General features: G+C 36.6%; 4 protein-coding genes and 1 pseudogene across 15 annotated transcripts; 3 read left to right on the top strand and 2 right to left on the bottom strand.

Moving 5' to 3' along the window:
• The first annotated feature begins 46,241 nt into the window (after positions 1-46,241).
• On the top strand, positions 46,242-51,243 carry LOC149827035 (pescadillo homolog; annotated as a pseudogene). The gene is made up of 6 exons (XR_016434837.1): positions 46,242-46,265; positions 46,378-46,460; positions 47,281-47,409; positions 48,445-48,564; positions 48,669-48,794; positions 50,998-51,243. The product of XR_016434837.1 is annotated as a pescadillo homolog (transcript).
• A 1,172-nt stretch (positions 51,244-52,415) lies between these two features.
• Positions 52,416-56,154, top strand: LOC149827034 (pescadillo homolog). The gene is made up of 6 exons (XM_090019133.1): positions 52,416-52,433; positions 53,045-53,152; positions 54,241-54,362; positions 54,952-55,190; positions 55,281-55,505; positions 55,760-56,154. The coding sequence occupies exons 3-6, from the start codon at positions 54,320-54,322 to the stop codon at positions 55,841-55,843; spliced, it is 591 nt and encodes a 196-aa protein (XP_089875259.1). The 5' UTR covers positions 52,416-52,433; positions 53,045-53,152; positions 54,241-54,319; the 3' UTR covers positions 55,844-56,154.
• A 5,205-nt stretch (positions 56,155-61,359) lies between these two features.
• Positions 61,360-77,511, top strand: LOC149827033 (pyrophosphate-energized vacuolar membrane proton pump 1-like). The gene is made up of 8 exons (XM_090020206.1): positions 61,360-61,778; positions 62,838-63,412; positions 63,817-64,196; positions 64,292-64,378; positions 65,169-65,499; positions 65,641-66,051; positions 66,522-66,581; positions 77,105-77,511. The coding sequence occupies exons 1-8, from the start codon at positions 61,541-61,543 to the stop codon at positions 77,309-77,311; spliced, it is 2,289 nt and encodes a 762-aa protein (XP_089876332.1). The 5' UTR covers positions 61,360-61,540; the 3' UTR covers positions 77,312-77,511.
• Positions 77,512-80,356: 2,845 nt separating this feature from the next.
• Positions 80,357-104,909, bottom strand: LOC149827032 (uncharacterized). Of its 11 annotated transcripts, XM_090019122.1 has the most exons (15): positions 104,618-104,909; positions 95,249-102,604; positions 93,473-94,496; positions 93,150-93,355; positions 92,783-92,848; positions 92,341-92,421; positions 91,624-91,725; positions 90,888-90,968; positions 88,871-90,088; positions 86,415-88,226; positions 85,991-86,104; positions 85,229-85,291; positions 84,516-84,602; positions 83,686-83,766; positions 80,357-82,947 (listed from the first exon to the last, which is right to left on the bottom strand). In XM_090019122.1, exons 1-15 carry the CDS (start codon positions 104,657-104,659, stop codon positions 80,569-80,571), a joined length of 14,712 nt encoding a protein of 4,903 aa, XP_089875248.1. In that variant the 5' UTR covers positions 104,660-104,909; the 3' UTR covers positions 80,357-80,568. The 11 variants fall into 11 exon arrangements, with proteins under 11 accessions (XP_089875248.1, XP_089875251.1, XP_089875249.1 ...); XM_090019125.1 differs by lacking the exon at positions 83,686-83,766; XM_090019123.1 differs by lacking the exon at positions 85,229-85,291.
• Positions 104,910-120,060: 15,151 nt separating this feature from the next.
• Positions 120,061-123,196, bottom strand: LOC149827031 (peroxidase 49-like). Its single transcript, XM_090018415.1, has 4 exons — positions 122,957-123,196; positions 121,920-122,111; positions 121,211-121,376; positions 120,061-120,692 (listed from the first exon to the last, which is right to left on the bottom strand). The coding sequence occupies exons 1-4, from the start codon at positions 123,194-123,196 to the stop codon at positions 120,277-120,279; spliced, it is 1,014 nt and encodes a 337-aa protein (XP_089874541.1). The 3' UTR covers positions 120,061-120,276.
• Positions 123,197-144,179: the final 20,983 nt, after the last annotated feature.

Genomic DNA, 144,179 nt, shown 5'->3' with positions numbered 1-144,179 from the left:
CGAGCCCGCTTATTGTCCAGCCCTAACCAAATGCACCATTTTATTGTTTTAAGGAATTATTTAAAAAAAAACATTTTTAACATTAAAATATCAAAAATTAATTTTTTATTTATTAAAAAAAATAAAAAATTGTGTTGTCGTGTCTTATTTTTTCAAAGAAATTTCAAACTTGCGACTCAACCCGCATCATGCATCCTCGTGTCCACATGTCTTTGTGGCATAGCTCATAGATGAGTGCTTTATATGATCAATCAAAATATGTTTATATAAATACAGTTTGTTTACTCTAGATCACTCTTCATCTTAAATCGTACGTACCATCAAGAAATGGTGTTGATTTATAGTAAAGCTTTTAAAAAGCAACATATGCAGAGTCAGGATCGGGTGCAATATGATTGCACAAAAATTGTGCATTAAACACCTCATCACCTTCCATCTTATGATCTTTTCACGTTTCGATAAGAGAGTAAGGTACAGTCTGAGTGTAGCCTGTACATTGGCATATGCATGTGTGTTTCGTGAGCTTGCATGTTCGATTTGAGTAAACCAGAAGATGTAACCATTTATGTCACAATAAGGTGAACTACTTAGAATTAAGCTTTCTTTATATATATATATATATATATATATATATATATATATATATATATATATATATATATATATATATATATATAAAGAAAGCTGCTCACAAAATAGGTGTTAAGCGAGCATGCTAAACGATTTTCATTTTATATATAAATTTTCACACTACATATGTGATCTATGTACTTGTTTTATAGGGATCAGCCGTTGAAGCGTTCATTCTGACACATGGGTAGGTTTTTATAAGGTTTTCAAAAACAACTGTCCAAAATCTTTATAAATTTTTGAGGCTCCAAATGTCATTTTTCATAGAAAACACATTATTCAGGTGTGGATTCTGCATAAATTGACCATGCCCAACATATTTATGGGGTCAAAACTGCAAAAAAAATTACTCTAAAAACAGAAACTCATTTAGCATGTACGCCTACCTATTACTCTATACATAGAGAGAGAGAAATAGGTAGCTGCTCACACGTTAGGTGTTAAATGTTACATGTTAAATGGGTTTTTCAAGGTTTTTTCATTTTATTTTTAAATTCTAACCTATGTACTTGATTTTATAGGGATCAGCTCTTGATTTCTAGTTGTTCAAGGTTTTTCATTTTATTTTTAAATTAGAACCATACATATTTGATCTATATATGTACTTGATTTTATAGGGATCAGCTCTTGATTTCTAGTTATTCAAGGTTTTTTTATTTTATTTTTAAATTTTGACCGTACAGATGTGATCTATGTACTTAAGCGAATACAACTCGCACATATGATTTCTAGCTCATTAGTTACTTACCTTCATTAGTAGCAATATATATATATATATATATATGAGTAACGCTACTGTGCTTAGGGAGTACATACTCCCACATATCAAGGTTGTAGGTTGTATATAATTTATTTGATAGGACTCATTCTTTGTATCATGTTTTTTAGGCATAAAAATAGGATTTTTTAAGTCATAAAATTTTGATACATTGTGAGCCATTGATTTTTAAAGGTATTAAAAAATATACATATATACTATAATCACATGATCCAAAACTTGTTTTCTACTAAACAATGCTTATGAATCATATCTATGGGGTCTGATCAACAAAAAAGTTCATAAAATTTAAAGCTTCTATTATATGCGAGTAGGTACCCTGGGTGCACCCTATTATTACCATGTATATATATATATATATATATATATATTCTCTGAGTGAGGGGTAGGTGCTTAATGATACATGCTTAATGGGGTTTTCAGCTTTTTTTTGTTTTATTTTTAAATTCTGACCATGAAGTAATGTACTTCATTTTATATGGATCAGCTCTTGAAGCGTTCAATTCCAACACATGGGTGGGTTTTTATAAGGCTTGAAACTAACAGTCTAAAATCTTTGTAAATATTTTAGGCTCCAAATATCATTTTTTTCATCGAAAAAACATTATTCAGTTGTGGGTTCCTCGTAAATTGATCATGCTCAATATGGGGTCGGAACTGCGAAAAAAACACCAGAAAAGCAAAAAAAACCATTAAGCACCTATAATTAAGCATATTTCATTAAGCACATGGGCGGCTCAAGAGAAGTTGAGGCCCTAAGCATACTTCATTGGAGGCTCATATTTTTCCATATTTTTTCTTCATTGGAGGCCCCAGCATGAGGGGCAGGTATGTGCCATGTTTCATTGGAGGCCATCGGCATGTGAAATATAAGCGTTATATATGTTTTTTTTTTCATTTGAGGCCTTAGGCGGTAGCCTCAAATATCAAAGAGGCCAGCTAGCCCGTGAAGCACCTACCCATCTCTCTCTCTCTCTCTCTCTCTCTCTCTCTCTATATATATATATATATATATATATATATATATATATATATATATATATATATATATATATATATATATAAAGACAGAGAGATTGACCTTGTGATTGGAATGGTAAGCATTAACTCATTTAACTCTGCCATACATCGAGCTTGCCTTTCCTTCCTACTTCCAAGTTGGTAGTTAAGGAGTTGGTGAGCTGAGTACTGTTGCATCGATCGGCAGCATTGAAATTTCGAAATATGCTTTTTATTCTTAATTGGTTACTTATCAGGTGGAATGCGCCACCTTTTCTTCTCTTGAACTCTCTCAGCTTTTGAGTTTGTTCAACCGAATTCATCCCCAAATTTTTTGCTCTATATTTGGAGATCACGTACCGTGCGAGAATAACTTTTCACAGACCTAACTTTATTCATCATGAAATTTTCTTCCTTGAATTATTTTCTCCTCATCCCTGACACAGTTGTTTGGAGTTGTACGTAGTTGGACAACACTTTGTTAATGTCTCATTCTTATAATACTTTTGTTCTTGTGTGGCTATATATGAAAAGGATATGGAGTTTCACACGCCAAAACGGAGTATTCTCACCAGAAAACTGCATATACGGATTGATCATACACTGTCTCAAGCCCTGGTGATGCATGTCAAAAACATGGTCAAAATTCTCATCCTAAAAAAAAATCCCCGTGAGAAAAATACCAAGAAATTTTGAACCTGTTTTGGTTTTTCTGAGAAAAAACTCGAGAAAATGCCGTGTACACTTACACAACATCATCATCATGCCCTATCCCAACTGTGTAGGGCCCGCTTCACGAGTGTTATTTTTCACATGTATTGAATATGTGTAAAAAATATGAATCCCAAATATATAAGGTCGGCCTTGAGAGTCTTATTTCTCACAGGTATATAATATGAATAAGGGCATAAATAATATAAAATGGATAGGATAAACTGCTTTTATCATTTAGCATGATAAAAATGTGATATTTTAAAAATTAGACGATATTTTGAAAATACCACCGTTTTGACTAATTGAGCTTTAGAACAAACACGGACCAGCTACACCAGCTACTTCAACTCAAACATAAGCCTAATCCTATCAGAACGATGACAAAACAACACCCAAGGAAATAGGGAAGGCAGTAGGGGTGGCAAAACCTGACACGACCTGCCAACTCGCCTCTTAGGCGGGTTCGGGTTGGGCTTAAACTAACCCGTTTAATAAACGGGTCGACCCGCCTAACCCATTTATTAAAGGGGTCGGGTTCGTGTTAGGGGTATGCCAACCCGGCTGACCCGTTTAATAAATGGGTTAGGCGGGCGGGTCAACCCGACCTGCCCACCAACCTGCCAACCCGCCCGCTAACCCATTTACCCAACCCAACCCGGTTATTAAACGGGTTGGCGGGTCATGTCGGGTTACTCGTTTAATAAACGGGTCGGGTTCGTGTTTGCCACAGTCGACCCGTTTAATAAATGGGTCGAGTTCGGGTTGAGGTATGCTGACCCACCAACCCACCGGGTCAACCCAACCCAATTGTCACCCCTAGATGGCAGTAGACCGGGGGAAAGCGGGGCCCCGCCCTGCCTCGCCCCGTTTGGACTAGGGATGAAGGGTATGAAACGGGGATGGAGGAGGGGACGAAGGTTAAAATCCATCCCCGTTCGGGGATGGACGTACACTTTTCCCCACCCCGCCCCACCCCGCCCCGTCCCCGCCACGATCCCCGCCTCATCCCTGCCTCATCCCCGACCCGTCCCTGCAATATCCCCGCCCCGCCCCGCCTCATCCCCGTTTGAATCGGGGATGGAGGACATGAAACGGGGATGAAGGCGGGGGTGGAGGTTAAAATCCATCCCCGCCGGGGATGGAGGTTCTAATCTTGAGGCGGGGCGGGGTGGAGACCTTGTCCCCCGCCCCACTGCTATCCCTACAAGGAAAATGGTCAAGCCCCATAAGCCCAACTCATCCAAAGTCCAAATCGTTTGGTAACTGCAATCTCCTATAGAAATGCAAAGACAGAGAAAAAGGCGCCACCAACCTTGCTGGTTCCGGTTTTATATTTATGGGTCCAAGCTCGGACCTAAAACCAAATGGTCTCGTAAGTTGGCACCATAGTTTCAATGATTAAAAGTAGATTGGATGAGATTTTGGGCATGACTATATATAGACCCATATCATGACTTCTAGAGCTTTTTCTAGTTAGTTTGGAGGTAATGGATACCAATTACAATAAAGTTGTTAGAGTCCTGTAGAAACAAATAGTTGTTTTTTTTTGGACAGAGAAAGCTGGGGTTAGGCAGACCCTATCAGTTATACAACCATAAATGGTATTTTTCTTGAATTGGTATTCACATATTCCCCTTCATTTAACATTAATCACACAAACCAAACTTCATAGTAACAAAAATCTGCGATATTTCAAAAAATATGACGATATTTTCAAAACCAAATAGAATTATGAAAAGTCATGATATTTTCAAAAATATCACCATTTTATTGTGATATTATTGCGTTATTAACTCGATATTAACATTTTTATTTACTTTTGTATATTCAGTTTTTTTGTTCTATTTTTTTTATGTTTTCTTATATGTTTTCAAAACTTAAATATACCGAGATCATCCATTGCTGAGATTTTCCTAAGAAAAACAAACTTCACTGAAATATTGCAAGATCATCCATTGCTGAGAAAATCCCGGAACTGAGATTTGCCACTATGATGATGTACATCATGTATTCTTAATAATTAACTTTTGATTAGGCTATTCACCTACTGTATCTCTATCATTGCATTTTTTACTACAAATCCTAGATTCTTAATTATAGAATTTTTCTTCCATGACTTTGATTTTCTGCTCACATTTTGGTTAGTTTTAAATGATTGTATGTATTTAATGAAAGCTTGGCCAGAATGGCATATTTTCATAAATGATCATGCTTGCAATTTAAGCACATTGATGATGCCTTGTCCTCACATTGGATCATTATTGCTGCTTAGTGTTTAGTGCGTTTTTGCACACAACTACTTAAATGCCAACGTCCGTTGAAATCTTTTCTCCATATTGTATCTGCTTTATGTACCAACCTCTACTTAAATGCATGGGCACTTATCAATATGTGATCTTTCTGTTCATTAAAATACCCACTAGCCAGCTTGAATCTACGGCATACTTGAACCTTTTTTTTTCTAGTAAAAAAAAACGTTCTGTAAATTGGCAAGTCTTTGGCTCTGGCTCACAAGGGCTCCACTCATCTGGTAGGGAAAACTTGTGAATGTCACCAAGTTTGCAGGACATAACAAGTTCAAAACTGACGGTGGCATTCCTTGCCACAAGGTGGAAGCTAGGTGTACTCTCCCCTGTGTTCAGATGAACTTCAAAGGTTTTACCAACCAGTGGTTAGCTGTGGTCCCTCATAAGGGGGTTTTTCCCTTGGGTTATCCAGAAAAAAAAAAACTTTTAAGATTCGCCTTGATCGTTAGGTAGCATGCCCAACTTTGGCCTGATAGCAAGGAACGTACCTTTTGGTTGTAACTGTGGTCGTCCCATGTCGGCCAATAAAACACGGTGGCCTCTAACCAAGAAGGCGGAGTTTTGTAGCCAGTTAAAACTATTTTTAGTACATTTTATTTGTACCATTGTATTAGGTTCTGACCAAGGGGGCTCCACTTGTTTGGTAGGAGCTGTTAGTGCACGTCACCATGTGTTGGGAGGTTGAAAGTTCAAAACCCAATGGTATGTTGTGTAACTGGTAGGGGTCTAGCTAGCCTTTCAAAAAAAAAATAATAAGTTCTGCTAAGTGAGGGTTTGCCAATTTACGGTTGGTGGTTTTTTTTTTAATTAGGGGGAGTGGGGAGCTTAAACTATTTTTTAGCATTTTTGTTTTGAGAGAATATTTTTTTAGCATTTTATTTGCATCATTTTACTAGGTTATCCTAACTGAGGGCCTGCCAATTTGCACTTTAAGTGAGTTGTTTATTTATTTATTTGGTGTGTGTGTGTGTGGTGGGGGGGGGGTGGGGGGGGGGGGGGGGGGGGAGGGAGGAGAGGAGTGGGGCAAGAGTTTCTTTGACCTAGTGTTATCATTGCAAAATTTTATTTTTGTAAGTTAAACCGACGTTTGAAAAAGTTTTAAAAATGACTCACTTTTGTTTTAAAATGTGAGAAAATTCTGAGGAATGGGACTCGCATGTCTGGTGCCATAACCAGGGATAATCGAACCAAAGATCAATCATATGCTTTGTTTTGCTCAACTGTCTAAATCGATATTTTATTTCTAAAATGCACAAAGAATCAGACATGTGCTATAATCTTTAAAAAAATTTGACTGAAAACATGATATATGCTTCAAATATTTAAAAATTCTTGAAAAAAGGGACACTTTAAAAATCGTGAACCACAATTGAGAAATATTTCTGAAGAAAATAAAATCGTGAATTGGACTCAGAAAAGTATTTGGAAAAGGAAAAAACCTTGAAAATCAATTTTGAGGAAAAAGACTTAGAGTAACTTTGAGAAAATCAATTTTTCTGAGATTGATTTGAAAAATATCAAAGAGGGATGGGCGTGTGGCCCTCTGAAATTCTTTTCATGATGCAATCTAACCTAGATGATGTATGAATGCAGTTTGTGAAAATATTTTCTAAAGAATTTGAGAGAAATTATTAGAAAAAAGAATTTTTGTGCCTTCCAGAATTTTAGATGAAATAAACTCACCACATATCCCTAACTATGGCCACGAATATGTATTGAATATATCTTATTTCGATTATAAAAGGGAAAATACTTAGAAAAGTTTTTAAAATGTGCAATATTTTATGAAGATAGCCTAAGAGTGTAGGTTGTTTGTAACTTAGAAGAAGATGATAAATTTGGTATCGTTCGTATTCTGACTATGGTCACAAATATGAACTCCACTGAGTTTATTTACTTCTTAGAAGCAGGTGTACGTGTCATTCGTGTTAACCATTATGGATTTGAAATATGCATGAATCATCATCCATCACACGAATAATATTAAAAGTAAACTATATATAAATTCAACCCTAATCTAAGTAGAAAAGTAAATTCTTATTTCAATGTTATAATTTACATCAATACTTAAATTCAAAAAAATGAAATAAAACAAAGAAAATACAATCATGGGTGTCCCTACAAAATTAGCAAACTTGTTAATGGACTAATGTTAGCTTTTCAGGATTTATCTAACAATATCTGAAATTGAGGGATTTATTCGGATATAAGCCTTTTTCATTCTTCCTTAAAATAAACACAATAAAGGGGGATGCAGAACTAAATAAATAATAAAAATAAACAACTTTGAAATTCAAAATTTAGAGAAAAATAGCGAAAATACCCTTGAAAATTGACCTTTATTGCAAAACAGGGTTAAGAACAGGGTTTTTTAAAAAAGATTTTTGTAAAACGCTTAATCAGGGGATCAAACGGATTCAAAACATTGTGAAATCGGGTGGAGAGCACCCTGGTATGATTATGAACATGATCAAATTTTAAAAATATGAAACTTTTCATAAAAAAAAAAAAGCAAATGTTGAAAAGAAATCAATTTTTGCCCGTATTTTAGTTGAATCAGAACTCCGCGAGCATCCTATTTTTAAGAAATATCTAAATAATGCATCAAATGAATTCCAAAATTCATAAAAATTAACATAGACACTTTTAATAACCCTAAAATTAAAATGCAATCGAAAAATATAATTTTGTGGATTATTTTGATATAAAAATTAAATAAAAAGATAGAAATATATGATTTTACCTACAATCATGTACTTGTCACAGTGTTAGGCTCAAATCGGATATCAAACAACCATAAAAATTTATAAACTTTGACAGAGTTAACTAGACATACTAATTCAGATTACACTTTTTATAGATCTGGAATATGATCTTCGGTTAGGGAGATACGCCTTCGGCAATACGTACCTAATTTTGGTCTATACGTAACGAAGTAAAACAACAAACTCGGTTTCAAGCTCAGACAAATATAATAGACTATCATCAAAATTTATAAAATTTTACAGAAACAAACTAGAAATCATAACGAGAAGAAACCATTTTACAGATCAGAAAACCAATCTTTGGTGAGGGAAAAATCTTTCTGGCAAGTTGAACCATTATTCGAATCAAGATTTTCACTCAAGAAATATAGGTTCTAAATGTGAGCTTCAAGAAAATAGAAATACATGGTGAAAATTTATAAAAAACATACCACAAAAAATAGACATCATGAAGAATCAGTGGCTATTTACGGATCATCGATACGATCTGCGGTTGGGAAGAAATTATCCTGGCAAGTTGACCATTGTCGTGAATCGAGTCTATCAGTTCAAGAAGTACATGTGCTAGTGTTGGGTCAAAGAAAAATATAAATCTACAGTAGAAATTTATAAAACTTTCACAGATTAAAGTAGACATCATGATAAGTACGCTGCTTTTTACGAATCATCGATATGATCTCTGACGAGGGAGATATGACCTCAGAAATATGCTTCTAAATTTTCACAGCGTTTTCCTGACTCAAAAAACAGGTTCCGACTTTGATTTTTGAACACAGGGTTACAGACATCAAAAAATCTTATTTTTTTATTGCAAACGGTAGGCACATGCATGATTTCACCATAAAAAATTTATATTTTATTAACAAATACCTACTATAAAATAATTGCATTAACAGACGGCAAGAATCGCAAATACGAAACTTAAAACCCTAGATTAAAATAAAATTGATTAATCATGCTAAAAATATAGAAAAACGTGTAAACAATGATATGAAACATGAATTAATGCATGAACAACTAAAATAAACATGAATATGATGAAATGAATAAAAAAAATCAGGGAAGCATGGTTGAAATTTTGATTTAACCATTAAAAGAGGGATTCAACCTATAAAAAGGTCGAATATTGATCTTTTTCGAGCATTCAACATAATAAATGATTTGCCAATGATTCCAACGGATCAAAAATGTGTAAAACATCATGGATGGTCAGTAGATTATCATCCTGAATCATTTTTACGGTTCTTTGAACGAAAATAGAAGAAAAACTTCAAAAAAAAAGGCGGCAACGGGGTTTTAATGATAAAATAAATTAAAAAATTAACAAAAGCAGAGAGGAAAACCTTACCTTATGGCTTCAATGGAGGAAGGAGCTGTTGGAGGAGCTTGAGGGAGATAGAGGAGAGGAGAGATCATGGGTTGGTCGACCCCCCTATGGCCTCTTTTTATAGTTTTTCAAAAAGGCTTAAATAAGGTTTAATTAGAGAGATTCGATTTTATCGAAACTCTCTTAATTGCTTAAGAGATAAATCAAATGGGAGGTGATTTTCCATAGACTTTTAACCTAAAACAAGCACTAATTAACTAACCCTAATTAACTTTGAAAAAACTCGAATGTGGCGCCACCTAGGTGGGCCCACATTTGGTTTTTTTAAAACCGTAATTAAAAGTTAAAATCAAAGTTTTAAAATACCAAAATAAAGGTGATGCTTTAAAATCAATTTTGACTCTTTCAAACTTCTAATTTAGGTAGAACACTAACTAAACCAAAACTTACCTAAACACCTTCAAATGTGGTGCCTCCTACTATGGGCCACAATTGATTTTTTAGAAAATGATTTTAAAAACTTGAAAATAAAGGGGTTAAAATTATTTTTTTTCAAAAAACTTTAAAAGGACACCTAGAGTCACTAATATTTTTGTATTTTTGAAATATGTAGGACATGAAAATGGAATGATATCAAATAAAGATGGAAAAATTAGGGTTTGCACCCCTGCAGGATGGACCCCACTTGAAGAAATTTGACAAAATTGGAAATTGGTTTAAAAAGCGAGTTCAAAACTAATCGAGATCATTTTTTAATGGAAAATACTTTCAAATAAATGAATATAAAGCCCTGGGGAGTTGGCCAAATGGCAAATATCAATTTAAAACCCAGGTTTTAGAAATTGATTTTAAAGTAAAAGTTTTAAAATCGAGTCTGGAATTAATATTTTAAAAATGAGAGTTCTAGATCTCGTGAATGAATATGCAATGACATGAAATGCAATGAAATGACATGAAATGATATAAAATATCATGAAATAATATACCAAATGCTGACCCTGGATGAGGGATTTGAAGTCCCAGACCCCCTGGCAGAGACAAGGAATTGAGAATTCTTGTTAGAGGATGAGAATTGATAATTGGATTTAGATCCGACACTGAATCCGATCCAAATATGAATTGAGTCTCAGATATAACTAAAATTTTGAACAAGGGAACTGATCCGAGCTTCAATTAGTGGTTGTACCAGCTATGAGAATGATAAAATGAAGTTTTTGACAGAATGATTTGAGGAATGATTTTGCCCCTATAGGGCATGGAGTGACACTGGAAACAGGGTTTAAACTAGTCTCAATTGGTTTACACTAAATTCTAGGATTTCTAAACTCAGGTGAACTAAAATGACACTGACTCAACTCAGCTCTTAGGCTAAATGACCGAGGAATGGCACAATTCTTAGAGAAATGACCACTGGAATGAAGTGGGTGATAGAAATGTATTGTGTTTGTGCTGGAACAAAGGTCAAAAATACTGAGGTGAACTAATTTCAGAGCTCAACACTAGCTCAACAGACTGATTTTTTCTCAATTTAAGCTAAAATTGGCTAAAATGGGCTTTGACACTATAAAAAATAGATTTGAACTGAAACCAGAGTACTTGAACTTCTGGTGAGCTCAAGTTAGACTTAGAAAAACATGATTAACTGGGATTGACTGACTCAGAGACAATTTGCTACAATTTGAACTACAAATGAGCTCATTTTTCAAAAATTGAACTCATTTTAGCTGAAATGGTCAGAAATGAAAAAGATTTGCTCATGTGAGCTAGAAATGACAGACATTCTAACTGTTTTGAACTTAAAAATGAGCTTGGTTGACTCTGACTGACTGAGATCTAAGGTGTTCTAGGGGTAAAATGATAAATCTTACTGACAAAAAGGGTGAAATGACATCTGCACTAGGACATACTTAGGGTTAGACTCCTATACTGACCTACAGGAATTGGCATCTGCAAGAGGAGGGGTATCTTAAAATGTTTGAGGAAAATTCGGGGTGTTTACACCTAGACCTTAAGAAAAAAAAATTACCCCATCAAATAAAATCACATATCCAATATGAATCTGGCATATTATTTCTAAGGGTTTTTCTGCAAATTGGTCCCTGCGTTATAAGCTATTTGCAAAATGGTGCATGCTTTATGCCATCTTATAAATCGGTCCCTGCCTTTTCATTAACTCTTGCAGATCAATTCTTGAGGTTAACAACTGTTAGCTTTCCGGATTTGTAAAAACCCTATTTTATATTAGATCTTTAAAGTTAGCCCTTAGGGCGCATTCAGATTACACTTGTGAGATTATTTTTTGATTAGGGCTGGACTTAAGTAGATTAGTATTTTAGGCAGAATCTAATTAGGATTCGGATCAAATCCAATCCAATTGCATTTGTTACATGTATAGAGCATGTTTTGGATATAGGTCCAGTATTGCTAGGCATGGTCTGGATGCAGATTCAATCTTACAACAACCGATCTTTTTGGATTTGGGTTCCGATTTGGATCAAATGCACAACATTCAGATTCATGTTTTGATCACGCAGGATCCAGCCCATATGCAATTCATTTCCCAGGCCCATTACAAATCCCGTTCTTGATAAAATCTCGGTGAGTGCAAATCTCTTGATATTTTTAATGACAGTTTTTTGTAGAAAAATCTTTAAAAAAAATTGGTAATATCAAAATATAAATTACAGTAAATGTATGATAACGCAAAAATAGTGCAAACAATGTTAAAACACGATATTCTCAATACAGACATTATTTTCAAAATATCTTGTTATTTTCAGTAAAATATTGACTACAAAAAAATATCATCTTAAAAAAGTGATATTTTCAATAATAATTGTGACATCTCTCTCTCAACCATTGTAGAAAAACAAAAGAAAATTTAACAAATTAAATAAGTATAACTAAGAATGACAAGCACAGGAAAGAGGTCTCCATATTCCATCACTTTAAGAATGATAAAGAGAGGGTGGAAGGAGAATGTCAAGTGGCATTACATGACACATTATTCTGGTCTGTTATCATCATCAACATTCTTTTGTAACAGTTTCGTCTAAGCACAATACTTGTTATAAATGGGGAACAGCTCAAGTCATTTGAATAGGGGACTCTATGGAACAGTTATAGTTGTACATAACTGTAGTGTCATGCTTTCGTTTATACATGGTATTTCTTATAAATGGCAAGCCTTAGGTCATTTGAATACTCAAGGGGAACTGACCTTGCCTTCTCAAAATTGACTTCTTTGTCTGTTGATCAATCAATTACCAATTAATGCAGATGATAGTCCATCAGCTCGTTCAACCATCTTTTTCTAATGTATCAATGAAAGATGATCAATCAAAGAAAATAAAGCACCATGCACCAAGAAATAATTGGAGAAAAACTGCTAGATCCCATTGAACAGCCGTTGGTTTTGGCCCCTTTTTATCTTTTTTTGGTTTTTTATCCTATAACTTTAAATGCTTTCTTTTTTCAAGTTCATAAGCATGATTAAATATGTGCAAATTTTGCTGATATAGGTTGCTTATACCTCAGCTTTAATTACATGCCTATATATAAAGAAATGACAAGGATTTTCACTTTTTTGTTGCTCTAAATAATGGCCTTGTTGATTGTCAAAGTCAAGATTGAAGAACTTTGAAATATTCTCTAATGTTTCCTTATAATTGTACAGCACATTAGAACTTTCCCCTTTATGTCATTTTTGTCAATGTGCAACATTATGTGTCTCAGCTTTCCAAAGACTATAAAAATATGAGTTTTCGATATTGATTGAAGAGATACATATATGAGAACAAAGATTGTTTTATAAAAAACAGTCATATATTTGGGAGGAAGTTCGCATGTGTGAAGGTAAAAAGGTTCTTTTACATCCAAATATTTGTAATTTTGGATATAAGAAAAATATAAAAAATTGTAGGGTTTTTTTAAGGTAGCACATTAAATTACCCGCATAGTACGATCATTTTTTGTCGATTATGCCTGGTCTAGGCTGTTTTGTGCATGATGAAGCCTCTTAAATGTCAGCCGCTACCCGGCCTGATTACCAAACACACTGGGTATAGATACTGCTAAAATGGTCTTTCAAAGAAACCCAGCCTAGTTGCTAGCTGGGTTTAAAGGATCTGACTTAGCACACATGAAACTCAGCCAGATAATTAAGACCCAAGTCCGGCCAAAACCTTCCAAGAGTCTGGTAGAATTTCTGGTGGGCTTGAGTCACTAGGGTCGGGCATTTTGGACCCAAACAGACACCAGATCGCTGTGAAACAGCTTGATTCCCACTATTACTTTAGGCTCAACTTATCTTGTTGACTAGTGACATACTCAAACATATACAGTCACGATTGTTGGTACAATCTAGTTAGAATCTCACGATGCAAGTTGTTTTGACCCTATTTAACCTTGTAGATATGTTCAACATGGTTGATTTAGCGGGGAAATAGCTTTTGGGTCATGTTTTTTTTTTTTATAAAAAAACCTGTTTTTTAGTAAGAAAAAATTGGTATGGTTATAATTGTCGAATATATACACAGGTCAGATTTTGGCTATTTAAAAGACATTTTCTACTAAAAAATATGTAGAACACTTGTGGGGTCATTTGGACAAAAAAATAAAGCTCATAGAGTTGTTTTTACTTACAAACAATTGTAGCAAACTTTTACCCTATATATAGAGAGAGAAATTGGTAGCTGCTACGATGTTAGGTGTTAAATAGTTGTTGTTTTTTTTGTTGTACTGATCTCATAAATGTGTTCACCTGGTTGATTTACGAGGAATCCACCCTGGATCATGTGTTTTCGATTAAAAAATGATATTTGGAGCCTCAAAAATTTAGCACCTAACATGTGCGCAGCTACCAACCACTCATAGAGAGAAATTGGTAGTTGCTGAGACGTCATATGCTAAATGATACGTTTTTGATCGATTTACGAAGAATTCACACCTGGATCATGTGTTTTTTATGAAAAAATTGATATCTAGAGCCTTGAAAATTTACAAAGATTTTGGACCATTGATTTTTTTAACCTTATAAAAAGCCACCCATGTGTCCAAATTGAAAGGTTCAAGAGCTGATCCCTATAAAATCAAGTACATAGATCACATCTGTATGGTCAGAATTTATAAATAAAATAAAAAAAATACTGAAAAATCCATTTAACACACTCATTTAGCACCTAACATATGAGCAGCTTTCTCTCTCTCTCTCTCTTTATATATATATATATATATATATATATATATATATATATATATATAGAGAGAGAGAGAGAGAGAGAGAGAGAATTTGTAAGTTAAATATGTCTTTTAGCGAATTTAACAGTGTGAATGTGATCTTATCCATAGTTGAAAACGTATGAGCAAACTCTTGGATCAAACTTTTTAATGTATAGATAGGATTTTTTGAGGATCAAAAAATCAATGGTTTTAAAAATTTTAAACATTTTTGTCATGAAATTTAATCTACACATCAAAAAACTTTGATCCAAGAGTCTAATAATATGTTTTCAACCATGAAAATCAGATCTATAAAGTCAAATTTGCCAAAAAAACATACTTAACACATCAATAGGGGATCCATAGGATCAGTGAGTGCACGTCACCTTGTTTTGGGATGTTGCAAGTTCAAATCCCAATGGTATGGCTGTATAACTAGTGGGAGGGCGGTCTATCCCAGCTTGCCTATAAAAAAAAAACATTTAACAAACAAATTTTGGGGCCTGTTTGGAATTTGGTAGCTGGGATGGGCGTTTATGCATCTGCTGTTCCCAAGGTAAAATCTTTGTCAAACTACCTTGGTGGTCCCGTTAGGAATCTAGCAGATGGGATGGGAATTTATGCATTTAGAATGGGAAGTGAGGCCCTTTCTCCTTTGTATTTACACTGAAGAATGGATTTGGCACAGCTGCTACTTATTTGAATGCATAATCTCTATAAACGCCCATCCCATCTACAGGTTCCAAACAAAACCTTGAAGGAGATAACAAGCAGTGGACCATTTAGTGGGTGAATCATCCCTCTTCTCATATATATATATATATATATATATATATATATATATATATATATATATATATATATATATATATATATATATATATATATTCATGTTCTCTGTGGTTTCTTCCCATTATAAATTCAATATATATATAGTAGAGCGTCGGTTCTTGAACATTAGGTGCTTGTGATATATGCATGATGGGTTTTTTTTGCTCTTTCGGTGTTTTTTTTGCAATTTTGACCTCATAAATGTATTGGGCATGGTCGATTTATGAGTAATTCATGTCTAGATCATGCATTTTTGATGAAAATTTTGATATTTGGAGTCTCAAAAATTTATAAATATTTTGGACCATTGATTTTTTGAACCTTTTAAAAACCCACCTGTGTCTGAATCAAATGCTTCAACCGTTGATCCCTATAAAATCAAGTACATAGATCACATCTATACAGTCCCACTATCACCTTACGTTATATGGCCCACCTCTAAAACCTATGGACACACTCATATGCACCAACAGGGTTTGATCTGGTGCCTTCATCTCAACACCCTCACACTATAAGGATGAGGGTCAATAGCGGCGACGAAAGTCACTGCTATTGCTCTCTTTGTCACTAATATCAACCTAAAAAGGTGACAAAAAGTTGTCATCTAGTTTTGGCCGTTGTTAAGTGATAACAACTACAATTATAGGTTGTCGTTAAAGGATACATCCCAGTGGTGGAGACTTAACCTATAACGGTGATTAGCCTTTAACAGTGACTTTATAGTTACTATTATAAGAGATAATTGAGAGAATTAAATTTTGTTATAGCCTATAACAGCAAGCATGAAGTCGTAGTTGTAGGCTTTAACAAGGTTAAGACCTATAACGATGACACAAGAATATCTTTGTTATAGGCCTTAAACTTGCACAAATAAATTTTTATGTTAATTTTAAAAATAAATTACAAAATATGCATATGAAACATGCATTCAACTTTAAATATTATATTTAACAAAATTCAAACAATAACAATGCAAATAAAATCACTCAAACAATAACAATAACAATTACACGGTCAAATGAAAGTATATGATAGCTTTTAATATTCATTAACAGAAACAAAAGTTCAAATTGTCGAATCATTGACATGATTAGCTAAAATCTCGTTCATCACTGGTCCAATGGAATCACTCAATAGTGAATTAATCAACCAATCAGCTTCATGTGCCAACGAACTAATTCTACTTCTCTTTGCTTCTTTGCTATAAAAAAATAAAACAGCATGTTAATACCTATGACAACTTTTAAGAACATAATGTTCAAAATCATAAACACTCAAGTAAATGTGAGGCTTCGATGTTTTATTGTCTCAAAGATAAAATTTTGTGGTGCCAAAAGAAAAGGAAAACACACCAAAATATTATCCACTTGCTATACATTAATAAAAATTTATGATATACCAACAAAGCACTTAATAAAGGCTTACCTTGTAGTCAAAGTTAAACATGCCCTGAGAGAAATGTGGCTCATTTACCGGCTACACAAGAATGCTACAAAAAATAAATAAGTAAATAAGAGTATTTAAAAAAACAGTTTTATTCTCAAATTAAGTAACAGTATTTTACACTTAATTATTTTTCAAGATGACAAGTAACTTATAAATATGAAAGCACATTTTGTTTACTACGGACCCATTACTATATATATATATATATATATAGTTGTAGATTTTTAAACATTCCTTTGCCACTCCACCTAAAACTGCTACGACTACTACTGCCATCTCTGTCACTGTCATGTTTTATACCAAAGTTAGATAATAGGTAAAAATGCATAGCAATATCCAGACATGCAATCAATTAAACAGAGAAAAGCATTGCAGGATATAATCCTAGTATTTTATATGAAAAATAAGTCTAGCAAGCATATACATATAAATTTCTATATACACATTTATGAGATCAAGCTTGAACAATGTTGAGCCTTCATGTTAGGTTGTTTTCAGATAGTCTTAAGTGAACTTGAGCTTGGGTTTCTCAAGTTTTCACCAAGTAGAACTCCATTAGATTTTCTTTTAACAGTAAAGACGTGATGGCTCTATAGTGGTTTTTTTGTTTAGTAGTAATAGTTCTTTGATGTGAAAAGACGTGATGGCGCTGTATCTAAAAAAAGAAAGCCTATTTGGTAAGAACTAAGAATTTATGTCTTTATCAATCTAAGATTTTCTCTTTATCAATTTTATCAATCTTTTATTGTTATTTGTTTAAGTACAGTGACTTATGTCGTTCATTCTCCTTAAGAAAAAGGGTGCTAAGTCGAATCCACCTGGTGGCAAAGTTTTTGCAACTCCATTAGAAATAAATGCTATGGATAATGAAGCAGCACTTGTAGTCATAGTAGACCAGGAACTATACTACCCTGCAACTAATTGCTATTATGGGTATTATGGTACATGTAACATTCTTTCTTGTGGTTTTTGTCAAAAAAATTCTTTTCAGGTGTTTTTCTTCAATTTTATAATTTTTATTTTCATTCTCCATTGGGTATTGAAAATGTTAGAGATTGGGAGGACCACACTAGAGTTTTAGGATTTGATGGCCCAGATCTCCAATACTCTATAATCTTTTTCAATGTTGTATTTTGTATGGTGTGCATGCCCTCTCTTTTTTCAAATATTTAGAATTGTTAGTCAATTTGTGAGTCATGATTCATTTATGTTGTTGCTTAAGATTCACAGAGGCATATGATCATACTTAACTCAAAGATTGTGCAGGCCTCCTTTCTTAATTCTTGTGATTTATTTTTTTTGGTTTTTCACTTCATTAAAGCTAATGTTTTGTGTTTCTTTTTGCAGGCTTTGCAAGCTAAAAGTTTGCCTTATATATATTATCCACCTAATTATGTATATGCACAGTCTACTTACAACCTGTTCAACCCCTACATACCGGGAGCTATCATTGACGTGAATGGTCAGTTTCTAAGATCTCAACCTTATTACAGTGGTTCACCTTACCAACACATAGTTTCTTCTCTCAGTTATTTCCCAGTAATCTTGTAGCCTAAGCCCGACACTCTCACTAATAGTTTACTAGATGATTCACTACCTAATGTTTCTATATATACATTTATCACTATCAAACTCGATGCCCACCCAGGTATAAGTTAGATTTGCATGTTATTCATAAAGCAAATTGCCATATAGATCCCAAAACCATGATCTTGAGTTCTCATTAAGGAAAGCAAAGCTTCTAAAGGAATCAAAGCCATATGGTGTAAGAACATGCCTTTTTCATTGAATTTACAGAATATGTATATAGTATTCAATCACTGCTAGCTGCTGAAAACTATTTGTATCATAAACAAACTTCAACAAATCTATTAAACAAAAAAAACAAACATAAATATGTATTGATCTATAAAGAAAAACAAGAATTTTTCCTACATCTTTGTGGAATGTAATAGAAAAAATCATAATAATAATAATAGTAGTAATAATAAAAAAAAAAACTCAAGATTCAGGAGCATACCAAGATTCACACCTATCTTTACAACAAGCCATATTACTTTTAAAGTTCCATGTAGATCGGAGAGTGCAGAGAGCGTTTCACAAAAATCTTAAAAAGAATAGATTGAACAAACAGAGAGAGATATGCATGCTCGCAAAGGACAGAGAGAGGCTCATCGGGGAGTGTCGCCTGAGCAAAGAGGAGAGAGATCGTAGAGACAGAGAGAAGAATAGAGGACCAGCAGTGTCACCCGAGCAGGAATCAGAGGTGGTGGTTGGCGGTGTCACCCAGAGAAATTGCAAAGAAAGAGAGAGGATATACTTCGGCGGCAATCAGGCGGTGTGACCCTGCGCAGAGATCAAAGGTGGTGGCTTGTTGTGTCACCCAAAGAAATCCTAGAGAGATAGAGGATCGATCCTTGGTCCAGCGACGATCAGGCGGTGTCACTCGAGCAGGAAGGGAGGAGGCGGTCCCGCAACAAAGAGATCTTAGAGGGAGAGAGAAAAAAATAGAATTAGCGCAGGATGTTGGGCCCTAATTATAAACCCTATAACAGCAGCATTTAGTGGCCATTAAATATAATCTTAAAAGTGATTTAACGGCTATATTTAACGGCTGCACATGTTGTCGTTAATAACAGCCGTTAATGACACATGGTGACATACAAGGTCATTGTTATAGAGTAAAATCCTATAACGGCAATGCCATAATGTTGTCGTTATTGATCAATAACGGCAAAATTTAATGGTGTCTTAACGGTAATATTTAACGACAATCTATAATGGCGACATTTATTAATCGTCATTAGATACATATCTTTAACGGCAATATATAAAGTCGTCGTTATAGATATATCTATAACAAGATGATACATAAAGTCTCCTTTATTGCGGCAATCAACTCCAACAATAGCGGTGACTTTTTTGTGTGGTCGCTATTGAGCCACAAGGTTTACAGCTCCAACCCTAGTCATCACATATGGCCGCATTTAAGGATATATGTAACCTTTTCCAAATTAGGGTTGAATCTAGCTGCAAATATTGTAGGACTTGTTGAATAAGGAATTAAATTTTAACAAACACAGTAATCTGATGTGGCTCTCAGTCAGATTAGGACCCATAGTGACTGTTTTTCTTATTCCCATATAAGAACAAGAGATATGCGAGTTCAACCTTGCGGCAACGGACGCTATATATCCGTGGGTTTTAAACTTATGACATCGTCCCATTAACTTGGTGACATTCACAAGTAGAAGTCCTTGTAGGCGAGGTCATTGAAGATTGAAAAAAATGTGATCTTTTTTGTTTTATTTTTTACCCAAAAAATAACTGATATATGATGATTTTGGAGGGAGAGCAGTTGCATCAGTCACTATCAAGTGGGTTTGATCCACTGGCTTTGAAACGTGGATCCAGTGGAATCCATGTTTAATTATCCTCAGCCTAATATGCCTTTATGATGCGATGAAGGCCCTGGATCAAACCCTATTGGCGCACAGATGTGTCCGTAGCTTTCAAAAGTGGGCCAAAGCAGGGTGTAGTAGGGCCCCACCAGGGAGAGTTCCTGGTCATAAAAAAAAAAAGATGCTCTATTGTCCTGAAATCAAGTAACAAAAAATTTGTGGGACCCATGCTTTTCAGATTTTTTTTCTTTTTTTTTTTTTTGTACAATTATAAATAAAACACCACAATCAAATGCTAAATGATATTGCGTTACACTGTAATTAGCTCATTCTTTCTTTCTTTTTTGTTGGTCCAATTAGGTAATTCAAATTAATTTGTCGGTATGCTAATTCCCAGGAGGTTAGGCCAGAGTGAGTAGCTAAAGTAACTTAAACATTTTACTCGTGGAGCAAATGCCGTGGGTTCAAGTCACCAAAGCGTGTGGACTCTGTGAATAAATTTGGTTTAAATTAAGTTAACACAAAATTGAATGGATTCTTATTCTAAGTGATGTTGATAATTGGTTTGGCTCATGTACCGACCATAGTGATAAATTGTGGCATGGCTGCTTGACCATCCCCATCCCGTTCCGACCCATGTATCGACCATAGGGACCGAAATTTTTCTATAAATCTCACATTTGTTGGTAAAATAATCATAAATAATAATAAATTAAATTTTCGAACAATAGCTGTGAAAAAACAAAAGCAAAAATGTGTGAAATTGATGCATTTTCATGAAAAATAGCCATTAAAAACATAACATGATATTTACATTTTTACCAAAAAAAAAAAAGAATAAGAAATTGCCTTTTAAAATGTTTTGTCATGTTCTCATGTTTTCTTTGAAAATTTTCTAAAACGATATTTGTCACACTAGTACTAACCCGATAGAACTCAAAATAGAATTTCTTTTCCCATGGCTTGGAAAGTACAACAACAACAACAACTACGCCTTCATCCTAAAACAATTGGGGTCAGCGATATGAACCAAAAAAGAAAATCATTCTGGGTCTTCCACATGAATCCTTCTCCTCCAATCATTTCTATCCAATGCCATGTCCTCAGTGAGGTTCAAAGCATTCATATCCTTTCCTATCACCTCCATCCATGTCTTCCTAGGCCTACCCCGACCTCTTTTAACTAATATATTTTCCCATTTCTCCATCCTTCTAACCGAAGCATCATTAGGCCTTCACCGAATATGTCCAAACCACCGTAAACGATTCTCTCTCATCTTATTTTCAATGGCTGCAACGCCTACCTTCTTACGTATCACCTCGTTCTGAATCTTATCTTTTATTGTATTTCCACACATCCATCTCAGCATACGCATCTCAGCTACACTCATTTTTTGAATATGATGTCTCTTGGCAACCCAACATTCCGTACCATATAGTAAAGTGGGCCTAATAGTCATCCTATAAAACTTTTCCTTCAACCACAATGCCATTCTACGATCGCACAACACTTCAGTTGCACTTTTCCATTTCATCCACCCAACCTTTATCCTATGATTTACATCTCCATCAATTTCTCTATACTTTTGAATGATAGATCCCAAATATTTGAAACAATCATCCACCGGTATTTCTTGCTCACCAAGCTTCACTACACTCCCATCACTACTTCGTTGCTTACTAAACTGACATTCCATGTATTCTGTCTTACTCTTACTCAACTTAAAACCTCTTGCGTCCAATGTTTGTCTTCATAATTCTAACTTAGCATTAACCCCAACTCTAGACTCATCAATCAAAACAATATCATCAGCAAACAACATACACCATGGTACATTTTCTTGAATCAATCTCGTAAGCTCATCTATCACTATAGCAAATAGGAAAGGGCTTAAAGCAGATCCTTGATGTAACCCAACCGTTATAGGAAAATTGGTTGGCACCCCTTCACAAGTGCGGACATTGGTTACTACTCCTTCATACATATCCTTAATTATACTAATGTACTTGAGAGAAACACCTTTCTTCATCATTATCCACCAGAGAACGTCCCTAGGTACTCTATCGTATGCCTTCTCCAAATCAATAAAAACCATATGCAAATCTTTGTTCCTCTCTCTATTTCTCTCAATAAGTTGTCTAAGAAGATGTATAGCTTCCATAGTTGATCTTCCAGGCATAAAACCAAATTGATTCTCCGATATCATAACAACCTTCATCAACCTAGACTCAATCACCCTCTCCCAAAGTTTCATAGTATGACTTATGAGTTTTATACCACGATAGTTTGTACAATCTTGTATATCACCCTTATTCTTATATAGAGGCACCAAAGTATTCCTCCTCCACTCATTAGGCATCTTATTTGTCCGCCAAATCTTGTTAACAAAAATTTGTCAACTATTCTAAACCTTTCTCTTTCAAGCATTTCCAAGCCTCGATAGGTATACCATCTGGGCCAACTGCCCTTCTTGATTTCATTTTCTTTAAAGCCTCTCCAATTTCTTTCTTTTGAATCTTGCGCATGAAGTCACAATTCATTTCATGAAAAGGAATGGAGAAGTCTCCAAGATCTTGAGCATGACTTTTATTAAATAGCTTATCAAAATAATCTTTCCATCTCTTCTTAATCTCCTCATCTTTGACTAAAACCCTTTGCATTTCATCTTTGATACATCTAACCATACCCAGATCTCTTGATTTCCTATCTCTCATCTTTGCAAGCCTATACATATCTTTCTCGCCTTCTTTGGTATTCAACTTGTCATAAACCTCCTTATATACCTTATCCCTTGCGTTCTGAACTACTTTTTTAGCTTCCTTCTTTGCTATCATATACTTCTCCAAATTCTCATTATCACGACTCTTACTTAGATTTCTATAACACTCTCTTTTAACCTTAATAGCTAATTTGACATCCTCGTTCCACCATGATGTATTCTTACCTAGAGGTGCACCGCCTTTAGACTCACCTAATACCTCCTTAGCCACCTTTCTCATGCCACCCGCTATCTTATTCCACATTGATTTTGAATCCTCCTCGAGACACCAATCAACTTTCTTAACTACTTGCTCTACAAACATTCCTTGTTTAGCTCCTTTCAGTGCCCACCACTTAATTCTAGGATCTATCATATGTCTATCTCTTTTGCGGCATTGTCTAATTCTAAGATCTAAAATTAAGACTCTATGTTGTGTAGCTACACTTTCTCCCGGTATAACCTTACAATCGATGCAACAACCCCTATCTCTCTTTCTAAGTAGAAAAAAATCTATCTGACTCGTATTAATCCCACTTTTAAATGTTACTAGGTGAGACTCTCTCTTCCTAAATCAAGTGTTTGCTAAGATCATATCATAGGACAAACCAAAATCTAAAATCCTTTCTCCACTTTCGTTTCTTTCTCTTATACCATAGCCTCCATGGATACTCTCAAATTCATCCCTACTAATGCCTACATGCCCATTAAGGTCACCGCCGATAAAAAGTCTTTCTCCATAAGATATCCCTTGTACTACTCCATCAAAATCTTCCCAAAATTGACGTTTAATTGAATCATCTAAACCTACTTGAGGTGCATAAACACTAATAATATTAATAATATCCAAACCTAATATTAATTTAATAAGTAAAATCCTATCACCCTTCCTACGGACCTCAACTACATTATTTATAAACTCATGACTCATAACAATCCCTACTTCATTCCTATTCCTATTTATTTCTGTATACCAAATCTTATATCTCAAAGGTTCTATCACTTTTGCTTTCTTACCTACCCATTTGGTCTCTTGTAGACATAAAATATCAATCTTTCTCCTACACATAACATCTACTAACTCAACCAACTTACCAGTTAAAGATCCTATGTTCCAAGTGGCTAACCTAATTTTATAGTCTTGGACTAACTTCTTTACCCCCACCCGTCCAACAAAGTGAGGGAACCCTTGCCTATTTGTCACCACACCCGGGCGCCGGTGTGACGCGTTGCTTCCGGGCGACGACCTAGGAACCCTTGCCTATTTGACACCACACCCGGGCGCCGGTGTGACGCGTTGCTTCCGGGCGACGACCTAGGAACCCTTGCCTATTTGACACCACACCCGGGCGCCGGTGTGACGCGTTGCTTCCGGGCGACGACCTAGCAACCCTTGCCCATTTATCACTGCCTCCGGACCTATAGAGTGCAATGTGTCGCTCAGTAGGGAATGCCCCAACGAAATTCTCATATTGGTTCATATTCATAGGGTATGACTAAGTTTTTATGCTGACTGTCACAGGCCTACCGCAACCCTCCTCCTTTAAATGGGCTTGGGACCGGCAATGTATAACTAAACAGTTATACACAGGTAGAGTTTTCTCGTGGCTTGGAAAGTACAAAAGAAAAAACATCTTATTATTTCTTCAATGATTTCTCATCACTAGTGAACATTTCAGTAGAATTCAAAGCCAAGTGAGAAAAAATGGAACAAATTGATCCTACAGAATTCCCAAGAAATTCTTGGATTTCTCTCTTGTTTTTTTAAACAGATGATCTTGACAATGGGACCCGTGGACAGCCAATGGGGATGGTTGCAATAAAGTTTGCAAGTCATTTTCATGTGTCTGAAGGCAAAGATGAAAGATTTCGTGACACTGCTTGCTAAACTTGTCGATTATTAGGGTCATCCTACATTATGGTGGATTGAGATCAGAGGAGAGGTTGTGTGACATGGCTAAGTGCCATAGTAAGTTACATGACAGCATTTCATGGGCCCACAGTTACAGAGTGTTGACCCCACATGAAATTGGCTATGGCACTTAGCCATGGCACAGAGCCGCTCTCTGGATCCATTATAGTAGGCCATCATTGCAATAGACATGTTTAGTAATGCCCCTAGGATCTGAAATCTGAAATCCGAAAATCGGTCCCGCTAGAGAGTTTAGCAAATACAACCCACAATTTTAGTGAAAATGCCATCTAGAAAAAGGATGATCATGTTTCTTAAAGAGCATTTCGACAAATAGATAACAAAGTTGGAGTATCTCAGGTTATCATGGTTCAAAAGTGATACTTCATATGAGGGAAATGATGTCTACCTTGGTGGGTTCCAAACCCCCAGGTTGAAACTGTTGAGGTGGCGCAATGGAAGGTCTTCAGGTAGTGGTGGCAGCAGAGAGGTTGAGGTGCGGCAGTAGTGAGTGAAGAGGGAAAAGAAAGAGCAGAGGTTAGTTTGAAGCTTGGAGGTTTGCTTCGAAGGCTTCATGGTGTGTTGTATTGCATTTTTTCATAGGGGTCGAGTCCCGTGTTTATATAGCCTTTGGATTCCCCCTCTCGGGTCAGCAGACGGTTGAGAGAATATCGATGAGTCTAATGTATTTGATAAACTAGAGTTTGTATTTTAAATAAAAAAGTTGTTTTGTAAAACAGACTTAACTTATCCATGAGCAGGCCTAATCATGGATAAGCACAACATGCAGCGCATGGCCACACGCACCAACATCTCCAACTTAGACATGAGACTGCTTAGTTTGCTCACACTATTGTAGGCTTCCTTGAATTGATTACAAATTTTTCGTTAAGAATTTCCTTCGTAATCATATATATCTTAATCCCATTCGGGCAACATGCTTGGTAAACAAGTCTTCTGCAATACCCTTAGTTAAGGGATCCGCTACCATATCCAATGTAGGAAGATAGTCTACAATTATTTTATTGTTTTCAATCATATCATGTATGTAGTGGTATTTCACTATTATATGCTTGCTATTGGAGCTATCAACTGCACTTTTTATTAGAGCAATAGCAACTTGATTATCACAGTATATCTGTATAGGCTTACATAATATTTCTATCTTTAAATCTTTAATGAAGATGTTGATCCATACTGCAAATGTCGCAGTTGCATTACACATGATATACTCAGCCTCTTGAGTATGTTGAGCCACACAATCATGTTTCTTACAGGACCACGCAACAGCTCTTCCTCCAAAGAGAAAGATGTAGCCAGAAGTAGATTTGTTGTCATCTTTGCACCCTGCAAAGTCAACATCAGAGTATCCAATCAAATCAAGGTTGTCAGCTTGAAAGCTAAGTTGCAAGCCTTTAGAACCATTTAGGTATTGAAAAATTCTTTTTACGGCTTGCTAGTGAGGCCATCCTAGATTACTTTGATATCTGCTAACAAGACCTACGACGAAGCTTATGTCAGATCTTGTGCATAGCATCACATATATTAGGCTTCCAACAATCTGAGCATAAGGAATTTCAAGATTTGGTTGGCCATCACCAAGACAATCACTTTTGCTTAAGTTTACTCTTTTTGCAACAGGAGTTCCAATAAGTTTGGAGTCATGCATTCTATATCTCTTAAGAATATAGTCAGTGTACCTTTCTTGGCTTAAACAGAGAGTCCTTGAATCTCTGTTTCAGGTGATTTTAATTCCTAAAATATAGGAAGCTTCACCTATATCTTTCATTTCAAAGTCAGTATATAATCATTTCTTTATATTGACTATCTTTTCATTATCATTCTCAATCAGCAGAATGTCATCAACATATAATGACAAGATACAGAAAAGACTCTCACTTTTCCATACATATACACAGTGGTCTAACTGATTTGGTTCATATTCAATCTTTGCTATGGCTTTGTGAAAGGCCAAATACCATTGTCTTGGCAATTGTTTTAATCTGTACAAGGATTTTTTTCAACTTGTACACTTTATCATCATTTATCGCATAACCTTTTGGCTGAGTCATATATATATATATATATATATATATATATATATATATATATATATATATATATATATATATATATATATATATATATATATATATATATATATATATTCTTTTAGGTCACCGTTTAGTAAGGCAGTCTTTACATCCATTTGTCATATGTCCAGGTCATGATGAGCAGCTATAGATAATATTATCCTGATGGACGTAAATTTAGCAACTAGCGAATAGGTTTCCATATAATCGATTCTCTTCTTTTGGGAAAAAACTTTCGCTACTAGCTTTGCTTTAAATTTATTTATAGATCCATCAGCTTTATATTTTTTCTTAAGAACTCATTTACAATCAACTGGTTTTCTTTCCTCAGTAAGATCAGTTAAGTCCCAGACTTGGTTCTTTTCAATGGATTCAATTTCTTCATCCATGGCTCTTTTCCATTCTAATGTCTCTTTTGAATTAATTGCATCAGCATATGAGAGATTATCGGTCAACTCATCAAGATCTACAAAATAGCAGATTTCCTCACATAAATACACATAATAGTCATCCAAGTAGGATGGAGGAACTCTAGATCTTTTACGACCACTTAGTCCTTGAGAGGTAGAGGGTTCAGAATCAGTTGGTTCATTGCCTAACTGTTCCACAGTTGGTTAATTACCTAATTGTTCTACAGTTGCTTCATTACCTAACTGTTTATTTTGATCATCTAGCAAATCAAAGGGATCCTCAGCTGGATCATCGGATTCATTGTTGATATTTTTCAGAAACTCAACATCTCTACCCTCTATCAGTCTCAGTCTCTAGTGATACAATCCGTATCTTTTTAATCCTTTTGGATAATCAATAATAATACATCTAGCTGATCTGTTATCCAATTTATTCATAGTTGGATCTAAGATTTTTACATGAGCTACAGATCTCCATCTTCTTAGATGATTTAAGACTGGTTTCATACCAGTCTATCTTTCATATGAAGTCTTTGGGACAACCTTACAAGGCACTCTATTTAATGTATACATAGTTGTATTTACAGCTTCACCCCAAAAAACTTTGGGTAGATGAGCACATGCTAATATGGATCTTACCATGTTTAGGAAAGTTATGTTACACCTTTCAGCAACACCATTTTTTGTGGTGTCCTTGGTATGGTTTTTTGCCTATTAATACCAAGATCTTTGCAATAACTGCTGAACTCATTTGAGGTGTATTCATCACCTCAATCAGATCTCATAATTTTAATGTTTCTACCAAGTTGTCTTTCAACTTCAGTGGCTCGAATAACATTATGTGGAAAGGGTTTTCTTGCCAACTTTCCAAAAATACAATATTCACATTTTTCAAAGTGAAATTCATTGAAGTTAGGGATTAGTCCTTGTTGTGCCAGATTTTTCATTTTCTTTAGGATTATATGCCCAAGTCTTTTATGTCATGCATTTACATCAATCACTAAGGCACAATCAATATACGAGAAAAAGTTTTTTTTATTTTCATATAATTTAAATATCCCATGTTCTTTGTCAAATTTACCCTCAAACAGGATTCTATCATGTTTCTCCATAGTGACCTTCCCAGAGACAAACCGAACCTCGAAACATTTCTCAGACAAAGCTGGTACAGACACCAGATTCCTCCTCATTAAAGGGACATAAAGTACATCTTTCAGTAACACACTTGTCCCTCCCACATTGAGTATGTAGGACTCAACTCCTATAGCATCACTATAGGAGTTGTTGCCCATGAAGACCTTGTGCTCGTCCGATCCTAGCTCTTTGAGATCCATAACTCCATTGGTAGATTTGGCTATATGTCGAGTAGCCACAGAGTCCACCCACCACCCTGAGAGTTCTTCATTCGCAAAGTGACATTCAGATACAACACATATGACTTCTTTTCCATTATGCTTTTTGATTGAATTGTTGTTGTATCTCCCACCATTTCAGTTGCTCCTGGTATTGGGAAATTTTGTCCTACAGTTCTTCTGGATGTGTCACATCTTGCCGCACTTGAAGCACTTGACTTGTGAGCCTTTTTGGCATTGAGGTTTGAAACCTGCATTTTTTCCTTTATAGAACTTGTCATTACCTTTCTTTTTAAAGTTATTTTGCTTAACGAGTACTTGGCTATGAGATGGTGTGTCTTAAACCACCATCAATTTAGACTTCTTCTCCTTAGCCATGTGTTCTTGTTCTATGGCTAATTGCAGGGGCAGCTCAGTCAAGTTTAAATTTTTTGAATTTAATCTTAACGCAGTGGTCACCATCTTCTACGAATGTAGAAGGCTATTCAGTATGATTGATACTTGCATTCTATCTGGAATTATATTTCCAGCAATGGCTAGGTCTTTAGCCATGACCAACATCCTATTAACGTGATCTACCACACTGTCACTCTCTTTCATCCTATATGTGTTATATTGTTCGAGTAACAATTGAATGCGGACTTGTGATGTGGTATCAAACTTGGTGGTGATAGCCTCCATCATTTCCTTAGCGGTTTTATAATCTTCAAAGACTCCGATCAGATCATCATCCATGTAGGTGAGCATGATGGTTCTTGCCATCAGATCGTCTTTTTGAAATTTTCTAAATTTGATTACTTCTTCTTAAGATGATTTGTCATTCAGTCTTTCTATAGACATACTAAGGACATATTCCAGTCTTTGCAGAGTTAGAGCTAAAGAGATCCGCCTTTTTAAGACAAGAAAGTTGGTCCCATTTAGCTTGTTTGTTTTTGCTAATTCAGAGGCACAGACACGATTAGCCATTTTATACTAACTAATTTTAATTTAATTTATTTATGGCAAGCTAGCACAAGGAAACAATAAAAAACAAAGGAAGATCTTGTCAGACTAAACAGGTTTCTTTATTTTAGATAGACCTAGTTTTGGTCTTAAATAGAATTTAAACGAGTATTTTTTTTAATTTAACAGGAGCAAGGTTTTTTTTTTTAAATTAAAAAAAAATATTCTGAGTATTAAATGGGAAATATAACTATTTCTGTTAATTTTTCAGAAATTTCAAAGTCGCAGACCCTTTTTAGCAAATACCTTTAGAAAGGTATGAAGATTATAAAATATTTTATTTTAACCCTCTTTTTAAAATACGTAAAACATCCAAGGAGAAAGGAGTCTTTTTATCCCTTGAGCTATTTAAGCCCTGAACAGGTTCAAACTGACTCAAAAGGGCGTTGAGTTTTCTCTCTTCTTCGCAGGAGCTCCAAACCGATCAGAAACAACAACAACGATTTTTGGTCAATTTTCGACGGCGATGACCTGTATTATGGTTGGGTTTTACCCTCTCAGTGGAGGCTCCCTCTAACAGGAAACTTACAGTCGCTCTTTTGCCGGAGCTACCAGAAAAATGAGAAACCGATTTTCTGGTCGATCTTCAGCGGCAATAGCCCAACTTTGTGGTTGGGTTTGATGTTTTTGTTGCAGGCTCCCTCTGACACGGGTCTGAGGCCTCTTTCTACGGTAGAGCTTCCTTGGAAGATGAAACAATCGAAAAAAAAATTGGCCATTCTCCTGCGTCGATGGGCCGACTTTCTATTTGGGTTTGTTTCTCTTGACGCAGGCTTCCCTTACACGCAAACCCAAGGCCAAACAGTGGCCTAAAACCGGTTTTCCCGGTAGCTTTGGGTTTTTCCCTTTTTTGTTTTCTGTTTTTTTTTTATTTTGTGTTTTTGTGTAATTTTCTTTTTCAGACAAGGAGCGATAAAAAAAGGCCGGAGGCCTTTAAACCTTGTTTGATCGGTGCTGCCGAAAAAAATTGACAGGTGACCGAAACCTTTTCCGACGATAGAACCTCTTCTATGTTTTTTTTTTCTTTGGTATGTCTCTCTGTTTTCCTTTTTTTTGTGTTTGCACAAACGAACATGTAAGAAAGGATCACCTCTTTCGGAAAGAAGGCTAAGACTCTGATTTTCGATTTGGATTTTTAGAGGCAGACATAGTAAAGAAAATCGGGTCTTTGTTTCCCGGTTTGGGTTTTCAGAGACAAGCAGGAAGCGCATAAAAAGAAATGAGAGCAATAGCTCTTACCTGATTAAAGCTTCTTCCTATTTTTTTTCTTTCTTTGCAGGTTGAAGGCCGCATGGATTGGTGAGCGTCTTCAAACCTTAGCTCTGATACCACTGTTAAGGTGGCACAACGGAAGGTCCTCAGGTGGTGACGGCACACTATAAGAAAAACATGGATTAGAGACAAACGCTATCCATCGCTAAACAACTTAGCAATGGATTAACGACGAATAGCGTTTGTCGCATATTTCTCGTCGCTAATTAGTGACAGAAATGATTTGTCGCTACTTTCATCGCTAATTTGTGACAGATTAGCGACAGACATGATCTATTGTGAGTCCATCGCTATTTTAAATTAGCGACGGATAATATCCATCGCGAGTCTGTCACTATTTTAACTTAGCGATAGATAATATCTGTCGTTAATCCATCGCTAAATTTAAAAAAAATTAATAAAAAAATTTTGCTCTCTGACGGAAGGTATTCCGGCAGCAATAGGCTAGACTTGTACCACACCACACAAGTGTTGCACCCGAGCGGCCCAGCCCACCACTGCGGGGTCTTTTGCACAAAACCAGCATGCTCTCCAATGCCCTCCTGACCTGGTTTCCTGCTTTTTCGATCGAGCCTACCATTGCAGGGTCTTTTGCACAACGCAAGAGAGTGCACCTCTGAACCGGTGCACTCTCATGCACACTATCCAGCGCCCTCTTGACCTGGTTTCTTGCTTGTCCGGCCTGGCCTGCCACTACGAGGTGTTCTGCATAACGCAGTGGTTGCACCTCCGAACTAGTGCGCTCTCTGGTGCCCTCCCAACCTGGTTCCCTTGCTTGTCTATCGACCTGAAACCAAAACCCCCAACAGAATCGTTAGGCCGAGAACGAAAAGCCATGCTCGGAAAAGAAAACCACTTACCGGAACAGAGAGGTCGGGTCGGCCTGGTCCTCTAGCACCGGCAGGCGACTTCGACTCCTCTTCTTCCTCGCGTTCCTCTACCACGAGGTCGTCCTCGTTCGAGAAGTCAAGGAGGCCCTCCACAAAATAGTCAGTTTAAATTTCGCACGGGGAGAGAGGGAAAATTTTGCGCCTTAGATGGGTTGGTTTAAATCGAAAAATAGCTACAGAATTTTATCGTCGTTAATTCGTTGCTAATTAGGGATGGATTAGAGATGAAAAAAATCACTCGCTAATTTTGTCGCTAATTAGCGATAGATTCATGGCAAAAATATTCCCTCGCTAATTAGCATTTTTCTTATAGTGCTTGGTGACAGAAAAAATTCATCGCTAATTTGTCGCTCATTAGCGACGAAATTAGTGAGAGAAAAGGTTTTGTTGTTAATTTCGTAAATATTTTGAATGTTAGCGACAGATAGTTTTCTCTCGCTAATCCATCACAAATGTCCGTCGTTAATTAGCATTTTTCTTGTAGTGGCAGCATAGAGGTTAAGGTGCGGCAACAGAGACTGAAGAGGGAAAAGAAAGAGCAGAGGTTAGTTTGAAGCTTAGAGGTTTGCTTCGAAGGCTTCACGGTGTGCTGTATTCCATTTTTTCATAGGAGTCGAGTCTCGTGTTTATATAGCCTTCAAATTCTCTCTCTCGGCTCATCAGACGGTTGAGAGAATATCGGTGAGTCCAATGTATTTGATAAACTAGAGTTTGTATTTTAAATAAAAAGGTTGATTTATAAAATGGACTTAGCTTATACATGATTGGCCTACTCATGGATAAGCACAACGTGCAGCGCATGGCCACATGCACCAACAGAAACTCAATGGGTGAGGTTGTTTTGGCCAAAATCTGGCTTCATGGATGTGTTAAAGTATGGTACCAAGTTGTAGACACTTGAATCAATCATATTTTTTTTCAAAGCAAAATTAGATTTTTAAAATTCGCCGCAATATAAGCCATTTATTTTTCAACCAAGCAAAATTTCCACTTACACATTGGTAAAACATGATCTAAGGGCCAAAGTTCTACTAAGTCAAACATGTGGATCACATCTTCATGTGAAAAAAAATAAATTTAAAAAAAAGCATGATACATTTTGCATGGGATTCTACTTTCCATCACAATTTATGCTCATCAATACCTAAAAGCTTAGCAATGTTCAATTTTATAAAAGAAACAGCAAGACTAGCAAATTAGGTGAAAGTGGGGACCCACTTGTGTCTTGGGCAATGAGATCCTCTCTCTCTATTTATTTATTTTGGCCATGAAAGCACTATAGATCATGATTACTTTGGCCGAAAGTGCTGGTATTTTTGGAGGTTGTCGGCTCTCCAATAGTATTAGCATCTGGTGAAGCTACTGAGGATAACATGTGACAATTATAGACCATTCTACGATGGCTTTGGAGAGATTTAAAGGCATCGTATGAATGGTGCAAAGAGTCTAAGTCCTTGTCCTAAATGATGCCTCAGTATTTTAACAATCAAGGGCTTCCAATATTTTTTATTGTGGTATTGGCTCTTTTCTGTTTATGTATTTGGGCCTCCCACTACATCTGAGGGTCTCTCACCAGTTACATTAACGAAGAGTGGAAAACAGAAGTCATGTCCAACTTGTACGACCTAGGTCTTATCAAAAGCAGGTTGTATTCAATTGGTGACACATAATATTTTTATTATGGTCAATCATTTTTCACAAATTTTTGGCTTACTAAAAAAAGTGAAAAAGATGTTTGTTACTATTTTTCAAAAAAAATTTAAAATGGAGGAGAGGAGTGAAGGACATGGCTCTTGGTACGTTGGGAGGTTATGGCTCAACATGTTGATTTGGGAGGTCTCGGCATACACCACTTGGATCATTTTAACAAGGCACTTTTAGCTAAATGGGTTTGACGAATATGCACCAATGATGGAGTCTTGGCTATTGTGTTCTCGAAAAAGTATGGGCTTCATGGTTGGCCTTAGAATTTTTCAAAATCCTATAAATGAAATTTGAGTTTCAGGTTATGGAAGGGATGGATGACAGTTATCAATGATTTATTTTGTTTTTTCAAGTGTGGTAGGTGATTGGGTTGTCTCCATATTTTGGCATGATGTGTGATTGCATGACCAGCCACTTAAACTTGTCTCTCCCAACCTTTACCGACTTGTTAGAAGGAAGTATTGTTGTGTTAAAAGAATGTTGGTTGGATGACTTAAATGAAAGAGACATTGTGTTAAGAAGAGATTCTAAGGAAAGTGTGCTCCAACAATGGTCTCTACTAATGAATGATTTGGAGAGCATTTCTTTCTCACCAGCCCAAAATAGTCTGAGTTGGACATTAAATAGTAATGGTGTCTACTCATCTGCCTCGATGTGGAGAGCTCTATTTCTTTCCTGCAATGGCTTCTAACTAAGGCATTTTGGGGAGGTTGTTTACCATTGGGAGGCTCCTTAACAATATGATTTATCATGCATGGGAAAATTAAAACGGTTTGCAAGCTTAAGAAATTGGGATTTCAGCTTTGCAGTAGATGTTCTTTATGTTGCCATCATGAGGAATCAAGGCAACATTTGTTTTAAGAGTGTGAGTTCATCAGATATTTGCTGTTGTGATTTTGGATTGGGTTGGGACAACATCCGCTTTCCTATTTCGATCCTCATAGCTAGTCGTCTCCATGGGAAACAAATGAACTTTTTGTGGCGTGTATGGGTTTTAAAGGCTTGGACATTGGTTTGGCCAGAGCACAACAACCGAATCCTCCAGGATCAATGCAAGGGACTGGATCATCTGCTGCATCTATTGCGTTGGGAGCCTACTTATAGAGCCCATAGAAAATGGTTGGATGAATCTATCGCATGGGTTGGCCACAATCAGATTTTATGTTAAGAATTGGTGGTTATGGCGCTGGGGTGGAGGGCTTCAATTACTGATTTCAGCTTGGTTCTGTAGACTGTGTGGGTGTGTGTGGGTGTGTGTGGGTGCATGGGGTGTGCATGTGAGTAGATATGCGTTGTTGTGTTTGTAATGGTAATCTTCATTGCTTTGCTCGGCACTATTCTATACTTACCCAGACTCGACTCAGCTTCTCCTTCTCTGGGTGTTGTACTTGCTTGTTTCCTGCTAACTACAGGAAGCAACATGCTATATCTTGCTCAAACAGTCGAGCAGTCGGTGCAGACTCTCAGACTTTTGTTGCTCCTATAGTTCGACTTCATGATGGAGGGCCATCTCGCATACCTGTGCTTGCAGTTCCAACGCGTTTCAAATTCATGGGAGGTTCTGCTCGTGCGGGGGCTGATTTATGAGAGGCTTCATTCTGCTTTGTTCTGAGGAAGCCATGTTCCTTCAACACCATGTTAACAAGGCTGTTTTGTAGGATTAACCACCATGATTGACGTGGTGGTTATCCATGATGTGGATACATACCCACATCAAGGATGATCCATCCGATAAATCAGCATACGATACGATGGAACAATTACACAAACTGTTCTCACCCTATGCTTTATAAATATAGGGTATCATGAGCGACCCTATGGACGAGGAATTATAAGTCTATGATGTCTTCTTTTAAATCATTGTAATTTTGAAAAGATTTTTATATGAAAAACATGTGAAAACCAGACATCAAATAATAAAAACCGGTTCTCACTAGTGGATGAGACCGGGTCGAACTCAGGGAACGGGAATATATCGTATTCAAGTACACAAGTCTAAACTAATCTTTATTGCCGAATTATAAAATGTTCAGAAAAGTAAAAACAACTAGCTATTACAACAAATGAATACCCTTCGCAGAGGGCGTAAAGTGCAATATTTACAACCCCAATTAAATTTCTAATTCTAAACTAAAACGTAAAAAGAAGCTTTATTCTTCGTACTCCGCGTGTCGTGTAATCACTTCCGCTCCACTCCTGTGCAATCCTGCACAAGTCAAAAGGACACGAGCAGCACAAGGGAAATATAGAAACTAAAAATATACTAAACTAGATAAATGCTAATTACAAAAGCAATTATGCAAGAAGAACTAACTATCTACTAATGGAACAGTAATTAAATCTTCTAATTATAATGCAAATCACCACTAACTAAGTACTAAGCTAATATCTAACAGCTTATTTAACTAATAGCATTACTCCAATTTCATTGTTACACAGGGTTGATTAACTGTTACACAAATTCGGTAGACAATGAATCAATTTGAGACAGCATATTCAACAATCATTGAAATCCTCTGAATCATTGACAGCAACCGTATAGCAATTCGTTCAGAAAAATTTTCTAAACAAAACCAGATATAGCCTTCAACCGGCTGTCAAAGAACATTCTTTTTTTTTCTTGAAATCAATGAAGATACAATGCTCCCATTGTTTTTATCAGAAAGCAATAGATCACTGCTTCAACAGTCAGTTGCTATCAATATTCATATCAGATTCAGACATCCGATTGAATATAAATTTTTTTTTTCAAAAATACCTGCTGGAATTTCAGATAACCAAAAAATTTACACTGGAAACTTCCAACAGCCACCAGAGTTACTGGAAATCAAAAATCTAAAGAAACAGTAAACCATGAACTGAATTTCACGGTGGTTAAAGAATGAAATTTCCTGTTTCTTCTTTGTGTGCAGTGAATCAGAAGCTTTCAATCAGCTGGACTGTATTTATCTCTCAGATTACTACAGAAAATTAATCCAGCCGATGGACTTTGGACAAAACAATCGCCGGATGTTCAATTGATTCAGATCATTGCTGGAAAACATTAATCAATCAGTTGATCAACACTCATATAGTTGATTATTGAAGTAATCACTCTAACGTTCACAAATCTTCATTTAAACCAGACATTACATAATTTTGACAGACTAAAATTAATCAAATTCCAGCAATCAAGCACCGGAAGGTCCATTCATGCTCAGCTTCACTCGCCGGAATTCCTTTTCCATTCGTGACTATCAACAAAATTCTGAATAGAAAATTTGTCTTCTTCTAATGTTGATTCAGATTGTCATCATACGGACATTACTCCAGCAGGTTCCGATCAAAATTTTAATCAAAAAACTTATGCAAGATCAAAAACACTATTCCGGTAGATCCTTGTCTATCGCCGGAATTTCTCTTCAGACATTTTTTTCTTTTTTTTTATGTTTTCTTGTTTTTTTTTTTATATTTTCCACATCAATATTCAAACCTTATGATTCAGAAAGAATTAAACCGAAGAAGAAGAAGAAGAAGTAGAAGAAGAAGAAGAAGAAGAAGTAGATGACTTACCAGGAATTGAAGGAAGAGGTGGCTTCCACCTCGTGCGCTGCCATCGATTGAAGAACTCCTTGCCACCGGATGATGAAGATCGGCTGCTGGAAGAAGAAGAAGTGAGATGAAGAAATCCGGCAACTAAGAGAAAGGGGGTAAAGAAAGAAAATCAGAAGGAGAAGAGGAAATTTTGGCGCACAAAATGAAAAGCACGGATCGATTCTGTTTTTGGGGTTTTTAAAAGGGTTCAAACCGGTTGGAACCGGTTTGTAACAGCAAGTATTCAGTTTCAAAACTTCCAAACCGGTTCCAGCCGGTTTGGTTTTCAATTTTCTTCTTTTTAGAAATACAAACTGGTTCCAACCGGTTTGTATTATTATTTATATATATAATTTTTTTTTTAGTTTTCCATTAATTTCAAAAATTACAAACCACAAAATGGTTTGTTTTTATTATTATTAATTTTTTTATTTTTTTCAAAAGTAAAGAAAACCGTATGAATCGGTTTATTATGAAAATTTTCAAAAACAAAACTATTTATAAAAGAAACTTCAAAAACTAATCTACTATATTTTTTTCTTTTAATAAAAACAAAAACCAACTACAAAAACTAAAATAGTTATAAGAATGTAAAGTAAAACTATTTTTCATGCATTTTCTAATTTTAAATCATTTTAGCACATTTACTCAAAAACTAACATAAAATTGGGTTTTTGAAACATTATTTTATAAAATCATGCATATTTAAATGTTAATAAACCCTGAATTATATGCATGATCAGTCTACTCACCGGCTGCCTGAGGAAGCTTGCGCTTGTGGTGGAAGCAGCCCGGCTGAGCAGGGAACCTCCAGCGACCTCCATTTCTGGTAACCACAGCATCCAAATGGCCGGATCAGGTATTCGTCCCCTGTATTTTTGCTTTGTGTTTTTTGTCTTTACGCAGGGCCACCACTTTTCAGGAGTTGGCGAAGCCGGACAGTAGATATCCCAATAATGGGTTATGGGCCCACACCCCGCATCCGTTGTGCGGGGTGTGCTCTGGTCGTATCGGCCATGGAGGTTGTCGTGGGGCGATTCTGCAGTCGGTCGCCATCGAAACTCTTTTTCCCTTTCTTTTCTTCAGTCGGTCGGATCCTCTTTTTTTCTGCAACTAGAGCCTTCTAGGACCACCGTCAACTAACGGCCTTTGTGGATACAATCGCTCGGTCTTCACTGGCAGTGAAGATCCACCGGTGGGTTGGGTCATCGGCTCGTTGTTGCCACCTGGTTTTGGCTCTCCTGGCATGGCTGGATCGCGGCGGATTTTTGCCGTTTTTCTGGCTATCGACAAAAACATCATGGTTGGTTTGGGTTTTAAGGAACTCAAATTGAACTCTGGATCGATACCCGATCCATTCGATTTCACTGGATCAGATCATTGCTTTAGATACAGATCTGCGGACCCGTACCAACCCATAAAGTTGTTGGGTTGGATCTGAATACAGGGCTTCGGATCACGGTACCCGAGTCCAAATGTCCCTGAATCAGATTTTGGTAACTGGATTCAGTTCTATTTTTGTTAGATCCACAATCCGGTTGAACCAGTTTATATGGTTTTGGATCTGGCAAACCTGAAAGAACTAGATCCACTGCACTGTAACAGTAACAGTGAATCAGTTCAACCGTTTCACTAGGTTTCTGAATCGGTTCAGGCCATTCAAGAACCAGTTCTTAATCAACTGGACCCGGTTTAGGGTTTCTGAGACCGGTTCGGTCTGTTACAGACCTGATTCAAGGATCTTATGACCGTTTTGAGGGTCTTTATGACCGGTTCATACAATTTTCAGACTGGTTCAAGGGTCTTATAACCGGTTCATACGTTTTAAGACCGGTTTAAGGGTTTTTATGACTGGTTTATACAGTTTTCAGACCGGTTCAAGGGTCTTATAACTGGTTCATACGGTATTAGGACTGGTTTGTGGGTCTTTATAACTGGTTCATATAGTTTTCAGACCGGTTAATGGGTTATATGACCGGTTCATCCAGTTTTCAGACTGGTTCATGGTTCATATGATAGGTTTATTCAGTTTTGAACCATTTTAAGGCATTGTTTAAATATTGACATCAAGGATAGTTAGATAACTTAGTGTATTCATGTTACCAAAGTGACTAAATACATGTATGTTGTCAAAATTTTGTACTATTATACGGTTTTAGCCAATATTATTGTTGTACTTAGATTAATGAAACGATAAACGACCTAAATGTTGTTTTATTGTGTTTGAAATTTAAGTAGGGTAAAATAAAGTAAATGTGTTGAGATACATCACACATGTGTATCCAAAAGTACCTTGTGTCGATGGTCTAACTTCACAAGAACCTTAGTTTTACCGAATATGGTCGGTAGGAGAAGTGGTTTCGTGTGTCAGAGCTCTTACCAAAGTAGGACTCTGATGACCTCCTTCACTCGCCAGGAAATAAGCATATTAAGGGCCTTTATTCTTTTGCTTTTTCCATTAAAGTTTTAGTCTCGTACGAATGCTTTTGATACGTGTCTTTTGTCATGCAATTTCTAGTTCTGTGATTTTAGATGGCACTAGCTCAATACCTTTTCTTGATAGATCTAACTTTAGTGATTGGAAAGAAACTATTCTTTTTACATTAGGGTATATGGATTTAGATCTGGCCTTAAGGATAGATGAACCCGCTGCTCTCACTGATCAAAGCACTGCTGATCAAAAGATTGCTTTTGAGAAGTGGGAGCGCTCGAATAGGCTTAGCTTGTTGCTTTTACAATCTAAAGTAGCTAAGAATATTCGTAGTGCTATCCCATAATGCAGAACAGTGAAAGAATTTCTGAATGCCATTGAGGCACAGTTTGTGAGTTCAAACAAGGTCAGAGCCAGTACCCTGATGTCTAAACTCATATTTATGAAATATACTGGAGGGGGAAACATTCGTCAACACATTTTGGAGATGAGGAACATTGCGTCTCAGCTAAATGACATGAAACTCACCATCTTTGATTCTTTCCTAGTGCATTTCGTTCTAACGTCCTTACCTTTGAAATACAGACCTTTCAAAATCTCTTACAACACACATAATGATGAATGGACATTCAATGAACTTATATCCAAGTGTGTTGAAGAAGAAGAGAGGTTGAAAGGAGAGAAGGTGTAGAGTGCACATTTGGCTTCTCATATATCCAAGGTAAGACAAAGGAAGAATGTATTTAAGAGAAATGTTAGGAAGAAGCCAACTGGGGATAAGTCCAAGACAAGCAATCTTACTCTAGTCCCATAAGGTGCTTCTTTTGCAAGAAAAAGCGACATAGGAAGGCAGATTGCATAAAGTATAAGAAGTGGTTGGAAAATGGAGGTAATTTGTCATTTGTTTCTCATGAATATAATTTATTACAAATTCCTGAAAATAGATGGTGGATTGATTCTGGTGCTACTGTTCATATTTTCAATTGTCTATAATTGTTCCTGAGCAGAAGGGAACCAACAATGCATGAGAAGAACATCTATTCGGGAAACAAGACGTGTTCACATATGAAGGGTGTTAGAACCTGCAGGATTACTCTAGATACAGGCGTAGTTTTAGATCTTCATGAAGTCTTTTATATTCCATCGTATAGTAGAAACTTAATTTCAATTTGAAAGTTGGATAAATTTGGATATTTTTTTTAAGTTTGAAAATTTCAAATTGTTCATATTCAGAAATTCAATTGAAATTGGTTCAGTATCAGTTTATGATGGTTTATATAGATTGAATGTGAAGATTCAAATTCAGAAGTCTCTGACTTCTGAATACGCATTGGTTGGAAATAAACGTAGCTTGATAAATGATAAATCTTACATCCTTTGACATCGAAGGTTGGGTCATATCTCTGAAAAGAGAATAAAGAGACTCGTAAATGAAGGGATCTTGAAATCTCTAGATTTTACCGACAATGACTCATGTGTTGATTGCATAAAGGCTAAGTATACAAACACATATAAAGAAGGTGTCAAACGCAGCAGTGAAATATTGGAGATAGTCCATACAGATATATGTGAACTGTTTTCCCCCTGTTACACATGCGAAAAATAATTTGTCACCTTTATTGATGACTATTCTTGGTATATGTATTTCTACCTAATCTTTAAAAAATCTGATGTTTTTCAGATGTTTAAGAACTTTAAGAAAGCAGTAGAGAAACAAACTGATAAGGTTATTAAGATAGTCAGGTTTGATAAAGGTGGTGAATATTATGGTTGATTTACTGAGATGGGGCAAAGGGAAGGACCATTAGCGTGATTTCTCAAAGAGGAAGGCATTATGCTTCAATATACCATGCCTGATAGTGCCTATCAGAATGGTGTAGCTGAAAGGAGAAATCGTACGCTTAAGGAAATGGTCAGAGCTATGTTGAATTATTCAACACTTCCCATAAAGTTGTGGGGTGAAGCCTTAAGGACTATTGTACATATTTTGAATAAGGTTCCTACGAAATCTGTACCTAAAACTCCTTACGAACTGTGGACAGGTAGAAAACCATCACTGTCTTATATGCACATATGGGGATGTTCTACAGAGGCTAAATTGTATAACCCCCACATCAAAGCCTTTGATCCAAGAACAACTAGTGGATATTTCATCGGTTATCCAGAAAGATCAAAAGGGTATATGTTTTATTGCCCATCTCACTCACTACAGATTGTTGAAATGGATAAGACAAAATTCCTAGAAGATGGTTCAGTAGGATTAGTGTACTTCAAAGCCTTGGTTTTGAGAAAGTACAAGATCCAGTTTTATCACCTGTTAAGGAAAACATCGAAAGATACCACATTATTATTCCTAATGATGATGTGGTTAATCATTCGGTTGTTAATGCATAAATCCAAAGTGAACTTATTGTAGACAATGCAGAAGAGCATAAACAGGATGATCAGGTTCAATTTGAACCTGAAGAACGACCTGTTTGGAGATCCACAAGGATTAAGAGATCTGTCATACATCCTGATTATGTGGTGTACCTTCAGGAGCCTGGTGATTTTATAGATATGGATGATGACCCATTGACTTTTATGGAAGTTGTTGAAAGCAAATAATTTTCGCACTGGATAAAAGGCATAAAAGAAGAGTTGGACTCTATGACTAAAAATCAAGTGTGGAATCTTGTCATATTACCTAAAGGAGTAAAACTCGTAGGGTGTAAATGGGTCTTTAAGACCAAGAATGACTCCAAAGGTAACATAAAGAGACATAAAACAAGATTGGTTGCTAAAGGATTCACCCAGATGGAGGGCATTGACTATAATGAGACATTTTCTCCTGTCTCAACTAAGGAGTTAATGAGGATAATTTTGACCCTCGTAGCTCATTATGACTTAGAGCTACATCAGATGGATGTGAAAACAACATTCCTCAACGGGGATCTGAATGAAGAGCTATATATAGAACAATCTCTTGGTTTCTCTGAAGATGATCGTTTGGTTTGCAAGTTTAACAAATCAATATATGAACTTAAACAGGCCTCCTGACAGTGGTATATTAAATTTTTCCAAGTCATTGTGACTTTCGAGTTTATAGAAAACATTATTAATCAATGTATATACCTTAAGGAAAGTGGGAGTAAGTTCATTATATTGATGTTGTATGTGGATGACATCTTACTTGCAACCAACTATATAAAGTTGCTTTCAGAGACAAAACAATTTATTGCATCACATTTTGATATGAAAGATATGGGTGAGGCTGCTTATGTTCTTGGCATTGAGATTCGTCGAGACAGAGCAAAAGGTTTTCTAGGCCTCTCGCATAGATCCTATATAGATAAGGTGTTAAAGCGATATGAGATGAATAATTGTTCTCCTAGTTCAACTCCCATATCAAAAGATGACAAGCTGAGCCTAAAGGATTGTCCACATAACGATATTGACAAAACACAGATGAATGCTTATCTATATGCATCAGTTGTTGGCAGCTTGCAGTATGCGCAGACATGTTCTCGACCAAATATTTATTTTGCAGTAGGGGTGCTTGGCAGATTTCAGTCTAACCCAGGTTTACCCCCATTGGAAGGTTGCGAAGAAAGTCATGCAGTACTTGTAAGGGACAAAAGACTATATGTTGACGTATCATAAAGTTGATCACCTCGAGGTCATTGGCTACTCAGATGTGAATTTAGGAGGATGCCTTGATAGTAGAAAGTCTACTACTAGGTACGTGTTTTTACTTGTTGGGGGTGCGATCTCTTGGATGAGTGGAAAGCAGATGACCACTGCTGCCCACACCATGGAGGCAAAATTCATAGCATTGTACGAGACTACTTCACAGGCTATATGGTTAAAGAACTACATATCACAGTTAAATGTGGTCGATTTCATTGGAAAGCCACTGAAGGTCTACTGTGATAATGAAGTTGCAGTGTCATTTTCTAACAACAACAAAAGTACTACGTCGTGCAAGCATATGGAATTGAAGTATTTTGTTGTTAAAGAAAGGACAGAGAATCATTTAGTGCATATTGTTAATATTGGTACCAAAGAGATGATCGTTAATCCTCTTACTAAAGGGCTAGCACCGAGATTATATTCTGAACATGTGATGAAGATGAGATTGTTAAACTCTTTTTTAACATATGCACATAAATAAAGTGATCACTTTCAGTTTTTTATTCTCATTATGGTTGTTGTTAATCTCATAAGGATTAGAGATTCAACTAAAAACCTATAGAATAGAATAAAAATGTCATTCTATTCATCAAGTTATTCCCATAAGGATTTCTGGTTAAAAGATTTATCGTCGGATCAAGTGGGAGAATGTTGGATTAACCATCATGATTGACGTGGTGGTTATCCACGATGTGGATACATCCCTACATCAGGGATGATCCATCCGATAAATCAGCATACGATAAGGGAGAACGGTTACGCAAACCGTTCCCACCCTATGCTTTATAAATACAGGGTATCATGAGCGACCCTGTGGATGAGAAATTATAGGTCTACTCACCGGCTGCCTTGGGAAGCCTGCGCTTGTGGTGGCAGCAGCCCGACTGAGCAGAGAACCTCCGGCGACCTCCATTTTCGGTAACCACAACATCCAAATTGCCGGATCAGGTATGTGTCCCCTGTATTTTTGCTCTGTGTTTTCTGTCTTTACGCAGGGCCACCACTTTTCAGGAGTCGGTGAAGCCAGACATTAGATATCCCAATATGTTTTCCTTTTTGTTTTTCTAGTGTTGCTTTAGTTTGTGGATAATTATAGGAAAGTCATGCTATAATTATCCAGATACTAATTACCACAAACGTACATTGATAATATGGTTCTTTGAATTAACTGGGATGGGGCTTTTGAGGTCTGATTGGTGTGATATCTGGATTATCTGGATAAATAATCCCTTAAGTCATTGACGTATGAATCTTTCCCCATATCCAAAACAATTTGATTTTCCAAATTATTAATGAGAGTTTGGTGTTTCTTTGCCATGAGAAACCTTATGGCTTCCATATATGTCCATTTTTTCATTGAAGAATATCAATAAAGGCATAAAACGATTTCATTAAAACAAGATGGTTCATTGAAACGGTCAGACAACAATGCTCATTAATGTGGAAAAGATAACACAACTCAAAGTCCAAATCCAAGGGCATGTTTGTAAACCTGCAAGCCACTTTCTTAATCGGAGTAAATTGTGAATCATTTCCCTAGGACAAAAGCAGTTTCATAAAAATGCTTCCTGAGTAACAGATTCTGTTTTTTTTTTTCATGAGAAAGCAACTCACATGTTATGAAACACTCAATTGAGTAGTAGCCTAGTTTCCCAGGTGAGAATGCAAGTCATGGGTCCATAAACTTGCCTTAAGATTTTACAATCAATCACTTTCATGGAAGCGGAGACAGGTTCCCAGTTATATGGACAAATAAGTGTTAGGTAACAATGATGAATGCCTTCTGTGAAAAAATATTGATTTATTTAAAAGATTTACTTGGTATACAACTCTTAGTTTCTTGAACACATCGATGAATCAAATTACACTTCTCATATTATGTGACAGAGAGAGTAAAAGAAAATAAAAAGAAGAAAAAATGAATCTGAGGTGAATGAAGTATATCACTCAGATACTACATTTTGATTCTCGTTCAATTTCCCTCAATATACTAATCATCTTGAAAACTTCACAAAAATGGCCATATTCCAGTATGGGCTGCAGTATCCATGTGAATAGAAAGGGAATTTTGATGTCAGTATGCATACTGTTTTCCCCAAACTCCACCACCAATGAACTCATCCGCCAGTCAAAACATCTGTTGCTTTTGGTGAAATTTCATCAAAAGATCTTCACCATACTGGCGTCCTCTAAAGAATTTGCTTGCAGCAGCAGAGATGACAGTTTGTCTCTAATAAATTGATGGAGCACCCAATTTTCAGGAAGTAGCAATAAAATAGTCTCTAATAGTTCTTTTCAAAGAGGAAGGTGGGTTTAAAACAGAGGATGGGCTTCTCGGTCTCACTTTTCGTGACAAGCAAACAGCCCTTAGTTAGAGACGGCGAGTGCCAAGTGACCGTGAAAACAAGGTGATTGATAATCAATAGTTCTATACTTCTGAGCTTTTAATAACACCAAATATTAACATATATATAAATATATGAAAATTCAAAACAAAAATTTTCAAATAAAATTTGTTCTAGTTTTCACAAATCCTTAAATACTTTTTCCATGTTTTTCAGGATTTTACAACTCTGTTCATCTGACTCTTGTTATACTATCTAAATACGAGAAATTGATATTTTTATAATACAATAAACTAAGGGCATTTCTGACGTTTCCTATTCCCTCCGGTTGCCCTATCCTTGCTCCCTCCCTGGTTGTGCTCCATCCTTTCTGCTTCGTTTCCCTCTTACGCACGGAGAGAGAGAGAGGGATGCCGAAGCACTACAGACCACCGGTAATTTCTCCGTTCTTTTATCGTTTTTCCGTGAATTTGTTCTGATTTTTTTCGTATAGAGTGAGTTCTGCAAATTCTTAATGGGTCGGATCGATGGCGGTTTCTATTTCAGGGGAAGAAGGAGGGGAATGCGGCGAAGTACATCACCAGGTCGAAGGCCGTCAAATTCCTGTAGACCAGCCTCTCCAATTTCAGGTCTGTCCCCTCTCACTTTTTTTTAATGTGGTTTAGGGTTTTGGTGGGTTTTATCGCCTCTTAGTGTAGGATTCTGAAGGTTGTGTCTCATGGTTCCATGGGTCTTGTTAGGGTTTACGGTTTTAAGTTTGTTGGTTGTTTTCTGAGTGACTTTTGGTTCTAGGGAGTTTAAGAGGTTCGTTGCTGTTTAAGTTGTTGGTTTCTGATGGTCGTATCTCATGGTTCCTGAGCGATGTGTGTGTCTTTCCCATTTAGTGTTTTAGGGCTTAATTTGAATTGGGTATGCTCGGTCTGCTTATATACGGAATTTAGTCGAAATTTGTTTTTTTTTTACTTATTTCAGTGCAAGAATTCGTTTCATTTTTCGTATTCTTTTAGTGAGATTGTTGAAGGTGATTATTTTATGGTTTTTATGTATTTTTCACGGTGTATGGTTCAGTTTGATCTTAAAACTGTATTGGTTATGCAAATTTCCTTCTTTATTTTTATTTTTCTATTCATTGGTTATCCTGGTTATCATTTCTGATGACTATCTCATCCCCTTTGTTATATTATGGTATTTGGTCTTTATTTTCTCCACTATTTATCCCTATTGGTATATTATGTTCTTTAAATTTATTCGGTTCTGCTGTAGTTGCGGTTATCTGATAGGCTATTATTTGGAGGGATTTCGAATTTTTCTTGTTCTAGTTGACGCATTTGCTTTGTCGTCAACTTTTTTTTTAGGTGTTACTTTTATTCATTCGACTAGTATTTTCACCATTTGTTTTTCTTATATTCATGTTCAACATATTTACTATTTACTCTTTACCTTTTGAAGGCGGCTATGCATACTCAAAGGAATTTTCCCAAGGGAGCCGAAGAAGAAAACGGAAGGGAACCACAAGACCTACTATCATATGAAGGATATACTGTTTCTTGTTCATGAACCGCTTCGGGAGAAATTCAGGTGAGTTTTTTGTTGTCTGAATGTAATGCTTAATTTACTGTAAACAGTTATAGCTCAACTATATTGGAACTGTTCTATTGATAGTTGAAGCTGTTTATCAACGGGTGGTGTTGAGGATTCTTTGCTAGATTTGTGATATTGAGCTGATTGCAGGATTGCCAGCTTGTAGTTGTTCAAAGTTGGTCATCTAGACATATGATAGTTGTGGCAGTATAATTTGGATGTGCTAGACGAAAGGGAATTTTGATTTTTAGGTTTTGCAGTAGATTTAATGACCCATGATGGGATTTTTAAAGGAGTTAGGGGCATTGTACTGCTTGTAAATTAGTCTATCCCTGTTTGGCATTGAAGAGCTTTGAGCTTTATTGAACTAGATATAGTGCTTGATCTGTGTAATTTTTGTTGCTTCATCTTCACTCACAAGGAATTTAAGGAGGGGTTCTTTTGAGCATAAGGAATAAAATATTAAAAGAACCAACAAAAGCAATCTTATATAATAATTGGACAGCATAGCATTTTACTATTTACCGATAAAGAGACCTGTTTCTTAATATTAGTAGTGATCATTTGCACTTATTCATTCTCTTTGCAACAATATTTTCACGTGTTATGTTTTGTACAGGCAGGATCCTAACGAAATGGCTGTATTCTTTTAAACATCATGCCTTTCTTTCTGTCTTTCTGGGAGCTTTGAAGAATGACACATTTAAAGTCTTGAAGTTTGATTGTTGTTCCACTTTTTCACTGATAGTTATGTGCTTGGAATAAGATGTAACAATTTGGTGGGGCCTTGTTCTTCAATCTGTAGTTGGGCTGGGTAGTTTTGTAAACCTTCATGTATTAGCTTGCTAAACTTTGGCTTTTGTTTAAGAAATTGTTTTTTGCTTTTTGGGTTAATTACATGTAAATTTTGCCTCCACACACAAGCCTTCAAAGTTGGATCCTATCTGCTTGTTTGGTTTGTCAGTTTACCCTCTTTGAGATGGTCTGACTTCCAATATATGCTAAATAGCTTTTCCCTTCCCAATGTTGCAGACAAATCAGGGCATATGGCAAGAAAGTCAGAAAAGCTATGGCAAAAAAGAACAAGAATCTAGCAGATCGGCTCATCATACACAAGCCGACATACAACCTTGATGGGCTATTAAAGGAAAGGTGCTGATTTCCTTTTGTTTATGTTACTATGCTTCTTGAATGTTCAATTCTCTTCAAAAAAGCGTGAATTATACCTCTATCTAATCTCATAAGTATTCATGCAGATATCCTACTTTTATTGATGCACTCCGTGACTTGGATGATTGTCTCACAATGGTCCATCTGTTTGATGTCTTGCCTGCATCAGAGTCTGAACACATTGAAGTAAAGCGCATTCACAACTGTCGAAGGTGGCTTCCATAAACTTCGTCAATGCCTAGTATTTAGATTTTGTATTCTTGTGGTGTTCAATATTAAAAGTATTCCATCATAAAAAAACATGTGAAGGGTATTGATCATCCAATTTTGCATGCTTTTCAGCAATCCTGTAGATGATAATCATGATACCCAGTAAATACCCACATACACATAGTTGAGCTAGCTCTATGTCACATAGATGCAGGTGTGGGTGTGCGTGCGGATGACACTATATATATAATTTTTAACAGTTTTAAGTTAATACTAATGAAATAAAAATAATTATCATATCATCAATTCATCATGCATAAATTCATGCAATAAATCAAATTAACATTCTTTAATTATTATTCCTCATCAATAAAAAATAATACCACAATTAAATCAACCTAAATATATTATGGCTACGGTAAGTGAATTAAGGAAAGAGAAGGAAGAAAAAGAAGAGAGGAGGAGATGGAATAATATGAAAGAGAGGAGGCAATGACGAAGGAAGGAGAAGGAAGAGGAAGAAAGACATGAGGAGAAAGAGAAGGAAGAAGAAGAAGAGAGGAAGAGGAGGAAGAAAGACAAAAGGAGGAGAAGGAAGAAAAAGAAGAAAGAGAGTAGGAGGAGAGAGAGAGAGACATACCTATTTCACCTCGTCGCCGCTGTCCGAAGATGAGGAATTGGGGAGGGGAGAGGGAGGAAGAGGATTTGGGGTGGGGTGGCACGATCGTGCCCTAACACTCCCCACCCACCCAAAAAGAAATTCATTTTTTTTAAATTGGACAAATATATCCCTGGGTGCAGGTTGACCGCACCCATGTTGCATCGATGCGGGTGCGATGACCTTTTTAATGCATTGGTGTGACAAAGTTAGCTTATGAGTTCTTGCAGAAATTGAGGAGATATTGTGATGTCTTATGTTTGCATTGCTGATAACAATGTAAAACTTACAAGCAAGATCCACTTGTCTTTCTCTTGGTTGCCTTAAAAAGTTATGTAGTCAAAGGCATCAGGCTGGTCCCCTAAAAGGCTTAGTTGGGGCCTAAGCGGGACTAGTTGGCTTAATTGAGACCAAAAAAGGGGAAAAATAAAAATAAAAAATTACAATAAACCCTTGAAAATAATATAAAATACATATTCAACACAATTTATGAAGCTAAACAACTAAAATAAAAAGCACACAAATCATGAATGAAGCTAAACAATCAAAATATAATTACATTTCTAACATTTTATCCATCTAAAAATATTTGTTGAGCTGCATCTCCTAAAAACCCACAAAAGAATATAATTATTTAAAGAAAGAAAAAAATCATAAGAATAAGAAATTGAAAAACTTAAGTGTTTCAGAATGCACAAATAAAACATGATTTTAATGCTTTGAACTATAAAAATTATAAAATATGCCTCCCCACATAGGCAGTAGGTTTGTGCCTGGGAATCCTAGGTGGGGCCCTAGGTGTGATTCTAGCTACTTAGTTCAGAAGTACCAAGCTAAGTCTTACATCCATATACCAATACTATTGCTTTTTTCTTAAATACTGATCTCTAGAGGATGAAAAGAACATGTACTGAATATGCTTAACCTGCTAATCCTTGTTAGATGGATCTCGAAGGAGGGGACCTGAATGTTTGGGTTATGCATTGTGTGCATTACTGCATGGTGCACCCCATGCAAATAACACTAATAAAATTAATAGATGGTGCAATATGTCCAATATAAGAGGAGTGTTATGTGCTGATAGCTTTACTCTGATGCTTGAATGTTATTCATTTTTGGTGTGCTAGTTGGGTTGTGGTTTGAAGCATTAATTGTAATCGTAATTTGCATTTTCGCGCTGCTATCCTGCATTTCTGTTAACCCAAGGGCATTTGCCTTGCTTTCAACAATATGTAGGCATCTCAGCTTCTACATCGATTCTTTTTAGTTTCAGTGCTTTTTCAGAAAGCTATTTTGTAATTCATTGCATAACTATTTCGGAAGTACGACCTTTCATTTTATTTAGGTTGAGTCATGAGTGACAGGCATATGTCTCTCGAACTCATAGTTTGAGGAAGACTTTCATCTCTGTGAAAGGCATATACTATCAGGTGATTCTTCATCATCTGCATGTTTTAATGTTTATGGCATTGGCATCCCTTAGCGAATCTATCTGAAAAGTTAATTTATTATATCCCTAACCATATGTGATATGTACCACTCAACAGGCTGAGGTTGAAGGTCAGAAGATAACATGGCTTACTCCTCATGCACTCCAGCAAGTTTTGACAGATGATGTGGACTTCAAAGTTATGCTCACCTTTTTGGAATTTTACGAGGTTGTGAATTAGATGTGAAAAGTGCATTAATTTTTGTTTCTCAATTCATGATTGGAATTCTAATTTTTTTGTTAAGTGGTGTGAACTTATTCAAGGGAAAAGGTTGATTATGAATTCTAATTTTTGCTAAGTGTTGTGAACTTATTTTAGCAATAAATGAGAGAAAAATATTATGAAGCCATGAAGGTTGGAGGGGAATAGAAAATCCTAAAGTGGTGACAACCATCACGAATAAGAATTTCCAAATTCTAATTGGCCGTCAAGGAGTAACAAGACAAATAGAATGCGGGTATACATTTTAGTCCATTTTGAAGGAAAAATTGGCCACCTTTTGTGCATCTAGGTTACTAATGTCTGTCTGTCTGTCAGATGATTCATTCCTGAGACAAGGAGCTCATTTTTTATCCTTTGAGATTGTAATGACTTTGGCCACTTATTGGTGAAAATTGTTTGTCATCGCACTTTCCTGAATCAGCCACTTGCCAATATGTTACTTGAAACTGTCATCTCTGTTTTTCAATGTCTTCATCTGATTTAATACTGTGGCCAACCATGTAGCTGTGTAAGACTTGGGGTGTCTCAAACAGCTTCAGCTTTATGAAATTAGAGGGTCTAGTTTGTTGACATAGAAGTATTCATGGTATACATAGTTGTAACCTTATACTTTATGTAAGGCAAACTAATTTCAGATACAAGTGGTACTATGAGGTGCACTGTTTTTTTTTTTTTCGAAGTGATCTCAAGTAATGAATGGCACATGATGGAGATCTAGGTTTGTTCACATGATGATATGTCGTCAGGGTTAAAGAACACTGCCAGCACATGGTAACTTGATGGGATTAGATGTATGCATTTTATGAAACTATTCAGAAGGCCAGAGCTTTTTCTTTATGGAACCCCATACAACAGAGAAAATGACAAAATTTACCATACAATGCTTTTTTCTATTATCATTGAATGATTTTCTAGACCAGATGCATTTCATGACATGTTTTCTGCTTCTGTTGCAACTGAACTTTAATTACTCCTAATTTCAACTCTCAGTAGACTCATCCAGATGTTGTTTCATGTGCACCTTTTGCATAACTTATTACTCTGAATTCATGGATTCAACCTGCTGTGATCTCTTTATGGCATATTTTTGTGGGCATCTTTGCATATTTCTGAACTGAATTGTTTGCATGTTTGTGTGCCGAACTATCATCTTATTGTTTGGTTCCTTTCTTTGCAGACGCTTCTTGCATTTGTTAATTTTAAGCTTTATCATTCCATAAATATGAAGTATCCACCACTTCTTGACCCCCAACTGGAGGCTTTAGCAGAAGGTATAGAATTTCTTCAGGCAAGGTTTTCTGATTCGTTAGTTACTTGTGACTATCACAAATGATTGCTGCCCTTTCTCATAGTTATCTCCTCTCCATTTTTTTTATCCTATGGTCAATTTACAGTTTATGTAACTCAAATTAATTGTTGTTCTGTTTGAAATATTCTGTAGACCTGTATGCATTATCTAGGTACTTTTCTGCTAGTTCAAGAATTGCATCCTCAGAGCAATCTGAGGCCAGTGAAAAGCAACCAGAAACTAGTGAATCCGAGCTAAGGTTGGCCATGCTTCAAAATCAGCTTCCTGCCAATGGACCTGGAGCATTGTCACATCTCATGGAGGAAACTGCTAATGAGGATGAGGGTGATGACATGGATAGAAAAGAGTGCAAAACACTCTTCAAGAATCTAAAATTTTTCCTAAGCCGGGGAGGTTAATAAATTTGTCTTAGTTTCATAGTTGTGCCCCACATTTTTTTCTTGATAAGAAAAAGGTCGTGCTACCTTATGATTTCCTATAAATCTGTAGCACTCGATTAATTCACTTTTGTCTTCATTCTTTCTTAGTTTTTGACTTTCTTATTGCTAATTTACTTATTATTCAAATATGTAGGTACCTAGGGAGTCCTTGCCTTTTGTAATTCCTGCTTTTGGAGGTGTTGTTTCATGGGATGGTGAAGCCTCTCCTTTTAATGAAACTGGTGAGAGCATTACCCATCAGGTATACCTTTTGTTTTCAATAAACTTGTAATTGAGTTGTGATTCAACTAATATTAGTTTATATCTTCTGATAGTCCACAAATTGTTGTGTTCTAATTTAGAATTATTTCTTGTTGCCACTGAAAATATTTATGGTGCATGTCTTTTGTCACCATGTGGTTCTTGGATGTAGAAAATATTTTTGTTTCCATTTATATGTAACTCTGTTGTATAAAATAAGGTTGAGAAGGGAGACTAATCATCCCCTCTCATGGTGGAAGAATAAATAATCATTTATATTGCAATGAATGAATACCGTGATCAATTAGAAATTGGGCAGGTAAGAAATTTCTTGTTTATTCACCGAGCAAGCAGAAGCTTTATTCAGGATTTCTCAAAATGGAATCTATACCAATATGTATGCCATAGTTCCCTATTCAGCATGGTGCAAATACTTGAAGTTTTATAATTGTCTCTGATCTCATAAGTTTTTCTTAATTTTAAAGGCTGTGAATGAATGCCATTTCATTCATCTAGCATCCATCAAACTATTGTGCACAAATAACCCTAAGGGGTCGTTTGTTTCAATAAGCCAGGGTTGTGGCTTGATTTTGCTGGCAAGATGGCCTGCCATGAATTTGTGGGCCCCATGGCTTCTTTTTCACTAGGGTATTTGTTTCACCCCAAGAGAGAAGGTGGCCCCACTTTCACCTGAAAGTGGGCTTCCTTCCCATCATTTAAGGTGAAACAAGCTGCCCCTAAAAATAGTTAAATTTCAATGAAGTCCAATGTTTAGCAACTGTGTCCAGAGATTAGGCGCCTGAATGGGAATACATGACAAGGTCTCTTAAACATCCAGCTATAACTGGTGTAGCTTAAACAATTTTTTTTTCAATATTGTTTTTCTGGTTAAGCAACCTTGTCACAAGAGCTATGAAGGTCAGCCTATTTCAGGCTCTTTCTTCAAAGATGGTCATAGTTAGCTGTAATACAATCAATGCAGCGAAAATTTTTTAGTTGCTCATTCTCTGTTGGAATATTCGAGATACATATGTGCATGTTCTGTTTTCTCATTGATGGATTATGTAACCTATTGGTGCTTAAATGCAGATAGTGGATAGACCAAGCCAAGGCCACATGTTCCTTTCTAGAGAATATGTTCAACCACAGTGGGTGTATGACTGTGTAAATGCTCGGCTTATTTTACCAACGGAAGGCTATTTGGTCGGAAGGTACTTGCTTGCAAGTTACAAATATGAAATGTGGATATCTTGCACATAGATTTTGGTAGCTAGGACTATGATCCTAGATATGGGTCTGCAGTATATGCTGTAAAATTTAGTAATTTGACAAAATGTTTGAAATTTTCACTTGCTCCAGCTTTGAGCTGCAATTTGCTTACTCTTTTTTTCCCTTCATTTTGTCAAGCAAAATTGGATGCCAAAACGCATAAGATATTGGGTATTAGGTTTTACCTTGAAATGAAACTGATATAGACACTCAACAGCTTTCTGTTTGTTTTCTTGGTTCTATTTTATTTTTACTGTTGCATTTGGAACCTGTTGTTCTTACAAGGTTTCATTTTCTTGTTTTCTTGGGCTTCATAGGGAACTCATGCAACGTAGGTGACATCAGTTACTACTATTGACCAGAGTTTTTAACCCATTATGCTTCTGTTTATTTCTACACTGCTTGTTTGGTTCTGTGCTGTGGCATAATTGCTGCAGTTATTCTTTAATTCTTCTGTCAAGTTGTCATGGTGTGGCATTTTCTGGTTCAAACTGTAGGTTCCATATTGACACAATTTTGTTGATAATGAAGCCGAAGGCTATGTGCCCGAGTATGCACAGATCATCAAGCAGTTGCAAGCTGCTGCCAAACAAGTCGTACCCCTGCCGGACACTGATGCACAGATCATCAAGCAGTTGCAAGCTGCTGCCAAACAAGTCCTACCCCTGCCGGACACTGATGACAGAGACTTGTATGATCCACAAAGTCTACTGATGGAGGGCGTTGCTGACAGGAGTGAAGCCAATGAAGCAGCTGAGAAGAAAAAAGAGGTAGAACCAGATATGTGTTTTTGGTTGTCTTTGTCAAAGAGAAAATGGTGAATGAATTAATAATAGCGTCTATGTTGATCACGTTGTTAGATGTTAAAGCTTGAGAAGCAGTACCATGATGAACTTAAAATGGAACTACAAGGCATTACCTATTCTGCATCTTTATCAGCAAAGAAAATGCAGGCCTCTGGGAACGATGACATTGAAGCCAACCAACAGAAATCCTCAGCTTCTGAGCAAACTGTTGAGGTTGCTAGCAATTTGGAAGAGGTTATGATGCCTCGGAAAAGGAGGAAGCTTCTTGAGGCCATGAAGGTAATTACTTTTACAAGTTACTAGGAAATTTTAGCAATTACTATACAAATGTTGTTCTTTGATGCACTTGACTGCAATCTTTCTGTATGCTTGCATGTTTTTATGTGTGATGAGAAATGATGGCTTGTTTCATCTTAAAAGTTTCTTTTTTTTCGTGGAAAGAAGAGAGTTATCGGAATTCATAATTTTATAAAAGTTAATGTGCATGAGAAGTGGTAGCTGCAGTTTCTTATTAATTCCTTCCTTTCTTGTAGATCGGCAAGGAGAGGAAACAGGCGAAGGTTAATCTTTATGAAGAGAGGAAAAGGAAAGCAAAGGAAGCCAACAAGAAGGGATGAGATAACTTGGTCTTCCTGATGTTTGTTTGTTAATCATTACACAGAGCGGGCAAAGGTTGAAGAGTAGAGGAAGCAATTCCAAGGAAGTCTCTCTTTCTCTCTCTTAAAATTTTGTTCTGAGTTTTTTTTTTCCTTTTTCAACTTCAAAATTTTGACGAGGTTGCCCATGAGTTACTCAGGTTGGCCTAGAGTTTTTAGCATAAAGGGCGTTACTGTTACTTGGAAGTTAGAGATACTGCTTGATTAATGAGAATGGTTCTAAGGTGTGGCATTAATGCAATAGGGGGAAAGCTCGCTATTCACAAGCCTGAGATTATGTGGGCAACTCTTTTCTGCTACAAGCTTTTCTTGTTTTGCCAAACAAGTGCTGTATTTATCAATTTATTTTTTATAATTATATATATATATATATAAATTTTTATTTATTCTGATATTTTCTTGAGCTTCTTTAAAAAAAATGCCGCAAGATTTGTTTGCTGAGGTTTTCTCATTCTACCAAGTGCGGTGGCATATTGGGTGATTGCGTCGTATTCAAAGCCATGACAAGTCTTGATAAAGTATTGTGCACAACATGATACAGGGTTACCTTGGCCAAGGCTGCAAAGCCTACCATAATTAATGATCATAATAACAGGACCACTTATGAAAACTAGGATTTTATCTAGTAACAAGATATGTTAACAATGTAAATGTCACGTCTATACTATGGGTTATGGTTGGTAACTACACCGAACCATTTAAAGTTGGCTCCTCTAACTCGTGATGTTGAACTGAGCTTGTCAAGTTTACGAGCCAAGCTCCAGTTCTACATACTATTCACGTGAAATATATGGGACAGAAAGGGAATTCACATGAAACCCCAACCCTCCGCTGCATGATTTGCAAGGAAACTTTTTACCAGCGGTTTAGAACCCAAAATCAATAAGAAACAGGGCTGATTTGGCTTATTTTTCAAAATTGTTTAAAATTTGTCAAGAGTAGTTTTTTAATAATGTTAATATTTTAAATCTTATTTTACTGTTTTACTGACTCATGCCATCCCCTGCTTGAAAACTAGCCGACTTAGGCCGGCACTTATTTAAAAGTTGGTTTGCACAAACCTGTTCCATACTCCATACCTACCTCTATGATGACGTGAACTTGAATATGCACCTTTGTTAATATCTGGCTGCGATGCTATTGGATGCCTTATTCGTTCAGACGCCGGTCCAACCAACAAAATGCATCAATGCCGAATAAAAATCAACCAGTTGATTGTCAGCTTTTTAATCTTGCTAAAGTTTTCCATGAATTTGATTTGATATACTCAACTTGAACTTCACGGTTTGGATGTGCTTATGAGTTGAGATTTTCTGTATGTATTTATTTTATATACTTTCAACATTGTTTGGTTACCTGATCTTAGTTATACACTACATTTTTTAGATGCTTATGGTCATGATGTATCATTTCCTCCACAATTGTGCCCCAAACTATATATTACTTTTCCAACTTTCTCAATGCTGCAAGAACTCGGGCCATTTGAGCCAAGTTCACTGCCTTCTGATCACGAGCGGATTTCTATACGAAAGCATGGGCCCCTTTATATGGAACACCTTAATCCAAGCGCACATCCATCAACAGAAATTTCAAATCCCATTCATCCTCTTCAACCAAATGCTCAAAAATCAAATCCATTCTAATATATTCACCTTCCTCTCATAGATCAAGGCCTCTTCAAAACCAATAAAAAATTCAACTCAATTATCATACCTACCAAACAAAGAAAGTAATAAGGTGAAATAGTCGGGCCTTGTAATATCTTTGGACTGGTAGGCATGTTGGTAGTTGCACTTCCTTTTCTTCATATTCCATGCGTCATGATTGAAAAAAAATACCCTAAGATAAGTTTTCTTCTTCAATATAAAATCAACCGTTGAATTGTTTAGGAGCTTCTTTTTCATCACATATATATACTTATAGTAATTAGAATATGAGAAATAAAAATATGGGCATTTCCAACATTTTTTTTTTGCAAATCCAACCATGTGATGTGCTTGGCATGGTGAATTTGCTAGAAATCAATCATTGGATCATGTTTTTTGGATGAAAAATATGATTTTTCAAGGGACAATGATAATGCCAACCTATACATGCTAACATTTTTATTTTAAATGGCCATGAATAAAAGCAAAGAAAAAAGAAGATTTGGTAAAGCATATATATATATATATATATATATATATATATATATATATATATACAAAAGGAAAGGGGTATTGTCAAACGCCCTTCTGGTCAGACAAGCGTGCACTCTTGATTGCGTAAGTGATCAAGGGCACATGCACTCTGCAAAAAAAGGCCTTTAGTGGCGTTTGTGACCACGCTAAAGGCCTCACAATTATAATTGTTTGACCTTGAGCGTTGGTCACAAACGTCACTAAAGATTATTTCAATGGAAAAAAAATCTGCTTGTTGATCACACATGTGATCAATGGTGGGGGTTCGTCCGACTGTTCTGTCCATTATCTGGGCATCCCAATATATATATAAAAAAAAATAGAAAACTACAAAATGGGCACCGTGCTAAATGAAACATGATATTGGATTTCTGATACTTTTTTCAAAATTTTGACAGCATAGACATGTTCAACACGATTGATTTACTAGAAATTGGCATTTGGATCATGTATTTTGGATGAAAAAAATGGTATCTGGAGCTTCAAAATTTATAAAAATTGTGAACCATTGAGTTTTGAAAGCTTATAAAACATATCTATGAATCAAATGCTCCAAGAAGTAATTCATATAAAAACAAACATATAGATGAAATTTGAAAAATACCCAAAATCTAATATCATTTCATTTGACAACCTGCCTATATATATATATATATATATATATATATATATATATATATATATATATATATGAAAGTGGACAGTCTAAACAAAGGAATTGGAGGAAGGTCCACTTTGGTTAGACGGTACCCTTCCCCATGTACATACATATATATTAGTTCACGCTTTGTCATGAGATCGGGAATATAATAAATGTTGGAAGGTGCTGAAAACGAACATGAAAGCACATTCTCTGGTGCTATTGAAGAATATTCTAGTTGTGATTCACTGCACACGATTGGATGGCTGTGGCCTCCTTCTCTCATCTCAACCTTACACGACAAAGATATCCTCAGGATCAAAACTTGAATTAGTAACTTTTGACAAATTTACAAATACACGCATACCTTTTGACTTAATTATAAATACCTGCCTAACATTTTTGTTTTTACAAATAGCAGCCTAATTAACAAAATAAATCTCAAACATCCGCCTACCTTAATCCGGACAGGTTCACCATGGTTAGCTAGCCCAGTTCAGTTCGGCTCACCATGAACTCGTTAGTGATCTGTTCATATAGCTGTTTAGCGGAGCCATGAGTGGCTTGTTTAGCTTGAACAAGTCCAGCTCAAACACATAGATAATATATATATATATACACAAAGAGAATGATGCATAGAAAATATATACATAAAAAGTAAACTATTAAGTATAATATATAAAATATAGTATATTTCATGCATAAATAACATGAACTTTTGTTTACATGAGCCAGCTCTTGTTCAGCTCATATCATTCAGGGATGAGTCGAACTAGAGCTTGGCTCGGGCAAACACGAAGAGAAGCTGAATCGCGAGCTCATTCCACTGATAAACGAGCCAAGCCTGAACATGCTCTGATCAGTTTGTTCAACTAGTTTACCAGCCCTAGTTACACACAATTTCATCACCTAGCAACACAATTTCATCACCTAGCAACATGGCAATCTTTTAACCAAAGTGTAAAACCAACCCTTGTTTTATGAAGGCCATTACTGTGAACTTCCGATAGCAATGCCGTGTACTTCAAGATTTTGGTAGAGGCCACCACGGTTCAAAACCCCATGTATATAAAATGAAACGAAAAACAGAACATACAAGAAAATTTCTATACGCAAGCAGGTTCAGTTTCAACTGCTTGATCTACGGTTTCATGCGTAAGGCTCGAGCCTACTTGCTCAAGTTTTAACTCATTGATCTAAAAATAACAAATGCCTGCAATAAACTTAAAATGTCACATTTTTCAACAGCCAATAGAAAAACCAAGTTTTTTTTTTCGATGTATTTGGAGATTTTCCTGAGAACTGAGATCCGTGGCATTGCTCCAATCGCTGGTCCAGAATCCCTTTGGTTGATTTTTTTTTTTTGTAACAAGGAACCCACACTAAAAACCGGGTCACTTAATGGGTCCGCCTCCTTTGGGTTGGACCTATTTCGCAATCCGAGACCAGTCCCAAACCCGAACGGACATGATTGATACTTGATAGGTCAAATTATGTTTTACATGGACCCGGACTGGATCCATCCCGTTTTCATCCTGGATAACAGCTTGAATCTTGGAAATTGGTAGGCATTGGATCAGTTCTCAACAAGAAGAATAAATAGGTAGCAAGCCTGACTCAATAGACATAGGGTTGTCAATGGTCAGGTTTGATCCTAACCCAACCCTTACCAAACCATATAGGGGCAGAGTTTGGTGATAGGCAAGAAGGTCTGATTACACTCCAGGTCGGACCTGAAGGGTCCGATTAATATATGCAGCCAGGTATGATTTGTGAAATTTCATACCAGGCCCGGGCCCCGACCCGTGTTTCTACTATGATTAGTAATTATTCAATGTAAAAAGGAAAAAGATATTATTTTACCGGGTATGCTCTGTATCTGGTTCATGTTACCCTTATCTCGTATGGTGGGTCTGACTGAACCCGGATCTGGATCCGATACCAGATCTCAAATCAGCTCTGGGTCTGGTTTCCCGTTGACACCCCGAAATAGACACGCCATTTCCTGTTCCATTAACACCTTGCTTATCTCATATTCTCATATACTAGTAGTTAAAGAATCACATAATATAATCAAGTGACTTAAATAATTATCTGATCAATACTTAATTAATAGAGATAGATATATTTATCTAATTAATGTTTTCTTGGCTCTTTTGTCACAAAGACGCGAGCGGCACCCTATATTGGTTCGACTCACAGAGTCGCAGGCTTGGAAGTTTTTTTGAAAAATAAGACACAAGGACACGGATGTTTTAATTTTAATGAATAAACTATTTTCTAGTATATTAATATTAATAATTAAATTTTATTAAAATACGATTACATTATTAGAAAACTAGTGGACGTATCAAGGTTCGTGTCCCTGTGACAAGCTTTGCTCATGAGATATTTGTTGCGAGGGGCATTTCCCGCCTTCTCGTTTTCTCTTCTTAATTCAATGGCTTCTCTTCTCCATTTTGGCCACTCCTCTTAAGCCCTATCCCAAATGGATCCTATATTGAAGCAAGATTTCGACTATCTGAGGTAACCCATCTTCCTATTTTCTTTTTCTCTTTTTTTCTTATACAAAATTTCTACTTAAAAACTCATGTTTTTTTACTAATGCAGGGCACCCACCTCAAAATTGATAAAGTAAGTCAAATTCAATCGCACACAGATTATATTCCTCCTGATTTTCTCTTTCTGCCTCTTCTGATTTCGTCGTTGGTCACTAAGTTAGTTCAGATTGAATCATCCTTTGCGTAGACAATTGACATTCTGTGCGAGCTCTATAAATTCTACGATGTGGGTATTGCGTTTCGTGATTGCTTTGATTGATTTTTGGTGTTTGGGAAAATGGGTTCTTCTCTAGTCGGCGAATTGTTTACGTATATCTTCATTCCGGTGACTGCGGTTATCGGAATTGTGTTTGCTCTGTACCAGTGGTTCCTGGTGTCTCAAATTAGGCTTTCTTCCCACCATCCGTCGGATGGCGGGCCTTCGGAGGGCCTGTTGGAACACGAAGCAGAAGAGGGTGTCGATGACAAAGTGGTTGTGTCTAAGTGTTGCGAGATTCAGAATGCCATCTCTATAGGTATGAAAATTTTAGCTTGTATCTATTGGAGATTAGGTTTTTCAAGGGCCCTTTGTTCACTTCTTCAATGGTTAGCATGTTCTTTGTTAGGTGTTAGGCCATGAATTCAAATTGGTATAATGAGCCAAGTTCTGCAGAATTCTTCAGTACACTCCCCCTTTTCTCTCCTCTTTCTTTTTTCAAGTATGTTTGCCATCATGTCGACGAGAAATTTGAGTGTTCGTCGCTTAGTTCTTACAGTAGTATAGCGATCTCCATCAATGTTTTTGGAGTTTCTAGCGATGAATTTCTTGTTTTACTTGTATTATATGTTGTTAACTTTTATAAATATCTTTCATTGGCATCAATGGATAGCCCTTTTTTCTTACTGGCAATCACAAGATATGGTTCTGTGATTGCTGCTAGATTATACGAGGCTTTTAATGGAATATACCATATAAGGAAGGGAAACAGAGAACAACAACCATAATTTCCTGTTAAATGCTGTTAACTTTGTTGAGCTTAAGCCGGCCTTCAACTAGTCTCCTGCTAATTACTGTTGCAGAGTTTAAAGTCTTTCTTCCTTGTGATCTTCATTCCCTGTTTTTCTTTTCTATGGGCAACACTCTTGGTGGGCTGGAACATAGAGATGATGACATGTATATCACATGATAGCTCTAGGATGAACACTGTGTGTCTATAGTTTCTAGTTTCTTGAAAGTGTTTGTTTGTAGGTGATCCTTGAGAAATTTCAAGACTTGTTTTTTCATCTCATGTCCATACATGAATTGATTGTGGAAACTCAACTTGGACAGCAAGCTTCCAACCTTTAGATCTCCAAGCAGAGTTAGAATGTATACAAATCCCATTCTGAACTTGGCATATATAGATTACTATAATCAACTCTGACAAAAATTTTCCATGCAATTCAGTTATTTTTTAATTGGTAACTAAATGTTTGCTAATGCACAAATTAGTTTTCTATCATTGTTCATCTGGTAGAAGGTATAGTGTGAAATGCTTGACTGCTTAGGAGTTCTTCAACAGTTTCTGAGATTAGCTTTTCTCTTCTATTTGTAGGAGCGACCTCCTTCTTGTTCACCCAGTACAAGTATCTGGGTGTTTTCACGGTTGTTTTTTGTGCAATTATATTCTTGTTCCTGGGTTCAGTCAAAGGGTTCAGTACACGGTCTGAACCATGCGCCTACGACAAACAGAAGTTGTGCAAGCCTGCTCTTGCAAATGCTGTATTCAGCACCGTTGCTTTCCTTCTGGGGGCTTTAACTTCTGTGTTCTCTGGTTTTCTTGGCATGAAAATTGCAACATATGCAAATGCAAGGACAACTTTAGAGGCAAGAAAGGGGGTTAATAGAGCTTTCGTTGTGGCCTTCAGGTCTGGTTCTGTTATGGGTTTCTTGCTTGCTGCTAATGGATTGTTGGTTCTCTTTGTTGCAATCTATTTGTTTAAATTGTACTTTGGGGATGACTGGGAGGGGCTTTATGAATCAATTACCGGCTATGGCCTTGGGGGTTCTTCTATGGCTCTTTTTGGGAGAGTAGGGGGAGGAATATATACTAAAGCTGCAGATGTTGGTGCTGATCTTGTTGGGAAGGTAGAGAAAAACATTCCTGAAGATGATCCACGAAATCCAGCTGTAAGTTTTCCTGGAGTCTTTTTTGTTTCTTTACCCATAAGGAAACAGAATTGATGGTTGATAAGAGTTCATGGATGGATTTCTTGCTAGAGTCCGTTTTACTCATACATACATTTTCAACTTATGGGCTTATCAGTTCAATTTTTATTTTTATACCTCTGTATATTCTATTTATAGTTATTTATGAAAAGAAAAGCTCTTCTGAGAGCAACACTAATAATTGTGATGCAGGGAACAATTCCTCCCATTGCTTTCTTCACTTTTGTCTTCAGCATATCTTAGATCTGTCCAGTATCTGCATTTCCATTTTTGGGCATGTCTGTACATATAAATTTAAATATATAAATAGAAATAGAAATATCTATATTTATATTTAAGTTACTGCTTTTACTGGCTGTATGTAGGTTATTGCAGACAATGTTGGTGACAATGTTGGAGACATTGCAGGGATGGGTTCAGATCTGTTTGGCTCTTACGCAGAGTCCTCTTGTGCTGCCCTTTTTGTTGCTTCAATCTCATCATTTGGTGTTGACCATGACTTCACTGCTATGTCCTTTCCCCTTCTCATCAGCTCTATGGGTATCCTGGTTTGCATGATCACTACATTGTTAACGACACAGATCTTTGAGATAAAGACCGAGAAAGAAATTGAACCTATGCTGAAGCGTCAGCTCATCATATCCACCATACTGATGACTGTTGCCATTGCCATTGTTTGTCTTGTTGCTCTACCATCAAGTTTTGAATTATTTGATCTTGGAGCAAAGAAGACTGTGAAGAACTGGTACCTTTTGGGTGAACGTTTTCTATTTTCAAATTTGACAAAGATAGTTTTAATAGAGGCATCATAACTATTGCCTTTTTTCCCATGGTTTACAGGCACCTTTTCTTCTCTGTTTCCATTGGACTATGGATGGGTCTGATCATTGGGTATATTACGGAGTACTTCACAAGCAATGCTTACAGGTAAAGACTACTATGTACTTTTCTTGCCTATTTAGGTAAGGATGCAAACGTGTTGGGAGTGGCTCAGATGCGGGCATCACTGAGTCCTAAATAATTTGACATTGCCAAATTAGGTTTGTTAGCTTGAATTTCATCACAGGAAGAAAGCCTTTAACAGATATGTAACCCAAGTAAATGTTAACTCCTATTGTTTATGACTTCAAATAGAAAGATTTGGATCTTCATTGAATCCTGATTTTCTCTGAATTCATGCACAAAACCCTCCAAAACAGATCTGACAGTGTAGCTAACTGGAACACTGGATCTGGAAGAGGCTCACATATCTGGTTAAATGTTTATTTGTTGGTTTGGTATCTAAACCAAACCAAATCCATTGAAATACTATATTTAGTCAGCCAGTTTTCTGCCTATAAATATAGAAAATATGTATGAAATTCTCAAGAGACTAGGTGACATCTCACTTTTTGGGGAATTAATCTCTACATAGGTTAAAAGAATGCAAGTTGTTGACTTTCCAAAATGGTATTCTACCCAGTTCACCTAATAATGCAAGGCTAAAGCTAATTACTAATGGTGTTTGAGAGGGAGGGAGGGACTGAATATGAATTCTCCTGGGATGTCAAGTTGTAGAATGCTGTCTCCCTTTGCCTTCACATGCCTGTCATGACCTTCCTTGATTCTAGATTGACCTCATTTTATCACATATATATATGTCAAATTAATTTATGTTTGGAATTCTGTGTTGCTGTGTTTGTCATTTAACAACCCAATTGTCAACAAAATCTTTCAGGCCTGTGCGTGATGTGGCTGATTCCTGCCGAACTGGAGCTGCAACAAATGTAATCTTTGGGCTGGCTCTGGGTTACAAATCAGTAATAATTCCAATTTTTTCAATTGCAGTTGCAATTTATGTTAGTTTCACTTTGGCTGCAATGTATGGAGTTGCTATGGCTGCTTTAGGCATGCTTAGCACGATTGCTATTGGGCTCACAATAGATGCATATGGTCCAATAAGTGACAATGCTGGTGGGATAGCAGAAATGGCTGGAATGAGCCGGGAAATCCGCAAACGTACTGATGCACTTGATGCAGCTGGGAACACCACTGCTGCCATTGGAAAGGTGAGCATTTGAATGCTTCAGTGAAACTTTTAAAACATCCATACACTTGTTTTCTTTTCTTTGTTAATCTTTCTACGATTAAACCAGCATAGAATCTGCAGTTTTCAACATAATAATAGAGGGTGTGCTTTATGAGTTCAGGGTTTTGCTATTGGATCAGCTGCACTTGTATCCCTTTCTCTATTTGGAGCCTTTGTCAGTCGAGCCAGTTTAAAGACTGTTGACCTACTATCTGCTAAGGTTTTCATTGGTTTAATTGTGGGTGCTATGCTTCCCTACTGGTTCTCATCGATGACAATGAAAAGTGTTGGAAGTGCTGCTCTGAAAATGGTTGAAGAAGTTCGCAGACAGTTTAACACTACTCCAGGGTTAATGGAAGGCCGTGTGAAGCCTGACTATGCAAATTGTGTGAAGATTTCTACTGATGCTTCACTTAGAGAAATGTTGCCACCAGGTGCACTGGTTTTGCTCTCACCACTGATTGCTGGTACTTTCTTTGGAGTGGAAACTCTATCTGGACTTTTGGCTGGTGCCCTTGTCTCTGGTGTGCAGGTACAAATGCATGTGTTGTTTTTGAGATTATAGAAGTCATGAAATGAATATATTTTCGGATATTGTGTAACATTCCAAGATTTTTTAACAATATCCTTTTCCGTTTAATTTTTCCTCTCCTTTTTTAGCATTACACACACACACACACACTCTCTCTCTCTCGTGTTTGTTTTCTTTTAATTAGTTCCAGGCGAAGTCTTTGTTTTTCTTATTAGTCCAGGAGAAATCTGGATCAATACCAGCAAAAATTTGATTTTATCATGAAAGCTTCTGCAAAGGAGTTGCTGGAATTTATTTTCTCGCTAGATTGATATGTAGGTCACAAGTTCTTCACAGGGACAGGTTATGAAATAGAAGTGATAGATACAATGCAGAAAACAGTGTTGTTGTTACCTTCTTTTAGCACATTGTATTTTGGGTCTTTTTTTATAAATTTTGAGGCAAAAATATTGTCTTATTTACCAATGCAGGTTGCCATATCAGCTTCCAACACAGGTGGTGCCTGGGATAACGCTAAGAAATATATAGAGGTAACTAAACCCTTTAATTGCTCCTTATATGGATTCTGGCATCATGAATCAGGTCTACCTGACTTCTTCCCTCTATAATAGAGATCTGGTTTGCCTGAGGAGACGTATTTTTTTTTCCAACAGACTTCCAGTTCTGCACTTTTTTGGCTTTTAGAAGAGTATTTATGTGTTTACGGCAATGCATCATAAATGTATTCTTTTTCATTCTTAGTACTCCAAATTGTTCATCCACCATCTCCATATTGACATTGCTTTCCTTTTAATGTTGCTTTATGCATCTCACATGCTTACATTGCACCATGGTAAACTTTCCCAAAACAAATGTTACTTGAAGATCTATTCTGCAACAAAGTCATTAACAGGTAGTACCTCCCCAGGTTTTAGTTTTTTGGAGTTTCTTAGTATAACCCATATGCTTCTTATGTCTCATGTTTTTAATTCCTAGGGCCTCTAAATGTTAGAAAGTGACTTGGAATATTTTAGGTTCGATAATGAACCCATACACATGCACATTAAGTGCGAATATACCCTCTTAAGGGAACAACACAAGCACATCAAGTGCTAATACACAAACCCATAAAAGGGATAAATATGACTTAAAGTCATAAGTTGAATATTATTGAAGAAATAGGAAGAAGAGGGTAAAAACCTTATACAATGGAGCATAAGCTCCTCCAAGGAGTGAAGAAATTACAAGGGGAAAACCCCTATTTATAATACAAGAGAGGAGCCACTTAGGGGGCTCCCAAAAGAGTCGTTGGGAGCCCCCAACGGTCACATTTATGACCGTTGGGGGCTCCCCAACGACTCTTTGGGGAGCCTCCCTAGGTGGCGCAAACCACTAAAAAAGAGAAAAATAAAAAAGAAAAATAAAAGTAAAAATTACAAACATATTCCAAATGGAATATGCGTAAAACTGTGAAATGACTAAACTACCCCTATGCCTATAAATAGAAAAATATATATTATATATATATAATTAGGATAATACATATGCATATATACCATATATGAATATGTATTATCTTTTATATATATAAAATATATATAAGATTACATAGGTTGAATGATACATTTTAACACCCCCCTCAAACTTTGTGTGGGGGAACAAAAAGATTGAAGAAAGCAGGAGGAAGACTCTCAAGGCTTCAAGAGCCTTCCGTACGAATGCCATTGCAAATGTCTTCCTCCAACGTCTTTAACGATGAGCACCTTCCATGATCTATCCAAGGTACTTCTTTTCCTCTTATCTTCAAGATCCTGTGGAACAACAACAAAGAAACAAGTAAAACATATCTTTGCACTTTACTCAATTGGAACATTTCTAACAAACTTAATTGAAACCATATCGGATGACACATCCGCAAAACAATGGTGCAAAAATATAACTTATGCATAGAAATTTGAAGCACATGATAGGATAATTATTTTAGCATGAAAAGTAAATTTAGAAAACCTAAGTTTCAAAATCATACATCATGTTAAAGAGTGAGCGGAAGCAAATTATGCGGAAATGAATTGCAAGAATGCATAATGCATTCATAAGGTCCAACATTGGACAAACATAACTCCATAATGGAGAATAACAAAATGGTCCACTAAGGGACACCACAATAAGCCTATGAAGAGGCATAAGCTATATATGCTTTATTGAACGAGGGCCTAAAAGGTCATAGTGAGCATATGCATGTACTATCATGAAATGAATTAACACTTAAAGAAAATCATTAATGAACATGCTCCAAACATACTTTAGTCAAAATGAACACGGATGCAAATGTTCAAAAGCATGATGAATATGAACTTCAAGGGGCTTTAACACGCATAGATCAACAATAGAGTTTTTCACATCTTTAGGGAGAAGATCTATGTCAAACAAATGTCATATATAAGAAGCATGATTTGACTAAATATATTAAAGCATCCACCCAAGATACAAAAATGAATATCATTTGAGACAAAAGACTCATTTTGCATATCAAATGCAAAAAGTGGCCGAAAAACTGTAAGCACTTAATATATAGATTAAATGCTAAAAAATCAATTTGATTTAAAACCATATCATAGATATGATTCCCTTGTATCTAAAAATACAAGTTATGAGAGAAATTTTGCAATTTTTCAAAAATAGTTTATCCACTACAAGCAACTACCTCATTAGTCCTCCAAAACCCACAAATCAAGTGTATAAACTACTAGATCAAGAATATAAATATAATGCCATTAAAGGCCAAATAACACACACAAAGGTGTGCAAAAGAACCTCTTGTCTACATATAATAATACTTGAAATGAGTGCATCTACGACAAGAGCAAGACAATACACGCCAACATGGACCAAGAGCATATCTTGTCTACGTAAAAATACACTCAAAACTAAGTATGTTCAGCTACTAGAACAAGAGTAACAAACCAACCATGGGCTAAAACACAATACATCTCTTGTCTACATAAGATGACACTTGAAATGAGTGAAATAAGCCAACCATGGGCAAACATCTCAGCGACTAGAACAAGGACACAAAAGCCAACATAGGCTAAAATCACACGCCATGGTGTGAATCAACGTGCCTTGTCTACATATAATAACACTCAAGACAAGTGTGCTCAGCTACTAGACCAAGAGAGCAAAAGCCAACAAAGGGCTACCAACACACGAAGGTGTAATAAAATTCTTGTCTACATATGATGACACTTAGATAAGAGTTATAAAAGGAGAAGACTTTTGAGGTAATAAAACTTGTAATGACAAACATATATATAAATCAAACCTTGAATCAATAGAACAATATTCTTCAAAAAGAATACCCATAAAAATAATATTTTGGAATAAATTATGTAAAAGTATCTTCAACAAGATACAACAACCGATAGAACAATATTTTTGAAAATAAATGTGTGAACATACGCACACCAAGAACATATGGAACACGTACACAAAAGCACGAAATCACAAATGTGCAAATGCACTCATAATTTTCATAAACAATAAAAGGTTGGACAATAATCCCTAAAACCTTGATTTTAATATACCTTAAAACATTTTAAGGTTTCAAACATCATATATCCATCACATTTATATATAAATAAGAGCATCCATAAGATCATTGACCAACATCAAACTAGTGACACACTCATATACCAAATCATTCTAGAGTCCCAAGGTGCCCATAACTCACCTCAACCACCATCTATAATATGGTAAGTGGACAATCTAAAATGACATAACAACGAGTGACACACTCATAATTAGAGATCATATACCAAATCATTCTAGAGTCCGAAGGTGCCCATAACTCACCTCAACCACTATCTATAATATGGCAATTTGGACAATCTAAAATGACATAACACAAGGTGCCCTTAACTTACCTCAACAAACATCTCTAATATAAAAATAAGGCCAAAACAATGATGCATTAAAAAAACATGTGATGGACAAATATAAATGCCACAAAAAGGCAATAAACACTTTAAGAATTATTTTTCAAAGAAAAGAGGACCGATTAAAAATTGAATCAAAGGTCCAATATAATCAATCACAATAATATGTTTTATAACAACAATTTGAATTATGCTTAATCTTCAAAAGAAGTCATTTATACAAAAAAGACTTATTATGCAACTAACACAATTATGAAATATTAAGCAACATCATGCGTAAGAACCGATTTGGAATAATCAAAAAGTCAAAAACAAGCCTCAACTATGATAGATATAAAGTGCAATCAAATGCATATCAGAAGATAATAGATGCACTTTTATGCAATGCAAGATTTTTAAATGACAATAATCTTGAATGAGCAAATAACAAATTTAGGTCAATATAGGCATTCATAAAGATGGTGAAGTTTGAAAATCTTATGAAATCCACTATTGTAACTTAAAAAATGATGCTCACAACCAATCTTCTCACAACAACCATGAAATCTTCATAAAAGAGCATATACTCACAAGAAGATTATAAGGACCAAAAGGCTCCTTAAAGAGAGCTCAAAACACACAAAATTCCCAAAGAAGGGGGAAACTCCACTAAAGTGAGAGAAATCCCAACAAAGAAGAATAATAGATTTGTTAAAAAACCTTATGATAAAGTAAGATTGTACTATGACATAAATCTATAAAATTAAACATTTATTGAGGAAAAATTCAAAAAGCTCTTAAGTTTTATCAAAAAACATGACTTAATTCAACCGAAATTATATATATAAAAAAAACTTTCTTAATTAAATGTTGCTCGTATAAAAAGGACACATTAGGTAAGTGAATCAAAACTTATTAAGGAATTTTTCATATATGCCAAGCATTTTTCGAAAAACTACATCTCACAAACATTTTAATCTTAACATACCTTTCTTTAAAGACTTACCATATATAAAAGGTATTCTTATAAACAAAGATAGGTTTAAAATATAAATTCAAGGCTCCAATGGTCATAAATCTTTACCGACCCATTAAGTTTTGAGCAATCATGTATCTAATTTTTTTTGCCAAACAAGTTATCATTTTAAAAATTTTCAAAGAAAAACATACGAAAAAGTATGTAGATGAAAAAGATTCAATAGAGTATCAAGTAACTCAAATTTTTATAAAAAGACATAATGACAAAGAGTACACATAAAAAAAAAGAACATATTAAATTCTTCATACAATACTTAAAGAAATAGAATGCATACCGAATAACTTTTAGAAAAGAGAGAGAAATGAATACTTCACCATTTTTCTTTAAAACTTTCTTGAATACCACGCTTCCCGATGCACCAAAGAGCAACTCGATCTCAACCTTGCTTTGATACCATGTTAGAAAGTGACTTGGAATATTTTAGGTTCGATAATGAACCCATACACATGCACATTAAGTGCGAATATACCCTCTTAAGGGAACAACACAAGCACATCAAGTGCTAATACACAAACCCATAAAAGGGATAAATATGACTTAAAGTCATAAGTTGAATATTATTGAAGAAATAGGAAGAAGAGGGTAAAAACCTTATACAATGGAGCATAAGCTCCTCCAAGGAGTGAAGAAATTACAAGGGGAAAACCCCTATTTATAATACAAGAGAGGAGCCACTTAGGGGGCTCCTAAAGGAGTCGTTGGGAGCCCCCAACGGTCACATTTGTGACCGTTGGGGGCTCCCCAACGACTCTTTGGGGAGCCTCCCTAGGTGGCGCAAACCACTAAAAAAGAGAAAAATAAAAAAGAAAAATAAAAGTAAAAATTACAAACATATTCCAAATGGAATATGCGTAAAATTGTGAAATGACTAAACTACCCCTATGCCTATAAATAGAAAAATATATATTTTATATATATAATTAGGATAATACATATGCATATATACCATATATGAATATGTATTATCTTTTATATATATAAAATATATATAAGATTACATAGGTTGAATGATACATTTTAACACTAAACTCTAATAGTTGCAAATTGAAATGCTTCTTTGCTTTGTCCTAGCTTTCTATGCTAATAATTTTCTTCTTTTTTCTGTTTCTTGCTGAAAAATTCTATGAGATAATTGTTAAAATGTATCATTCAACATTTGTAATATTATATATATTTTATATATATAAAGTATAATACATATTCATATATGGTATATATGATATGTATTATCCTAATTATATATATAAAATATATATTTCTCTATTTATAGGCATAGGGGTAGTTTAGACATTTTCAGTTTTACGCATATTCCATTTGGAATATGTTTGTAATTTTATCTTTTATTTTATTTTTTATTTTTTCCTTTTTCGTGGTTTGCGCAACCTAGGGTGGCTCCCCAAAGAGTCGTTGGGGAGCCCCCAACGGTCACAAATGTGACCGTTGGGGGCTCCCAACGACTCCTTTGGGAGCCCCCTAAGTGGCTCCTTTCTTGTGTTATAAATAGGGGTCTCCCCCTTTGTATTTTCTCATCCTTGAGGGAGCTTATGCTCCATTGTAATGGGGTTTTTACCCCTTGTCCATTATTTCTTCAATGATATGCAACTTATGACTTTATGTCATATTTTTCCCTTTTTATGGGTTAGCACATTATGTGCTTGTGTTGTTTCCCTTTAATGGGTATATTTGCACTTCACGTGCATAAGTATGGGTTCATTATTGAACCCAATGTATTCCAACTCATTTTCTAACATGGTATCAGAGCCCGGTTGAGATCGAGTTGCTCTTTGGTGCATCGGGAAGCGTGGTGTTCAAGAATTTTAAAGAAAAATGGTGAAGTATTCATTTCTCTCTATTGTTTTTCATATAGTTATTCGGTATGCATTCTATTTCTTTGATGTATTGTATGAAGAATTTAATATGTTCTTTGTTTTTTATGTGTGCTCTTTGTCATTAAGTCCTTTTATAAAAATTTGAGTTACTTGCTACTCCATTGAATCTTTTTCGTATGTTTTTCTTTGAAAAGTTTTAAATGATAACTTGTTTTGCGAAAAATTAGATATATGATTGCTCAAAACTTGATTTAATCGGTCGGTAAAAAATTATGCCCTTTGGAACTTTGAATCTACTTTTTAAACCTAACCTTGTTTATGAGAATACCTTTATATGAATGTTTAGTCTTTAAAGAAAGGTATGTTAAGTTTAAAATGTTTGTTAAATGTAGCTTTTTTGAAAATTGTGTCATATATGAAAAATTCCATATTATGTTCTCTTACCCAATGTGTCCGTTTTATATGAGCAACATTTAATTAAGAAAGTTTTTTTTGTATATATAATACCGGTTGAATTAAGTTTTAAAATGGTCTTATGGAATATGGTGATTTTCTTTTCATCTTTACACTCTTAAGGATGTTTTCAACATTTAGAGAGCTCTCTCTCTTTTCAATTAGAGATATTTATATTTTTATGTTGTATTGTCTCTTGTGGGTTTGGGTGTTTGCCCTTTTGTTTGTTCATTAGTGAATGTTGTAAGTGCTTAATGCACTCCTTGCTTTTCGGCATATTTTCATTATAAAAGTTATGGTCTTCCCTAATGTTTATTGCGTACTTATTTCATTAGGAGTAGGTAAGAATCTATTAAGTCATGTTTTTTGATAAAACTAAGAGTTTTTTAATTTTTCCCTCAATAAATGTTTAATTTTTATTTATGCCATAGTACAATCTTATTTTATCATAAGGTTTTGTTAATGAATCTATTTTGTTGGGATTTCTTCCACTTTAATGGAGTTTTCCCCTTCGTTGGGAGTTTTATTTGTGTTTAAGCTCTCCTTAAGGAGCCTTTCGGTCCTTATAATCTTCTTGTGAGTATATACTCTTTTATGTAGATCTCATGATTGTTTATGAGTATCATTTTTAAGTTGCAATAGTAGATTTCATAAGTTTTTTGAACTTCACCATCTTTATGAATGCCTATATTGGCCTAAGTTTGTTATTTTCGAACTTCACCAACTTCACCGCTTAATTGCACCTTATATCTTTCATAGTTAAGGCTTGTTTGTTCCAAATCGGTTCGTACACATGATGTTGCTTAATATTTCATGTTATGTTTGTTGCATAATAAGCCTTTTTGGTGTACAAGACTTCTTTTGAAGATTAAGCATAATTTGTGGTTATGCAAAATTGTTTTGATGGATTATATTGGACCTTTGATTCAATTTGTTAATCGGTCCTCTTTGTAAAATTTTTTTATTTGGAAAATGATTCCTTATGTGTTTATTGCCCTTCTTGTGGTATTTATGTTTGTCCATCACATGTTATTTAATGCATCATTGTTTTGGCCTTATTATTGTTTTATTAGAGATGTTTGTTGAGGTGAGTTATGGGCACCTCGTGTTATATCATTTTAGATTGTCCAAATTGCCATATTATAGATGGTGGTTGAGGTGAGTTATGGGCACCTTGGGACTCTAGAATGATTTGGTATATGATCTCTAATTATGAGTGTGACACTCGTTGTTATGTCTTTTTAGATTGTCCACTTACCATATTATAGATGGTGGTTGAGGTGAGTTATGGGCACCTTGGGACTCTAGAATGATTTGATATATGAGTGTGTCACTAGTTTGTTCTTGTGCCATTGATATTATGGATGCTTCTAAGTAAATGTGATGGACATATGGTATTTGAAACCTTAAATGTTTTAAGGTACTTTTAAAATCAAGATGTTTTGGGATTATAGCCCAACCTTTTATTTGTTTATGAATCTTATGAGTGCATTTGCACATTTGTGATTCCGTATGTGGTGCTCGTTGTGCACATGTGTTCTTGTGATTTTGCGCAAGTATTCTAAGTGTTCTTGGTGTGTGTATGTTCACACATTTGTTCTCAAGAATTTTATTTTATCGATTATAGTATCTTGTTGAAGATATTTTTTACATGCATGTTATTGTTATGAGAATTCATTTTAAAAGGAGTATTGTTTTATTCGAGGTATTATTTTCATTACAAGTTTATTGCCTCAAAAGTCTTTTCCTTTTATGCCCATTATCTAAGTGTCATCATATGTAGACAAGAATTTTATTACACCTTCGTGTGTTTTTAGCCCTTTGTTGGCTTTTGCTCTCTTGGTCTAGTAGCTGAACACACTTGTCTTGAGTGTTTTTATATGTAGATAAGGCACGTTGATTCACACCATGGTGTGTGATTTTTAGCCTATGTTGGCGTTTGTGTCCTTGTTCTAGTCGCTTAAGATGTATGCCCATGGTTGGCTTATTTCACTCATCTCAAGTGCTATCATATGTAGACAAGAGATGTATTATGTGTTAAGCCCATGGTTGGCTTATTACTCTTGTTCTAGTAGCTGAACATACTTGGTTTTAAGTGTATTTTTTACGTAGACAAGAGATACTTTTTAGTCCATGTTGGCATGTATTTTCTTGTTCTTGTCGTAGATGCACTTATTTTAAGTATTATTATATGTAGACAAGAGGTTCTTTTACACACCTTTGTGTGTGTCTTTAGCCTTTAATGGCTTTATATTCTTGATCTAGTAGATTATACACTTGATTTATGAGTTTTGGAGGACTAATGAGGAAGATGTTTGTAATGGATAAACTATTGTTGAAATTTGCAAAATTTCATTCATGACTTGTGTTTTTCAAGCAAATCATATTTTTGATATGCATGTCATGTTGGTTTCTTAGCATTTAATCTATATATTAAGTGCTTATGGTTTTTTCCACCCTTATATGCAAAATGTGTATTAAGTATGTCTTTCATAAATGATTTTAAAACCTTGTGAACTCTTGGGTTTATTTTGCCTAAAGTATGCTTGGAGACTTTGTTTCTCTTGTTTGTCACTTCATTACATATTTGAAGCATGTTCATTAATGAGTTCTTTGAGTATTAATTCATTTCATGATAAGTATATGCTCTTTATGGCCTTTTTGGGCCCTCATTCAATAAAACATATGTATTTTATGCCTCTTCGTAGGCTTCTTGTGGTATCCCTTCGTGGATCTTTTTGTTATTCCTCATTATGGGGTTATATTTGTCCAATGTTGGACCTTATGAATGCATTATGCATTCTTGCAATTTATTTTTGCATAATGTGCTTTCGCTCATTTTTTTGTTTTAACATAATGTATGATTTAGAAACTTTGGTTTTCTAAATTTTTCGTTTCATGCTAAAGTAATTATCATATTATACATAAATTTTGCACCTTGTTAGGAATGTTCCTTTTTAAGTAAAGTGCAAAGGTATTTTTTACTTGTTCTTTGTTGGTTTCTTTTCTCAGGATCTTGAAGATAAGAGAAAAGGAAGTCCCTTGGATAGAAGGTGCTCATCGATAAAGACATTGGAGGAAGATATTTACAATGGCATTCGTTCTGAAGGCTCTTGAAGCTTTGAGATTCTTCTTCTTGCCGTCTTCAACCTTTTCGTTCCCCCACGCAAAGCTTGAGGGGGGGTGTTAAAATGTATCATTCAACATTTGTAATATTATATATATTTTATATATATAAAGTATAATACATATTCATATATGGTATATATGCATATGTATTATCCTAATTATATATATAAAATATATATGTCTCTATTTATAGGCATAGGGGTAGTTTAGACATTTCCAGTTTTACGCATATTCCATTTGGAATATGTTTGTAATTTTATCTTTTATTTTATTTTTTATTTTTTCCTTTTTCGTGGTTTGCGCAACCTAGGGTGGCTCCCCAAAGAGTCGTTGGGGAGCCCCCAACGGTCACAAATGTGACCGTTAGGGGCTCCCAACGACTCCTTTGGGAGCCCCCTAAGTGGCTCCTTTCTTGTGTTATAAATAGGGGTCTCCCCCTTTGTATTTTCTCATCCTTGAGGGAGCTTATGCTTCATTGTAATGGGGTTTTTACCCCTTGTCCATTATTTCTTCAATGATATGCAACTTATGACTTTATGTCATATTTTTCCCTTTTTATGGGTTTTATGGGTTAGCACATTATGTGCTTGTGTTGTTTCCTTTTAATGGGTATATTTGCACTTCACGTGCATAAGTATGGGTTCATTATTGAACCCAATGTATTCCAACTCATTTTCTAACAATAATGATTCTTGGTTTTTTATGTCCAGGTTGGTTCAACTGAGCATGCTAGATCTTTGGGCCCAAAGGGATCTGATCCACACAAAGCTGCAGTTATTGGTGACACGGTTGGTGATCCGTTAAAGGATACTTCTGGTCCTTCTCTCAATATTTTGATCAAGCTCATGGCAGTTGAGTCATTGGTGTTTGCGCCATTCTTTGCTGCACATGGAGGGTTGCTCTTTAAATACCTCTAAGTTCATGCTTGGAATTTTTTGTTGTACCTCAAATATGAGTCCTACTTTTGTTCTTTTTCTCGGATAGAAGAGTCTTGTACTTTTCTCATATATGCTACTGATAAACAAGTGACATAGCTTGCTGCGGCATTGTCAAGTGTTGATAAGTTTGAATTCTGGAGATATGTGTGTTTTTCATGATAAATGTTACAATTTACGGTTTCTTTCATGTCTTGGATGCTGTAGAACTTGTGCAGTTTCAAGTATCCTTTTCTAGGGGTGCTTCTTAAGGCTGCGTTTATTGGCTTTGACCTACTACTATTGTAAACCTTCATGTTAAAAGATAATTGTATCTGAGGATTAACTGGAATTGCTTAAAATTAAAGGCATGTTGGGGCTGAGTGATGACTCAATCCAACTATGTAAGTCTTATAATCTACATGAATATTTAAATTCTAAATGTGTGTCATCCTTGTTTATATATGCATACGTACATAGTACACACAGTACACACATATGTATATGTATATGTGTGTGAGTGTGTGTATAAGTTTCAAAGCATCTAATGTCAATGGTACTTTGTGAGGACTGTAGAGATGAAAAACTTTGCTTTCTTACAGAAAATTTCTTTAGTGGAGAAAATGTAAATTGATGTGAACATGCAAATTACTTAAAGAACCAAGTGCATGAAGTCCTTTTAGTGGAGCAATTTATTGAATGTATTTTTCATGGGAAAATATTTTTGCCAAGACATGAGATCTATGGTACACATAAAACTACTAGTTATTCTAAAATAGGCTACCAAAGAAATCCCGTTTTACAAAGCATTCTAAAAGGGAATATTATAATTTCATCCTTGAACTTCTTTTGTTTGCAGTGCACTTGCAAAATCCTAACTGAGATAATGTATATTTTGACCTGCATTCTTCCAAGACAGGATGATATATGATGTAAAAAATGTTATATGTATATGTATATGCATATATATAAAAGAGAAACTAAATCAGTACAACTTCAGCTGATATTGCCCTAACTGCAATGAACCAATCCACGCCAGATCTGACCCTAGCCATGTGTTCAAAAGAGAAATTAAAATCAGTCATTGCGTGACAGCATGTGATCTTCAAACCCAGAAGTGGATGCTGGACTGAGCTTGTACTCAGTTTTGTGGGCCTTAGCTTGGTCGGACCAAACCTAGGCCTCATGAGATAGCCTGCAAGGGCACACCAGGCTTAGGCCTGGTCTTTTGGTCTATCCAGTGGGGCCTTATGGGTTCCATGTTTCACATGCAAATAATGATCTTGTAGTTAGCTTTCCGAGTTAATCTTTATCAACTTTTGTTTCACATTTAAATTGAAAATACTTATGACCTATGCCACAGGGATTTGGCCAGACAGGTGCCGCACCCGCGTCGACGCGACGCGACGCGGGTGAGGCCAACCCGACCATGGGTGCGGTCAACGCACCCAGGGTCATTTTGGTCCATTTTTTGGATTTTTTTTTTAAAATTTTTTTGCCCTATGAAATGGGCTGCGGAATTTAAAAAAAAAACGCAGACCCCCCTTCTATATATATATTATTTTTTATTTTGCCGCACCCCCGCACCCAAGGTTTTTGAAAGTGCTGCACACCTGCACCCGCACCAATGTGACATAGCTTATGACATCAGATGACTTTCCATTGATGATTTGAACTGAATATGAATTTCTAGTGATCAGTTAAAAGGTGACTGAATTTCTAGTAGCAGTTGTCAAGCTAACACTTCAGCAAGTTAAGAACCAAAAGAAAGTGTACCATGCCATGTACTTAAAAGGTGATTTTTTTCCATTGGCTAATCAAACCGGGACCTGGATTTCATCAGTTTGTATTGCGCAAGAGTATCTCCAACAAATATATATTGACTTTTGCGAATCATGCTCTTTTAGGTGGACCCCAAGAAATCACAACTGATAATATGACAAACGTGTGCTCTTGGTGCTATCAGCTTGCACTACAATTTAAGTATAGCGGCAACATGCAGCCATATTATTGACTATGTGCAGTATCAACTTCACAGATTGTGGTGGTAATTATGCATTGTAAATTAAAAAATGTGCACTATATTTGATACATAAACTATAACTGGCATTTCAAAGGATAATATTTATAAGTGAGAGGTCTATTAAAGTCCATTCCTTCTAGAGGAAGGCTAACAGCTTTGCTGGCTGGGAACTGTATGAGCCGAAACTTCCACCTAGATTTTCAAAATTGAGGGTGAAAAAGCATGGTATATATGAACCAAGATGTCTTACAGTGTTGGTGCTTCCTTTATCACAATCCTACTTTAGAAATGAGGAAAAAAAAGGTTCAGGAATTCGGGTTGGTTATTCTGGAAGTTTTGAGAATAAATCCTAATATGGAATGCTAAATACCTGCAGTAATGTGGAGAGTTCAAATGAAGTGACTCCATATTAACTTTGCCATGATATTGAAATTCATGCCCAGTTGTTTTGAGGTCAAATTTATGTTGCTGCTTTTGTTGAACTTTCAGAAAATAGTTGAATGCTTGTTTCCATTGCATGTTTTGTCTAAGAATGAATCTTCTTAGATCATTTCAGTTTATCTGTTTATATCAAAATTATCGGAAGTGCCATAGAGAATGGGGAAGCGCGCTTTCCCGAAATGCGTTTCGGAAGCTCAAAACGTCGTGCTTCCGAAATGTCCTGGGAAGCGCAAAAAAAAATTGGGAAGTGCGCTTCCCATTTAGGGGAAGCACGCTTCCCCCTCTCTTCTCTTTTTTTTTGTATTTTTTTTTCGTTTCTCCCTCGCTTACTAGGTCGCTTCCGGTTCACTTCCTAGGTTGCTTCTGATACGATTCCTGGTTCGCTTTTAAGTCATCCCACGCTTCCCACTTCCTAAAATTTTGAAAGTGCCTCGCTTCCCTCTCCCGCTTCCTCGATTGGCAACTTTGGTTTATATTTGAGATTCCTTCTATTCACTCCATAAAATCATTGCCTACTAATAGACGTGGACAAAGTTATCAATCAGTATAGTAATACCATGGTAGAAATCATGAATAATCACATATTGGAAAATCAATCCACCCATGTGAATATGCAGTACTGCAATCTCACAATCCATAATTATTTTGTACAAATAAACAGGAGGCATTCATATCCATAGTACTTATGAAATGTCAAACTGATGACCAAACAAACCAAGATGTACTGTCTAAACAGAATCTAGCATGCAAATCATCTCTGATCATGGTAGCTTTCCGATTTCCATCTGTTTGATCATCATTCTTTTGCTTGTTCTGGTAACTGTGACTTGTGGTGTGAAGACTTACCAGTGATGGCCTTTTTCACTTTCCCAATTGAGTGCTTCACCTTTGACCCAACAGTTGACAAAATGTTGTGTTTCTTATGTGCTGGCTTGTGCTCTGTATCCTTTGAGGCTTCTACTATAACTGGTGCATCAGAACCTGTTTCCTCGTGTTTATGTTCTTCCTCATCTCTTTCTTCTGCATCTTTCTGTCTATGCACAAAATCTCTTTGAACTGAAGCCATCTTGTCATCTGAAGAATCATTTTCAACATCTGATGAATGTTTTTCTTTGATGAAGTGTTCTTCCATCTGCATGTTTTCTTCCCCTGATGTCATCTGTAAATTTGATGTTTGTGTTTGTTCTGACACATTACCTACAATTTTCAGTTCTTCCGTTGCAGCCTTGGTTTCGGTCTCCTTCTCAGCATTATTAAATTGATTTTCTTGTTCATTTTCTACATCTGTTCCATCTGTAATAGTTTGCGCAGTTTCTCCAGGCTTCTTAACTTCTGGTGCATCTTCTTGTTCTGTGTCTTTAACAATGGCTTGTACAAGACCTGGTCCTTCAACTGCAGTTTCTTCTTTTTCCAAAATGTTGATCCTGAAGCTGCTGTCTGCACCTGGTGTTCCTCGAATGTTCTCATCATATGCCAAGTCAGGGGTTGAGTGAAGCTTTTCTTCTCTTATTTTATCAGACTTTTGGAATGATTTTTCTATTTTCGTAACAGATGAAGCATCTGTCTGTGTGCATTTTGTTTCTTCTGATATTCGAGACTTAATTTTTAGTTCCTCAATTGCATCACCTGTTTCAAGATTTTTTGTCAATGCTTCAGAGTGCATGTCAAGCTTCTGGTCGCCTGTTTCATCATTCTCCACAGTTGTCACAATTTCCCTCTGTATATTGACTTCACTTTGGAGACCAGTTTTGATGTGTTCACTTTGACTTTGCATTTCAGGCTCAGGCAGAACTCCAGGTGGCATCTCATCTTCTACATCTTTCAGGTTGCTTCTGTCATCTGATGTTTTTTCTTCCCTAGAAGTTGTCAAATCAAGAAACTCTTCATTAGTTGAATGGAGACTCTTGATTTCAGCTGGTAAATGAGAAGCTTCTAGAATATTTACATCCTTTGCTTTCCCTTCTTGACTGCCACTGTGAGTTGTTGCCTGCATTATTGGTGATGGAATCTGCGATTTATCATCCTGTGGAGTGTCATATTCCACTTTTTCATGATACTGTATTTCAGTCACCAAGTCTGAAACTTCCCGCTGCTTCTCAGTTTCTATTTGCAAGGTCTGTTGAACTGGGGACTGTGTGGCAGGCATATACAATGTTTCATCATTTTGCGAACCTTGAATTTCTACATTCTTGCTTACTCCAATCCTTTCACTACAATATTCTTCATTTACTGAAAGAGAACCTTCTTGAAGTGTCTCATTGTTTTTGTTGTCATTAATTTGTGACTTCATTTGGGACTCGGGGGAAAATAAGTAACTGGAGCTTTCCTCACCTATTGAGGACTTGGATTCAACATTGCTATTCACCTTGGTTCTTTCCTGTATCTGTTTGTTAGACTCCAAGCTGGGTTTTTCTGCAACTTTTTCTACAGTTGAACTCTTGGTGAGTATCTCCTTGCCGAGGTTCCTTTCTACAGCTTCTTCATCTTTCATAGGCTTTTCTGCAACTTTTTCTACACATGAACTCTTGGTGAGCATCTCCACATCAAGGTGCCTTTCTATAGTTTCTTCATATTTCAGTTTCATGATTTCTTTAACCATATCTCCGACCTGCTCTTCACTTGCAACCTCTTCTGTTATGTCCTTGCTCAGGCTTTGCACGTCCATTTCATACTTTTCTGGTGGCAAATCGCTGCTTTCCTCATCCTTTGGGATCTTAGACCTGATATTGGTGCCATCATTTGCACCATTAGGTTCATGAATTACTTCTTCAAGAGCTAGATTAGAGGGGCTTTCTAGCACCTCATGAAGTTCTTCATGAGATATTTCTTTAGTTGAAGCATGTGTAACTGGCATAACATTCAGATGGCTATCTGGATTCTCCTCCTTGTCTAGATGACTGATATCTATGCTCTTTATTGAACCTGAATCACTCTGACTCTTCTCTTTGGTTAAATCAGCAGCACTGTCAAGATCCTTGCTCTGTAACTCATTTCCTGAATCTTGTGTTGTCTCTGCTGCTTCCTGTGCCAAACATACCACAGCTGGTATTTCATCAACTTTCGAAATTTTATGTTCTTCTACATCTATGATGTGATGAATCTGCTCCGCAGACATTGAGTTTGGTGCTTGCTTGATGTTGCAATATTCTTTTGACATGACTTCCACAACTGGCTCCTGTTAAATAAAGCATCAAGGATTTGTTTGAGTGTCATTGTATTGTTAAATAAAGCATCAAGGATTTGTTTGAACTGTCATTAGATTTAGTCTATATATTCTTTCTTATGAATGTATACTAGATTTGTTGAAAACAGGAACAAATCTTCATTTTATGAAAATAATGATCTGACCTGAACCATGAAGCACAGGTTATTATAAGCCAATTCCTGTTAAATTCTTTGCAAACTCGACTAAGCTATGTTTTCATATGGGTGGGAGTGCAATAGGAAAATGAACATGAGGATACACTTTCCCAATCTTTTTTTGTTACACAGAGAGAGATGTTGACCATTTGTGGTTGGGCAACATTTGAAGTTAAGGTTGTTGCATGGAGGCTCTTTGAGAATGCAAATGTACGAGAAAGCAGTTTGGAGATTGCAAGGACTACACTGAAGATAAATACCCATATACATTTTTAGTGCCTGTTATTATATGTATCCTTGTGTTTTGTAGCTACCCCCCCACCCCACAAAAAAAAATGCTAAACAAGTAATTTGGCTGATGTTTATATTTTGGTTGATTTTGTTAAAAACTGTTATTTGCTTGCAGTAGTGTATATCACTTAAACAAAGAATCATGCAAAAATAAACTAAAAAGTAAAGGTAAATATATTTAAATTATTTTTAAATGTTTATGACTGCATGCTTACATTGAGTGTAGAAACAATTGCAGTACTTTTTCTTTTTTTTCTTTTACCTCTTCTCTAGTTTCCGCTTCCAATCTTCCTCCTAGCTCATTCTCCATTCCATCATCATGTACTCCTTGTCTAATTTGAGCCTGTATGATCAGGACTTCTATGTATTTTTAAAGTATCACAAGCACACATTTATGCACATGAACACACACATATTCTGCATGGTACAAATGAACACAAAGCATCTCTTCTAGGACTTTGTCTGAACACCTTTGGCCTGGGCAGGGGCTCTTCAATATCTTTTTGTTTAGTGGTGGTTATCACGTTTTTAGTAGTTGTTTTCCTTTCAATAACACTGAAGATAAAGAAATTTTGCGTGACTAAGGGTATTTATCTCTTATCTTTATTGTATTTTTCCTTTCTTGATAGGAAAGCTGAGGGATAGCCCCTGTTGGGACTCAAAACTGAGAACTCCCCACAGTTAAGTTAATCTGATTCTACCAATCCATACTATCATGCTGAATCCATATTTTGGTTTTTCCCCCATCCCACTGTTGAGGGCTGTTTTCACCACCCTAGGTAATAAGAGAAAGGAAAAGTCCTATTTTTATATATGGAAATCATCCCCAGCAGCTTTTTCAGCCCAGCTGTTGTACAACCTTCATTGAGAAAGAGGTAACACCCTTGGGATATGTCAGATGTTTCTCTTTCAGTATTTTTGTGGGGCTAGATCAATCATAGCCAACAATTTCTAAGGCCTATTTGTTGGCAGAGTCAACTGACTTAACTATTGTCAAGTTCAGAAGCTAGGCACTCATAGACATAATGTAGAGAAAGGAAAGAAAGAGGAGAGCAAATCATAAAACGATACTCTTATGATATTGTTTCTAACCTCGTCTGCGGTTTCTGCTTCTTGTTCCTCTTGTAATTCTTGCAGTTCAACATTATTTCTCTCAAAATGTGGTTGTTCAAGTTGAGCCTGTGTGACATGTATATCTATGCATTAGTAATTTTATTGATGTCAGCACTGCATTTTGTGGTAAAAAAAGGTACAATGCCTATCTTTAAGGGGGTGGTGAATTTTGATAATGTCATATTACATAACACACGGTAACTGAAGCACATAAATATATGCTATGCATTTTTAGGTTTACAATTTGTTGCCTTGTATTAGAAGTCATGTCTATGGCGCTTACATAAATTTATAAGGGTAATGCAACTAATGTCTAAAAGTCGAGCAAAAAAATCACTATGCTTCCACATGTCAAATTAATAAAAAAGATGGAGACATTGGAATAATCTGCTTCAATTTTTACACATGGAAACAGAAAACTTTAGGACCTTCCTTTCCAAATTAGCTGCAGATTCATAGATAATTTTTGAATTTAGAATAATATGACGCTTTTTTGAAAATAATTTTCTAGATAGAGAGAGGTCTATGAAGTTTATGGAGCTGCTAAAGTTAATTTCTTTCATTGCTAACCTATATAAATACTGTTAAGTTTATTGAGGGTGACCAGACTTGGTCAAATTTTGAGCCACTGCTAAAGACCATGATCCTTCTAACTTCATATGTGCACATTCATACACCTGCATATCTTTTACCTCTTTAGCTATTTCTGCTTGCAGTCTTGCTTCTACATCACCTTCAGTTCTGTCAACTTGTATCTGTTGTTCAAGTTGAGCCTATGTCAAGATTTTTATGCATTAATTGTGCCCATGCCAGTATTGTTGTATGTTGTATGAAAAATCAAGTGTCCCTTCAGGAAACAAGCACTGAATTGCTAACATCCGATTCCATGATGCATGGGAGCTAGGGGTGCACAACGAGCCGAGCTAGCCCGAGCTTGGCTCGGGCTCGATTAAACTCGGCTCGGACTCGTCTGGGTAAGTAAACGAGCTGAGCCTAAACAAAAGCTCAGGATCGTTAAACATAAATGAGCCGACTTTGATCAACCATTAAAACCCGATTAAGCTCGGTTTGTAGTTGTATAATGACAAATATTAGAATATGTATAATTTTTGTTTCGTAAAAGACACAAAAAGTGGTTTCACCCAAGTGGTTAGGCCTCTGTTCACTTGTGCGTGAGGCCTGGTGTTCGAATGCTGCTATTTAGGCTTGTTTGAAAAACACTTTTTGAAACAAATCATCTCTGCTCGAGCTGAGCCGAGTTAAGCTCTAATTTGAGCTGAGCCGATTTTGTACATTGGATGTTCAAGCTCGGCTCGAGTTCGAGTCGAGCTTGAACACATACTTTTTTTAACGAGCCGAGCTTTTTGAGCCTAAGCTAGGCTCGAGCCTGGCTCATGTTCACCCCTAATGGGAGCAACATAGCAGCCCTATTTATGAGAGAGTTCTCTGCTTACCTCCTCCATCACTTTTCTCACTTGTGCTTGTGAACTCTCTGCTTTGACCTCCTCCATCACTTCTCTCACTTGTGCTTGTAACTTGATTTCTGTTTGATCTTGTCCAAGCTCAACCTGCAGTGATGTAAGAAAATTAGTAAGTGCCAAATATTCAAGCCTATATGTGGAGAACTAAAAATAACATAAAGTGATTTGGTTTAGTTGATTCTAATTACTAAATTTGATCTGAGCCAGGTCTGCATACGCTGCAGGTTAGCAATCCCTGCCTGGTCTGAGTCGGTCAAATAGTTCCATTTAGAAATAGGTTCCAATATTGTTTTGGTTTTTGTAATAAGACCAGCCATCTCTGGATGGTTTGGTCAGTCTTCAAGGCAAAAGTGATAATGTTTTACATTATTGTTGTGAGGATGGAGTCATGCAATACCAATTCAGATGCTGATTCCTTGTGGTTGTCATCTCTGCTTTCATTTTTCTCTAAATATTCTTCAGCATTTTTGAGAATCTCTTCCTTTTCTGTGGTAATGGTCTTCTCAATGTTCACACTACGATTAACTGGTTCAAGGCTTTGTTTTGTGGGCTCCACAGCAAATGACTGCTGGAGACTTTCATGTCCTGTTTCGTCCATCTGCGAGCTTGCATCCACAGAAGTTTGAGAGATTAGTGAGTCATGGTTAATCAAGTTTCCATCTTTTGTAGTATCCACCTTTTTTTTCTTGCTCTCATCACTAATTTCAGAAGGCATCCTACCAGTCCCAAACTCTGGAGCTTTTTCTAGATTTTCACTATCAGTATCTTGTTTTTCTTCAGATACAGTTGTTTCCTTTTCATCATACATATTTTCATTTGCATCATCCTTTGCAGTAACATGCTCTAAAATTTTGTCATCATCTATATCTTGCTGGATCTTTGCTTTGACAACAAAGTCGGTGACTTCTTTTGGCCTTACAACTTCTGTTTGTTGGATGATTTGAATTGAAGTCTCTGAAAGAGAGTAGTCAAGGTTAGGTTTTGTAGTTTCCTTTTCTTGAGATTGCCTTTCAGAATCCAATCCTAAGGCTTCTGCTGGTTTCTCTGTGTATTTTTCTTGTAAGATCTCTTGAACTGAGTTTGGACTTGTAGAAAAAACACTTGCATGTTGCTCAATGTTTCCCTTCTCTGTTCCTTCTACTGTTTTAGTTTCTAGGTTCCCTGTTACATCTTGTATCTCATGAACCTTCCCTATGAGCATCAAGTTTGAAGTGTTCTCGAGCTCCTGACCATCCATGTCCTCTTCTTTTTCTATAGTTTCCTTTGTGGCAGATAATGTGTCTTTGGTTTCCCTATCCATATTTTCATGTTTAAGTGTCTCAATTTCTGCAACTTCTCCTAGAATCTCCCTTTTAGATGCCAAATCACGGGCTTCTGTTAGAATCTTTGTGCCTTGTATCTGGGAAACTTCTTCAATCAAATGTTGTTTGGAAGATAAAGCTTCAATGTTCCTTGAGTTTTCTTCATCATTTGGCACTTCTTCCGTTTTCTCCACTGGAACAGTTGGTTCCTGAATCTTCTCATCCTGCACCAAGTTGGGCACATGCTGAAGTTGCTGATCTTCCACTTTGAGCTCAGAGTCACTTACTAACTCTGCTGTTTCCTGTTTCAATGATAACACATCTTCATCATCCTTGAAAGTTTCATGATATTTTTTGCTTGCACTAAAAAATTCATGATTCTGCTCTTCAAGCAATGATAGCCATGCTAATTCAGTTTTCTTGTTTTCTGTGATGATTTCACCAACTGATTCTTGTGTCAAGAGGATTTCATCTGTTTTTCCCTTTCTATCAATAGGCTCAATATCTATGTTGTTGCTTGCATCAAGGATTTCATAGTCTGACTCTGGAAACGCTAGGATAGAGTTGTCAAGCTTTTTATTTTCTGTTTTATCACTAGATACACCTCTTTCAAGTTGTGCTTTGTCGGTAAAGACATCCAGTGAACCAACACTTTCAGATTCATGACTCTTCTCCTCAGATGCTGATAGAGGTGCTTCAATTTGCTTGTCTTCTGGCAAGATTTCTACTGCTGAATCCTGTCTTAGAAGGACATCACTTGACTTGTCATCGATACTTATAGTCTCGATTTCTCTGCTTTCACTTGCATCATGGATTTTATCTTTTGGTTCTTCAGACACCAGAGTTGTGTAATTATCAATTTTCTCATCTTCTATTTTGTCATGAGATGGACTTCTTTCAAATTGAACCTGTTTGACATGTACATCAAATGACTCAGTATTCCTCAAAAGATGAGAGAGATATTAAAGAATTTTACGAGTGACAAAAAACAGGTCATATTGGATGTAACCTCATAACAGTATTTGCTCAACACCCTAGTGCATCCAGATAAGCACTATAGATGGCCACATTATGTCTTGAGCACCACCCTTATAATTTTCTTACGTTGCTTGATCCTGGATCATTAATATGTTTATTGTTTGTCATATTTGATTATAAAATAAGTAGAGTTGCTTCAAGCTTGAGTTGCATAAGTGTAAATGTGTAATACATAGTTTATAAATCATCAAATCCGGAATGAGTTGGAATATTCAATTAGTTTAGACTCTTTCTGGATTCAAATCCTTCCCAGTTTTGTATTAAATTGGGAAGGAACTGTTGATCTCTTGGTTCAGGCCATGAAAGGAATAAAAGCATCTCTTTAAATCAATTAATTTTGGTGCAACCCCACTTTGTTTGGGCTAAGTCCAAGTTGGTTCGATATTGAACCAGGTCAGACTATGTCTGAACATCAGAAATTATTTTAAACATGGGACTCAGCCATGTGAAGTTGAATAGGTCTTTCTTTAAACAACTTACATGATCTTTGTATTGTTTATTAACGATTGCATACCAGGTCTACTGCAGGCTTTTTGGACTCTTCCATTTTGCTTTTGTCATTCTGTGTGCTTGCTTCTTCAACATTCTCAAGAATGAGTTCCTCTTGCAGGATTTTTTTATCATGGTTTTCACTATCATCAGTTGTTTTAAGGTTCTGTCCCATTGCATCTTCCTTAAGTTTCTTTTTTTGGACTCCTCTTTCAGCTTCATTTATTTTTAAGCCTGTATCCATAGAAGCTTGAGTTGCTAACAGATTATTTTCTTCTTCTTTTTGGGCTTCTATCTCTGTGTTTCTGGTAGTCTTGATTATTTCAGAAGTTTCTTCTTCAGCATCTAGTTCTGAAGATTTTACTTGCTCCTCACGATCTTCTACTATTTCATGATGTATGCTTCCCTCTTCTGCTGCTATTGTGAAGCATGACACCTCTTGGGGCACTTCATGTTTTGGATTGTCATGTTGTAGATCCTCTTGAACCTCCATTTTGGATGCTAAATAAGAGTTTTCTTGCTTCTGTTCTGCCACTTGCAAGGTGTCTTGAACTGAAACCTTCTCCTCTTGCATAAGCTCCAGTTTAGAGGACCCTTCTAGCAAACCTACCTGTTCTTGCAAGGTCTCATGTTTGGTGGTTGATGAAACATTCTCATTATCTTCTTGTTCTAATGTTTCTTTTATTAAATCTGTTTGCTTTTCAATTTCTGCTTGAGTGACTTCCTGAATTGAAGCTTTTTCTTCCAGAATCTCCTCTTGAAGCTCCAAACTAGAAGACTTGCTTGGCTTGTCCATGTGTTCTTGTAAGATATCTTCAACTGAAGCTGGGGCAGCAGATGAAACACTAACATCTGTGATATCCCTCTCGACAAGATTTTCAACACTCTTTATTTTTACTTCTTTGATAATTGAATCTTCTTGCTTCTCATCTTCCTCGTGTGGTATGTCTTCAACTGCAGTTGTCTCTTCTGAAATCTCCTTTTGTAGCTTTAAGTGTGAGCGCTCTAGCTTTTCCATGTGTCCTTGTAAGATCTCTCTGATTGAATCTTGTACGGCAGATGAAACACCCACATCTATTGTTTTCTTCTTGAGAAGCTCCTTACTACTTTCTTTATTTAATGTTTGTTCTCTTGTATCATCTTGTCTCTTGTCTTCCAACTGTTGGAGATCATGAACTGCCTCTGTTGGGATCTCCTCTTCAAGCTCTAGGCTAGAAGAAGCTGCTTGCTTCTTTACATGTTCCTGTGAGATAACATCAAGTAAATCATGGTTAGTGGATGAATATGAGATGGTTTGATGCCTTATGTTTAACTGGCTGCTGTTAAAATAAAACATCAAGGATTTGTTTGAGTTGTCATTATATCTAGTCTATGCATTCTTGTTTACAACTCTAAATGTTGGCTTCTATCGAGGACAGGAAAAATCTGCATTTTATGAAAATGACTACCTGATTATGCTTCCATATAGGATGGAATGCATTAGATAAAATGAACAGGAGCATACACTTTCTATATCTTGGTAGATACATAGAGAGAAGTATTAACCTTCTGTGGTTGGGCATCATTTGAAATTCAGGTTTCTGCATGCAGGCTCTTTAGATTGCAGATGTACGAGCAAAACATTTGGGGGATTGCTTGTAAGGGCTATGCACACATATGCATACACATATGCATATCCAGGTTCTTTTTTAGTGCCTGTTATGATATTCCTGCTTGTCTTTTGCAGCTAATCACTTTGGAAGAAAAAAAACTAACAATAAATTTTGCTGTTTTTAATATTTTGGTTGATTGTATTAAATCTGTTATTTCCTTGCAGTAATGTATATCAATTAAATAAAGAAGTATGCACAAATAATAATAAAATATTAACTTTTTAAAGTTCAATATATTTAAATTATTTTTAGATGTTAAGTGATGTAAAGTGGCTGAAATGTTAAAAAACCTAAAATTTCATATATTTCTATTATCTAGAGTGACATCAAATCTCTATGCTGCATTTTTACCTCAATGATTGTGCAAACATTTGCAAATTTTCATTTTACCTCTTCTCTAGTTTCTGCTTCCAATCTTCCTCCTAGCTCATACTCCATTCCATCACTATATACTCCTTGTCCAATTTGAGCCTGTAGGATCAGGACTTCTATGAATTTGTAAAATATCACAAGCACACGCAAATGAATAAATGTATCTATGTATGTATGTATGTGTATATGTATACACACACATATTCTTCATGGAATAGATGAACAAAGGCATCTTTCTGGGACTTTGTCTGAACGCCTCACCTCGGCAAGGGCATTTCAATATATTTTCATTTAATGGTCGTCATCAAGTTTTGTTTAGTAGTTGTTTGCCTGTGCAAAAAATAAAAGAGGGAGACAGAGATATTGCCTAACCAAGAGTCTTTGGCTGAGAACCCATTGCAGCAACCCCCCCCCCCCCCCCCCCCCCAAAAAAAAAAAAAAATGTAATTTCAACTAATCCAGGCTATCACATTGAACCAATATTTTGGTTTTTTTTTTTTTTTCCATCCTACTATGGGCTGTTTTCACCATGCATAGGTAGGTAATAAGAGAAAAGAAGAGCCCTCCTATCTTTTGCTAAAGGAATCATCCACAGCAGCTGAGTGAAAGAGAAAATTTTATGCCTAGCTGTTCTGCAATCTTCATTGAGAAAGAGGGAACATCCTTGGGCTATATAGATGTTTTTTCTGTAATTTTTTCTAGACTAGCTAAGAAAGAAAAGAGAAGAGAGAAAATAATAGAACAATGTTCTCACAATATTGTTTTTAACCTCCTTTGTTGCTTCTGCTTGTTGTTCCTCCTGTAGTTCTTGCGGTTTAACTTTATCTCTCTCAAAATGCTGTTCTGCAAGTTGAGCCTGTGTGACATGTATATCTATCCATTAGTAATTTTATTGATGTCAGGGTGAATTTTGTGGTGAAAAATGATAAAAGTTCCTCTTCACTCTTTTAAGAAAGGGGCACTTAATTTTTCTAATGGCATATGGCAAAAATCATGGTAACGACAAACACTCATATATTCTATACATTTATAGATTTCCAATTCATTGCCTTGTATTGGAAGTCACTGCTTATGGTGCTTACACAAATTTGCAAGGGAACTAAATATGCTACCATGTGTTAGTTCAATATAAAAGACGGAGACATTGGAATAATCTGCCTCAGTTTTTACACACGGAAGCAAACAACTTTGGTATCTTGCTTTCTAACATAACTGCAGATTCACATGTTACTTTTGAATTTACAATAATATGAAGCACTTTTTCGAGAAAGATTTTCTAATTAAAAGAGAGATATGAATTTTATAGATTTGTACTTACCCTTTCTATTTCTAACCTATATAAACCACTGTTACATATAGTAGAAGTTTGTTTGAGGTGATCAAACATGGTCAATTTTTTAGCCATTAATAAAGACCATGGGCATTACTAACTTCATATTCACTATAGGCCATACACATCCACATCTTTTACCTCTTTGAATATTTCTGCTTGCAGTTCTGCTTCTACCTCATCTTTAGTTCTCTCACCTTGTATCTGTTGTTCAAGTTGAGCCTGCAGACCATGAATTTTATGCATTAATAAGTGCTCATGCAAATAATGTTGTTTTTTATTTAATAGATATGAAAAACCAAGTAATTCCTTCAGGAAACAAGCACTAAACTTTTCCTGACATCACATTTGGTGATGTATGGTAGCAACATAACCCCATTTATAAGAGCGAGTCCACTCTTTTTTCTACCTGGACCTTCACTGGACTCACTTGTGGCCATGGCTGACTTTCCTTTTTTATCAAGATGTGTGCTTTGTTCAACCATAGGCTTTTGATGTCATAAAAAAGCAAGTATTCATCTATTTGTAGTGTATTTGCATGCTTTCCTTGTAATGTTCATGAGAGTGAGTCATCTGCTTTTACCTTCTCCATCACTTCTCTGGCTTGTGCATGTAACTCTTTTTCTATTTGACCTTGTTCAAGCTCAACCTGTGCAAAGTAAGCAAATTAGGAAGTGCCAACTATTCATGGTCATTGGCAAGGAAGTAAAAATAACATAATTGATTCAGTTGATTTTGACGAATGAATCTGGCCTGAGCAAGGGCTGCATACATTAGAGGTTTGCAATCCCTGCCTCATCCGAGTCGGTCAAATAGTTCTATTTAGGAATAAGTCCTCACTTTTTTCTGCTTTTAATAATAGGAACCAGCCAAGTTAGGATGGCTTGGTTCGTCTTCAAGCAAAGGTGCTATCATTTACACTTTACTATGTAGATAGGGTCATGCAATACCAATTCAGATGATGGTTCTTTGTGGTTTCCATCTCTACTTGCGTTTTTCTTTGAGCATTCTTCAATAAATTTGGTATTATCTTCCTTTTTGGTTGGAATGTTCTTCTCACTATTCACAATATTATTAACCATTTCTAGACTTTGCTCTGTGGATTCCACAGTGGATTGATCAAGATCCTCATGTCCTATTTCATCCATCTGCAAGCCTACATTCACAAAAGCTTGAGAGATTAGTGAGCTTTCATAGTTAATTAAGTTACTTTCTTTTGTAGTTTCCATGTCTTTATTCTTATTTTCATCACTCATTTTGGAAAACATCCTACCAGTCCCAAATTCTGGAGCTTTTTCTAGCTTTTCTCTATCAGTGTCTTTTCTTTCTTCAGATATGGTTCTTTTCTTGTTATCATCTGTATCTTGATCAGTCTCTGCTTTGGCAATAAAATCAGAGGCTTCCTTTGGCTTCACAATTTCTGTTTGTTGGGTGATTTGAACTGAAGCCTGTGAAAGAGGTACAAGGTCAAGCTTAGTCTGTGTGATTTCCTTTTCTTGAGTTTGCTCTTCAAAATTCAAGTCTAAGGTTTCTTCTCGTTTCTCTGTGCATTGTTCTTGTGAGATCTCTTGAACTGAATTTGGATTGTCAGAAGAAACACTTGGGTGTTGTTCAATGTTTTCTTTATCTGTTCCTTCTGCTGTTTTAGTTTCTTTATTCTCAATTTTATCTTGCGTCTCCTGAACCTTTTCTTTGAGCTTTAAGCTTGAAGTATTCTCAAGCTCCAGCCCATCTGTCGCATCTTCTTTTTCTGCAGTTTCTTTTGTGGTGGCTGATGTGTCTTTAGCTTCACTATCCATGTTCTCATGCTTAAGGGTCTCACTGTCTGCGGCTTCTCTTGGAATCTCCCTTTTAGATGCCAAATCATAGGCTTCTGCCAAAATCTTTGTGCTTTCTCTCAGGGAAAGTTCTTCAATCAAATCATGTTTGGGAGATAAACCGTCAATGTTCTTTCTTGGGTTTTCTTCGTCATTCAATACTTCAATTTCTATTTTCTCCACTGGACCAGCTAGTTTTTGAATCTTCTCATCGTGCACTATGATAGGCACATGTCGAAGCTGTTGATCTTCCAATTTGAACTCAGAGTCACTTAATGACATTGTTGCTTCTTGTTTCAATGATAACAAAGCTTCACCATCCTTGAAAGTCCCATGAATTTTTTCACTTTCATTCAAAAGTTCACCTAGCTTGTCATTGGTACCTGTGTCCTTGATTTGTTCTTTAGACACTAGGATTGAAGAATTATCAATTTTCTCATCTTGTATTTTTTCATGAAATGAACTTGTTTCAAGTTGAACCTGTTTGACAAGTATATCAAATGTATCAGCATTCCTCAAAAGATGAGAGAAATATCAAAGATTTTTATTAGTGACAAAGAAAAGGCCATATTGGACATAACCCAATGACTATTTTCTCTTAAGTCCCTCACACAAGTGGCTGTTGACTTGTTATGGTTGTGCCACCAGTTAAGCACTATACATGACTGCACTATGTCTTGTGCATCAGCCTTCTGATGGTCTTATGTTGCTAGATCCAAGGCCATAAATATGTTTATTATTTGATGATAAATAATCCAACGAAAAGAAATAAAAGAATAAAAATGGCCCAATTTGACTTTGATTGCTTGAGAGTAGATTCTAGTTCGAGTTGCACTAATGCAATAAATAGTCCATAGGCCATGGAACTGGGAATGAGTTGGAATGTCCAGACTCCAGACTCCAAATCAGTTGACAACGTGCTAGGATTTTAGATCCTTCCCAGTTTTGTACTGAACTGGGAAGGAATGGCTGATTCTCCTGGTTCAGACCATGAAGGAAATCAGGTCATAGCCCACCTAATCCAATATGGCTCTTTATAGCAATTAATGTTGGTGTAACCCCACTTTGTTTGGGTTGAGTGACTTGAGTCCAAGTTGGTTTGATAATGAACCAGGTTGGACTATGTCCCCAACATCTGAAATTATTTTGCACATGGGACTCAGCGAAGTGAGGTTGAACAGGGTTTTCTTTAAATAACTTGATCTTTTTATTGTTTATTAACCATTGCATACCAGGTCTGTTGCAGGCTCTTCGAGCTCTTCTCTTTTGCTTTTGTCATTCTGTGTGCCTTCTTCAACATTCTCTGGCGTGAGTCCCTCTTTTAGGAATTTTTTGTCATGGTCTTCACTATCATCAGTTGTTTGAAGACTCTGTCCCATTGCATCTGCCTCGAGTTCCTTTTCTCTGACTTTTCTTTCAATTTCATTTATTTTTAAACCTGCTTTCAAAGAAGCTTGAGTTGCTAACAGATTGCTTTCTCTTTCTTTTTGGGCTTCTATCTGCATGTTTCTGAAAGTCTTGACTATTTCAGAAGTTTCTTCTTCAGCATCTAGTTCTGAAGATTTTGCTTGCTCCTCATGATCCATGTCTGCTCTTTCACCATGTATGCTTTCCTCTTCTGTTGCTATCATGAAGCATGACACTTCTTGGGGCACTTCATGTTTTGGATGGTCATGTCCCAGATCCTCCTCTTGAACCTCCTTAGGTGCTAAGTAAGAGTCCTTTTTCTTCTGTTCTGCAACTTGTAGGATGTCTTGACTTGAAGCTGTCATTTCTAGAATAAGCTCCTGCTTAGAGGACTCTTCTAGCAAACCTATATACTCTTCTAAGGTCTCTCCAACCAAATCTTGGGTAGTAGATGAAACATTCTGTTTGTCTTCTTTTTGTAATGTTTCTTCAATTAAATCCCTTTGCTTTCCAATATCCACTTTGCTGATTTCTTCAATTGAGGCCTTCTCTTTTGGATTCTCCTCTTGAAGCTCCCAACTAGAAGACTTGCTTGTCTTCTCCCTGTGTTGTAGAATATCTTCAGCTGAAGCTAGGGTAGCCGATGAAACACTAATATCTGCCATATCCTCCTTAATGAGATTATCAGTACTCACTATTTTTAGTACTTTGATAGTTGAATCTTCTTGTTTCTCATCTTCCACATGTGGTATGTCTTCATCTGCAGTTGTCTCTTCTAGAATCTCCTTTTGTAGCTCCAAGTGTGAGTGCTCTAGCTCTTCCATGTGTTCTTGTGAGATTTCTCCAACTTGATCCTGGATGGTAGGTGAAACACCCACATCTGTTGTCTTCTTCTTGATAAGCTCCTGATGACTTTTTTTGTATAATGTTTTTTTACTTGGGTCATCTTGCCTCTTGTCTTCCAATTGCTGGAGATCGTGAAATATCTCTGTTGGAATCTCCTCTTCAAGCTCTAGGTTAGAAGAAGCTGCTGGCTTCTTCACATGTTCCTGTGAGATAACTCCAAGTGAATCATGGGTAGCAGATGAAATATCTGCAGTGTTCTTGACAAACTCTTCACCAATTTCTTTCTGTGCTTTCGCTTGTAGGATTTCTTGACCTGAATCAGTCTTTTGACTCTTTTCTAGAATTTGCTCTTGAAGCTCCAGTTTATAGGCTTCTGCTAGTTTCTCCACATGTTCTTGTGATGTCTCTTCAACTGAATCTTGGATAGCAGATGAGATGCCGACAGTGCTCTCCTTCTCAACCAGCTTCTCATTGCTTTCTTTATTTATTACTTCTGAAATTGAATCCTCTTTATTGTCAACTTCCACTTGTGGGATGTCTTGAACAGTAGTAGTCTCTTCTAGAATCTCCTTTTTAAGCTCCAGTTTAGAGCAATCTTCTAGCTTCTTCACTTGCTCTTGTAATATCTCCCCAGCTGAATCACAGGTAGCAGATGAATTGTCTTTCTTGACAAACTTCTCACTGTTTTCTTTGTCTAATACTTCAGTTGAATCCTCTTGATTGCAAACTTCTACTAGTGAAATATCTTGAGTTGAATCAATCTCATGTTGAATCTTCTTCTGGATCTCCAAGTTAGAGTCTGCTGCTAGTTTCTCCATAGGTTCTTGTGGTCCCTCTCCAACCAAATCTTGAATAGCAGACGGGATACCAATATCTATGCTTTCCTTCTTGACAAGCTTCTCACTGCTTTCTTTCTGCATTACTTCCACTATGAAACTCTCTTGCTTCTTGGATTCCACTAATGGGATGTCTTGAATTGAAGACACTTCTGGAATCTTCTCTTCGAGAACCAGGTTAAGGGACTCTTCTAGTTTCTCTTCAATTTCTTGTGAGAACCCCATACCTAAACCTGTAGTTTCCTTCAATGCATTTCTTGTGAGATCTCCACCTAATTCATCTTTGCCAGCCACTTCATTTGAATCTTGAGAAATTTGGGAAACAGCAGTGCTTATACAATTCAAGGGTATAGCTTCCTCTGTGTTGTCACCGTCTATGCTGCTAGCGTTTTCAAGGGATTCTTGTCTTTCTTGAGTGATGGATAATGCATCAAACTTCAGTTTTGTGCTTTCTTCATTTGGACTTTTTGCTTCATGATTCCATTCTTCGGTGTCCAATTTAAGAGCCTTCTCCTGTTTGAAACATTCTATTCCTTTATTTTCTGTGCTGCTTTCTATTGTCTCCAATGTAATGAGTGCACTGTCATAGACAATTTCAGTTTTTTCATTTTTATCATGACAAGTCACATCTGTTTCAAAGCTCTGATCTACAGGCATCAATTCAGGAACAGTCGTGGCTTCCTCACCTGTTATTTCATCTTTATGCTGGGATTCTTCAATAAAATATTGTGATGCACCATATGATGTCTCTTGTTCAATGGAAACTTCTTCTGTATTGTTCGTCTCCTCATTGCTATTCTCTTTATACACTGTCCTATTTCTCTCATCAAGGTCTTCATTGACCTTTTCTTCTTCATGTAAAGTGCTGTATATTTCTGCCTTGTTAACCAAAATTGCAATTTCTTGTTCATCAGAAGTGCTGGTAACAATTGATTCAATTTTCTCCTCCTTGACTGTGGGTGTATACATTTTCTCAGAATCTGTGCCTTGTGATACAGATATTTGTGTAGCAGGTAAAGCAGGAGAGTTGGTTTCAGATGGCACTTCATCTTCCAGAGTATGTATTTCTCTGTGCTCATCCATGTAAGAAATTAAACGACTTTGAACATTTGCTGATTTCTCTTCTTCAGGCACTGCCTCAGAGTCATCCTTAGGTTTTTCATTGTCTTTGACGAGATGCAGCTCTTTCTTAGTTTGTGCCTGAATAACAGATTCAGCATAAATAGTTATGTCCTTGAAATCTGCTTCATTTGGATTCACGCACTGTGTGGTATCATTTATAGAGCTAATTTCATAGTCCTCAATGCGACTTTGAAGATTCTTTTCTTCAGATGCTGGCTCAGAGGAGACTGGAGGTTGTCTGCTGTCTTCTTCAACAACTTGCAAGTTTTGTTCACTTTTCACATGTATAATAGATTCAACATGAACTACTTCATCTAGGATGCCTCCTTCATTTGGACTCATACACTTCATGCTATCATTTACAGAGCTGGTATTGTAGTTCTGGGTGCTACTTCCGGGATCCTGTTTTTCAGACACTAACTCAGAGGCATCCTTTGTTTTTTCACTAACTTCAACAAGATTCAAATCTTGCTCATCCTGCACTTGCAGCTCAGATTGAGCCTGAATTGTCTCGACCCTCATGTCTTCTTTGTTTGGATTCTGCATGTTATCAAGTGCAGAGCTTTCACAGTTCTTGATGACAATTTCAAGGTTTTTCTCTTCCAACTCTAGTTTTCCACTGTCTTCTTGAGGCAGATGAAAGTCTTGCTCAGTTTGTGCCTGTGTAACTGATTCAACAGGAATCCTTTCATCTTGAATATCTTTTTTATCTTGGCTCTCCTGTTTTATGCTATCATTTAGAGAACCAGCTCCATTGTTTTGCTCCTCAGGTACCATCAAGAGCATTTCTACTTTTAGCTTCTCATAATCATTTTCTGCTTTCTGGGTGCTTTCTTCTTCAGCTTCTTGTTTAATGTGTCCTCCATCATTGTTATAATCAGTCTGACCCTCTTCTCCTGTGAAGTCATCTGCAGGGATCTCACTGTCATCAATATTTTCAAGTTTGTTTTTGTCAGATACGAAGTTAGAATTTTCTTCATCCATTTGACAGCTTGTTCCATCTTCATGCAAATTGTTTCCCATAGAGGGTGGGGAAACAGGATTACCATCATCCTTTTCAGCTTTATGTAAGCTTTCTTCTTCAAGAGCCTGAGTAACAATGTTGTCTTCATTTTCATTTTTCAGGGATCTCTCCTTGCATATGTATCTGTCATCAGTCGTAATTTGTGTCTGCTCCTCAGCTGCTGCTTCAGCAACATTGTCAAACTTCTTGATTTCTGCTTCCTCTTGATGTGATGGTGCCTCTTCTGTTGGAAGAGTTGCATATGATGCATCTTGCTCATTCCCTTGCTTTTCGTTTTTCTCTAGGACCTCATCTTCCATGCTTGCACTGGTTCTGGGAATTGTTTCCAGAGCCTTCTCATTGGAAATTAGCACACAATGTTCATCTTCTTCCTGTTTTTCCTTGTCTACCACCTCTCTTGTTGAAGCCTGAATGGCTGACAAGTTGACCTCATCTGCCTCATTGTCAGCATCCCTACAGTTGCTAAACTTTTTAATAGATAGTTCTGTTTCTGAAGATTGAAGATTTTGTTGGAGATTTCCATCATGTGACATTGTCATTTCAAGAACCTGTTCTTCAGTATCCAAATTCTGCTCTCTCTCCTGTAATTCACCATCTTTTTCATCACTCTCTATTATAATCTCGACTGTTTTCTCTTGGACAGGTAAAATGATGATTTTTTCAGAGCTTTTGTCAGTGTTCTGAGGCACTGGTTGATATGGAATTTCTTTGCAATCTATTCCATTTTTCTTCAAACTTTCTTCATCAATAGCTTGTAGTCCAGTTTGCAAGGTACCCTGTTCAGTGAGAACTTCTTTCTCTCTCATGCCAGCTTCTCCTGAGTCATATTCTTTTGGTACTGAACTGATGGTTCCAGCAGATTCTTTGAAAAAACTTGTTTCTTTTTGCTTGACACTGTCTTCTGTTGTGTCTTCAACAGATGCAACATCCAGGTCACCATTGGTTCTTTCTTTTTCTATTTCCAGGCTTCCTACCATGTTCTTGTTTTCATCAATTGTTTCTGGCCTTAGAATGTCTGTAATTACTTTGGAGGTTTCCTCATTGTGAGCCACACTCTCTATGTTATATTGCTTTTGAAGTTCTTGAGGTGTCTGTTCTTCATATGCAAATCCTGATGCTTCTAAATTCCTTTTGCATGTTGCTTCATCTTTTTGTGTGTCAGTCCCTTCCGTTGGAAGATCGTCAGTATTTTGACTGGTTGGATTTTCTTTGATAGATTGTGCTTCTTCCTCGTTGAGGTTTTTGTGTATATCACTAGTTTTGACATTCTCCTCTACACACTCAGTTTCTAAGGCTTTCTTCAACTGTCCATCTTGTATGCTCATCTTTTGTAGGCTTGTCTCTGTTGATGGCTGTTGGAGGCAAAAATCATCAATTTCCTTGTCTAAATTCTTATCGACCTTTGTCAACTCTTTTTCTGCAACATCATATGTTTCTGCACCAGTCTCCTGAATTTGATCTTTCTGTAAAGGTGATTCCTTGTGTGATGTTGCATCTGGTAAGGCAGATATGGATTGTGCTTCTTCCTCATTGAGGTTTTTGTGTATATCACTAGTTTTGACATTCTCCTCTACACACTCAGTTTCTAAGGCTTTCTCCAACTGTCCATCTTGTATGATCATCTTTTGTAGGCTTGTCTCTGTTGATGGCTGTTGGAGGCAAAAATCATCAATTTCCTTGTCTAAATTCTCATGGACCTGTGGCAACCCTTTTTCTGCAACATCATATGTTTCTGCACCAGTCTCCTGAATTTGATCTTTCTGTAAAGGTGATTCCTTGTGTGTTGCATCTGGTAAGGCAGATGAGCAAACTTCTGCTGCTTCTTCACTTTCGCGAGTTTCTCTGTTCTCACCTCTATCAGAGGACATGCAGCTATCAATCACATTTTCAAGGTTCTGTATGTTTTTGCAACTTGAATATTCAAATGAAGAATTATGTGGTTCCTCAAAGTACTCACCTTCTGCTTCAGCATCTTGTAAGCTCTTCTCTTCTTTATCCTCTGTATAGAATGCAGTGTCGAGCTTCTCATTTTCCATCTTGTCTCTGATGACTGGAATTTCCTCTTCAGTAAGGATCTTACCCTGATTGATTGTTTCAACATTCTCCTCTTCAGACACAGATTCACTACTGTTGTTGAATTCTGTGTCTTTTGGTTTCACTGCATGTAAGCCAGGATCTGATGTTTCAAAAATGTGTTGTTGCAGTTTTTTTAAAGGTTTGCCCATCCCTTCATCTGCTACTCTTCTGCTGTCTTCAAGAGGCTGTTTATTAAACACCATGTCAGAAGCTTTGTTTGTCTCATCATCTTCTATTTCACACTTTTCTTGGCTCACCCACTTCAGGTTTTGCAAAGAAGATGAGTCGTCTGTGTCCATGTTCTCTCTTTCATCTTGTTTTTCTAGTGTGGGATTCTCAGACACCAAACTAATTTCTTTGTAATAATTTTGTTCTTCATGTAATCTGGACTCTGCTGTTGCATCTGGACTGGAAGGCCCAACATCCTTCAGTTTCTCGTCTTCCAAATTCATCTGTTCGATTTTCTGACTGGTGTCAACTCCAGAATATTTCTCCTCAGATCCTTCATCTCTTTTCATATTTTGCAGTAAGTTTATTGGATCCACTGAATCCTGTTGGAAGGATAATGAACTGATATTTTCCTCAAATATTTCTTTTGGGCCCTCTTCTTTTCTGATCTCACTGTCATTTTGCTTTCTATATGTCAGGTCAGAGGGCTCCACAAGGTTGTCATCTTCTGCTGTTGCCCACTGGCCCTTCTCCATTGAGGTCCCTTTGACAACTAAACTGCTGAGTTTCTCATCTTGCATCCCTGCAATCTGTGGAAATCCATCCGCTGAGATCTCAGATATATCTGCTCCAGGTTCCTTCTGATCTTTTTGTATTTGGGCCTCTGTTCCTGGTGCCTGCTTAGTGGCTAACACGGAGACATGAATTTCTTCTTCTTTAGTTTCTTCCAAGTTTATATCCAGAGTTTCTGATGGATCACATTCATCAGCACCTACAACAGAAACCAATTTTGCTTTTGAAGGTGTTTTATAAAAATCATCACCTTCAAAATTTTTTTTGTCTCCTTCATTTCTAAATACTCCTGTACTGATCAAAGTTTCTGCTGCCATTACTTTTTCATTCGTCTCAACTTGTACCTCTTTCAAATTGATGATTCCTTCAGCAGTTTCTGCAACAGAAGCTAAGTCAATGGAATCACTTTTATTAGGTGGAAAGTTCTTGATTTTCTTGTCTGGATTTTCTGTTGTTACTGCTGATCTTGGATCTGAAAGCATTTCATGGAACTTCTCACAAGCTGAGTCTTTATGAGTCGGTTTTTCTTCATTTTTCTGCCAAAAAAGATTGTGTAATTGAAAACGATATTTTTACCTTCAGAAACATGAAATATATTGTAGAAACTGTACATATATCAGTAGCAACTGAAGCTATGGAAAACAACTAATAAGTCCCATTTAATTTCATTTTCCATCTTGGAAAAACAGAAACTGGCCAAAAAATGAAGATTACAAGCGAAAATGGAACCTAATGTTTCTCTTCTTTGTACCATGGGATAATAACATTAATCTAGAAAAATATGCTGAAATCATCGTACATATGGGAAGAAAACAGAAATACTACTATTGAAGGACCAAGTGGCTTCCAGTGCACACCTTTAGAGGATTGTTCACTGACGATATGATCTTGCAATCTGTTTCTCATAATGATTGGAAGTGTTCATGATATTCATGAAGATTCAGTTAAGTGATAACATTTCGTGGTAAATTTCTGCGAACTAGATTCAGATAATTCAAAATATTTCCTGGTAAACTTCTGCAAACTAGATTAAAATAATTCAAAATATTTCCTGCTAAACTTCTACAACTAATTTTTGTTTTGTGTCTGTGGTCAAATGAAATAGCTGGTACCTGTACTGGATCTGGTAGGATCAGGGTTTGGTAACAAATTAAAGGGTCCACTTAACTATCTGGGTTGGATCCATGAAGTCCGGTTAGCATATGGAGCTGCCCGGTATGGTTTATAAAATTTCATACCAAACCCAAGTCCGACCCAAGTTCCAATTAAGATATGCAAACATAAAAAGTATTATTTTACTGGGTATGGATCAGGGCTGGCTTATGTAATCCTTATGAGACCTGGGTATTGTTTTTCCTATGGAAGATCTGGTTGGACCTGGGCCTGGACCCAGTACCAGCACCTCTTAGTTGGATCAGGGTCTAGACCCACCAGATTCTGGCAGAGGTCCGATCTCTTGGCACCCTTAATGGCTGGACTGTTAGGTTGCAGTATCAAAACCAAGTGGTCTAGGGTTCACACCTCACAGGGGTTATCTCCCCAGCTTGCTTACAAAAAGAAAAAAAGGTTTTAATTTGTTTCTCGCAAATAATTGAAAGCATCTGTGATATTCATGAGTGTATATACCACTAATTTGAAAGCTCAACATGCTAAAAGAACAGGAGATGCTTATTTTACTTCCTTTTGGGTATTTGTTGGTTTAATCAGAACTCTGTAGTCCATGCATTCTTCAGATATTTTGATGGAAGGGAAGAAATGAGGAAAGCAGTATCTGTTCTATTATATAATTGGAAGAGTTCACAATGTTTCTGAAGTGTAAATTACATGAAAATATCTCTTAAAGGATATGCAAAGCAAATCCACTAATGGTACATAGAAACCTATCAGGAGGCATGGAAGAGGCAGATTAAGTACTTCAATTTCCACTTCTCTTTCAGCAGTTCTTGAGAGCAAACATGAAAGTGACCAATTCTGAACTTCTGTTCCATTATACAGTCTGAAGAGTTCATGTCATTAACCATGATGTCTACACCTAGGGAACTAATAAATATTGATTGTTTTGCACTGTATACAGTAATCGATAACAACCATAGCAGCAGTGTTTTAATTTGCCTCATGAATAGAAGCAAATTGTGTGTACACCATTTTCTTCTTCCTGTTCATTCTGAATCCGGAGAAATATGTGATATATGCAAAGTGAAAGCAATTAAATTCTGAAATTTAACAATTTTCCGTTCAACTTTCATTTTATTCCAGTGACTGCTATACGAGATGACAAGTTCTTTAACAACAGTGTAATTTAATCTGGAAGCAATGTGTTCTGATTGCATGATAGAAAATATTATGGTTTCAGTTTCTTTCTTTTAAATTTTTTGTCCAAGGAATGCTGGAAAAAACTAACTTCTTAATTCTGTATGTTAAGTACTCTTACGCTAAAATTAACTAACCAGACATATCTATAAACATGGAATAGATTTTTCACATCCATGAAAGCAAAACAAATGATTTTTCACATCCATGAAAGCAAAACAAATGATGATTTTGCTTACCGTTTGAGGAATGATTTCTGGAACCACTGTTTCAGCTTCCATGACTTATGCCGCAGTTCTTCAGATCAGTACACTGAAATAAGTTGCTGAGTCTTCTTCAAAGTAGAAAGAGACTTGAACTTCAAGAGAAAAGCAGCCGTGGCTCAGGCTGACTATTTTTCATGTCATTTCAAGAGATGGAAGCTCATCTAACATAGAATACAACATTGATAGCTGCTAGAATAATACTGCGAAGACAAGACTGGACGCATATTATAGTTTTCATGTAAAAAGAGCTGTTATTCTTTTCATTTCTCACAAGGTGTTTGCATTATATTATTATTGCTGATATTTTACAACAATACCCATGTTCTTATGTTATTCAAATACCCATTTGTTTTTAATTAAGTACCTAGATGACCGCTATATCAGAATATTTCTTCCAAACCTTTGGAAATGACCAAACTGTCCCTCTGATGCATGGTCTACATGTTCGCTCCATGAAATCCTTTAAACATGTTACCTGGCTCAGGTGCATCCAATAAAGCTCAAGTGGGGCCTCTGCTGAGTCAGTAGCGACCACAATTGCCTGCCTGGCAGAACGTACGGCCTTAGATTTTTGGTGATTTTCTCAAGTTAGGATATCTTGATAAGGCTCAAGAGTATTGTGTAAGTGTGCATCCACTGATTTCTATACATCAAGTTTGAACCAGGATTAGGTTTGCTTATGGATATCTATACTCTGGTTTCATGCCTTTAATATCTATCTGATCATGTTACTGCGGGTCAGGAGCAGGGCAACTCAGTGGTTATAGTAGCATGGGACACCAAAATACATAATTGAGAACACATCAGTGTTATGGCGATTTCCTGTGAACAGGAAATTTTAAGGTGAACTGTCTATTGTAATGACGCAATCACTGAAGAAATTAAATTTTTTCAGAGTGGTATTGTTTGGCTTCACCTGGGACATGGCGTTTTGGCTAGAATTAGTCCCACTAAGCATGTCTGAGTCTGACTGGCAAGTGATATACATGTACACCGTTTTGGTGTGCTTACAGTGTCAATGGGTTGAAACTTTAGGTGCGAGTTGTTTTGACTCAATCTGACACTATAAGTGTGATCTACATGTTTTGTTTAGTGAGGATCAACCCTTGGATTACTGGATTCTGATGTGTTAAAATGTATTTCTGGCAATTCCAAAAATAAACGGTTGTAAATATTTTAATTAAAAAATGTTTTTTTTTTGTTGAAAAGCCACAATCCAAGGGCTATCCTTGATAATTAGACCAATCTTAACACATCCTCAGTGTCAGAATGAGTCGAAACAACTCACATCTATGAACTATATATATATATATATATATATATATATATATAGAGAGAGAGAGAGAGAGAGAGAGAGAGAGAGAGAGTGCACAAGCGTTATGTCTTTGTCTTGTTTCCCCCGCCCGTTCTTAGCAGAAGAATTTGGGATAAAAATACAAGGCCGCCCCTTGGCCCCCACACACGAACAAGTCAGGTGCAAGTTGCTTGGTATACAAACAAGATGAGAAAGCCAACCCACCTTTTTCATTATTGGATTAACAGCTGCCCTATCCGAACACCCGATTCAGCAAAAAAATTGGCCGAATCGGCCTCTATCATTTTTTTATGATGAAGAAATCCTCAACGAGAACCAGGTCACTTAATGGGTCTGCCTCCCTGCAAGGTAAAACTCCGAGTTGAGGACACGAGCACCCAACCTTATGTGCCCCAACAATATATAATAAAGCAACAGCAGCCCCCAACCTCTACTATTTTATTTTGTTAAGTGCCCGATTCGATCTGAATCGATTAAAATCTATTTTGATGACATTGTATTAGACTCCTTGCATGCTCCTCCTAGGTGAGATTCCTTCTTAAACCAAGTCATTCTCAAATTGAGCCCCCTCACACCTCTCTCATTCATTCATTCATTCATTTCAAAAACAATGTTGGGATCTTTGGACCACATTAGGCCAAACATCATAAAAACTGAAAAGACGAAAGTAGGATTTTTATAGAATATTATTAGAAAAAGCACAAGACAGGGATATTTGCAGTGTTTTAGAAAGTTGTAAGAGAAGCACTGGAGGCTCACATGGACAGCTATGAAGATCATGTGAATTCACTTTATAGTTATTATAAGATTTGATCCCAATTAGTGAATGAACTTAGACATTAGTCCTACATATGACTGAAAGGTGTATAGGTGGGGGTGGGGGGGGGGGAGGGGCGGTGGCATGGGCGGTTTGGAGGCACATGGTGGGGAAGAATAAGCTTCATATGTATGAGCTCTGGATGTTGGTGCGAGTTGGCCAATTTGAAAACAATGTGGTGGTTCCAGGGAATCATATGATCACATCATAGCCAGCATGGCATATCTAAACACTTGTCAATGTCTTGATGATTCCTTTCACTATTATGTCATCTCAGCCATCTATTTTAGAAGACCAGTGGTGATGTCTGATCAAACTTTGAATTCTTTTAACAGTTTCAAACTCTTGATTATGCTGTGAATTAGTCCATCCTAGTCTCATAATTACCTCATTGTTCTCAAGCGTAATCCTCAATCGTTGAACATAAGGATGAAGTTCTTTGTGTGTGTGTGTGTGTGTGTGTGTGTGAGAGAGAGAGAGAGAGAGAGAGGTCCCATCGAACTCAAAGGATGGAACCATGTTGTTGCAAGTTTAAAAGGTGAAAAGGAGAAGTTCTATAAATCATAAAAAGAAGCAAGATTTATATTTAGATGCCACAACAATTAGAAGATTCTGGATTTTGGCAAAGCAAAGTAGTGTTTTCTTGAAACCCTAAAAGATATCATGTTTCAAATTCACACAAAAGAAGGGTGTTCCTTATAGAGGGAGAGAATATGTTTGGAAACACGATTCAGATTACTAAAAATTGAATTCCAAGATGCCCCCTTTAACGCTTTCCAGCAGAGTGCATTCTTAACTAGTAGTAGGGAAGGTGACTATCAACAAAATTCTGTATTTTCTGACCGTCAAAAAGTCTAATTTCCTACCAGAAATCTTCGTAACAGTTCTTGACCTTCGGCGCAACAGTACAGTAATGGTGATCACGAACAGGTCCAATCAGTTATAAAATATGCTTTAAACTAATGGTGGTGCATTTTTTAATAAGGAAATGATGCATTATGAGTCTATGACTAAGCAGGAAACAATGCATTGAGACGAGTGATGACGAATTTGCTTTGCTTTTTCATAATAGGTTGGTTGATAAATAATCAACATTTGGGCATATTCGGCGAATGCCTAATGATGCTCCGGTTAGAAGGATGGAGAAATGGGAAAATATATTAGCTAAAAGAGGTCGGGGTAGGCCTAAGAAGACTTGGATGGAGATGATAAGAAAGGATATGAATGCTTTGAACCTCACCGAGGACATGACATTGGATAGAAATGATTGGAGGAGAAGGATTCACGTGGAGGACCCAAAATGATTTTCTTTTTGGTTCATATCGCCGACCCCAATTGTTTGGGATGAAGGCGTTGTTGTTGTTGTTGTTTGGTCTTATCAACAGCCTTATGCTGACAAATATTAACCCTAGCCTCCGCTTTGATAGATGAAGATAAGATACCCATTGCTATCAAAAATGACACAATAGCTATCAAGAACATGAAGAAACGTACACGCTGTCAAGCTCTTGAGAAATTTAAAGGTTTGCAAACAAAACAACTTTTTTTTTTTTGAGAAAAAGAAAAAGAGTTCATAGTCTTTTCACATAGCAGCTCTTTTGGATGCTTGTTGCGACTTAATGAGATCCCAAAACTGAATGTGGATGCAATCCCACGCCAAGCTTCAATGGGATGTGCATCACTTAGTCGTTTGCTTTAGAAAAGATTAACAACAATGATAAGGAACCTACTTTGGGGGGGGGTGTTTGGATACATTGGAATTGGAATTACTGTGGAACTTTCTTTTCTAAGTTTGATGTTACACTGATGCAATTCCCTCACAATTGGGAACTCAAAAAATCACGCACGGTGTTTGAAACATCCACTGAGAAGGTAATACTCATCCAGATCTTAGGGCGCGTTTATATCATTCCAATGAAAAGAGAAAGGTCTTTCATGAGAAAGGGTTTCATGAGAAAGGGCATGTATTTCTAAAAAAATCTTGTCAGCTCAGCCCTTCCGTGAGAATGCTTTCATATAGGAGGAGGCATGAAAGTATTGGAACAAGAAAAATGATAGGTTGTGAGAAAAATTAGGATCGACTTGTTTGGGTATGACGTTTTTCTACCATGATGATTTGATGTTTATTTATTTAATTTTTACAGAGAAAGCTGGGGTTAGACAGACCCCTATCAGTTACACAACTATTTTACTTATGGTAGGAAAGGAATGCCAGCCCAGCAATTTTTCATGAAAATTGCATGAAACAAAACATGCCCTTAAGAAATGAAAGCGTCTCTCAAGAATGAGAGTTGGCACCGAACAGAGGAAGAACCCAGGTCCAGTAGTAGTGAAATAAGTGTCGTTAATTATTCAAGTCGTACCTGGTCCAAGTAGTTTGTGGACTTGAGTATGGTTTATGAAAATTCCTGTCAGATCCAGGTCCAAGCCTACTTTCAATTAAAATGTGCATTTTTTAATGTAGCATAAAAAAATAATATTTTCCAAGTTCTGGTTTATGCTGTCGATATTTTGGACGTGGGTATAGTTTTGCATATGCTAGGTTTGGCCGGACAAACCAGCAATCCAGGCTTGGATTTTGGTCTGGACCTGCCGATGTCAAGTGTAGTTCCGACTTGTTGACAGCGCGGGAGGAATCCAATAGAGAAAAAATTGAAAGAAACCCTCTTGTCTGTCCGACCTACCCATAGGTTAAGAAAAAAGGCACGAAAAGATTTAGCAATTATCTTCTCACTTTGAAGAAATCCAAAATAACAAATTGAATAGAATTGGAGAACGTATCTTATTTCACATTGTCATCTACCCCTTTGCCCCCAAACAAGTCAATCCTTGATTCTCTGTTGCTACGTCTCATCCAATTCTTACTTTTCAAAAAGATGGAAAAGGAACTGGCCAGTTCCTTTTGGTAAGGGAATCCCATATTGCCTCTTTTTCCAACCCTTCATATTGTGGGAGTAACTTCTGGTACACACATATACACAGAGAGAGCCCAAAGAAATACAACATTATCACTCATGAAGATCAACAAAATGTTGAACCCATGAACTGAACAAGAGCAAAAGCCAAAACAAATAAAAAAAAGCAGAAGAAAAAAAGAACATCAGACATACAAAACGGGCTCACGCAGGAGCCGCTGGATCAGAGGGTGGCAAAAGAGGGAGAGCGTGAGCAAGAAGGAGCGGGAGATCACTAAGATGCATACACAGGAACACATAAACATCCATCAAGATTTTATGCATCAGATTATGAATGTTAACCGAAATTTGACAGAAATGAGTATCATTGTACGCCATCCAAACATACCACCAAGAGATAAGCAACCACGTCCGCCAGATCAACCTCCACCTCGTGCTACACTTAATACAAACTGGGCCAAAGATTAGATCTAACGCAAAAGACTCCTCCTTAACAAACACTTTTGGATGCCTCCAGGTCTTGTTAAAGAGTTTCACAAATATTGGGCAAGACCAGAACAAGTGAAACATAGATTCTTTCGCATCCTGACAAAGCACACACCAACTCAAAAGCTGAAGGCCCCCACTTCTTTAAATTACTATAGGTTTGAATCCTATCATACAAAATTAACCAAGCCAGGACCAGAGAATGGGGAGAAGAGCCCTTAGCCCAAAGCACACTCTCAGTCAACCAATCAGCCCCCTGGGAGAGCAACAATCTATAGACTTTGGAGGTGAGAAACTCTCTGCTTGGCGCAAGCGTTCAATGCAACCACTGACCAAAATTTTCAGAGTCCTCCAAATGGTCTCTAAAGAAGGCTAAAGCCCTCAACAACGATTTACGCAAATGTGAGAACCCCAAACCCCAGGTTCTCAGGCGAACCAGGATAAAAGAAAAAGCCCCATATTTAGAAAGAAGCAAACGATCACAAGGGTTATCTGGTTGGTAGGCCAGTCAACATTGCTTGACGACAAGTACAATGCTCTGTAGTCTGGGTGCAAGAACACCTAAGTCAGTTATACGCCGAAGTAAGACCACCGAACGCCAACCAATCAAGTGACGCTTACCCTTGAGTTGACACCTAGACCATAGGAAACCTGTTAGCTGCTTTTCCACTCTCACAAGCATCACAAACAGACACAAAACATTTTGAAATAGTGGAAAAAACATGTCTGACTAAAGTCAGATGACTAACTATGGAGAGATAAGATGATTGCCATGATAGTAATTTGTGCTTCACTTTTTTAAGCGTTGGAGCCCATGCAGCAAAAGAGAGGCACTTCACTTGTAAAAGTAAGCCCATGTACATTATATACAACTCAAAAATAATGCAATTAAAAATCCTCTTCTCAGCTGCAAGCATAGTGGACTGAACATTGAACATAGTAAAAGAGCATTTGTTCTCATCCGGATTGAGAAATGAAGAACTGAAGGATAAACTTGAACCTAAGCATATGCTGAACATTTGCATGACAAAAAATGATCATATCATCAACATAAGTAAAAATATGACTTGGAAAGTCCGTAACCTGCAAATGATTAATGAATTATGATGCCGTATCTCGCTTAAGCAAGACCACAAGACCCTCAACAACCACATTGAACAACAAAGGCGAGAGAGGGCACCCTTGCCGCAGACCCCGCCCCACCTTGAATTGTCTCCACTAATACCATTGATATTTAACAAGGCCTGGACATTTGAGACCAGCTCCCACACCCAACCAGAAAAATGATGATCAATCCTAAAATTTGATAACATGTGAAATAAGAAGATCCAATGCACGAAATCAAAAGTTTTCTGAAAATCTAATTTAAGGACAAAATAAGGCCGACCGCTATGCTGCAAGGAATGAACAACCTCGGATGCCATGATGAACGAGTGTTGAACCGTCTTATTACAGATGAAGGCAAACTGAGAGTCTAAAAAATCTGGTGAGCCACCGATTTCAGCCTATTAACCAAAACCTTGGCAAACATTTGATAGAGAGCATTTATAACCGAGATCAGGCGAAACCGAGAAATATCAGTGGCCTCACCATCTTTTAAAATACGAGAAATAATAGCTAAATGAAAATGATAAGACGGTTTGGAGTTACGATAGAACTCGTCAAACATGCTCACCATGTTTGACTTAACACAGTCTCAAAAGATTCTGAAAAGTCAACATGAAACCCATCAATACTGGGTGCTTTCCAACCCAACAAATCCTTAATGGCCATAAAAATCTCATCTTCAGATAACCTCATTTACATAGATATGGCTTGATTATGTTGAATCAACCCAACTAGGACATTACCAATGACACCCTCTGCAGCAAACAAAACAGAATATAAAGCCTTAAAATATAGTGTGACTGTCGAATTAACGTGCTGATTGAGATATGAAACACCCCCAATAGAGATAGAAGTTATGACATTCTTTCTATGACGATGGGAAGCATATGAGTTAAAAAATTTAGTGTTGCCATCACCAGCCGCAAGCCATTTCACCATAGACCTCTGCTTCTAACGAATTTCCTCCTTGACCCTCCAATTTTTGAAGAGCATAGTTAACTTTAAGGATCTGGTTTGAAAACTGAAAAATTGCAAATTAGAGAGAGTTGGGGGAAGACATAGACTGATAAAATGCAGAAATTGCACAATCCCATGCAACCATTTGCTGAAATGTCTCCACATTACGACTATGAAGCCATGCCTTGCTATCCTTAGCTAGACGAGAAAGTTTTTTTTGAACCCGGAGAGCCGCTCAGCGTGAAAAAATCTGGCTTCTGGAGCCACAATTCTTCAAACGCAAAGCTTCTGGTGGATTTAAAACCATCCTCTCAATGAGTGATGATTTGCCTAAGGTCCAAGATTGAGAAAGAAAGCAATGCACACTTAACATCGGGAATGCGGTTTAGTAAATTAGGAGTGACAAAGATCCCACAACACGGGTGAGACCGCCTATTCGACCAAAAAAGCGTTCACCGGTTAGAAAGATAGGGTATAAAAGATGCCGATGAATAAATGCTTAAAATTTTTGCATAAAGAAATTAGGAATGACGAGGTTATTAGAGTCATGAATAGATAATAAACAATTGAAATCCCTCATAAAAAAGTGACATATGCTAAGTGGGGGTTTTCATCTTTTTCAGTATTTTTTTTGCAATTTTGATCCCATGGATGTGTTTGACATGGTCAATTTACTAAGAATTGACATCAGGATTATGTGTTGATGAAAAAATGATATTTGGAGTCTTGAAAATTTACAAAGAATTATAGATCATTAATTTTTGGACCATACAAAATCCACCTATATATGGGAATCTGTGATCCATATAAAATCAAGTAAGTAGATCACGTTTGTATGATCAAAATTTTAAAATAAAACATTTTTTTTTTGAAAAACCCATCTCTCTCTCTAGATGTGTGTGTGTTTATTAAAGTTGATTGAAATGTGATGTTTTATACCACTTTTAAGCCACCCCTATTTTCATGAATCGTGGGTTTGTGATTTTCACTGTCTAAAAAATAAGTTATTATGATGCATTAGATATAATAAAACCTTGTAATATAATAAATAAGCCATGCATATATAGGGTTAGATCTACCATTTGGTGGCGGGATTTATACAAATAAGAGTGTGTACCACAGTATAATATCATGGTACACACACACACACACACATATATATATATATATATATATATATATATATATAACTATTGGCTATTAATGAAGTCAAGAAACTAATGAATAGAATTCAATTTTTTTCTTCAAAAATTTCTAATTTTTTTAAATCAAATGTTGCGGATGTGATCTTCATGGCTTGTTTAGTAAAAAACTTATTTTGAATCATGCAATTATGACAAGTAATTAGGTTTATAAAGGGGTCCTAAAATTAACGACCTACAATATGACAAAATTTCATAACTCAAAATGTCACATTTTTATATGAGAAAAGCACAATCCTTAGCAAACAAACTATGTTGAACACATCTATGTGGTTGAATTGAGTCAATACAACTTGCACTTATGATTTTTAGCTCATTAGTTCCTTACTGTCATTAGTAGCAAATATTTTTCACACACACACACACACATATATATATATATATATATATATATATATATATATAAGCGGGGCACTTTAGTTAGGGCCATGGGCCAGGCATCAGGCAGAATGTTGGCTTGAACAGGGCCGAGGCCTGACTTGTTATTTGACCATCCAAGCCGTTGACTAGGCAGGCCAGGTCAGTAGACCATGGACCAGCCCTACTTCCAGACTACCACTTCCTCTGGGTGTGTGGGTGAATCCAAGTCCAAGTTTCAAACAGCATCAGGTTGATAGAATATGCCTGAAAACTGATTAGTATTTTTGAAATCTATGTCACAACTTTTGGCGTGGATAAGTTGGTTGGCACAAAAAGTTTGATAAAAAGGACATAGCTTTCTGTCACCCTTCCTCGTGTGCCTGACACATACTGCATTTGGTGGGAGCCAGGAATTCAAATGGATGTTCAATGATTTTTCCAAAATTTCCATATCAAACACTGTTTAAGGTGCATTCATTGGATGCCACTACATTATTGCTTTTGATTTGACAGGAAAAATAAAAGAACGTTACTGCCTGCTTCTCTATCCCCCATCCATCTCAAGTTGCATACAAGTTGAAAATGCAACAGAATGAATAAAACTATAAGAAATGTATGCATTCATCACAAGATGGATAGTTCCTTGAATTTGAAGCAATGTTATCAGAATCAAATGGAATTGACCCCAAATCGATTCACTTCAGGGTTGAATCGGCCCATATTAAAAGAGTGGCCGATTCAATCCCAAATCAGCCAAATTGAGCATAATCGCCCAATTTGTGCTGAATCTGAGCTGAATCAGACTGTTGCTAAAGGCGTTACAGGCAAAATGCAAAGTGCCTGTAAGGAACCATATTCAATACATTAGTTTTTTTTAATCCTATTAGTGTGGTATCCATATATTTTGACAATGGATGTGGTTTCACATGTAACCAACCCATGTTAACTTGTAGTTGATATACCATTTTTATATAGTTGCTACCGTAGTATATCCATATATTTGAAAATGGACATGGATTTGACCATGACATTCATATTGATGTAAATGGATGAGGCTTGATTTATGAGAAAGTTTCTCTGCTACCAAATTGATATAAATGGAGAATGACTTGATTTATGAGAAAATCTATGTTATGCTATTCTTATGCACATAAATTGATAAAACACAAGAAAAAAATAAAAAAACAAAAAATTGCAAAAAGTTTAACTGCAAATTAAAATAATAGAATATTGACAATAACTCTGAATTTTGAACTCTCTAAAATATCAACTTTTCTAAGCCTCTCCTATATTTATATGAAAAAAATCTTAATCCCAAGAAACCTAAACTACTATATCTGAACCAAGTCATAAATCAACTAATCAATTACTAAAATCCAATGTTCTGATCCAATGAAAAATGTGAACCTAATTATATGTATCGCTCCACTCTTGCAGGTTTAGGCAAGTACTAACCAATCCATCAGCAACCCAATGGAGAACCAATTCCATTATCTAAAATATCATGAGGTCCATCCTACATTCAACCCTAACCATCCAACCAATGGTTAGGATTAGTCCACAGTTTTACCGGCATGTACACCGATGCTAGCCATCCCGATCAGTTAGATGGTTAAGATCGACATAGGATCCTCTGTCAGAGGATAGGATCCTTCCTGCAATGTAAGTGGCCACAATTTTTTCAATCTATGAATTGGAATAACTTCAGCAATCCTCATCACAAAATTCTTAAAATGACATGTACAAATGAAATTATAACTTAGCTAGAAAAAGAAGAGAAAAGAGCCTTCAACTCTTCAAATTCCTGGTAGGAATCTACAATGCGACTATTTCTCTCTTTATATATATATATATATATATATATAATTCACCGGTTTGTTTTAAGGTTATTGGAAATGTTATAGGACTTGAGACAGCACATTTCCCCAAAATGCATTTTAGAAGCACAAAACGTGTCACTTCCAAAATGCATGGAAAAACAACCCCTTTAAATGGAAAGCTCACTTCCCATTTATGGGAAATCACACTTCTCATTATTGAAAAACTCGCTTCTCGCTTGCTTTTTTGCTAGTTTCTCACTCGCTTTCTAATGGCAGAAATTGAGTTTTTTTTTGGGGTTTGAAGCTTTTAACAAATTTTTTTTGCTCAATATTGAGAAAACTTTATTCCTAATTGTTTCTCACTTGAATCCAAAGTTGCTTCTCTCGTCGTTTTCTCTTAGCTTCTGGTTTGCTTTCCTTCTCGCTTCTGAGATGCTTTTCAGTTTGCTTTTAAGTTGTTGCGTGCTTTCCGCTCCTTTGAAATTTTGGAAGTACCCTCTCTTACCTCTTCCGCTTTTCAAATAGCCTCTGGCTCCTGCATCCTCAACCGACAACTCTGGTTTGTTCTCTTCTTTTTTTTCATCATGTTCAACCCACCATTATGTCCCATCTTTAAATTCTCACATCTTTTATCTCTTTTCTCCCTTCCCACCAACAACCAAAATCTTTAGTTGCTAGAGATGGAGACACTAGAGCAGGAGAAGAAGGAAATGAAAGCCATACAAGATGAAGGAAGTATGTGGGGGGATAGATGGAATCCCATTTAAGACCCCTCCTAGACCAGTGAACACGTTGACGCTGACCAGAAAAGAATCAAAGCCAGAGGTTTTGGAGTGCCCACCTGCACCAAAGAATAGAAGGGTGTTTTCTATTTGTTGCTCTTCATGTTCTTCCTCTCCATGTTACTTTCAACCTTCTTCCTCTTCTTCTTAAGATGGTTTGAGGCTTTTTAGTCCTCAGGACTTGGATGCTTTGATTAAAAGTAAATCTGTTTGAGCCTCTTTTGGAGGGAAAACTGCTCTCTCTCTCTCTCTCTCTCTCTCTCTCTCTCTCTCTCTCTCTCTCTCTCTCTCTCTATATATATATATATATATATATATATATATATATATATATATATATATATATATATATGAATCCTTCTCTTGTAAACTTGAAAATTGACCGCTAGTTTCACATTAATTCTTTTTAAAATTTTATTTTGAGGTCATGAATTTTTTATACATTGTGAGCCGTTGATTTTTTTAGGTCTTAAAAAACATGTATATATGCTATAATCACATGATTTAAACTTGTTTTCTACTAAATAATGCTTATAGATCATATCTTTAGGGTCTGATCAGCAAAAAAAAATTCAAAAAACTTGAAAATCTAAAGCTTTTATTAAGTAGGTATTAGGCACCCTATATATATATATATATATATATATATATATATATATATATATATATATATATATAGAGAGAGAGAGAGAGAGAGAGAGAGAGAGAGAGAGAGACTTGTTAAATGGATTTTTCTGCCCTTTCAGTATTTTTTTGCAGCTTCGACCCCCTAAATGTGTTGGGCATGGTCTATTTAAGAAGAATCTAGACCTGGATCACGTGTTTTCGATGAAAAAATGATATTTTTGAGCCTCAAAATTTTACAAAGATTTTTTACCGTCAATTTTTCAAACCTTATAAAAACCCACTAATGTATCAGAATCCAACACTTCAAGAGCTGATCCCTATAAAATCAAGTACATAGATCACATCTTTACGGTTAAAATTTAAAAATAAAATGAAAAAACCTTGAAAAACTCATTTAGCACCTATCATTTCACACCTACAACACTTTTTTTTTTCATAAATCTAGCCCATCTGCATTTTACAAGAATGGTATTTTTTTGATGAAAAATATAAATATTTAACAACACTTGCTCATGAGTCATAATCAGATGATCCAAGAGTTGGCTCCTACAAAACCATGTAGATTAGATCTGTATAGTTAGATTTAAAAAAAAAGGAAAATCGTCAAAAAATGATCTGAAAGTCATAAGTTCAAGCTGTATCAACTCAATTTAACCACAGAGATGTGTTCAGCATAGATTGTTAATTTGCTATGAATCAAACTTTTGATTGTATTTTTCTGATTTGGTAATATGATTATAATCTCTAAGAGGTGCCTCCTACCTGATCCTATCTCAAAAGCTTTGAAGTAGAACATTCAAGTACATGCATGGCAGCTATTCGTGGGTCTTATTTAACGAAAAGTACCATTCATATGTATTAAGATGCTTTGTCTTGCTCTGCACGGCATTGTTGCTCACTAGCAAGAACAAAGAGAGTGCATAACCGAGTACTTGGAGGGCCAGAAGTAGGGGTCTCAATTGGTTGGGATTGGTTTGGACCCAGGTGGAGTCAAACCCAGATCTGATTTTAGATACTGATACCGGGTCTGGACCAGAGTTCAATCGGACCTACATAAGAAAAGCCAAACCTGGACTCTATAAGGATTACATGAACCAGACCCAGTAAAATAATAAAATTTTAATCTTTTTTATATTAGAAATTGTAGATCTTAGTTGAAACTTGGGCCGGGTCCAGGTCTGGTATGAAATTTCACAAACCATAACCGGCTCTATATATTAATTGGACCCTTTGAGTTTGGTAAGAGTCGGGTCTGGGTCGAACCTGACCCATTGACACCCCTAGCCACAAGGAGCACGGATGTGCAAGCCTGCTAAAATTGCATTGCACCCCATTTAAGAGACACTTTCCATGTTATCTAGACGTTAGGATAAATCATGGGGGTTTGCAAAAACACACCTAAAAAATGGGGACCGTATAACTCTGCATTTGGAGTACCAGTAATGCCCATGTTTGTGCCCTTGTGGTTGAGGTAATCCTGGGTAAGTGGGTAGGGTTCAGAGTCCAAAGGTCTTGGATGTTCCGAGGTCAAACCACAAGGAGTGCAAATGTGGGGCCAATTTCAATGCGGGGGTTTACCACCCAGGGTTAAGTTTGTAAACGGTTCGGATTTGGGTAGGATGTAGCCAATACCAAATTCAACTAATCTGATATTGGCTAATTGGACATGGATTCAAATTCAGATTCAGATCGAACTTGAAAAAAAATACATGCAATCGGATTTGGATATCTGTTGGAATTGGTCATGAAATCCTTAAGCCGAATTTGAATCCAATTAATTACTAGTCTAATTCAGTTTTCTTAACCACTAATCGGATTCAGAATTTGGTTGGATATCAGATATATCCCATCCATTGACATCTCAACCAGGGTGGTGCCCAATGTGGTTTGATCCTAGGTGGGTTCCTCATCACACAAACCCGTCCCAACAACCACCCTCCACCCCCACCAAGAAGTAAGAAAGAAAGAAAAAACACATGTTTGCTAAGGGCTCTTACTTATGGGTCTTGAATCATATTCATTGGATCTTGATTTTGTATGAAAGTAGAAAGTGAAAGGAATCGAACTATTGACTTCTGGGACCTGTAATGTTGTGAGTATCGGTGTGTATCGGCTTGTATAGGCCGATATTATTGTATCGGCAGAAAATGGATACGCATCACCCCTGAATCGGCTATTTTTTAATAAATGTAAAAAAATACTTAAAGAATAGTATTTTTTAATATTTTTTAATGGTTTTAACACATGTCACGTTCTGATTGACACACCATGTTTTTTTATTATTTTTTGGCCGATACAGAATGATTCACTTGACTATAGGTGTCGGCCCGATACAGCTGAATCGTTGGCCAAACGATTCAGGGCAGATACCTATACTGACGACATTGGTGCAGACAACCTGATGCTCCTCCTTACCAACTGGGTGATCTTGTGAGGCCAAGGGCCAAAAACTTTCTGTAATTTTTTTAGTATTCTACAAGATGGTTGGTTCTTTGTAATTTGCCCAAAAAAAAATCTTTTAGTAAATTTGTCATACAAAAAAAAAAACTGAACTTAACCATGGGTAGGTAGTGTCTAGGCTTGCACTTGATAAAGTCAAAGCCAATCAAACCCAAGCCTAACAAGTTTAGGCTCGACGGGTCGTCCTTGTCGGTAGGGTGATAGGGTCAAGTTAGGCAGAGCCATTCCGCCAACACTGTAAGACCTGTTTGAGACTTGGTGTGGCAGTGAAGCATTTAATGGACCTAATTTGAGTAATGGCGAGTCCTTAAATATGCTGACATGAACTGTCTTAATCAATCAATTTGTTACATTAATGATTATCTGCATATTTTGACCACATTGATACAACATACAGTGTGGCATTGTTTCCTTCTGATAAAATTTTGTATGTAACTACGAATTTGCTCATGTCAACAGAAGTGTTTTGTAAGCTATCAGTAAGAAATCAACCATTATCAAAGATCAAACACAATAAAATCTTTGTTACCGGTCATAATCACCATTACCATCTGCAAATCTCTCCTCATTTTGATCACTAATTAATTGCAACCAAATTATGCATTACACAAATTAAGAGGCAAGGAAAAATCCTCACTTCCATCAAACATCAAACACTAGACAACACCATCAACAACAAAAGAAGTAAAGACCCAACTAGCAATCCTCCCTCCCTGCAACTAATGATGCATTATTCCTATATCAACGGCACACACCAAGCTAAACCACGATCCACTATAACAATCTATGTAGAGTTGAGTCTCCTGCAGTTCTTCCTTATCTCTCCCTTTGACCCAGTTAAGGGGGTGATGTTTCCCATATTGATCATGGACTTGGCAAACTGCTCAAAGAACTTCTGATTGTCCTTGGCATAAAGCTCAACAAGCTCCATGGTCTTCTCGTTCTTCGTAAAGAGGATCTGATCAGTGCTAAGCAACCCTTTCGACGCAAGGATGTTCTTGAAGTAGTAATTATCGAACTTGGCCACAGTGACATAGTCCAGTGGTAAGAGGTTGTTGTCACCACCTGATCTAGGGCAGCCTGATCTGAGATGTGATGCATAGGATTGATCAAGTGTATAATCAGGCAGCCCATTGCCTGTTTGGTTGTAGAGCCTTTGCCTGAAGCTTGTGCACCTAGAGAACCCAATTGTGTGGCTTCCTGCATGGACAAAGGCATAAATGAGCATTGGTGAAACATGCATTACTCGTATGGATGAAGGTGCAATTGGTCTACAACTATGTCATAGGGACACACCATTTTGGCTGCCAGTCATTGGTGACATGAATGGGACACAGTATGTCACAAGTTCGTATTTTTTTTGCAAAATTAGGGCACGAGGACACGATTTTTGTTAGTCAATAAAAACTGTTTTTTTAATGTTTTAATATGACAAAATACATATATTTTTTAGATTTATAACCCGAAGAAACCGTAACCGGCACAAAGACCTGTTCACGCTGGCTCAGCCTGCTATACCTACGGTTGTCATGCCGACAGCATAAAACTCCGAGGCTAGGACCCTTGCCCCAAGCCCGGGGCCTATGTTAGGCGTTGGCTTGTGCAGAGGGGCGACACCCATGGGAATCAAACCTTGACTGCTCGTCCAGCAGCCAAGGCCCCACCCCACTACGCCAACCCCTTACTGAAAAAAGAAGAAGCAACAAGATAGAAATTACCGGAAAGAGCGACCAAATCGACGAGATTAAGGCCCTTGAGCTTGAATTTTGTAATGAGAGTTTGAATGGTGCTGTTTGGAGCTGGGATGTTGTAATTTGATCCACTCAAGCTTGCCCCAAGCGAGTCTCTCCTTCCCAATGGCACTTCCCAACTGGGCCCACCAGACTGAGACAAAGACAAAAGCAGGAAAATGATTGTGGACTGTTACTTTGGCCTATCTAAGACTCTGTTTGAGCTTTATATTTCATGTTACACAAGTTCACAAACTCCAACACAGAAACAGTCGGAGTTCATGAATTTGATTATACCAGCGACAGAGACATCAGAGTCCATCAACTTAAAGCCTTCAGGCGGATGCAGATAGTGGAAAATTTGAAGTTCACGAATTCACTGCATTTTCCATGATGACAAACATACTCAATGATGCTATTTTAGCCATTTATGCCAAGGGTGCGTTTGGATGCAGTCACTTATCTGAAAAAGCAAGTATGAATTGAAGATTTGCATTGTGCTCCAGAATGGAATTTCTGAACTTGTCTTGCTTTTCCGGATAAGTAGGTGCCATCCAAACTGCACCCCCTCAAATGAATGTTGCATCACACTTGTTCATTTTGTGATATATGTACCCTTGTTCATAAATATATATATATATATATATATATATAGAGAGAGAGAGAGAGAGAGAGATGATGCGGAAATGAGGCATACAATAACCGTGGAGTCCCTTGCAGCAAGGGTGAGAATGTCTGCACAAGACACAACACCGGGGCATGCCTTCTCAACTTCAGCTTTGATCTCATCAATTACTTCGAACCCTCTGGCAGAGTTCCTGTTTGGGTTTGAGTTTTTCTCAGTAATTATGCTGCCACTGCTATCCAACAAAATTGATGCATCACAGCCCTGCATATTTTATAAATCATGCAGGTGAGAGAAAGAGAGAGAGAGAGAGAGAGAGAGAGAGAGAGAGAGAGAGAGAGAGATTGGTAACTGGCAATGGCTGCTACTATACCAACCACAAATTCGTCACAGTAATTAGAAAGTGAAAAATATACTTTGGTTCTATATTTAAAGATACAAAAAAAAAAGACTTCGGTTCTATGAACAATAAATAAATAAATAAGATATTAAGATAAAGTTTAAAATCTTCACGTTCTCAGATGAAACACTGGTTAGCAGGTGCTACCCTTTTCAAGTCAAAATTGGACCAGTTTGGAGTAACTAGGCTTGACTTGATGACATCACCATAAGCCATGCAAAATTAATTAGTCCAAGATACCCAATCAACAATTGGACTCTTGCAGAACAAGTGAATGAGATCCGGATTATCCAGCTAAAGCTATCCCATCCGGGCCCCAGTGTGATCACATATTTCTAGAAGTTTTGACTAAGCCTACCTGTCATCAAATGCATTTTTCTCATCATCTTCCTTAACTTACTTTGCATTAAAAGGAAAATCAAAGATCATTATAAGAGAAATATAGTGCATGAATTATGAGAATGTAAAGGTAAATTAAGCTGTCAGTTCATCACTCAACTACAATGTTGCCAAGTAAACAAATTAATAACAACCTTTCTCCAAAAGCAAAACTCTTTCTTTGTAAAACCATCAAAGTAAAGATTCTAATGCAATAGTTTTCTAACAGAATTCACGATTACCGAGTCCCGAAAAGGACTAAACCCTCTAAGTTCATCTCTAAACTCAAGTTAGGAAACTCAAAATATAGATTGAAAAGCAATGACCTCACCTTGACAAAGCAGTCATGGAAATGGAGCCTGAGCAAGGACGCAGCCATCCTGGTCTCCTTAGCCACGGCCCGGGCGACGAGAGACTTGACTATCTCTTGAACCTTGGGGCATGATTCGTCATAGAATTGAGGGTAGAGATAGCCATAGCCATTGGTTGGCCAAGAGCACACAGTCAGCAAGCATGGCATAAAGCACAAGAAGAAGAAGAAGAAGCGTGGAGGCACCAATGATCTCTCCATGTTTTCTTGTGTGTGAAAGCTTAGCTCCTTGGTAGTGAGAGCCAAGTTAGACCGAAGACGTATATATAATGAAAAGGAGGACAATTTGGGGAATTAATTACTCTGAAATGTAATGAATAGCGGTTGTAGCTGCCACACTATTGTATAAAGAAAAAGTATATAACTTGGGATACCATTGTGCTTTTATCAAATGGTTGATCACATTCACTTTTTCTTTTCTTTTTCCTTTTTTTTTTGTTGAACATGATCCAAAATGACTTTGTGTCTAAAGAGTTAAAAAGGGTTAGTTAAGGATAGAAATTTTAGGTCTCAGATAAAATGCATGGTTGACTAGGCTGATTTGAACTTGGAGTTTAGTGCTAGGCTCACTTGTCTTGGCATCTTAGGAAGAGATGGTTGGCAACCAAACTCAAACAAGCTTGTTTATAAGTTAAATTATGTGTTTAGCCAGGTCAAAAGAAGGATACAAATTAAGACTGGGCCTAGTTGATGGGTTCTTTTAGGAGTCGTTTAATCGCATAATGTGCAATTCGACCCACGACTAGCCGAGCTAAGCTGTATCAGCTGAACCTGGTTCAGATAGAATGTGTGTAAGTTGGTGGTCCAAGAACCATGACCTTCTGGCAGATCTAGACCATACTCGGTGCTGTGAGACCAAGTCCTTCGAATCCAGTTTAAGTTGCACCATACGTGGACATGGTTAGTTGGGACTTTTTAAAGCCCATGGAGGATATGTCCAAAATATGTAAAGTCAGATAAAGAAACGACACTTTCTGATATATATTGCCTAACTAATAGATCCTATCATGAGGGCCCGGTCTTTTTTGGGAGCTAGTTTGATGTAAAATAAATCTCAACAGTAACTACTTATTTTTTTAGTGAGATAGAGACTAGACAGTGAGGGAGAAGTGGGTGAACGACAAGGGTGTGTTGGGCATTACTTTGGCAAAATGATAGCAATATCAAATTTGTCAACTCTGTGCTAAACAATAGATGAATGAGCCAGTGGGGGGGGAGTTAGAGCAGGGCTCACCTGCTCTCTTTCAAATTGTTGCATGCTTCTTTTTCTTTATTTTACCTATACTTGCTCCTGTTATTGTATCATTTTCTTGTTAAAAATCTGATCTTTGTGGGACCCACTTCTTCATAATCACACAAAAAGTTTTTCCTAGGGAATTGGTTTACTACAACCACTACCATTTCCATTGAAGACTAAATTGGGGGCCTGGGTTCTATGTTTGGTATGATCTAACATATATGGGCTTCTCTCCTGGAATTTGTATATGTGAAATCAGCCACAAGTGTCATCTTGATCAGACCCAAACTGCTTCAGGCACAACAAAACCGGATCAGCTAGAGCCATCAACATGTTGGGTTCCGATCAGATATACTCTACTGGCCGGGTCCTGTTCAACACAGGATCGAAAGGGCTCTAGCCACCATACCAACATTCATGCAATTGGTTCGATGTGGGAGGTCTGTTACTCATGTTTAGGTTATAAGTGCATTGAAACAGGATCCGGGTCAAGTCCTGATTTCTATATATTTTCCAAACGAATCCATATTAAGCTGGGAACCACCCAAAGAATGATATCCAAGTCAATAAAGTTCAGCATGGTCGGTATTTATCCAAATATAGAATCTACTGCAGCTCAACACGTTCAGAGCCCTTTTCTCCATCCGACTCACCCCAGAACTCCTCACAGGTCCAAATAGGCTTTTGGTCTCACCAACTAGACTTGGATCAGGGTCCAACCCATGGTAGCATGAATTTCGCCTCTGACAATTTATGAAGGCAAGGAAAAGTATTGTGATTTGTCAGAGAAATTCTTTGGCACGCAGAAAGTGCAATGTTTGCAATGCCCCGTGATTCTTGGATTTGGATATAAATCACAATAACAACACTTTCTCAAGGTTAAATGAAACAAGAAAAGCGCGAGCAAGTTAATTGGGATTGTTTTTGCCTTAATCTTGTGAATTTAAGTTGGTTACAGGATTGATCTCACCTGTAACCAACCCAAACATGCAAGTGTTTTTAAAAAAATGATTGTTTTGGATCAACACGCTTGATTTGTTTAACCACTCAACGGGAAGCAGTTGGCATTGGCTTTTGAGATTGAGAGTGTGATTGTCAAAATTTCACATAATTGAGGGTTTGTTTTGGACATGACATTTCTTTGTGTTTACTTCATCACTTCACCGACAATGGGGTCAATTCTAACTACTTTTATGTAGTTGGTAATTGGTACCTTGAGGGACAGCGTGGAACACTGTCATTACTAAGAGGGCCCCACTTTTGATAGACTTTGATTTCTTTGAACATTTCCACATCCCCATCCACACATATATATATATATATATATATATATATAGTATTAGTGTACCCATCATATATAATTGCTACTTAGTGAAATGATTATTAACCTTTTCCCGTGATTAAGAGTTGATTAAGTTTCCCACGAGGTCTCCACACTCTAATTGGTTAGGGGATTGGCTTGAATGTCTCAAGCAATGTTATCAGTATCAGTGCGTATCTGCAAAAATTCAATACGCTGCAGGCCTGAATCAGCTACTTTTTAATAAATATAAAAATATCAAAAAAATATTTTTTCAATATTATTCTAATGATTTTAACACCTGTCACCTTATTATTGACACTTAATAAATTTTTATTATTTTTGGGCCGATACAGAACGATTCAGTTAGGTATCAATATCGGGCCCATGCAGCTGAATAGGTGGCCCAACGATTCAGGGCCGATACCGATACTGTCAACATTGGTCTCAAGCAAGGTTGTTAAATGCGATGAGGCCAAGCGAGGCGTTGAGCCTGCGCTTCGCCTCTGAGGCGTACGCCTCAGGTACTGAGGCGTACGCCTCTCACAAGTGGAATGGAAGTGAAGCTATGGGAGGGGAGGCAGTAAGAGAAGGACCACCCGCCCAGCTGGTACGGAAGCGAGGGATATGCCGGTCGTCCGGTGGTCGGAGAAGACTGAGCAGCAGCTGCAGCACAGCAACTCCGGTGGTCGGTGGTCACAACTGGTCGGAGGTTGATGAGGGGCGCATCACAGCAACGCCTCAGTACCTTGAGTGTGCGCCTCGCCTCTGAGGCGTACGCTTCAGGTACTGAGGCGTACGCCTCTCACAACACTGGTCTCAAGTCGAAAAGATGTCACGAGTTCGATACCTAGGGGATACGTTCCTAATTACATGGTGGGAAGGGTGTCTAGTTTCTGTCTATGACAAAAAAAACCCGGCAGTTTTCTCCCTGATCATCCATAAATAAAAAAAAAGTTGTAGTTGTTGGCACTGAGTTGCGCCAAGCCCGTGAACAGTGCAGAAGAAAGGAGGGGATCAGGTGCGATCACTTCACTCAAAAAAGTGTGTCGCTTCACTGGACCACCCTCCATCTTATTGTTGGGCTAGACAGGTGGTATCTCAGATATAAGGGTGGTCAAGTGCAGCGGCTCGATCGCTCTTTGTGTTCAATGTGATTGCACCTAATCTGCTCTCAAAGGAAGGTCAGGGTCGTCAACCATTAATAGAACCTCCTAGATGTTTTTAATTAACACAACTTGATAGTGAAGATGGAGGAAGGTGAGGGAGAAGCATAATGCAATGAAAAAAGAGGAGCAGATCCTGGAGGATGGCCGCCCTTAGGCAATCCACTGAGGCAAGGGTAATGTCCTCCTTATTATCGGATCTAGCAGATCCAGATCTGTTATCTGCATTTGTTGTGAACAACATGTTTCATCTATTTAGGATAGAGATCGGCAACACCATAGTTGATCTATTCAAGATAATGCTAACCACATTTGTTGTGAACACAGTCCGTTCAATCTCTCTATGATATGAATAATCACATTTGCTAAGGACATAGACTAGAAGAGAGAGAAATTAAATATCCTGATAATAAAAAAAAGTTAGAGATGATAAGAAGCATATCTTATCTTATAGAAAGGCTTATCTGGATCAAAATGTAATACATATAAACACGTGTAAAAACGTTAAGGAATAATAAAGAAGTTCATATTATCAGCCTGTGGATGTAGACACCATTGTCGAACCACATATATCTTTTGTATCCATTTCTCTCACTCCCTCTCACTCTATCATATCATATTTTTCATTTTATAGTTAGCTTCCCAATTTGTTTATGGTATTAGAGCTAGAATCGTGAGTTCATACGATTCATTTTCACAGCTGCAATTTCTTCCTCAACAAAGTTCTCATATCCACCAACATTGAATGTTGCTAATTTCGTATCACTAAAATTGATACACACTATCTACTCTGAAGGACACAATTATTGGGGTTGATAGAAAGTCAATCTCTAGGGATTTATAAGCCATGAATCCCATATCCCATGCAATTTTTAGTTGATGACAATGGAGCTCGTGCCAAAAATCCAGATTTTATTGCATGGAGGAAATCAGATCGGCTACTACGTGGATGGATAATCGGCACCTTATCTGAGGAAGTTCTTGGATTCATTGTTGGGCTTGACACAGCTGCACAAGTGTGGTCGACCCTTGAAGAGGCATTTTCTCTTAACTCTTAAAAGTGTGAATGCGATTTGCTGCAAAAGCTTCAGTCATTTAAAAAATATAGCATTTTTTCTCACCGAATACATAGCTTCCTTCAAAAATACATGTGATGAGCTTGCCACTATTGGCAAACATGCTGATGACAAGAACAAAGTGTTCTCGCTTTTGAATGGTCTTAAATATGAATATGAAGTATTTACCATATCCATGATGAAACTGCCAGTTCGTACACATTAAAAGCCAATTTCTTTGCTTCAGTCTCATGAGACTTTTAAAACTCTCCAGATGCCGGATCAGGATCATCACCCTAATCAAAATGTGGCATTTATAAGTCAGCGTCAAGATAAAAATCAAAACAACAAGAGATAAGGTTTTTAAACCTTTTTTTGTCTCAAGGTCGAGGTTTCTCTCAAATAAAAAATCAATCATCGTGCCAAATGAATCAACAATTCTAAAACAATCAAAACTGCAAAAATATGCAAGGCAATCAACAGAATGATAAGCATGTAATATGTCAAATTTGTTCAAAGTTGAATCACACTAAATAAAAGTGTTACCACAGGTTCAATCAAATGTACCAAGTTGATGACATTTCTCAAGCATTGGTAGCTATGACAGTTTCAGATAATAAAGATCATGCTTAGTTCCCTGACATGGGTGCAAGCTCTCATATCACAGTCAACCCAGTTATTCTTCATAAGCTTAAAATCCCTACTTCGGTTGAGAAAAGATAATGGTTGAAAATAAAGAAAAAGTCCCTATAACCCATGTTGGCTCAATCGACCTTCACATAGGTTAAGAAAAAGTTAAACTTGATAATGTTCTAGTTGTTCCTGATATGAAGAAAAAAATGATTTCTGTTAGGTAATTAACATATGATCAACATTTATTTTTTGAGTTCTATAATGATCAGTTTCTTATAAAGAACAACGTGACCAAGAGACAGATAACTTCAGAGCATAGAAGTGATAACCTCTACATCCTAAAACCTATGAATAAAGAGACTTTATTTTTTAATAAATAATGCAATATGAGCAAGAATGAATGACATCGCTGGTTGGGATACCTGAGTATGGAGATAGTTGATTTTTTGCAAAATAAAAGATTGATTTCTTTTTCAGCAAATAAAAATAAAACCATTTATGAAAGTTGCATAATGGCCAAGTCAAGTCGACTCCCATTTAATAGTTCTAAAGTATCTTCTAGTAAACCAATTGAAAAGATACATTGCGATATTTAGAAGTCAGCACTCGAAGTTTCTCACTAAGTATTTCAAATATTATGTCATTATGGTCGAAAACTTCTCCAGATATGTTTGGATATACCCATTAAAGTTGAAATATGATCTTCTTAATCGATTTTATAAGTTGATTTTAAACAGATTCAATGCCTCTGTTAAAATCTTTCAATCTAATGGTGGTGACAGAGAATTCATAGGGCATGAATTTCAACAATACTTAAGAGACAATGAAATTCATCATAATATTTCTTGTCCCCATATGCTCGAACAAAATGGACGTGCGCAAAGAAAATATCATAGTATTGTCGAACTAAGTCTTGCCATGATGTTTTATGCTACTTTACCTACAAAAGTTTGAGTGAAAGCATTTCTCATAGCAGTTTGGTTAATCAACCGCTTAACTAGCTCGTCATTAAAGATGATGTCTTCATATGAGAAGCCATTTTGCAAGAGGCCTGAATATGAATACCTTCATGCTTTTGGGTCTATGTATTTTTTGTATTTGCATAATTATGCTAAGAATAAATTTTCTCCACGGTCTCTACATTGATAATTATATTGCTGCCTTTATGTTGATACTGGTCAAGTTTACATCAGTCGCCATGTGGTTTTTTATGAAAGTTGCTTATCTTTCAAAGGCATTTTGTATAATGGTCATGATCTTTTTCGTTGGGAGCAAGTAAAAAAGAGTACAACAATACACTTTAACAACCGAAATTAAAACGCCATCCTTGTCGATCCGGATCATCTAGAGAACACTGCTATTAGTCTCAACCCGGATGAGTCTCAACATACGTTGCCCATGGCGTCTTCCCACACCGATTCCTCTATTACCCCAAACTCACTTGTCACTCCTCCTCCTTCATCAATTCCTTCTTTTGTTTTCTGGTCCTCCTTAGTATTGCTCATCCTATATTCTCGCGCTAAGGCCGACATCATCAAACCCAACCTGAAATATTTTTTAACCAAGCTAGACATCCCTCTTGAACCCAAAACCATTAAAGTGGCTCTCACTTACCCTGGTTGTCTTCGTGCCATGCAGGAAGAAATGAACGCTCTTTCCCACGCGAAAACTTGGAAACTTATTTCTAAGACCCCTGACATGAACATAGTCGCTTGCAAATGGGTCTTCAAGACCAAGCTTCATGTTGATATCTCCTTAGATTGACTAAAAGCTTGCTTGGTCACCAAGGATTTCACATAACTTTTCAGAGTCGATTTTCTTGAGACTTTCTTCCTTGTTATCAAACTCACTACTATTCACATTGTCCTCTCCATTGCCTTAGATTCTTCTTGGCTCATTTACCAACTTGACATTAAAAATATCTTCCTTTACACACTCTTGATGAACCTGTCTTCATGGACCAACTGCTTGAATTTCATGATACTTCCAAGCCTACCCATGTGTGTAAACTTCACCATGCCTTATATGGGTTACGACAATCCTCTCACATATGGTTTGATCGCTTCAGCATCTTTTTGTTGGGCATGGGTTTCTTTTGCAGTATTGCTAATTCGTCTCTTTTCATATGTCAACATGCTCACGGTGCATCTTTTTATTATTATATATCGATGACATCATTATCACTGGGAGTAATACTGCTTTCTTGTTCGATGTTATTTAGTAGTTGAGAAAAGAGTTTGCCACAAGAGATCTTAGGGATCTTCACCATTTTTTAGGAGTTCAAGTCCAACGATTTGATGTAGGTCTTTTCCTTAATCAAACCCGCTACGCTTATGAGATTTTTGACAAGGCTCAAATGAAGGACTACTGCCCTATTTTCATCCCTATGGTCGGCCACCCGCCATAGCCTCTTGCTTCTCATCCTTATGTTGATGTTTGCTATTACCATAGTTTAGTTGGGAGCCTCCAATATCTTACTTTCGCACGTCTGGACATCTCTTACAGTGTTAATTATATTTGTCAATATGTGCATGCTCCTACAAAGTTTTATTTTTGGTTCGTCAAGCACATTTTCTGGTACATCAAAGACATCATCCATTTTGGCATCCACCTCCTTGCGCATAATCCTTTTGTTTTCTATGGGTTTTTAGATGCTGACTGGGCCAGTTGTCCAAACATCCATCAGTCTACCTCTAGCTATTGTGCTTATCTTAGAGGCAACTATATTTCATGGTCTGCAAAGAAGCAACCCATGGTCACCCGCTTGAGCATTGAGGTTGAATATTTCTATTTAGCCTCTGCCATTGCTGAACTCACTTGGATCACGTTTATCCTTCATGATCTTGGCCTTTATATTTTCCAAGCTCTTACAATATTTTGTGATAACCTCTTTGCAATGCATATGATTGTGAATCCCTATTTCACAATTGCTCTAAGCATATCGAGATCGACTACCACTTCGTGCATGAGAAGATTTCTCAACGTCATCTTATTACAACCTTTATCCCTTCATATCTCCAAGTTGCTGATATATTTACCAAGCCACTGACTAAGGTCGACTTTCGTTCTCTTAGACCCAAACTCGGCCTTTGGACTGCACCACTGCCCAATTTGAAGGAGGTATTATCGGATTTGGCAGATCCAGATTTGTTATCCGCATTTGTCATGAACAACATGGTTGATCTATTCAAGATAGAGATTGTCAACAACATGATTTATCTATTCAAGATAATGCTAACCATATTTGTCGTGAATAGCAAGAGTTTGTTCAGTCCCTCAATGATATGAATAATCATATTTGTCAAAGAGATAGGCTAGAAGAGAGAGAGAGAGAGATTAAATATCCAGATAATAAGGAAAAAGTTAGAGATATCTTATCATATAGAAAGGCTTATCAGGATCAAAATGTAATACATATAAAAACATGTAAAAACATGTAAAAACATTGAGAAAAAATGTAATACAACTCACAAAAATCGCGATGGTGAGAATCCAAAAATCCTACAAAGATCTGTCAAAAATAGTAATTTGTAATATCCAAATCTAAAAGTAAAGAAAAGAGGTGTCTTTGATTTCCAATGAGACACCTTGCTTGATGAACGGATGCAACTTTATGTCTCTTTGAAATTTACCAAAGGTATTAGGTTTCTTTTGAAAAGGTGTAACCTTTTGAAGGGACATGGCATGTTTCTTTTTGGGCTCTATATAAAGCCCTCATCCTTCTTGTGTTGGACATGCAATCTCATCTCATTTGCTCAATAAAATATTATTTCTTTTTTGGTGCATTTGTAAGTGTGAGAAAAACTTTTAAGTTCCTCTTCTTCTCAACCTTATTTTTTGTGGCCATAGCCATACTCTGTTGTATCAATTAGGGTATTCAAAATCCAACAAGTGGTATCAAGATCCAGATTGAAGGAGATCACACTTACATCAAAATCATGGCAGAAAATTTGAATAACCCTGTCACCAATCTTTCCCAACTCTAAGTGTCTGTGTTTGATGGTGAAGGCTATGATTTTTGGAGTCTTAAAATGAAGACTCTATTTGCCTCACAAGAGCTTTGGGAGATTGTCGATGGCGGTTATGAAGAATCAACTAATGATGCAATTCTTGCATCATGAACCACTTCAAAACAAAAAGAATTTAAGAATAACAAGAAGAAGGATGCAAAAGCACTTCTATATATCCAACTTGGGATAAACAATGCTATTTTTTCCCAAATCATGAATACAACTTTGTCCAAAGAAGCCTGAAATATTTTAAAGATGAATTCCAAGGCTCGAAGAATATTATCCACATCAAACTTTAAGCATTGTGGAGAGATTTTGATACATTGTCTATGAAAGACAATGAATCCATTCAAAAGTTTTTTAATAGAGTTGTTGGGATTATCAATCAAATAAGGAGCTATGATGACAAAATTAAAGAGAAAAAAATAGTTGATTTTTTTTAAGAAGTTTGCCACTGAAGTACAATTATGTCGTAGCAGCCATAGAAAAGTCAAAAAATCTATCAACTCTATCATTACAAGACTTGATGGGATCCCAAGGCATATGAGAAGCGGATTGCAAGGACTGAATCGTAAGTGATTGAGCATGCACTCCAAACAAAAGCTCAATATAGATGAAGAAAAAGAAGGCTTCAAAAGAAGATCTCAATTTTCAAAATGAAGAAATTAAAAGTTCCTCAAAGGTTGCAGCAAAGGAAAAAATTATTCTAGTCAACCAAGGTAGTTTAAGCAATCAGAAAAATGTTGTCATGTCTATAAAAAATCTGAGCATGAGTATAGAGAATGCTGATTCAAATGTACAAGATGCTGAATACCAAATCACTCTAAAAAAGACTTAATTTCAAGAAAAGCATGAAGCCAATTTCTCAAAAAATGAAGATGAGAATGATCAAATTGTCTTCTCTTGCATGAACGTTGAGCAAGAACCAAGTGATATATGGTATGTAGATAGTGGTTGTAGCAACCACATGACTGAAAATAAAAATTATTTCGTCAAACTTGATGAAACTATCACCTTCAAAGTAAGAATGAGAGATGAAAAATCTTAAAATTTTCAAGGCAACAGAGTCATAACAATTAAAACTAAATCAAGTCAGATCAAACACATTCATGATGTTTCTTATATACCCGATTTAGCACAGAACTTGTTAAGTGTTGGTCAACTGATAAAAATGAGTACTTAGTAAACTTCAATAATGATCAATGTGATATTATTGATAAAAATAGTCAACAAACAATAGCCAAAGTGAAGATAGCTACAAGTAAGGCCTTTCTCTTGACTATGAGTTCATGTGAAGGACAAGTACTAAATGTTAAAATTTTAGATGTATCAAATCTTTGTCATTTAAGATTTGAATATTTAAATTATCAAAGTTTGAAATTGTTGAAGCAAAAAAACATGGTAATTGGGCTTCCTTATATTGATAGAGAAAATAAATTATGTGAAGGTTGTATATATGGCAAATTTCATAGACTTTCTTTACCAAATTCATGTTAGAAGGTGAAGCGTCCTCTTGAATTGGTTCATGCAGACATTTGTGGACCGATGCAGACAAAATCTCACAATGAAAGAAAGTATTTTTTACTCTTCGTTGACGACTTTAGTAGAATGATGTAGATATACTTTTTCTAACAAAAGTCAGAAGCATTCTCCATTTTTAAAGAATTTAAAACCTATGCAGAAAAGGAGAGTGAGTTTAAATTGAAAAGATTAAGGATTGACCACAGAGGAGAATTTACATCCAATGAATTTCAAAACTATTGCAAAATCCAAGGCATCAAAAGGCAACTAAGTGCAACAAAAATGTCATAACAAAATGGTATCATAGAGCGACGAAACCACACTATTGTTGAATTGGCAATGACCATGTTAAAAGGAAAGAATCTTCCAAACTATTTTTGGGCCGAAGCCGTGAACACAACAGTATATATTTTGAATAAGGCTCCCACCAAGTCTATTTATAGCAAAACTATGTATGAGACATGGTACAAGCACAAACCAAAATTAAGTCATTTTAAAGTTTTTAATTATGTTGCTTATAGCAAAATTCATTCTCAAAATAGAGAAAATTTTGATAAGAAGGGGAAAAAGTTCATATTTGCTGGTTATAGTGATACTTTAAAAGCCTTTCGCCTTGTTAACCCAAATACAAAGGAGTTGGTTATCTCAAGAGATGTAATTTTTTCTGAAAAAAGTGAATGAGACTGAGGAACACGCTCCGTAGAAGCACCTCAAAGAGATACAAATTTGACTATGCCAGACATTTCTATAAGCAAAGAACATATGAACTCAAGTGATTCAAAATTAGATACTCCTCATAGAAATGTTAGATCTCTTGCAGATATATATGCTTCTTGTCATATGTCATTGTTTTTATTTGAGCCTCAAAATTATGAAGAAGCCATCAAAAATGATATTTGGAAAACTGTCATGAATGAAGAGATTTCTGCAATTGAGAAAATTCATATATGTGAATTGGTAAACAGGCCAAAAGAAAAAGATATAGTTGGTCTAAAATGAATTTTTAAAACCAAATTCAATGAAGATGGCTCAATTCAAAAGCACAAAGCCCGACTTGTAGCAAAAGGCTATTCCCAAAAATTTAGAGTAGACTTTAATGAAACTTTTGCTCTAGTTGTGAGAATGGAAACAATTTGAGTTGTGCTAAACATGTCCATCAAGTTGAAAGTTTTGGTATATCAGTTGGATGTAAAATCTACCTTTTTTAATGGAGAACTCAAAAAAGAGATCTATGTTGAGCAACCTCTTGGCTTTAAGAAGGAAGGACATAAAGAAAAAGTTTAAAGGTTAAAGAAAGTCTTATATGGCTTAAAGTAAGCACCGCGAGCTTGAAATATGAAAGTAGACCAATATTTTTAAAAGAAAAAATTTCAAAGAAGCCCAAGTGAACCATCTCTATATGTAAAGAGAGATGGAGAAAATTTTCTAGTTGTTTGCTTATATATGGATGATTTGATCTATGTTGGATCAAATACAAAAATGGTTATCAAGTTTAAAGAGGACATAATTAAGGAGTATGCGATGACAAATTTAGGAATTGTGAAATATTTTCTTGGAATACAGGTCAAGTTGAAGAAAGGAAAAAAAATTATTTCTCAAGAAAAATATCTTGAAGAGTTGCTGAAAAAATTTAACATGTTAAATTGTAAGCCAGTGAGCACTCCAATAAGTGTCAACGAGAATCTGACAAAAAATGATGGTGCTAAAAGGGTAGATGCTTCTATGTATAGAAGCTTGGTCGGATCATTGATTTATCTTACTAACACAAAACCTGACATTGCAAATATTGTTAGTCTTGTATCTAGGTTTACGAGTGATCTAGACAAACTCTATCTTGCAGCAACCAAAAGAATTTTGAAATATTTACAAGGTACAAAAAAATTTGGAATCAAATATGTTGTTGAAAACAACATTCAACTTGTGGGCTATACGGATAGTGATTGGGCATGGTCAGTTGATGATCGAAAAAGTACTTCAGGATATGTCTTTTGCCTGAGATCCAAAATTATTTCTTAGTCATCAAAGAAGCAAAATACAATTGCATTGTCGACTGCAGAATATATCTCAACTACCACAACAACAAGTGAAGCAATTTGGCTAATTAGAAGAATTCTTTTAGATTTACAACAAAAGCTTGAAGGACCGACCATTATCAATTGTGGCAACAAGTCTGCCATTGCGATGACGAAAAATTCAGTCTTTCATAGCCGCTTAAAGCACATTGAGATTCATCATCATTTCATCAGACAATTAGTTGAAAAAAAATCATGCTGAAATTCATGCCAAGCAATAAGCAAGTTGTAGAGATGTTCACCAAGCCTTTGCCTATAGATAAGTTCAAAAATTTTAGATCCTCTTTAAGAATTACAAATTAAAGGGGGATGTCAAAATTAGTAATTTGTAATATCCAAATCCAAAAGTGAAGGGAAGATGTGTCTTAGATTTCCAAAGAGACACCTTGCTTGATGAAAGGATGCAACTTTATGTCTCTTTGAAATTTACCAGAAGGGAATAAGTTTTTTTTTAAAAAGGTGCAACCCTTTGATGGGACATGGTATGTTTCTTTTTGGGCTCTATATAAAGCCATCATCCTTCTTGTGTTTGACATGCATTCTCATCTTATTTGCTTAATATTTTTTTTAGTGCATTTGTGTGTAAGTGTGAGAAAAACATTTAAGTTTTTCTTCTTCTCAGCCTTATTTCTTGTGGCCATAGCCATATTCTGTTGCATCAATTAGGGTATTCAAAACCCAACAAGATCACCCCCGGATTGGCTCCCCACAAGGCAAGATGTATAATCAGTCACTGTAATACTCTTGATTCCCTTTTAATTGATATCTGGTAGGGGTTGGACTAATCCCAGCTTGCATTTCAAAAAACAAAAAACTTGATAGTGAAGATAATTAGCAACATTAGATAACAGATTGCATCTTCTCCAAATTTAACATTTGCAAGTGGACAATTCCTAGGCATTTGATGAAGACTTACATGTGGAAAATTTCCACCTCCCATGCAACAATATAAAATGTTTTCAAGGGAAATGGCATTAAAATGTTTCACTTTGATACAATATTGAAGGGCACACCTTGGTTTCAACCTGGTCATGTTTTCAACAATACCAAACATAACGGAAACACCAGTGAATTTTTATGACCTATTTCTTGGGAAAATATAGATATTGAGATTATATGGTCATAACATAGTCCAACTGTAAACATGCTTGGAGCAAAACATTTCCATGGAACAAATTTACCAACATTCCTAAAACTTCCTACAAGGCTGAAATGCAGCACTAGTCTTTCCTCCTTGTACAAGAGGAATCTCATTTTGTTTCCTGTTTTCAAGAAAACACAAAGTAGATTTGAATATAGCCCTATGCCTTGTAATTGACAATTTAAACTTTCTATTGTGAGGAGAGCTTGATCAAGTAAAGCACCCAAGAGCATCTATGTCATTTTCTAATGAAAAATAATTTCAACAGTGCAAACGTGTTAGTTTAGAATGAAAGCAACACTATTTAATATCATCAAACTATTCTACTCCTTAGTGCCAGCACCCTTAATTTTAGCTGATATATTTGTTTGTTTCCCAAAGCATATTCATTACCAAAGTAAATAAAGATGGCCACTGCCACTTGCCCTAAACTATTGCCACTTGCCCTAAACTATTCATGGGTGGGCGAAAAAAATGGAGAGGCAAAGGATACCAGAGAACATTTTCAGGGAGGAAGGCATTAAAATGTTTCACTTTGAATAAAATTATTCAAATGCCTATCTTGGTTGCTTTTTATTTTCATGATGGCAGTGTTATTTAGAGTTCTTGAACTTGGTCATGTTTTACAATGCCCAAAATAATGAAGATTAGTTTTTATCTATTCTTTAGAAAATTTAGATGAATATTCTAAAAATATATATCTTATTCTAACTCTAAACAGGCCTAAATAGCCTAATAATAGATGCAAATAAAACTGTTAATTTACCAGAATCATTAATGCTTTCAACATGACTCAAAGATTTTCAAAATGAGCAACATATCTTGTATTCAACAGTTTAAACTTCTAGATAGGTCTGGTTAAATGAACTCGGCTGCGTGTGGCTTTACTTGATTTGGCTTGCCCAAAATTCATTCGTAAGATGGGTTCGACAGCCGATCGAGCTACAAGCCGATCATGCATTGCAGGAGAGATGAGTGAGAGCTGGGTGTTCGTCTCGGCTCTGCTCATATAGACTCGTTTAAGTTCATCTAAGGTTGATATTAAACGTAAAAAAAAAAAAAAAAAAGAAGCTCAACTGGTTGGATGGTCATGTAGTGTAAGCGAGAGCCGAGCTACAAGCAGCTCATGTAGTGTAACTGAGCTGAGTAAGAGCAATGGGTGTTCCTCTCGACTCAGCTCATATGGGCATGTTTAAATGAGTTCATCTAAGGTTGATATTAAACGTCAAAAAAAAAAAGGAGCTCAACTCGTTGGATGGTCATGAATTTGATTTTCATTATGTACTGAAAAATAAGTTTTTTTTAACAGGCCAGCTCAGTTCGCCTTCCTTGGCTCAAGCTTTGGCTCAGCTCGGCTTGCATGAGCTAGACAAGCCAAACCCTAATAAAGCTTGTTTACCAGCCTTGCTTCTAGTACAGATATAGCTTGACGAAGTAAACCATTCAGAGAATTTTTTATCATTTTATGACGCAAAGTCCTTGGGTTTTTTTTTTTAAGATAGGCAAGCTGGGGTTAGGCAGACCCCCATTACACGCCAAGAGGTGTCACATTGATTGCAGCCCCAGTCAAAACTTGTTTTAGTTTAGAATGAAAGCAACAGCACACAATGTCTTCTAAATTAATATATATAATAGTTGACATCTTTAATTTTCATGATATGTTTTTTGTTTAAAAAGCACATCCATTAACCAAGTAAAAGAACAAGGACACATCCCCCCCTTTTCTAGACTAATCATCATGCATGAAAAAGATGTGTGATATGTAAAGATACACCAGACAATAACCCTCACAAACAATTAATAAACTAATATCACAAAGCTAGCAAATTGGCATAATAATTCTTACAAAATAGTATTGAAATAACATAAAGCTGCCAATTTGCATAGTGATTCTAATAAAAATTGTATTGTGATAACATAAAGCTAGCAAATTGCATGGCCAAAAGTGCATGTGCTACCAAGGGTTTTAATAGGATGGATGGGTGTAGAGGTATTAGGTGAGATGTTCATTCAAGAAAGGTTGGCTTGTGTGAGTTGTCATCCTCCATAGATGAACAGTTAAAAAACAAAAGAACTGTCTACCAAACCAAGATACCCCAAACCCAAAACATTAAGACCTTGCTTCACTTTTGACTTGTTTTGCCTTAATTTATGATGTGGGATCCATCAATGCCATTCTTCACGTCTCACTTTTAACAGAAACATCTACCTTACCGACGATTCAGCATTTAGTTTATTTAGTTTATTCCAAAAAAACAAAATCTGCAGAGAGAGAGAGAGAGAGATGTAAAATGATATTACGCAGTGTCAAACATCTTTTTATCTCCTCCAGGAATCTCGAAATGATTAAATTTTGTTGTTTAATTTCTTAAAAATCAGCCTATATAAGACTTAAATTTTAAAAAATAGAAAACACAAAAATTAAAATATTGGTATCACATGATATTTTTTTAATATGTCACGATTTTGATATGATTTTGTCCGTTTCTAAATATCAATAAAAATCAGGATAGTATCAAAATATCACCGGTATTTGTTAAGAACCATGAAATCATGATGCCAGTTGGGTGCGAGAACTACGCCCTAGTTAGGACATTGAGATATAGCAAGTTGGATGAGAGAACTATGAACTAGTTAGGAGGTCTACCAGACACTGAAGATGAAGTAGAGAAGACTTAAGTGCAGGACTTGTTCATGCACAACCAAGATTCCAGCTGGATGATAGAAAACAATACCTCATTAGTATGGCTATCTTTTATATGCATCATGTTGATTGTTAGATCTCAATACTCTGATCAAATACCAGAATAACATATGGTCATATTAAGCAAATAAAAGTCATGATTGTGGCACAAATCAAGGAACTCTACTACCCAAGTAGCAACATTAGATGGGGCTTATACAAGATGGTAACAAGCTGAGATTCGTAACTAATCAAGCTAAACTCTCTTTGATAGGTAAAATTGATGATCTTACTAGTTGAGTTTGAAACTGTGACACAAAGGAACCCTACCCATGTAGCAACAGTAGTAGCATGGAGATTGTACAAGGTGGTAACAAGCTGGGATTAGTAACTGAGGTAAAACTCTCATTGATAGGTAAATTTGCGTTTACTAGTTGAGATTGAAGGCTCAGTTGTCGTCTCATGTGAAAGGACATATATTAATAGGTAAGTATTAATTTCCTGACAACTGGTTGTACTACGTGGCTGGTGATAAGTTCTTATCATGACTGGTTGTACTACGTGGCTAGGGTTTGGTATGTAACTGTGAAAGGGTTAGGTCTAGGGGGGCACAGTGCACCTCAAAAATGCAAGGTTTTCTTCTTCTTTTTTTCATGAAGATCGGCAAAACCGCCATTGGGATCAGGCACTTTGTCGCACTGACTAAGCCTGCCATACTTACAGTCACTTTCCAGACGGTGTAAACCAGTGAAACGCCCTAAAGTCGCCCTGCTTTGACTGAGAAATGAATAAGCAATGACTTGTCTCTTCACTTTTCTCCTTGCCTTTCATTAATGCAAAGGCCGGTTTGACACTTATGGGAATAAACCCTGACCACCTGTGTAGTGGCCAAGGCCCCCCTTCCACTGCACCAAACCCCTTGGGGTCCATTGCCAACGTTTCTTTAATTTGTTATCCAAAAACTTCATGTATATGGTTCAAGGATTAGACAACAGTTAATATTAATTATTTGGTTATATATAAACTTCAATTAATATGAAGTCCAGCCTCAATCAAATTAATTTTGCAGTACAAGATAAATTTTTGGACGTCATCACATTATGGATTTTAGAAAGTCAAAGGAAAGAAAACGATGTATCAAATTCATTGCTGGAAACACATTCTAAGTATCCGTTTGACCATGGTAAGAATTGAAGTTAATTATATATAGGGTTAATATTTGGTGCCACGGAAGACATGAAACTATCCTTCTTTTCATATCTTTTAAATTCTTTTTGTAGACCAGACCTTATGGATATATGTGATCTACAAGGTCAGTTTAGTACAAAATGAGTTTTGAATCATGAGATTGTGATATATGCAAACAGGTTTTTAAGGGCTTCAAACATCAATGGTCCAAAATACATTAAAAGATTTTTACTAAAAAATTATATTTTTACATTGAAATAACATGATCCAAAGTTTTAAACTTAGCGTGAGAAAACTGAATCAAGACAAGCCACTCGTGGCTCGCTTATGTTCGGTTTGTAAAGAGCTCTTTCCTGAAATAGGCTCAGTAAGCCTTACATGAACAAGAAGTTTTCTGCTCATATAAGCCTGTATAGGAGGCTCATTAACTAGTAATAAATATGTTTTACATATATTTTATATGTAATAGAGTGTAGACAAAGGCGTAGCTAGGGGGCTGCCACCCCAAACAGTTAATTTTTTTTTTTAAAAGCCCAGTCCTAGCCCAGCCCTGATTCCATATGAAATAGATTTTTATCCATTTTTGTAGCCCAGCCCAGCCCCGACTGCAGTAAATAGTTTGATTTGTCCATATGAAATAGATTTTTATTAATAATTGTAGCCATTTTTTATTTTATCTCAAAAAAAAAATTTTCGGGGGTGTTGCCCCCAAACCCCGACCAGAGGTGGCAATCATGTTGGGTTGGTGGGTCAGCATACCTCAACCCGAACCCGACCCATTTATTAAACGGGTAACCCGACACGACCCGCCAACCCATTTAATAAATGGGTTGGGTCGGGTAAACGGGTTCTCAGGTTCGCGGGTCGACCCACTCGCCTAACCCGTTTATTAAACGGGTTCATTTTTTCCAAACCCGAACCCGCCTAAGAGGCGGGTTGGTGGGTCGTGTCAGGTTTTGCCACCCCTACCCCCCACTATCACACAAATATATTTTTTTTGCTACACCCCTGTTTGCCCCCCCCCCCCCCCCCCACACCACACCCCCACCACCACCACCACACACACACACACATCCTCTGTTCGGCTCATTTTACTAATTATGTTCCCAATAATTGAAGGTGGAATATGGATCACGCTGTGTCAGACTCGGTTCGGACTTTAATATGACTGATTGGCAGGCTGTATCCAGCATCGGCCAGGCACAGTAGAACCTGGTAAAAGTGGTAGGTCAAGAAGACGACCTTGCCCACCGTTAGCCCAAACCATTTCTAACTGGACCTGAGTCTTGTGGGCGGGGCCCTTCTCATTCATATATAGCTGGGACGGGTTATGTCTGTTAAACTTTTTAAAGCCCATACCAAGCCTGGTCATTGGGCCAGGCCAGACTGGGTCTAATAAGGTCTCTGGCTCCATCTGCAGCTCAAACCCAGTCCGTCCAGACTGACTTTGTAGGTCACATGGACCCAGGGACCCGCAAGGCTTATATCAGAAATCATGTTCAAGCTAGCCTTCAAACCATGTAAAAGAAAACAATATGGATCACTTTCAAGTAGAAATGTCAATGTGTCTAACTGAGTATTAATATACTTTCAACCATTGTGCAAAGGTCAATGCCAAACCTGTGGATGCAGTGCAAATGGATTCGATTCAGTCAGAGATAGGATCTCTGATCGGGAATCAAAGGCCTTTTTTTTTATCGGATATGGATATAAACATGAGATCTGAGTGGATATCCACACTGAATACCATCTGATCCGATCATAGTACGTTTGGAATTGTACTTTGATTTAGATCAATAATTTTGTTGGATCTGTATTTGGATTTGGAGCAAATTCCGCATGTTGCTATTTTTAATGTGAAACCCTCATTTCATGTTTATTTAACCAGATCTAGTACTAGCATATAAAATTGAAGTTGGCTCTATGTGATCTAGAACGCATCCAAATATTAATGGTTCTTTGGGTACATTTGCTACGTGACAGGCCAACTCATCTACTCCAATCCACATAATAACTTCATAAGGCCATCGATCTCATCTAATACCGAACTGGGATCCAATGGTCTCTTAAATGTGGCCATGGCAGAATTTTGAGTGGAGCCCGCATTCCACTGCTATGGGACCCATAGAATGCATCCATGTAATTGACATAACTTGAGCTGGGCGGGCCGCGGGCCAGCCAGCCATGGGCCAGCCAGCCATGGGCCAGGCTTTGGGCCTATAAATTAGGCCCAAGCTCGGCCCAAACTGGACTTTGGCCCGGCCTAGCCTCATGCTCCAAATGACAATGTGAAATACTAAGTCCCAACATTCTTTTAACCATTGAAACTTCATTTTTATCAGTGAACCACCACATTAGTTCCACTTGAATAGTGGAGCTTGGACTTGGGCATTTTCCAAAAGGAGCTACAATTAATTGATCTCCAGATCATGGTAACATAGTGACAAAAGTTAAAAACGGCAAAATATAGTTTTTCAAAAACTTGCTAGAATTTAAAAAAATTTCATAAATCTCACATTTTTGGCAAAATTCTGGCAATAAAAAAATATAAAAAATATTTTTTATAAGAAAATATTAATAAAAATTATTTAAAAATAAAAAATACACGGTTTTTCATGATAAATAGCCATTTAAAACTTAAATATCACATTTAAATCATGATATTTGTGTTTTTTTATAAATCTCACCATATTTTGAAAATCTCACGAGAAATTGCCATTTTAAACTTTCAAGCAATTTCTCGCGATATTATCATGAGATTTTAATAAATCTCACGATATTTGTCACTATGCATGGTAACAATAACAATATAGGCTATATATAGCAATATAACACCATTTGCTTCATAACAAATAAATTTCTCAAAAAAAACAAAAATAGACAAAAAATAGGTATCACGATATATCACGATAAGTTTTGAATACAAACCACACTATTTTCCTTTCTTTTGTTCTTTTTCCAGATTTATCTTCCAAAATGACGGGTTTGCGAAGAAACCAAATTTTAAGGTATTCATTTGAGAGAGTTCATGACTCCTCAATTTATTGATATTTTTTCACCCATTTTTATAGAAGATAATTTTTTATTTTTGCTCTGTTTTCTTTCCTTTTTTTGTTCTTTATTTTTCTTTTCATTCTGTGGGTTTGCCGTAGTCGAAGGTCTAATCCTCTTAATTATG

Source organism: Nuphar pumila, chromosome 10 (assembly GCF_984573655.1).
Source record: "Nuphar pumila chromosome 10, dmNupPumi1.hap1.1, whole genome shotgun sequence".
Classification (NCBI taxonomy): Eukaryota; Viridiplantae; Streptophyta; class Magnoliopsida; order Nymphaeales; family Nymphaeaceae; genus Nuphar; species Nuphar pumila.
This window is presented reverse-complemented; position numbering and strand designations above follow the sequence as displayed.

Bases quoted from the DNA above. Each gene is read 5' to 3' on its own strand.
- LOC149827032 (XM_090019122.1), bottom strand. From the start codon at position 104,659: ATGGAAGCTGAAACAGTGGTTCCAGAAATCATTCCTCAAACG. The intron at 92,849-93,149 runs GTATTGCATGAC...TACTTTGCACAG, and splicing joins AAGAACCATCATCTGAATTG to GTTGAGCTTGAACAAGGTCA. The intron at 83,767-84,515 runs GTTAGAAACAAT...CTGATCATACAG, and splicing joins AAGCAGAAACCGCAGACGAG to GCTCAAATTAGACAAGGAGT.
- LOC149827034 (XM_090019133.1), top strand. From the start codon at position 54,320: ATGCTCGGCTTATTTTACCAACGGAAGGCTATTTGGTCGGAAG. The intron at 55,191-55,280 runs GTAGAACCAGAT...TCACGTTGTTAG, and splicing joins CAGCTGAGAAGAAAAAAGAG to ATGTTAAAGCTTGAGAAGCA. The intron at 55,506-55,759 runs GTAATTACTTTT...CCTTTCTTGTAG, and splicing joins AGCTTCTTGAGGCCATGAAG to ATCGGCAAGGAGAGGAAACA.
- LOC149827033 (XM_090020206.1), top strand. From the start codon at position 61,541: ATGGGTTCTTCTCTAGTCGGCGAATTGTTTACGTATATCTTCATTCCG. The intron at 61,779-62,837 runs GTATGAAAATTT...TTCTATTTGTAG, and splicing joins TCAGAATGCCATCTCTATAG to GAGCGACCTCCTTCTTGTTC. The intron at 65,500-65,640 runs GTGAGCATTTGA...TTATGAGTTCAG, and splicing joins CCACTGCTGCCATTGGAAAG to GGTTTTGCTATTGGATCAGC.
- LOC149827031 (XM_090018415.1), bottom strand. From the start codon at position 123,196: ATGGAGAGATCATTGGTGCCTCCACGCTTCTTCTTCTTCTTCTTGTGC. The intron at 121,377-121,919 runs GTATGCCTCATT...TCTTTGTCTCAG, and splicing joins CAAGGGACTCCACGGTTATT to TCTGGTGGGCCCAGTTGGGA. The intron at 120,693-121,210 runs GTAATTTCTATC...TTGTCCATGCAG, and splicing joins CGATTTGGTCGCTCTTTCCG to GAAGCCACACAATTGGGTTC.